At 41.5% G+C, this 132,360-nt stretch overlaps 7 protein-coding genes and 2 non-coding genes across 17 annotated transcripts; 7 read left to right on the top strand and 2 right to left on the bottom strand.

Moving 5' to 3' along the window:
- Positions 1-3,279: 3,279 nt before the first annotated feature.
- On the top strand, positions 3,280-14,908 carry dyrk1ab (dual-specificity tyrosine-(Y)-phosphorylation regulated kinase 1A, b). 5 transcript variants are annotated; one of them, XM_034197857.1, is made up of 12 exons: positions 3,280-4,115; positions 5,948-6,017; positions 7,647-7,843; positions 8,116-8,208; positions 8,319-8,507; positions 8,721-8,868; positions 8,968-9,254; positions 9,375-9,521; positions 9,888-10,028; positions 10,166-10,469; positions 10,744-10,868; positions 11,251-11,838. In XM_034197857.1, the coding sequence occupies exons 2-12, from the start codon at positions 6,008-6,010 to the stop codon at positions 11,836-11,838; spliced, it is 2,229 nt and encodes a 742-aa protein (XP_034053748.1). In that variant the 5' UTR covers positions 3,280-4,115; positions 5,948-6,007. The 5 variants fall into 5 exon arrangements, with proteins under 5 accessions (XP_034053748.1, XP_034053751.1, XP_034053749.1 ...); XM_034197858.1 differs by lacking the exon at positions 3,280-4,115 and adding an exon at positions 4,709-4,968; XM_034197860.1 differs by lacking the exon at positions 5,948-6,017.
- A 233-nt stretch (positions 14,909-15,141) lies between these two features.
- Positions 15,142-15,213, top strand: trnap-cgg. Its single transcript has one exon. It is a non-coding gene; the product is annotated as a tRNA-Pro (tRNA).
- Positions 15,214-15,445: 232 nt separating this feature from the next.
- On the bottom strand, positions 15,446-15,517 carry trnap-agg. Its single transcript has one exon. It is a non-coding gene; the product is annotated as a tRNA-Pro (tRNA).
- Positions 15,518-16,026: 509 nt separating this feature from the next.
- On the top strand, positions 16,027-21,697 carry thap12b (THAP domain containing 12b). The gene is made up of 5 exons (XM_034197910.1): positions 16,027-16,355; positions 16,984-17,104; positions 17,205-17,312; positions 18,718-18,754; positions 18,867-21,697. The coding sequence occupies exons 1-5, from the start codon at positions 16,267-16,269 to the stop codon at positions 20,834-20,836; spliced, it is 2,325 nt and encodes a 774-aa protein (XP_034053801.1). The 5' UTR covers positions 16,027-16,266; the 3' UTR covers positions 20,837-21,697.
- Positions 21,698-21,902: 205 nt separating this feature from the next.
- On the top strand, positions 21,903-29,186 carry map6b (microtubule-associated protein 6b). 2 transcript variants are annotated; one of them, XM_034197912.1, is made up of 4 exons: positions 21,903-23,114; positions 24,240-24,453; positions 24,893-24,912; positions 27,394-29,186. In XM_034197912.1, the coding sequence occupies exons 1-3, from the start codon at positions 22,387-22,389 to the stop codon at positions 24,893-24,895; spliced, it is 945 nt and encodes a 314-aa protein (XP_034053803.1). In that variant the 5' UTR covers positions 21,903-22,386; the 3' UTR covers positions 24,896-24,912; positions 27,394-29,186. The 2 variants fall into 2 exon arrangements, with proteins under 2 accessions (XP_034053803.1, XP_034053802.1); XM_034197911.1 differs by lacking the exon at positions 24,893-24,912 and having other exon boundaries at positions 21,914-23,114.
- Positions 29,187-30,983: 1,797 nt separating this feature from the next.
- On the top strand, positions 30,984-36,010 carry zgc:112083 (uncharacterized protein LOC550461 homolog). Of its 2 annotated transcripts, XM_034197825.1 has the most exons (10): positions 30,984-31,100; positions 31,504-31,692; positions 32,156-32,382; positions 32,475-32,586; positions 33,410-33,562; positions 33,655-33,729; positions 34,361-34,481; positions 35,061-35,199; positions 35,306-35,430; positions 35,590-36,010. In XM_034197825.1, the coding sequence occupies exons 2-10, from the start codon at positions 31,542-31,544 to the stop codon at positions 36,008-36,010; spliced, it is 1,524 nt and encodes a 507-aa protein (XP_034053716.1). In that variant the 5' UTR covers positions 30,984-31,100; positions 31,504-31,541. The 2 variants fall into 2 exon arrangements, with proteins under 2 accessions (XP_034053716.1, XP_034053717.1); XM_034197826.1 differs by having other exon boundaries at positions 31,026-31,692.
- A 7,427-nt stretch (positions 36,011-43,437) lies between these two features.
- LOC117533874 (mediator of RNA polymerase II transcription subunit 13-like) lies at positions 43,438-68,651 on the bottom strand. The gene is made up of 30 exons (XM_034197875.1): positions 67,787-68,651; positions 66,759-66,993; positions 65,513-65,681; positions 63,035-63,180; positions 62,720-62,917; positions 62,347-62,541; positions 62,084-62,240; positions 61,888-61,995; positions 61,097-61,807; positions 60,785-61,001; positions 60,175-60,202; positions 59,941-60,062; positions 59,713-59,803; positions 59,422-59,618; positions 59,130-59,329; positions 57,628-58,517; positions 57,338-57,505; positions 57,006-57,229; positions 56,686-56,881; positions 56,222-56,591; positions 48,645-48,861; positions 47,616-47,807; positions 47,257-47,480; positions 46,993-47,135; positions 46,733-46,891; positions 46,460-46,642; positions 46,195-46,340; positions 45,481-45,645; positions 44,448-44,548; positions 43,438-44,354 (listed from the first exon to the last, which is right to left on the bottom strand). The coding sequence occupies exons 1-30, from the start codon at positions 67,850-67,852 to the stop codon at positions 44,222-44,224; spliced, it is 6,351 nt and encodes a 2,116-aa protein (XP_034053766.1). The 5' UTR covers positions 67,853-68,651; the 3' UTR covers positions 43,438-44,221.
- A 433-nt stretch (positions 68,652-69,084) lies between these two features.
- On the top strand, positions 69,085-72,523 carry c18h3orf33 (c18h3orf33 homolog (H. sapiens)). The gene is made up of 5 exons (XM_034197876.1): positions 69,085-69,470; positions 69,890-69,949; positions 70,088-70,247; positions 71,263-71,423; positions 71,543-72,523. Exons 1-5 carry the CDS (start codon positions 69,321-69,323, stop codon positions 71,798-71,800), a joined length of 789 nt encoding a protein of 262 aa, XP_034053767.1. The 5' UTR covers positions 69,085-69,320; the 3' UTR covers positions 71,801-72,523.
- Positions 72,524-73,790: 1,267 nt separating this feature from the next.
- LOC117533856 (1-phosphatidylinositol 4,5-bisphosphate phosphodiesterase eta-1-like) lies at positions 73,791-131,461 on the top strand. Of its 3 annotated transcripts, none has more exons than XM_034197821.1 (11): positions 73,791-74,028; positions 83,916-84,037; positions 102,701-102,847; positions 105,081-105,324; positions 105,507-105,636; positions 113,927-114,097; positions 114,667-114,760; positions 116,165-116,368; positions 117,607-117,727; positions 119,943-120,114; positions 131,195-131,461. In XM_034197821.1, the coding sequence occupies exons 2-11, from the start codon at positions 83,959-83,961 to the stop codon at positions 131,219-131,221; spliced, it is 1,389 nt and encodes a 462-aa protein (XP_034053712.1). In that variant the 5' UTR covers positions 73,791-74,028; positions 83,916-83,958; the 3' UTR covers positions 131,222-131,461. The 3 variants fall into 3 exon arrangements, with proteins under 3 accessions (XP_034053712.1, XP_034053713.1, XP_034053714.1); XM_034197822.1 differs by lacking the exon at positions 131,195-131,461 and adding an exon at positions 120,270-120,288 and having other exon boundaries at positions 73,792-74,028; XM_034197823.1 differs by lacking the exons at positions 73,791-74,028; positions 83,916-84,037 and adding an exon at positions 89,721-90,380.
- Positions 131,462-132,360: the final 899 nt, after the last annotated feature.

Genomic DNA, 132,360 nt, shown 5'->3' with positions numbered 1-132,360 from the left:
ACATATTTATTTTAACTTTGAGAATGACGGAATAAATCTTAATAAGGATTGGAGCCCTTTTAACTTCTGTAAACAATATCTTCATGAGTGGGTTTTGTGTTAACAGCATTATCAGTGTCACAAGCAAAAAGTAAGGTTATTCAAGGTTTTTTTTATACTTTAAAACAGATAAATAATCCCTAATGAACATCACAGATGTATAGGGTTGTTATACGAACACATAGAGGTCAGGGATTCACCACTAAAGCATGTTCTTGTGCCATGATATTGTTAACAGGGTTATCATTACAGTGTCACAAAGTTTTAAAGATCTGGCAGAAATATGAAGTAGCTGGGTTACAAAAAGAATAGGGGAAATTGTACATGTCTTCTACACTGATTCACAGGTAGACGAAAACCGGCGTTGACTGTAACACTTTAAAGGAAACACAGAGAATATAAAAATATATCCAATACATTTGTGAAAACAATATAAACTGATGCAATTGCTAATATATAGGTACTCTGTACCTCTTAATGGATTTCACACAATATTTGAATTTCTGTAGCAGCATTTAAATAATTTCTGACAAGCGTTTGTTAATAGAGAAGATGACCATAAAATAATCCGAACAATATGGTTTATGTTTAAGTGGGAATATTTCAAGAATGAAAACACTGTCTCATTTACTACTATTACTAGTATTACATGATCTTGAAACACAATAATCATTAAATGATAAATGTATGATCATGTCACAGTTAAACGTATTACACCCATGACCACTGTGGCCTTTAAGAAGTATGTCCTCGGTTGGTCTAACGAAACAAAAAGGATGCATGTCAACATAGATTTAATTGACCAAATTTCTTAGGAATGATGACTATGCAAAGACTTAAATAAAACTCTGGTGTGACCATGTCAGAGAAGACAAATGTAGTGAGGCCCAATAGAGCACTTTTTTTTTCTTTATGACTGTCCTTTATCTAACAAGCAAACATTGTGATGCACTATTGTGTGTTATTCGTTGTATAACTTTGTATTATCTCTTTACTAAGTGTTATTGTGCTGTCTTTGTTTCAATTATCAAGGGACTATGACTCTCAGGTTAATGCTAAAAAGCGTTACTGTGCATCACATTTTTATATATGGGTTTTAAACTGTGCATGGTCCCCTAAAAAAAATCATTTTATGTAAAAAATAACACAAACCGATTCGACTTGATGAAAGCCTACACAACCTTTTTTTCAATTTAGACATAGCTAAACTGTTCAAGACCTAACTTTACACCCTGATCTGCATATTATGTGTATACTGAATGATTTACCTGCCCATTTTTTTGTTGTCCAAATCCATTCCATCATTTGTTAATACTCTGCCATCCTAATCAGCCTATATTTTTGTCCTATATAACTTTGTTGCAATGTTGGAAGAGCTTGGGTCTTAAGATTTTCATTTAAATTTCTACATTGTAACTATATAACAATAAAGCCTTTGAATCTTGACTCTTGAAATTGCAGATATAGGGTGTTTCAGAAACGTGTGTAAACTGCATATATTGTTTTTCTTTTTGTAAGCTTTGGACATTGGGATGGTTTGGTCATTTATCTTGAAAAACATATTTTCCTTTGCTCTATGTGTCACTGTGGTGACTGCTGGGTTTTATGTGTTGTGATTGCATGGGATGCAGATCTGTTGTGGGCAGAAACTAACAACTAATGGTCAACACTTTACTGTTAACACTCACTCAAAGACACTCTACATTAGATATAATTTGCCTAGTGTTGGGCCAGCAAGTAAAACTAATCAGACAAACTGGATAATAATGACATAGAAGTGAGTATAAAAACAGTTTGCAGAAGCAGTGTATTTGGCAACGTAGGAGTATAAAGAAGTGCATCAATGCAAGAGTGTATACTGTATACTCCAAAGTGTGTGCTTTAGTTGTGATTTGATACACTTTTAGTATTGTTTTTTTGTATTTTAAATGGCACTGTAAGTCTTATGGAATTGAAAGAGAAATTGTCATGTTTTGGTGAAATATTCCTTGCAGCTAATGTCTTGGCTCAGAAAAAGGTATGATTAACTTGATGACTTAAATGAGTAGCATAAATTATATTTTTATACATTTTATCTAAATTATTTTCTCTGTTTGACAGTGTCCACAATCAGCAGAAAACGTATGTGGGGTGAAAAAGTCATTTTGTCGCCCCCCCCGCTTTGAGGGTAACTAATTAGCAAAAGATGGCTTGCAACTGATTGAAGAAGCATTCAAGTGCAAGACAAATATACATTTTTTTGTTGATATTTTTACAAAATTAAACCCAGAGCTGTTTCAGTGATATGTACCTTGATGATAACAAAAAAGAGATCTCCCTGGGCTTTACTTTGCACCCAACCAGCAGATGTCATAAGTTGACACATTCACAAATATCCAGCAGGTGACCTGAACCTTTTGTGCCTTGAGGACACATACTATAATAATTGATGTATGCAGTAGTTAAATGTCTAACAGTTTTAGATGGGAAAGCATCAGAGTTTATATTAAGAATACATGTTGACTGAGTTATATTATAGAAAACCTGCCCTAGTAAATCTTGTTTTTTTTATTTTTACTGCTTAGAATTAAAGTGTAGGCAACATAGGCCTATTTCTTATGCAGTCTTATGTGGGGTTTATTTTATTTATCTTTCATCCTAATGCATCCTAAGACTCATTATGTTAAAAGGGGCTTCTGGATAACTGTCCCTTTAATCAAAACAATACTGTAAGCTTAGAAACTAAAATGGGATAAACATTGATTAAAAGTTCATACTTCAGATAACATCTCCCAAAGTTACTTTGATGAAGGTACAATCCTCCGTATTTTGTTGCTATTCTTCCAGCAGGTAAACACTGGGTTTTGTAAACTAAAAAGTATAATATAAGACATATAGTAGCCTACATTAAACTTATCTGAGTCTATAAAAAAGTATTATTATTATAAATAATAGTTTTGGCTAAGCTATTCTTCAAAACACCAACGTTAAAAAAAAAAGGAGATAGGAAACACATACCAACTTGCTGTGATAGACGAAACTGGCAGCATAAGGCTACACATAAAAATAACGGATGTTTAAAATTGTAAAAATAAACGCATTTCTGCCGGACGGTAGCAACAGGCCAAACACGGTCGGCAGACAGACAGGGACACCACTGGAGTTATGTGTCCTGTAACTCTGGCCAGTTACATTTTATTCGTCATTGGTACATCCGGGTACTTTTTTTTTTTTGATTGACAGTTGCCATGGCAACAAGCTAGAGCATCGCCATTTTGTCAGGAGGGTTTTTTTCCCAGCTCAGTCTTTTCAAATGTTCTCCCTTCCCGCCGGAATAATGCTGTCAGTGGATATATATTTGACGTTTTTGGATATCGAAATGCGTCTAGTGGATCGGATTAAGAAGATCAAGAGGCCGACGTTTTAAATAGTTGAAACAATTAGGCGGCGCCGCACTAACTCAGTTGTCCGTGTCTCTGGTCCACCGGGCCGGTTCACTGCGCAGGTTTGGACCGCGCGCCATTTTGTGAAAATTTACACAAAATTCCTAACCAAAATTATCAGAGGACACGGTTTCTGTTTCATGTTTGAAACAAGCTGGATTCAACAGTATTGTCGTATCTATCGAAGTGGCCGTCGCTACATTTGCAAAGACAACGTAAAATCTGAATTTGACATAACGTTTGTTTAGCGGCAGCTATAATTGTTAGCTTCAGGCTAGCCAGAGAAGCTACAGCCAGCCAGGGCAGGTAGCTAATGTTAGCTGCGTTCATTTAGTCAACTAGCTAGCCAGTTCGCTAAGGTTAGCTAGTGAGTTATGCGAGCTAGTTAACGTTAGCATGTTGCTAGTCATCAGCTGATCGTAACGTTAGTCAAAGTTGCTTCGATCGCCGATGTTGTTCATCAACGCTTGGAATATGAAGACCCTAATAAATCTGGAAGGCGATTTTTTTTAAGAGTTGGCCGACCAGAGGACGGGAATTGGATTTAACGTTAACCTTACTCGCTAACCGTGCAGGGAGGGGAGAATCTCAAGCTGGATAAGTTTCCTCATCATACAGGTTATTGGACTTTAAATGAAGATCGTGCCATCAGAGGTGAGTAATACTAAAATACTATCTTTGACGTTACCATTCGTTTTCTTAAAATGTTACGTTTACGCCTTCGCAGTTTCATATTGTATGTAACGCGAATGGTTAACAATGATGGACGCGACAGTGAAGTTGAGAACGATAGCTTATGGTATGGCGGCTAGCTAACATTTTGTGGCGGTGCCGACTCCGCTGAAGCCAGCGTTCTCAACTGATTTCAGTCAGTAGGTCAACGGACTGATTTTTATTGTTAACAGGGATCTGTTTTCCAGCTTGTTGTAAGCCATAGGGTGCAGCGGATTGTATAGGTTTGGAAGAAGAGTCATACTGGCACGGTGTTAACGTTACAGCTAACGTTAACCCTGCAATATAAGACATTGTCATTGTACGACTTAAGCAAGTGTTTCCGTGTAAGCTAACAGTCCCATTTGAATTACTGACAAAACAATTTCTTATTGTAAAACGATGTGGTCTGCTTTGGGTTTTTGAGTTATACAGTACGGAAGCTCACCTAGCTATCCTGGCTAACGCCTGGTAGCTAATTCGGCTAACCTGGCTAATGGTTAACGTTGACTTGTTGACGAACCAGCTGAATGGGCCCCACAACCCGCTGGCTGCACAGCGTCACTAGCTAACGTTGGATTGGTGAGAGATATGCTTGCTTGTCCCGCAGTTTTCAGGGTAACGTTAACGACGACAACGTTAGCTAGTTAGACTGCTAACGGTAACGTGAGCCCGAATACGTTTACCATTTATTCGCGAAATTGGGTGCATACACGAACGATAGCAAGAGGGGACGCAATTTAACACTGAATATGCTTTCTAAATTCCAACCATGACGAGATCTACCCCATCATCTGTAAGTACATGGCTACTCGGGCACCGTCTTTATGCACTGACGTTAGGCTTTTAATTGTTTTGGATGGGTTACATTGGATTCAGTTTTGGCATGGATCTAGTCGATTGGGCGTGAGAAGATGACACATAGTCATGTTACAGAGGTCTTCGGCTATCACGTATGATATGATACGGCTAACAATAGCAAGCTAGTCGCCGTTATATTTACACCTAAATAGGCCCGTTGGTGCCGTGATGAGTAGAGCCAGGAAAGGAACTGTTCATATGTCAGTACTGAAAATGAAGAATAATCAAACGTTTAAGAGGGACTAAAGAGCTACAAGTGTGCTTGCTAAATGGCTTTTTCATCAAATACATCTTACATATTCGGGTTAGAGATTTTTGAATTGTCAAATGAAGCCCATAGGTATTTTATTCTGTCAGGTATTGTGTTTGTAAAATGGAGTCAAACCAAACTTTCCCAGTTTTTGTTAATTTGCACTATACGCCAACCTTTTGAACTGTACTATTTGGTTTTACAGTATTTTAAGTTGGACTACCTATTTGTAAGTACATTTGAGGTATTAAAAACACTTAAAATGAAAAGCTATGTTGACTATGGACATGTAGTCCCTATCCATATTAATCTCAATTTGTTTTGATAAGTATGTGTTTAATGTAGTGTGTGCCTTTTGTAAGTTAACTATTATTTTTGGTTAATAGTTTCTCAAAGAACTTTTAAGTATTTTGTGTATTCTAAAAAACACTTGCCTGGAAATGAACTGCTTTTGACTGTGTATCCACCAATAGCTTGCCTTTTATTGTACTTCAGCTTTATTAAAAACAAAAAACTAAGTGTATACACTTAACGTCACCTTTAGCACCCTATTAAAGTTGTGGGGTGTCCTCTGTTCTTAAGGGGTCCTCTGCCCTACTTCACAACAAGTTAAAAAAAACCTCTAAAGTTAATAATGATAATGGTCTGTTTCTATTCTTTGTAGTGGGTTGTGGTTTGCTGCTGGACTCTCCTCCCAGGATGATGTGAAATTTGACATGAGATAATGCATTCAGGTTAGCTGCTATATATTGAGCCTTTGATGTGAAATGATACAACTAAGACCTTTTTCTCTTTCTCTCACTTATTTGGCTGTTTTACATTTGACAACCAAACACACACCTTTCAGGACATTTTTTGTAGATAAAAGTCACAAAGCTATTTGTATTACAATTTATCAATGCAGTTTTTAAATATACATTTAATGATGTTTTTTTCATTTAAGAGTTTAAAGTGATTACAATTTAGTTGACGTAATTGTTTTCAGGCCTCAGCTTAACATGCAGGAAAATAGACTAGTCATCATGACAAGTCATTCTTATAATTTTAGTGCTTTAAGTTTGTTTTGTGCATAAAAAGATTCAAATGAATATGATTGTATTAGGCAAAATTAGTTTTACTTTAACCAAATAGCTTTGATCATCCTTGCAATGTGAGGTTTTATAAAATAAAATGTAACGTTTATAAAATAGATAAATGTTTTAAATATAATATGTATGTGTGTATATATATATATATGCCTACATTATTTATATATTTTTTTATATATATTGCATACATGTCTTGGTTTCTTAAAATACAGCCTTTGCCTGCACTCTATCATCTTACAGTTTCTCTTATTTCTGTCAGTGGATGTGTATTTTCTCCTTTCCAAAGCTGGGTCAGCTTTCTAATGCTCTCAGATGGAGTGCAGGTTTTGGGCTGTGCAGCTATTTTGCTGTCAGGCTCTTGTGTTGAAAGCAGCGTCTAAGTGTGCCAAAGTTCAATTTTATTTCTTGTTTATTTCTTGTTTTCTCATTGGAAAATGGGAGCAGCTCTGCCCTGGCAACAAAAGTAGGCTATTTGCATACTGCGTTGTGATTGGTCTGTGCATTGATGGGCTTGCCAAATCACGCTGTATCTCTGTGGTGATAGGCTATGCTAATTAGGTGCTGTTGCTGGGATTCTGAATAGTGGTTACTGTGTAGCACTGGTGAATTGTGTTGTCTGGTGAGAGATGCTGATAGCTGAACATGCTATTTGATAATTTTTTGATTCCTTCTGGCTTAAAATGAAGGATGATTCACTGTATAGAGTGGAGGTGCTTTCTTTTCACCCCTTTTCACTGTTAAACCTGCAGTTTTGCTCCTTTTTCTTCACAAAGGTTGATATCTTACTGCTATAATTTGTTTTATGGTTATCCTTTGATGCATTTTTGTGACTTAACATGTTTAACAAAAGACACAATGTATTAATCTGACATTTTTCTCAACAATGAATTATTTTTTAATTGTTCTAAAATATTTTATGATCATTTGTCTGTGCTACATTGTCAAATTGATCATTTTCAATGTACAGGATAATATTACAAATGCATTATTTGCATTTTGCATATATTTTTATTTCCCAAATAGAAATTAAGACGTTATTGTATTAGGACATTCATACTGGATACTTGCAAAAAATGCTGAATAATATTTAATCTGTTCAATATAAAGCATATATTTTAATCTGTTTGATTTTTGGGCCATATCTCTTTTTTGGATGAGGAAAACTGCTGTTTTACATCAATATTATTACCATTTCTACTCCTTTTGTGTGTTTTGTTACATGTAATGTTGAATTATGGTTTATATGCAACTGATAGCAGTGTTCATTTCTTTTAGGAGGAGAGACTTCAGCATGCAAACCTTCGTCCGTCCGGCTTGCGCCCTCTTTTTCTTTACACACTGCTGGTCTTCAGATGGCTGCTCCAATGCCCCATACGCACCAGCAGTACAGTGACCGCCACCAGCCAAGCACTGACCAATCTGTTACGGTCTTACCGTACAGCGACCAGACACCACAGCTCACTGCCAATCAGGTACACTAACTCTGCCCCTACCTCCGCTCTTACATTTCCTATAATCTGAATTTTACATTACAAAAATGGCAATAGGCCTACTTAATGTGATTTGAAAGACTACTTCTCTTTCTGCTACTGTCACCAGGCAGAGTAGCTGCTTACACATATTCTTTCAGTCTAGCCATTAAGTATTGTGTAAACTGTATTCAAGGCCTTTTAATGCAATGACAAAGCAAAAGTACTGTGCAAACTGTTTGTTTATGAAATGTTGTGACTTTTTGATACTACAGAGGCACATGCCCCAGTGCTTTCGTGACCCAACTGCAGCTCCCCTGAGGAAGCTCTCCATTGACCTTATCAAAACATACAAACACATCAATGAGGTTTGTTTTCATTCTCAATACATGCATTTATCTTTTAATATTTCAAGGAAGAAAAAACATATATTTTTAATAATGTAAAATTCTTCAAGTGTGATTTGTATTATTTATAGGTGTATTATGCAAAAAAGAAGCGGCGGCACCAACAGGGTCAGGGTGAAGACTCCAGTCACAAAAAAGAGAGGAAAGTCTTCAATGATGGCTATGACGATGATAACTATGACTACATCGTCAAGAATGGGGAGAAGTGGATGGACCGCTATGAGATTGATTCCTTGATAGGAAAAGGATCATTTGGACAGGTGCTTAACTTTTATTATAATCTCACACACACTTTATTTGAATACATGTGAAACGAAGAATTGTTTTGAAATTGGAGAAACAGGTGATTTAATTTAACTCTGCATAACTTTGATGACACTTCCTGAGGATTTTGCAGTTCAAATATTTATTATCAATCGAGCCGTTCTGATTTAACTTTGCAATATTAACATTTCTTTTCCTGGCCTCTTTAGGTTGTGAAAGCGTATGACCGTGCTGAGCAGGAATGGGTCGCCATTAAGATCATTAAGAACAAGAAAGCTTTCCTCAATCAAGCCCAGATTGAAGTGCGCCTCCTAGAGCTCATGAACAAACATGATACCGAGATGAAATACTACATCGGTAATTCATTCTTGAAATTTGCCTATGATCTGACAAGATATATGAAAGAAATGAAATGTCCTATATTTGACTAACATTGTACTCTTTGTGTTTCTGCAGTTCACTTAAAGCGTCACTTCATGTTCCGGAACCACCTCTGCCTCGTGTTTGAGATGCTTTCATATAACCTGTACGACCTTCTCCGAAATACCAACTTCCGTGGTGTCTCACTCAACCTCACCCGGAAGTTTGCCCAGCAGCTATGCACGGCGCTGCTCTTCCTGGCCACGCCTGAGCTCAGCATCATCCACTGTGACCTGAAGCCTGAAAACATCCTCCTCTGTAACCCCAAGAGGAGTGCCATCAAAATAGTGGACTTTGGCAGCTCATGCCAACTGGGACAAAGGGTATTTAGCTGCAGTTTTCCTAATTTGCAATAAATGAATTTATGCAAAAATGTCCTTTTCTTATAGTTCAGATGTTAATGGTAAACAAGGAGACTGACTGTTTATGCTTTCTTCCTGTAGATATACCAATATATCCAGAGTCGCTTCTACCGTTCCCCAGAGGTGCTGCTGGGAATGCCCTACGACCTGGCCATTGACATGTGGTCCTTGGGCTGCATCTTGGTAGAGATGCACACTGGAGAACCTCTCTTCAGCGGAGCCAATGAGGTATGAGCCCTGCTTGTACTATATTAGTCTTTAATATAACTGAGAATGGCAACGGTTCATTGTCTTTGAGTTTTGTCTTACTTACAAGTGTGTGTATATGGCAAATATGTTGTATAGGCCTTAAGATCCATACGTGGTGTTCACTAACCTAAAACGTATCACGCTCACACTACGTTTTCAAGCCATAATGTAAATGGTTGTTTCCAGTCATTGTGGCCACATGCCTTAGCCCACAGTTTTAAACGTTAGGTCAACTCAAGCTCAGATGACATTTGACTTTACATTTAATGGTGATAAAAATGTATTCAATGTCTTTTTAATTTGATTGAAATATAATTATAACTTGATTTATAACTTGTTCCCCAGGTGGACCAGATGAACAAAATAGTTGAGGTTCTTGGTATCCCACCTAATCACATAATGGACCTAGCCCCAAAAGCCAGGAAGTTCTTTGAGAAGCTTTCGGATGGTACATGGAGTGTTAAGAAGACCAAAGATGGCAAAAGGGTAAGCTTGATTTGGTTTGCTTCAGTTAGACTGACTAAAAGTTGTATTTTGTGATTACAGTGGAATGTAACGTACTGTGTGAAGAGAAGTCATGGCAAAGTAAATCTCTTAATCTTTGTGTACTCTGCCTTAAACAGTATAAGCCTCCAGCCTCGCGGAAGCTCCACTCCATCCTGGGTGTGGAGACAGGGGGTCCAGGTGGCCGGCGGGCGGGGGAGTCTGGCCACGCTGTTGCTGACTACTTGAAGTTCAAGGACCTGATCCTCCGGATGTTGGACTATGACCCCAAGAGCCGCATCCAGCCCTACTATGCTCTGCAGCACAGCTTCTTCAAGAAGACTGCGGACGAGGGGACCAATACGAGCAGCAGCGTGTCTACGAGCCCCGCATTAGAGCAGTCCCAGTCTTCAGGAACCACCTCCAGCACCTCCTCTAGCTCCGGTAACATGAACACTCAGTCTCTCCACTCTCCCTCATTTACAGTTCTGTATCACATTTATTTGTCAGTTGTTCTAAGTTCACATGCACTTCACCAAAATTATCTATTTGGTAAGGAGGATTGGTTTTGTGGAACTTAGCATCTACATTATGAATTGTAGCATGTAAGAACGCCATTGAAACTATTCCAATATGTTTGTGATATTGGGCTACAGAAATAAACTTTGATATGTTGTTGAGGCGTCATTTGTGACTCTCCTTTTGTTTGAACCCCTAGGAGGATCCTCTGGGACAAGTACCAGTGGCAGAGCCAGGTCAGACCCTACCCATCACCACTTGCACAGTGGAGGACACTTCGGCACGGCTTTGCCTGCCATCGATGGTGACAGCCTCTGCCCGCAGGTCAGTAAGATATCAGAACAATATGGAAATACAATTTGATTGGAGTTATTGTGATGTTTTGTTCTATCAGTATCTTTGTATATCTTTGCTCATTCAGCATGTACCAGAGGCCAGCCTGCTTATTTTAAGCTGTTTAGTAAAGATCTTTCAGAACAGATCAGAAAAAGGTTACATTTGACCATTGAAAGTATTTTTTCATGTAGCTTGGTATCAAAACAAGACTGGATAAACGTCAAAATCAATCATTATTATTATTTGGGGAAAGAATGCTATGTATGCTGTATTGGCAATTATATCCACTCTGTTTAGTCTTTTTTGCAAATGCTTAAGACCTCTGGCCGTATTCCACCACTGACTCTTGTTCTTTGTTTGACATTGACAGGCAAGACAGCCTTACCCACCCCCACTTGTGTGGGGAGGTGGTGTTGGAGCAGAGTCCGCCACTGGAGAGACCCACCCAGTCCAGGAGACCACCTTCCACGTTCCCCCTCAGCACCCTAAGGCCCTGCATCCCCACTCACATACTCATCACCACCACGGGCCGATGATGGCTACACGCCCACGCCCACGCCACTACACCTCCCCGACACACAGCTCCTCGACACAGGACTCCATGGAGGTGGTTCATGGCCATCTGTCCATGACCTCTCTGTCTTCCTCTGCCTCCTCTTCCTCTACATCGTCCTCTTCCACTGGAAACCATGGCAACCAGGCCTACCAGCTCCGCCATTTGCCTGTCGGAGCTCTTGACTTTAGTCAGAATGGTGGGCTGAGCATGGGGCTAGGTGCCTTCTCGAACCCACGGCAGGAGACTGGCATGGCCGCGCACCCTGCATTCTCCATGGGCACGAACACAGGGCCTGCCCACTACCTAGCGGAAGGCCACCTGGGCATGAGGCAGGGCATGGACCGGGAGGAGTCTCCAATGACTGGAGTGTGTGTGCAGCAGAGTTCTATGGCCAGCTCGTGACTGCACTGACATTTGGCTGTGTGTTCCCCCCTGTGCGTCATTTTTAAGGTGGTGTTTTTTACTACAAGGTGTGTTGAGAACAAAAGCTGCTCACGTCAGAAGGGAGATATCACTGAACCGCTACTACAGAGAAAAACCTTTTGTTAAAAAGTATATATGTAATTTTCATCAGTCTTTCTTTTGCAATCATTAGGCACAAAATAATACCGCGGAATAACCATAGTGAGATTGAGACATCCATCTTACCATTTCACCAGTTTCATGTAACCACCAAGTAATCACCATATGGTATTATGTGGCAAAATCTTCTAAGGAGCATTTCAGAGCAAAGTTTGATGCTGTTTTGCAGGTAGCTGTTGGTGATGAAATGCTTGGCGTCCTCTTTCGGTTCAAACCGTGGGCTGCCTGACATTACTGTTCCACTGGTTCTTTATTATTTTGCCCTTTTTAAGTGAAATTTCTCGTAAAAAGCTGCTTGTAAATCCTGTAGCTTGACAATGAGGGGAAGTGTTTGCGGTGATATTTCTTGTTGGTCGGTATTGTGTAACTCTGTCAAAGGGGAGCACATAGCAGTGGAGTCCCTAAAGCGTGTGCTGGCCGGGCGGAGAGGAGACCTTGCAGGTGGATACTGACACCGACTGGGTCAAAGGAGAGGGAGGCACCACCCTTCAGGCCTAGAGGCCCCGTTGTCCTGCAAGCTGCACCCTGGCCCGGCACAGATGAGAGCAGCGACGGGCGCAGGAGACGCAAGGATCCAGCCCGGGAAAGGAAGACAGTCAGTGGCTGGTTCTAGATAACCCTTTGGCCTTATGACTCATGGACTTGGAATGGGATGGAGCTGGACATTATCATTTGAATTAAGATGGCTTTTCTCTATTTTTCTCTCTAGACAGCCCTTAATTCTTTAAGGAAATTAAAACAACTTTAGAAAAGGTAAATAAGAATGGTAATTTGAGGCCTTTCTCGACAAAGATTTCTTCTTCAGCAGGGCCCCACATAACAGGGTCTTATTGTACACAACAACCTCCTAAACATTACTTCCTTGAAAATCTTATTCACTGGTTAAGGATTTTGCAGTGGAAAGAACTATCTATTCCAGAGTCTACCCTTTTATGTTTTGTTATTTTTCCCTTTTGCATGTAGTTCCTCATCAGAACCACCTGCACAAGTCTCTCCATCCAAAACATGGAAACTGAAGAAAAAAAACGAGTTAAGTGACTGCCTTTTTTCTCCTCAAATTATGCTGTGAATTTTACAAGAATTTATTTTCCCTTTGGATATGTTTTTATACCAAAGCAGTTGTTTTATAGCATATAGGTGTCTGTAACCAATAATGTAGCAGTTCACCACTTTGACGCAAAGTTTATCAAGATCTTATTTTAACGTCAATACAAACAGCTGCAATATATTACTTTTAGCAAAACTGGAGACCGTTGTTGAGACCGTTGGCTATTGTGTATTCTGGCCAGATTTGTTTGCAACGTTTTACCAAAACTGTTTCCATATTAATTGGTAGATTATTTTGGGAGTCTTTTAAAACTTTGGTATGTTAGAGAATTTGGTAGTTACTCTGCAGGCTCCGGAGTAGCAAGATAGAAGCTGATGGTTTAAAAAAAAAAAAGAAAAAAAAAAGGAGACTAATGCGTTCTATTTCTGTGTCGTCGTTTTTCTTTTTGCCCCCATCATACTATTTCAAAGGGTTTTGCTGCCTTTCATACATCATTTGGTCAACTTGGCTAGTTTCTGCCGTGAAAGCAAGACTTAATGTCATTGTCTTGGCAGGGTAAAGATAATTGTGGCAAATCAGTTTGTGATGAATGCTATTTTTCTGATTTGGTAGGGCAGATCCCCCATGATTGTTGTCCTATTAAAAAGGAAAGGGTGTCCGTCAGCCCACAACCACATGCTTTGCCTAGGCAGACATGCATGTCCTCAACATAAGTCAATAACCAGATTTTTTTTTTTTATATCAGGGATTTTGAAGTGCTTTCTTTCTTCTGTTGCTCATTTTACCAGCTTTGAAATTCGACAGAAAAACCTGCCCACAGCCACCTTTCAAAAATAAGGGCAGGCCACAGGTCATGCTCTTGCCATTTTTAAAGGAGAAACCATCATAAGAGATCATGCTTGGTATTTCCACAAACACAAATGTAAAGCTACCTATAATGAGATTGGGGTTTTATCTGGATGTCAAGGTTAATTGCAAATTTGCAATCATTTTTCATACCCCGCAGAATTTGAGACATTTAGAAATGGCCAGTGGTTTTATTACTGGCACTCATACTGGTACTAAACATTCCAAAAATAAAGACTGAAAAAGAAAAAAAATTGACTGCAGTGACTCGTAAGTGTGCGCCTATTTCAGATCATGCTGATTGACCTCTTATTTAGAGCAGTTGTCATGAAATGCAGCCCCTTTTTAATAGTTGAAATAGAATTTATGTATATATTTATATTTTTTTAATAAAGGAAGTATAGAACTCACTACCTTGCTCCTGCTGGTATGTTGATTATGTTTGTCAATTTGGTGACCATTCAGTGGGCAGGAACTCCTGTTTTCTTAGTGGCAAAACCTTGCCTTTTGGCAAAGGTACTTGACTACATCAGGACAACACTATGAGGTAGGGTTTGAATCAAACAGGGAAAGCTAGATCTTCAAACCTTAATAATTTTCACAGGGTATATTGTAAGTGCATGTACATCACAAACCTTACTTTTTGGTTATATGAGAAGCACATGGTTGAAAAAATAAGGTTCCATCTTTCATAAGCCTGTTCAGTTTGTGGGTTATACACAAACACGTATACTTGTCGACATATCTGAACACCCAACAGAAGTTGAAATCCTCTTATTTAATTTGGATTTATCCTTTTCATTTTTAATTTCACATTTTTTCACTTTTTTTGTACATGCAACATGCACTATAGAATTGAACAGCATGGGGGAAAGGATAAGTCCATGTATCCACAGATTGTAAGATCTAGTCAAGACTTTGCTGTGTTTATGACAATGCCCTTTGTATTATATTAAGACAGTCTTATGTATGATATATAAAAAGAAGTTAATTGAATTGCTTTGTGTGTCTTTATTGTTCTCCATCTACATTAAGTCATTTTCAGAAAGAGCTCACTCTTCACCCCAGGTAACATAAAAACTCATCCAAAATTTTATATTTTTTATCATAGCCTTTGCAATAAATAAAATGCGTAGCAACATAAAAATGTATAAGCCTAAAATAGAAATGCGTGACCTTATTTATATGAGGCATTTTATAAGATCAGAAAGGCCTGTAATTGATGTTCTGGCTCGTTGGTCTAGGGGTATGATTCTCGCTTCGGGTGCGAGAGGTCCCGGGTTCAAATCCCGGACGAGCCCTTAGTTTTACTCAAAGGACGGAGGCTGTAGTTAACAAAATTGGTTAGTCGCAATTTACTCACGTGTAGTTCAGTGTAGTTTGATAAATCAAATAATGTAATAAAAAATATAATCCTAAATTCATTATACTTTATGCGATTATGGATTTGTTGAGCTATTCTGATACCGAATACTGACCGTATTGTCGATCGTGTCGATTGTAATGTGTTGCTCGGTTCCAGACTGAAAAGGAGGGCTCGTCCGGGATTTGAACCCGGGACCTCTCGCACCCTAAGCGAGAATCATACCCCTAGACCAACGAGCCAAATAACGGGGATTGGGTATCATTTTCAGTTACTAATTGTAGGATAAAGACGAACTACTGTTTACTAGTTTATCTAATAAACGGGTTTTCTCTTAACCGATTTGACTGCATTTAAGACAGCTAACTTAATGAGGAAGAATTAGTAAGTTATGGGATTTCATAGTTACCAATTGCAATTGGATTTAACGTTATGTTCTAAATATGGCTAGATATTTGTTTGAAACCCTAGGTCATATAACGAGCTAACGGGTAAGGTAGCTACAATCTTCTTGGAAAACCTCATCTATCGTTAATATATTAAGCACAAAGACAATCTACAATTTAAGCAGGCTAACTCTTGTCATCCAGTGGGAGAGCCAGTGGGGGGCAGCAGCAGTAAACCTTGGAAAGCTGCTGTCAGTATATTTAAGGGTGAAGAAGAAATATTTTATGTATTTTAATTGGTCATTAGAAATGAACAGCGTACTGTCAGCAACCAATAGTTATACCTCAGAATGTGTGTACGTCCAATCAGGAACCTGGTAGGCGGGACGTCGTCCTGCAGAACGATCTACTCAAAATTCAACCGTTGTGATAGTGTTCACGAATCCACTCCACAAACTGTTTGATAGTTTGATGGAAACCCAAACGCACACTAGTTGAGGCGTTTTAAGTGTTCTGCTAGCCTGAGAAAAGGATATGGTTCCACACGATTAAGTAAAGGAAAGCGCTTAAGTTAGGTTAGCTAAGCTAACTACCTAGCTTGAAGCATGCCGAATTTTTGCGCGGCCCCAAACTGTACACGGAAGAGCACACAGTCAGATTTGGCATTTTTTCGTTTTCCACGGGACCCAGAAAGGTAGGAAGGAAATATTTTAGAGTCACCCGATTAAACAGACTGAAACCTCAATGTAATCCTTAACATGACTGCAAACTGTGATAATTCAGTGAGAGCTCAACGATCATAACATTTGCAAAGCTGGCAAACGAACTAACCAAAGCTTTACCTTATATACAGAGAGAAACGTTTTTCATGTTGGGTCTAGGCTTGTTATTCATTTTAAAAATACATATCTAAATATATTTTGCAGAGAGTGATGTTTGACTTAAATTAGGTGACACATCTATCTATGGGCGTTATATCTGACTTGTTTTTGTTGAATGGCCAGGTCTACTTTAGTGCCGTGGTAGAGAAAGTGTGTCAGAAGTAAACATGTACTAATACCACACTATACAATTAAAACTCTTGTAAAAGTTCTGCAACAAAACATTTAGTATAATTAGACAAATGTAACTAAAAGTAAAAGAACACAATGCAGAAAAATATTCCCTGTCACTGTTAACTATTAAAATATTGTATTGCACATGCAATCATTGTATGGGAGCACATACTATGGATAATATAAGTTGTGTTTACAGACACAGCCACCTGTCTCAGAACAGATTTGTTTTGGATGTCTCATAAAGCTGCTATGTGTCTCCTTTAGATGCCGAATCTGGGTAGAGAACTGCCGCAGAGCAGATTTAGAGGCAAAAACGTCAGACCAGCTGAACAAGCACTACAGATTATGTGCCAAACACTTCGACCCTGCGATGGTGTGCAAAACCGTGAGTATCTCAAACAAGTCTAACATTTCTACTTATTTTCCCAAAAATGGGATTATCCCAATTGTATTTATTTATTTTTATAATTTGCATTGTCTTTCAGAGCCCCTACAGGACTGTATTGAAGGACACAGCCATTCCAACCATATTTGATCTGACAAGCCATCTAAAGAATCCTCATACCAGACATCGCAAGCGAATAAAAGAACTTGTAAGGAAAATATTTAATAGTTTCGCTGTTTTAAATTAACTTCTTAAGCATGATAGTTCACAAACCAGTGCATGACATTAAGGATTTTGGGAGATGGCCCTGTGGGCCATCTAAGCTAATTTACAGATGGCCCTGAGCCCAATGGAGATTGCCCTGAAAAATGCGCGCGGACTAAATGACGCACGAAGGGTTTGGGGGGCCTCCCCCTAGAACATTTAGATTGTTGCAGGTCTTAGATGCTGTCTGGTGCATTCTCTAGACAGAATTATAAGATGAACCACCACAATATTATATTGTACAATTTCAATTTTATTCTTCATTTCACTTGTTTGTTTGTTCTTGTTTGTGTTTGCTCGCTTGCATGCCCTGCATAGCTATAAGAAATACTTAAGTTGTTGATCAAGACACTTTCCATCTGATGAAGGCATGCCTTCCCAGATGTAAAAAAGTAGAAAACATTACATTCAGTTATAACTGCCAAAACAAACATTATTTACACTATTATGGCCCCTGTTAAAAATGTTTGTAATGTTATCTACTGTAAGTTGGTCGAACGAATGCCTCTTCATCCGGAAGCTGACCGAGCAGACCCGAGCAGCAGTCGAGAGGAGCCGAGCGCGTCCGCGAAGCACACAAAATGGCGACGTCAGAGTTCCCGTTAGCCGGCAAATCTAAATCTCTTCGGTCAAAATGTCCGGTCAAAATAATTTCCCTTTAGAGCAATACCGCTTCAGTTGCGCCACTTATGTGACAGACAATAAGAGTATGTGACAGACAAGAATAGTCAATTCTAATGTCTAACACTTAACGTGGAGAAAGAGATGTCCTGTATGGGTTGATTGTGCGTTGATCTGTTGGTAATGCCTCGGGGTTCCGGTGGGCATGTAAACAAATGCATAATGCTGCGCTATACTTTGTGGCCTCACCCAGTTGCATAGCGACACTTATTGTTTAGGTGTCTTTTAATAAGCAGGTAGTCATATCATTAGCTAGAACTAGCTGGATCTGATCGATATGGACATAAACGCGAGTGAAGTCTAATCTGACGGGAGAGAGAGATCAGCTGCTGCTGACGAGTCGACACGCAGCTCTGCATGATCACATGCAGCGGTGAGCGGACAAAACACACACTTCAGGTTAGAATATCACACATAGCTATTTTAATGACCTCTCAAACTACCTAAACTAGTTATAGATATGTTTAGTTTTACTGTCGGGTCACTCATTACTGATCCGCGAGCTGCATGATACTGACATAATAGATTGCCCGATCGGGCAACCAGCAGGTGAGGCTTCATTGCCCGAGCTAAATACTAGATGGCCCCGGGCCATCGGGCAGTCGTTAATGTCGAGCCCTGCAAACTGTTGTCTGTTTTTTGTAAATGACCTGAGTTTTTCATTTTAGACTGAAGAAGATTTAAGGAAGATTAAAGAAAGGAGATGTAAGTAAATAGGAAATATATTTTGTGGTCATTAAGGAAAAATAATGTTTATTTTATTATTATTTACTGAAAATGATCACTGTTTACATTTTGTCTGTTTGTCTTTCCCCAGTGGCATCTTCTATTGAGCAGCTTGCTTCCAAAAAAGATGGAGCTGTTGAGGACAGCTCAAGCACCAATGAGGATGAACCTCAACTCTCCACAGAGGAGAAGGAGTTTCGTGACCACCTGCGGTCCTTGTTTGAGGTTGTGGTTATGTTAGGAAAACAAAGCATCCCAATAGTAGCTTGCAAGGTATCTGAAGCCGGACACATGTCCAGCAACCTCCAGGCCCTTGTAGATTACCGCATGAACGCTGGAGATGAAGCTCTGAAGAAGCGATTTCAGGCAACAGCTGTGAACACTGAATACCTCTCTGCAACCCAGCAGAGCCAGCTGTTGGACGTCTGTGAAAACACAGTGAGAGAGGAGATGCTGATGGAGGTGAGAGAGAGCCGCTTCTTCTCCTTGGTGACGGGTGACCTTGTGGACTTTGCCAACGAGAAACACCTGCCTCTGTTTCTACGCTACGTGAACCAGCAAAATGTCCTTCGTGAGGAGTTTTTGGACTTTATGTCATTTGATGGTGATGAGAATGCACTGGTAGAGAGGCTGGAGGCCCAGCTGACTGACCGCTGGGGGCTCAGCATGGAGGAATGCCGAGGTCAGGCCCACAAGGCTACCGGGACCTCCACCACCAAGATGAAAGCTGTGGCAGTATTACTGATGCAGAAGTATCCCCTGGCGTTGCACATGCCTTGTTCTCATATGGCGCTGAACATCCACCTGGCCAACAGTCTGCCTTTTCCTAACGTCCAGGTGGTCATGGAGACTCTGAGGAGGGTCAAAGTTTTCCTTAGCACCCCGTTTGCCCAGGAAGAGCTTGAGAAAGCCATCTCTACTCACTACCAAAAACATGAAGAGAAAGGAAATACATTAAAACTAGCCTGTGGATCAGAATGGACAGAGAAGCACAGTGTCTTTGATGTGCTGCTAGACATGTTGCCCCCCCTGCTGCTGTGCATGGACAGCATTCGTGACAATGATGATGGAACATTTTCTGATGCTGTCACAGCAGACGCATATTCAATCACAGAAACCCTGTCTGACTTTGAAATCATCGTCACCATCATCATCTTAAAGAATGTTCTCACATTCACCAGAGCCTTCGGGAGGAATCTCCAAGGGGAAACACTTGATGTGTTTTTTGCTGCAAACAGTCTCACTGCAGTGCTGCATTCACTAAACGAGGTCAATGATAACATTGATGTCTACCACGAGTTCTGGTACGAGGAGGCTGTGAGTGTGGCCAATGTAATGGAGATTCCTGTGAATGTGCCGAGGCTGTTTCTTAGGAAACAGCGTGCAGCTGATGCGGGGGAAGTCCATGCAGAAGTGTATTTTAAGGAGTATGTGACCGTCCCCGTTATCCATGGCGTCATGCAGGAGTTGGAGGACATGTTCTCCGAGACCAACCTCAAAGCTCTGAAATGCCTGTCACTGGTCCCAGCCGTCATGGGCCAGATGAAGTTCAACACAACAGAGGAGAACTACGCAGAAGTTTACCGCACCGACCTCCCCAGCCCAGACACACTTCCTGCGGAGCTTCACTGCTGGAGGATCAAGTGGAAGCACAGGGGCAAAGAGGTGCGCTTGCCCACCACCATCCATGAAACCCTTCAGCTGCCAGATGTCAAGTTCTTCCCCAACGTAAACTCCTTCCTCAAGGTGCTTTCTGCCCTGCCAGCTTTGAAACTAGAGGACAATAAAAGTGACACAGCGAGTGATCGTCTGCAGGTTTACCTTGACAGCATGTCCAGTAAGCAGTGGAACAAAAGTCTGGCGATGCTAAATGTTAACACTCGTGTTAAACATGACTTGGATGTCATGGTAGACAAATATTGCAGACTCTATCCTGAGGATGATCCTGAAGCCGAGGCAGAGTCTGAGGAAGTGGCAGAGTCTGAGGCAGAGGCAGTGGCAGTGGCCGAGGCTGAGACAAAGTCTGAGGAAGTTGCAGAGGAAGACGCTGCGATGAAATGAAGCAGCAAAGAAGCCGAATTTGGACTAAAATGGATGGTACAAATATGCCGTCACACATCTTCTTTTGGTCGCTCATTTGTGCTAGGGTGTACGCACGCCCGGATGTCACTCTTAATGATTATAATGCAAATATTTTTGTGTTAATTAGTGTCATTTGCTTTTCAGTCCATGATCCCAGTAAAAAAAAAAAGTGTAGTATCAGTGTATGTGTTAAAAATAATGGTGTACAGCTAAATCTTGCATTGTCAATAAGTAAGTACATTTGGCATAAAGAAAATTTGGAAATAATTGAACATTATCTGAAGACTGAAGAAGAACGAAAATGCTACACCACAAAATGTCCAGAGTGAAGAGAACAATGTAAATATTCCAAGTTCTGATTCTTTGTCAGACTGTTGTTATTAGAATAGCCTCCTATGTAATGATGCTGTGATATAAAGTATCTTGCAGCTATTTTTTTTTCTACATCCTTTATTTTATCTGATACATTTGGTATATGAGTTTGCTCCACAAATTACCTGCCATGAATGGCTCACTTGTAACATTTCTTCAATGTGTCTACATGATGAAGGCAATTGGCCCTGTTCATCTACAGTACAGCACAAGAGGGAGTAGTTAGTTACACCAAAATAAGATGTAGGCCTGAATTCACGGCCAATGGGGAAAAAAGCATATACATGTGTGTACATATTTTTGGATTGTTACAAAGGCCAGTATGTGTATGTCATTTATGTTCATATCGAAACGGTGCCCTTTTGGATGCCACATGTTGGATGTTCAATAACTTGTCAGGTATCACATACTTTCACAATGTTATTTCTTCTGTTTGGTTTAATAAAATAATGTGTACATAATTCAAAATGAGTCAGCTTTGTGGCGAACTGTTTTTATTTGTATCTCTCTTAAATTGCATGTAAACTTAATTTTGTAATCCATCTAGTCAAAATCTTTATTTTAAAGAAGGATGCCAAAATAATAAACATGGATTTCAGAATTAAAGCTTGTAAAAGAGAATCTTTATTCCGCCCCTCACATCATCATGATCGGCCATTTCCTCTCCATGGAACCACAGCAGGCTACTGTTACATCCCCTGACGTTGTAATTCGGCCTTTTCTGACATGGCAGCACAGGGGTTAACCATGTCTCCTCCCTCTGCTGGCCAGGCTGTGACGAGCTCAGGTGATAGTTCACCGTGCAAACTCACTCACGCAAACCGGGCATCTTGGCTACACACAAATGTGGGTGGGGTCGCTTTGATGCGCAACTAGACAGCAATGTGCACTCCACAGCACGCCCCAAAGTCCATTTAAACTTCAGTCAACAAATATCCTGCAGGAGGGGATCTACTTTCTCTCATATCAGGCAAAGAGTGGTGTGAATTGCAGAGAGCTTTAAGAAGAAATAACTGACGGGGCAGAATCTGAGAGGTTACAGGGACCAAGCCTATGCAAGTCTTCGAATCGTGAGTAGGACGTTCATTTGCACGTCAATCCGTCATCTAGAGTTTTTCTGCGCATCTTTTTCTCGCCAGCCTTGTTTTTGTATCATCATGGCATGGCCGTGCCTCACGCGTGCTTGCTGCATCAACCGCTATTGGACCGAGCTGGACAAAGGGGACATCGCGGTGCCTTTGGTTTTTACCAGATACTCGGATGTGGGCGAGGTGCAGCATCTTCCCCATCACCCGCAGCCGAGGCTGAAGAGGGCCGGGGCCATTGCCATAGAAACCCAGCCTCATTCCGGTGAGCAGGAGCCAGGGAAGGCACCGCCCGCGACGGGTGCCGCAGCGGGAAAAGATGGCTCTGCTGCGTCTGTCATGCGCCAAGACTTCAAGGCCTGGAGAGTTCGCCCCGAGCCCAGCTGTAAACCCAGGAATGAGTTGCAGCGCTCGGCGGCCCCGTTCAACAACGAAACTCAGTACCAGAAGGATTATAAGGCCTGGCCTATAGCGAAGAAGAACGACCACCCCTGGATCCCCAAACCCAGCCCCACCTCCGCGGGGCCAGCGCGAAGCGCAGGGGGCGGAAAACAGGAGCAAGCGGCCCCAGAGGTGGAGAGCGGCGTGGAGAAGAGCGAGATCGAAGAGAAAACACAGGAGAAAGAGTCAAACGAGCCGACGAAGAAGAGCGGAAAGAGGGAAAAGTCAGCAGAGAGACAAACTGTGGAGAAGACGGAGGAGCAGGTTTCTGCAGAAGTGAGCGCCGAGCAGAAGAAAGGCAGAGCGGCTGCAGACGCTCTCAACAGGCAGATAAAGCAGGTGACTTCCAGCAGCTACAGGTAAGCCTCAGGCAGCGAGACCTTATCATGTACGCTCTTTCACATTCTAAAAGCGTTTCAACTAACCTACGGAATGACTTCCTGTGTGCCAGACCGCTCCTCTGTGCAGAGATGACACATTTAAAGATCAGATCATTAACGGATATATTTGTTATTGCATTGTGTTTTTTTAATACTCTCTATGCATTTCCAAATCAAACTGATATTGCCACAGATAAAGCTTGCATTATTGATTTGTCTCTGATTTATCCTCTCTAGTGTACTAAATCAATGCAGTAGCCCAGTACAGCCAGTAAAAGGGTCTGAATGTAATCATGTGTCTTAACTTGGTTTATTAGCAGTCTTCCTCTGAATCTAATTAGGGATGCATGATGCTTGCAAACTTAGTTAAGACTTGCTGCCTTCAGTATGCCCTACTGAAATATTGAAGTTGTCGTACCAGTGCCTTTGTTAAAGGAAACTTATTCAGAGAGAATATTTCAAATTAACTCAACTGACTAATAAACTAAACATGCAACCTGGGCCAATGTGCTTTGTGAGCAAACATTGGAGATTTAAAAAATCTGCATTTGTCTTTTGAATTGGCTTTTAAAAAAAAGTTAAAACAGGATTTCCTGGTCAAATTGGCAATTAAATACTTTCTTAATATCTATTAAAAGCTAGCTTTGATATCAGAAATTAATAAGAAACTCATGAATTATTATATACTGTAAGACCAGTAACCAGTGAGTAAAGGATAATTCATTTTAGTATAGCAATAAGAACAAAAGTCTAGTCAATGCATGCTGACATTTATGGTGTTACAGAACTTAAAACTCAAACTTAAGACTTATCGTCTTACAGAACTTAAAACAGAACTCAAAAGAACATGTGAAAATTAGATTTTGACTTCAGTTAGATAGCTGCTCACGGTGATGAGTACCCATCATTTATCATAGATACCGTCCAATATTGAATCTTAATCCATGAAACAAAACTCCTTCACATTAAAAAGTAGTGACTCACTACACTCGCTTTCACACAAAATATACTCAATCAGGGAAGTAATTGTCAAATTGATTGATAATGAAATGATCGTAAATCACATCCACAGATACCTCTCTGTTTGCTTATTTCATTTTTTAGGACTGAGTTCAAGGCATATAAGGATGTGAAACCAGTGAAGGCCATTAAAGCTCCATCTCAGTATAAACCCCCAGTGGAGGAGAGCAGCCGTGAGACCAGCTACAGCGCCACATACAAGGGGGAGCAGGTGAAGGCTCAGCCCGCCGACAACAAGCTGATCGACCGCAGGAGGATACGCAGCCTGTACAATGAGCCGGGCAAGGAAACTAGCAAGGTGAGAGCGTGCGCCAAACACTGATGTGGGGACTGTGACCCTGGTAACACTATTTACTGTTATTCAATTAAGTACTTGGATTTAAGACTTGTCTTAAACTTTATTAGCCCTGCAATTATCTAGGTCTAGTACTTTGCGATAAACACTGTCAGTTTTTATTGTTTTTAACATAAATTGTTAATCACTAGAAGCGTTGATGTGTACATGGCTTCATACTGTGGCTTGGCATTGTGATTGATTAAATGCAAACACATTAAACAGCTTCAAATCTAAATTTGTATTCATTTTAAATTGCAAAATTAGCCCTTATTTTATTTCATCATGCATATAAATCAGACAGTGAAATGTTTAAGTAGCCACACTGTGTCAACTAAAAAGAAAAAAAGCAATAACATACCAATAACAAATATATTTATTGCATCCCATTTTTGGATTATAGTGACATCATCTCATAATAAGGTATGCCTTTTATTCCAAGTTATTTCTCACATAGATTGGTATCCGTGTGCATGATTGACAGTTCAGACAACAAGTGGTTAACAATGTGTCTGTAGTGTGTTCATATGGCCACTCCCTCTCTCATTCTTGTAGGACGTCTCAGAGACTGAGAGCAGCTCTGTTCTAAATCTGCTGTAGTCAGGTGTGTTGTCTGTTTCTTCAAAAGGCATGGAGGCTGACCTCAAGTTGATCAGACGCAAAAACTTGCATACTGTACACACACATACACACACACACATACACACACACACAGTCTGCGCCTTGGCTAGTACGAGCCACAGTCACGTTTCACCCAGCTGCCGGATGCAACCCTGCAAAAAGTATCAGCCACATCTTCACTGTTTACCCACCTCAGCTTGCATCACCCACCACCATTTATGGAGCAAAAGGGTGGATTCATTCATAAATAAAAGAAACAAGTAAACTTAGATTATACTTGAGAGTAACAGATTAGGATCAAAACAAAAGAGATGGGTTCAATACATTATAGAGGGCAACAAGACATTTCATAAGTGTACATTTAAAAAGATCTTCACTGTTTATGGCTCTGTGTTGGAGACAATGTATAGCTACAATTACATTTGGAAAGTATACTTTTTGTTTGTTTGTAAAATATCACACAAAATGTACCACTTAAAGAAAGGCACAACAGTGTGTTTGTGCCAATTGCATGTTATCCTTTTTAGCTTTTCATTTCAGTGTAGTAGCAGTTTGAAATTCAGTATTATGCAGCCATGAATTTGATTCTTCAATCTCCACATACAAGAGTAAAAGTAAATGTGTTGATTATAATCTGGACTGTATTGTGAATGGTGCATAATATGTTTACTTTTTTTGGTCCAAATAGCACCATGGTCCCTATTATTCTTAGGATTAGAGCATTTCCCTTTTATTCTCAGTTACAGCCTTTACAAACAGTTGTCATTGCTTATAATAAATACTTTTTTAAGATGTATTTACTCAGCAAAATGTGAGTATATTGGAGCTAATCAAGAAAATATTAAACTCAACAAGAGCAGGGAGAGGAGAGTGCCTTGCTTAATTTTCCAAGTAGGTGTAAGAGTTTGAACCAGCAATCCTCCAGTCTCACGCTTCTTAATCCTCCACTACTACTGTTAATAGTTGAATGTTATCAAAACATTACATTTCTTTTACAGACTAACATCATAACCACTAACTCTTTAGGTTATGGTTTCTTCTTCTTTTTCCATTTCAATAGAGAGGCGAAGTCACACCCATCTACTTCCAGTCTATGGGACTTTATTTCAGAAAAATTATATATTGGAGTCAATGGAGAGAGAAAACGTATCTTTCGATCCCGTTTGAATTGTGCCATGAATTACACATATGATGTTTGTCAATCTTAAAAAATAATTTCCACGTCAAAAAAGTCACAGTTTGTCGTAAAACTGTTGAAATATAAGACTATGAAAAATACGCAACTAGAAAGACTACAAATCCCAGAAACCCGGTCCCGCATGCTGGCTCTTACGGAACCGACTATCTCCCCTTGTGTGTATGTACAGCTCTCAACATGCCCAGACTTGTAGTGATTGTCACCTCTTTTAATACTTTCCGCCTCATTCTGAAAGAAAGAAGTGAAATGTGCCAACGTGACGGCCGTCTTGGTGTGTGGTGCGAGACGGGAGATGTAGTTCATTGAGCGGTTTCACACAAAAAAAGTGTTACTTCACAGTTTTACGACACATTTTAATTTTTGTTGACTTGTGTAATTCGTGGCACAATTCAAACGGGATCGAAAGATAATCTTTCTCTCTCCATTGACTTCAATACATAATTTTTCCGAAATAAGGTCCGATGGAGCTCCCCCAGAAAGGGAGGGACTTCGCCTCTCTATAGAAAAACTGCACAAACCACTGTTCTATAAAGACAAAGGCAGAAATACCTCTTGTGCTGTTTATTTTTTATTTTATCTCCATTGCACTAATCCACATAATGCAAATATCACCTATACCGTATGGTGTCATTTGCCTGTCCTCATTTAAGTAACAGGGTAACAAAGGTACCTTTTGCATGCCAAAATAGCACTTTGACATTATTTAGAGTCTTAATGGATTAAGCACTCCTTTAAAGGGTTAGTTTAACATTTTGGGAAATGCGCTCATTTGCTTTCCTGCCAAGACTTGGATGAGATGATCAATACTAGGCTCTCGTACCAGTCTGGCTGTCATGGAAATTCTCCAGGAAGTGACAGCACCAAGCCAAGAAGGTGCTGTTGAGTCTTTATGCTAGGCTAAGCTAATCAGCTGCATATTTAATGGAAAGACAGGAAGGTGGTATCAATTGTCTTAACTTACTCTCGTCAAGAGAGCAAATAACTGCATTTCCCAAATTATCAAACTATGGCTTCCCGACGAGGTTTATGTTTAATTAACTTTTTTTTTTGTCCATCTCAATATTTTCACCCCTCTTCTCTTTCAGGTGGATAAACCAGTGTCTCGCATCAAACCAAAAAAGACACCAACAACAACAGGGAAGATGGTGAAAAAATCAAAAGAGAAGGTGCTTGCTAGTTCCCTGTCAGCCAAGAAGAAACCGTCTTTGGGCACCCCAGAACCCAAACCAGATGGAGTCGTCACCAAGAAGAGCAAAGAGATCAGCAATAGACTGGCTGAAGCAAACCACTAAATTAAGTTTCTCTCTACACTTTAATGTGTGTGATCAAAGGCGACATGACGAATTAGGCACATTTCTTCCTTTTGGTTTATTTCCTGACCTGTTGTTTTTGCTGTCCTGTCATATATTAGTCACCTTTAAATGGGCACTGATGTTGAGCTTTCAAAATAATGCAAGTCATTTCACTGTAAAATGTGAGTAAGTGTGTGTGTGTGTGTGAGACAGAGAGAGAGTGTGTGTTCAGATGTATGTAAGTATGTGATCCCTTGTGTTTTGGTGCACAAAACCGCTTTATATTATCGAGCACATTATTTGCACTTTGTTTATATGAGTTCTGTTTGACATCGAACCATAAAAAAAGCCATCAGTACACATATGTGTATGAAAGGGAATTTTTACCTTTGTCTTAATGAATAAAAACTAAAATCAGTTTTGAAATGATTGTAGAAAAAGTCAGGGGGATAGTTTTTCTCTCAGACTTTATCACATAAGAGGTGTTGTGACAGTACAACATATGTTTTAGGGTTGCTTTTCCTAGTTACAGTGCCTCCGCTGTATGGTCCTGGTTTTCATTTCATTGTTTGGGATGATATCTGGTCTTATCAGTTTGGTTGCCAAGAAACCAAATGAAGTGTAATATAATTGCTACGGCTTGCATGCAGGACACTGTGTTTGGTTGAGTGGCTACATTTCAGCAGACTATATGTCACACAGTCACATTGTTGCTTGTAAATTGAGCAACTAAAGATACATTTCTAGGGGAAAGAACTTTTCAAGTGTAATGCATGCGTAGTAATAGATTTTAGTCACACCGAAAAAACTAAAGTACATTCACGAAATCATAATCTAGTGGCTAATAAAGCTATTACCTAAACGCACCAGCAATATGGTTGTACCCACTAACACAATTCTGGCAATCTTAATGGAAATCCACTCCTTTGATTTAATGGGAATACTGCAGTACTTATTATGACTCAGTATTTGTGACATTGTATTCCGTCCTCTGATCTGTGATGCTGTAATTGTGCTAAATGAGAAGAAAAGAAATGTATGCATAAAGGCCTGAAAAGGGAAAAACTATTGTATTTACTCAATAAATGTCACTCTGAATGGGCTGATCTCACCAGGTGGGAAAGAACAAGGAATGGGCCAGGACTTGAAGTTCAGCTTTTTATAATGTTGCTGTCTGATAATACGCAAATGACACCTGTTCATTGTGAACATGACATGAGGGGTTTTTACTTACCTGTGGCGGCAAACATGGCTGCAGTGTGCGAGAGCCCAGTCAAGCACTACCCACCGTGAGTCTGCTTCAAGTTTAAGCTTCCGTGTGTGAGCCTGAGAGTTTTGATGTGTATGACCTTACAGCCTGCTGCCTGCTAGCACCATGTCTGACCTAACCATAAGACCTGCTGCTACACACTCCAACACCCTGGTGCTAAATCGCTCATTCTATATGCTGTCTGGTTTGGGCCACACGTGGCATCAAACCAGAGGGAAATTATGAAATAACAACGTCATACTGCTGCAGACGTGAAACTGTGCTTTTTCTCTCAGCTTGCTCTGGTTGAATTCTGAATAAAGTGATGATACTAACAGCTTGTGTTCTGACTTATTCTACCCTATAGGCATTAGTGTTTTTTATATATATTTTGTAAATTAAAGAGCAATATACATTCACACCCATAATCTAAATAAAAATGATTTTTGAGTTGTGTAAATGTGGTAAAATAACAAAACATTTAAATTAAGGATTAAGCAAACAAAAGCATTTTACTCTAGATTCCTGGTGTATAAAATGGCAGGGGGGCTTCTAAATCTGGCAGAGCTGTTGTTAGTTATTCCCTTCTAGTTCAATCAAACCCCCTCTTGTTTAATATCTTATTTGCATTTGGTGAAGCTGATTGTGGATGCTACAGTAATGATTAGTTATTTAAGTTTTCAAATTAAAAGGTAACCATTTAATTTATAGCATGTATTATGTATAACATCAGTATACAAAATAATAATAATAATACAAAATCGACCTAACCTAGTTTTTCAAAAAGACCTTGGAAAACCTTTCTTTTCAGCCATGTATTTTATTCTCACAGCCTTCCAGAAGCCAAATCAAGCACTCTCTTTTTTCTTTAGATGCAGGAATTGCAAACATATTCCCATTATGAAGAAACAAAGATTCAAAGTCCAAGTGAAAATATTATTTGATCGTTTTCCAGTTCATTCACTATAGCTCATGGCTGCTGCTGCTGGTCATTTCCTTGTGAATCAGTCATCCTGACATAAAACTGCATGAATAATTCAGTTGTTATGGGCCCTTATGTTCGCAGAACAGCATAAAATATTGAATAACAGCTCAGTAATGGCACTGGGTCTGCCTAAGCTCCATCCCTTCTATAAAAGACTTGTCTGGCTGGATACAGCTCCACCTACATGGTTATTTTATTGTGTTAAAAAGGGTTCAATAGAGAATTGATATACTTGATATTAAATATTCTACATGATTTAGTGGTGTACATTTTTTTATGTGGAAAAAATAACTTGCAGTTTCAAAAAGGGAACAAAAGAACCATAAATAATCATTAAATGTAAATGCTCAACTAAACAACAGCGCTGTAGGGGTTTATGAGTGTGCACCAAACCATTCTTTGACAAGCACCCTTGTGAAAATATTGTATTTCTTGACACACAACACATTGCATATTGTGGTGCTGATGATCAGCAAATGATGACCTCTAGTGGATAGGATTTCTTACACAATCTCAAAGCATCATGTAAACTGGATACAAAGTAAGGTTTCCGAATGCCAAGCAAAGTAGATTAGATTTCCATCTTTGCAATATCAAGTTCTTGAAGGTGTCCCCTGCTGGATGGTGTGAGTATCTCTCTACTTCCCTGGCTCGGATCTCTGTTATCCAAATAGCTACCAGGAAAATAAACCTATTATCACAACATGGCAAGTGTGGGAGTGCATCATACTGCAGTAACCATGGTCATGGTTGCTATGTCAGGAATACAAACTCACACTACATGGACGAAAACAACACTGTTGCCAATGCCATTTATGTATTAGTATTTTGATGCTGCCTTCTTGAATAAATGTATCATATTTACACTGCCCTGTTACTTTTATTCTTGTATTTAACAGTTGCAGTGTTACATTGTGAAGAACAGGTTAGGTTTTGTCCTTTTGAGCAAGGGTAATGATAATTGTACTGGTGGATTAATGGCAATCTGATAAACTATACATGTGCAACAAGGATATGTTGAAATGAAAGACGTAATATGAATAACAAAGTGAGTAATTGGTGGGAACTAGGAGGTTTTGTATTATTGTATTTACTAAGTAGAGTTTTAGATTAAATCCAGTAGTGGGCGGCAAAGCAATATTTGGGACGCTAGCCGCCATTTTTACCAGCGAAGAAGAAGGATGATAGTGACCGGAAATAAACAAAGCCAGACAAGCTGAGAGGAGGGAAGAGGCTCAGCTGCTGCAGCCAGGGACATTCATACTCGTAAGAGAACCATTTATTTAACGTCGTGTATAACAACAGAAACATAAGTATGTGTTTACAAATCGACCATTAAGATGTCAAACTGTAAACCATATACGTTTGCTGTTTTAGGAAAAGTCCGACAGAGTGCAAACCAGTGACAGGTTCAGCGTTAGCTAGACAACATGCTAACTCTTAGCTAGATTAACACAACAGACATAATACATAATCAGCATTTGAAAAACCACTATTTTCTAAATGAAAATAAAAAGCCACTCCGAATGGATTTTAGTGAGTGCAGCTTTCAGTCAGAAAAGAGAATCAGTTCTCAGCTAACTTTAGGTTATGTCTGTTTAACCGGTGTTTACATTTCAACATCTTGCTATTATCATATGCTAACTAACCAATTCTGATTCTCATTCGGGATTGTTAGCAGCAGCTGAGCTCACATTAATCACCATCATGATGACAACTAAGAGACTAGACAATTTTGAGGTGATGTGTGAGTGGGATTCATGCGACTTCAGGGGCTGCACCGTGGAGGAGCTCAGCGATCATATGGCTCTGCATTTAAAGGACTACCTGGGAGACAACGACGCCTTAGAGGAGCTTGGTGAGTAACTGAGGATCATACAAGACAAACTAAAGGATCATGCTGTGTCACTTGCAGGGCTGGAAATAAATATGACCTTTCAGTCATTCTAACCTTTATGTAGTTAGGAACTCATTCTAAATCATCTATAACAATGTTCACACCAGGTCAGTGTTGTTAGTCTTACTATAGGCTAATGTATTGCTTATGTATGGTGCTAACTACAGGAAAAGGTTATCTTTTGTAACTTAAAATGCATTAACGACATGTGTACACACTTGGTTACAATGTAAGACAACAACACTGTCCTTTTTTGCAATAGGGCAACAACTAGTCTGAAGAAATATACTAGTCATAAAGGTTTATGTCTGTAAATGTTTAGGTGATTGCCCTAACCTACTCAATCAAATCTCAGCGAGCTCCCTGTACACAAAAACAGTCATTTCTAAACTGCAGTTGTAACTCCTTCCCTTTCTTTGTTTAGACGAGTATGCTTGTCTCTGGAAAGGGTGTCAATTTCTAGCCATGGGCTGCCCTGCGGAGCTGGAGGTCCACGCTCACTTCCACAATTATCACGGTAAGCTGAAGTTCGTCGGGGCGAGGCTTCTCAAGTCCCGCCCCGACCTACCCAGCTGCAACGAAGGTCTGCACAGCAGCAACCTGGTTCCCGAAGGGTCGGATGGATACGTCTGCCAATGGGAACACTGTGATGTAGGTTTTTCCTTTTTAATTAGAATGATCCATTGGTTATCAAATGATTGATAGCACCAATATTAATTAAGTTATGTTCTTCTTTTACACAGAGTACATTTAACAATCCTGAGTGGTTTTACCGACACGTGGACAATCACGTTGAAAGTGCTGAGCCACAGTCCCTCCCTCATCAGCAGCAGACTTTCTTATGCCCCTGGACAGGTATAACAAAGTCAAAACAGATCAATGAGATGTTCCTATTATAACTTCAGCCCAATTCAAAAGCATCCCCTACACACTCCTTCTCTGTGACAGAGTGAACTCCATCTGTAGTCATACTCACAGCTGAATGAGGCTCCTTTTATTCAGGTGCAGGGCGTAGATACAGCAGTAAGCTTTGGAACATCTGACCTCTCTCCTGGCAAACACAAAACGGAACTTTTGCAACAATGATTGAGAATCAGCTTCTCTTGGGCTAAAAGTATACGTTATAATAGGGCTGCTCAATTAATCGGCTTGCAACGATTATGAAAACAACATCATCGAAAAAATGTTTTCCAATAAATTGATGTTTTCAAAGTAAATGGATAATTGTTTTTAATAATCGTGATATCAATTATTGACCCAAATAATCGAGATTATGATTTTTGCCATAATCGAGCAGCCCTACGTTATAATTATAATAAACCACCAAAAATCTTTAAAGGCGTTCCTTTTTTTGCTAAATCAGATGTTTATGAGCCTTTTTTACAGTACCTGTAAATATCAAAAAACTTGACAATCAAATGCACACATCTGCTGTGTACCAGATGAAGTATACAAACATACAAGTTCATCTTCAAGTTGTTAACATCTGTCTGACACAAACAGTGTTGCACTTGGTCAGGTATTACCGGTTATTAAGTCAGGACCCATGCAGACTCGCTCTTTGAGGGTTTTATAACGGTGCAAATGGTGTTGAAATGGGTAGGGGGAGAATGTTGGAGTTGGATTGGAATAGAGCCTTTAAGTTTGACCTTATCTGAACCTCATATTTCTTTTACAGGCTGCGATGCTTCCTTCAAAATCCGATACCGTCTGAGGGAGCACATGCGGAGCCACACTCAGGAGAGACTGGTGGCTTGCCCGACGTGTGGCAACATGTTCTCCAGCAACACTAAGTTGTTCGACCACCTGCACAGGCAGGCCGAGCCAATAGGTGAAGGACTCTTCATTATTTCCACGATGCAGATAGATCTGATAGTATTGCCTGTATGCTGAATTCTGTTCCTTTACCTCTAATTTGAGCAGATTCACTGGTGTGTGAACATTGTGGCAAAGCTTTTTCCAACGAGAGGCTGTTGAGGGATCATGTTCGTCAGCATGGTAAGCATCTATTCTACAACTTTGTTACCTTGTTACATTCTGGGTATGAAAAGAGGATTTAGTGTGATGTTAGGCGTGGATACAGTCGGGTTCATTTAGATAGAAGGCAAGGCAAGTTTATTTATATAGCACCTTTCAACACAAGGCAATTCAAGGTGCTTTACAAAAAATGAAAGACATTCAGACAAAGGCATTTAAAAAAAAAGATAGATAGAATGGGAGGGATGAAAGCCTCTTTAATGGTCACACATACATGCACACAGCACACAGTGACATTTGGCCTCTGCATTTAACCCATCCTAACTACTAGGGCAGCTATTTTACAGCGCCCGGGGAGCAATGGGAGTGGGGGGGGAAGGGGGATGTCCGGTGCCTTGCTCAAGGGCACCACGGCAGGGCAGGAGGTGAACTGGATCTCCAAATCGCAGTCCACACTCCATATTTAGGTCTGGTCGGGGACTTGAACCGGCGACCCTACGGCTCACAGTCCAAGCCCCTACTGACTGAGCCACTGCCGGACAGTGAAGGGCTAATGAAAATAATAATGTCGCTAGAGTTAACAATGTCCAAACCGTAGACACAGACATGTTTGGCAAGTATTATATCTAATTGTTGCTCTCTTGTATTCCAGTGAACCAGGTGAAGTGTCCCTTCTGTGACATGACCTGCACCACTTTGGCAGCTCTGAAGATCCACATCAGATTTCGCCACTGTGACGAGCGGCCCTTCCCGTGCGACTTCTGCGACAAGAGGTAGATCTTTGGACAGCTGATTGGATGTCCAGCTGACAAGTGTTGTTTACAGCCACCCCTGAATTGTGTCTTCACGTATGTTTAGCATTAAAAGCAATATCAAGCTTCAATAAAATACCTTTTTAAAATGCTTTATCACTCAGGGTTATCCTTCAGAACCTGTTAGTCAGTTTATTTGTAAAAATAAATGTCATCAAATTATTCAAACGTTTATTTCACATTTCGTTCTGCAACTGAGAAGTTACAAAAATCAAAGAGGTGGACAACACTTTACATTTCTTAACATACTGTTGGGCTATTTGTCCTAGCATGTTATCTGCTGGTTGGATCCTTTTACTTGCATTTGTAACCAAATAGCCTTTAATATCTACTCTGTACAGACCTGAATATCCTTATCCACGTTAGCTTTTTATTCGATTACCATTATTTATGGGAAAAACCTTTTAGTAACAAATGTATTTTGATTGTCCTATTAATGTAATTCCTCTGGTATATTTCTTTGTCATTTGAGTTGCAGAATGTGAACATATTCTTTGAGTATGTTGTGTTTAAAGAGTACCTTTATCCTTTCCTTTTCAGATTTAAGAACCAGCGCGACCTGCAGAAGCACACCGAGGTTCACAATGAGGGCACCGTGTATCACTGTACAGTGGAGGGCTGTGATTATTCCTGTCACACATTTCCAACCATGAGCTACCACTACAAGAGAGCGCACCAGGTTTGTTAGTGTAAAACCTATTTTGATTGCAATGACAACCTGCTGTAATCTCATTGAGAGTTACAGAATTGTGTTGTTTACATGATTCCATGATGGACACCAACAGGTCGGAGGGATGTCCAAATATAAATGCCATATCTGTGATAAGGTCTTCTCCTGGTGTTACACTCTCACACTTCACCTCCGCAAGAAGCACGAGCTGAAATGGCCGTCTGGACATTCTCGCTTTCGGTAAGTCACAACAGCAATTAAAACTGAAACCACTATTTCTTTAAACCGCTCAACTTCTCATCCTTGGAGGGGGGAAGAGACATCAAATGCAATTTAAGTGATTCAAAGTTGAAATAATCCATATTTGATCCGAGTTTGTTCCACATGCTTTCTTCACAGTTACAGAAAAGACGTAGACGGCTTCCTAAAAGTGAACATGGTGCGGTTTGAGACTGTGGAAGTGACGAAGGAGATCATGAAGAACATGGCCAAAAAGCCGCAGAGCCTTCGGAAAAGTCAGAGAACGAAGAGGGCTGCCGTCCCACCGGAGAGCAGCCGGAGCTCCCCCGCAGGGTCCTCCTCGCCCTCCTCCAGCTCCTCCTCCTCGTACGGCTCGGATCTCTCTGGAGCGGAGGACGTCTCGTCTCAGCCGAGCCCCCGAGGAAGCGACTCTCCGGTCTACTGCGTGATGAGCACCATCCCTCTCATCGAGGAGGAGCCCGGGGGGTCGTCGCAGGAGGACTGTGACGGCAGCGGGACGTCGGGGGCGGTGCAGGCCCTGACGGAGGTGGCGAGGGGCCTGGGCATGGACGTGGTGTGACCATGCGCTATTGTTTGCTGTGTGAGGGCCATCAGGGACCAGAACTGTTTTATACCCAAAGCTTTCGCGTGGTCTCAAGAGCTTTTAGTGTGGTTTTATTTACCTTTTAGGAGGGCCCATGTTCCTTTGGGCAGCTCTTATTACCTACAATGCCTTGGCTTTGTGATGCTTCCTATCTAAGGGATGCCGGTTAATTTTCTTTCTTAATTTAAGTTTCTGACCAAGTTGACATGAATGAGAATAACTGGAAGCACTATGAAGTTAGTTCCTTATACATTTTATTCTTAACACACCTTGTTCCACAGTGTGTTCCATGATGTTGCCCGACAGAGGCTTTCAGAAGACATTATTTGTTGATGTATTGTTTTAATGCTGCTTGATTTTATTGTTACAAATTTGAAATACATTTTTGATACTAAAGTAACATTTCTTGTTGTTGTTTTTGTTCTTACCCCACCTGTATGAAAGCCAATAGGATTTAAGTCCTGTCTTTTTATCCAGTTCAATATGTCGTCCCCTCTATCTCCCCGTTTCCTCTCTTCTTGGCTTAACTTTGTAATGAAACGGCAAAATAGCCCCAAAATTAGTTTGTCCATACTTTGGTTTATGACCAAATACCTAATGCCGTTCCCTTCAGCTTTACTTTGTGTTAAGTGCCAATTAGTTTTAAACTAAGATGGTGATCATGGTGAAAATGATACATGCTGACATCAGCATGATAGCATTTATTATTATTATATCATTGTAAACATTGTAGAACATAATAAATTACGCTTAATGCACAAATCACAGAGACTCTATCAGCTGCATTTCCTTTTAGTTTGGCAGATTTACAATTATCTTTTTAAAACTTTTTTTCCTTCCAAACAAGAGAATTGATCACCTGGCCAAAAAAAAAATCACATGCATCCTAAAAAAATCTTATAACTTAAAAACAACAACCTTTCAATCAAAGGGAAGCATTACAGATAAGTATGACTATAAAGTCGCCAAAAGGCATTTAAGAAATCAATGTTTGGTAATAATATTTGTTGCTCAAATGAAGCTGTTTTAATGCAAAAGTATATTTTATTGATAAATGAATCAATAGATATCCACAGTTGTTTCTACATCCTGGACACTGTGGAGCCCTGTTGAAATAAAGTGAACCTATCAGACAGGGAGTAATGGGTAATCTATCTCATGGGAATATCTACTTTCCTCTCAGGGCCTCAGGTAGGATGTTGTCAGTCAGCCAGGATGATGGAGATGACTGTTCATGTGACGTGAACTAAGGTAAAAAGATTGCTGTTGCATCAAAGCAAGAGGGAAATAAAGAGGCAGCGCATAGTAACCAAAAGTCTCTTTTTGCCTCATTGCAACAGGAGGTACCCTGATTGCTCTGCAGGTATTCAAAGAATAATCTTTTAGGAGATGTTGTCTAGAGTAGAGATCCATTATCTTGTGAACACCCCCAATTGGATCCCATGAAGCAGTTTGGTGGGGATGCATGTCAGATCCTGGATAAGAGACGAGTGTTCTGGTGACATGACATCTACTGCTGTTAGGATACAGGCCGGACAAAGCATGTGTGTTTATGTGTTGCTCTGGCATGGTGTGAGTTGTACTGAGCGGAGATGGATCAGACCTGTCCTCTACAATTTCCTGCTTCACCCTCTTACATTGAATGGAGCTGACACCTTCGAGCTGCCTCTTCCTGCCATGTGATCCGCTGTGTTCAGGTTCAGGAGTTGGATTCAAATATTTGTCTCTTGGAGGTGAAATGTCTGTTGTTTCACCTTGTTGGCTCCTGTGTTTCTCTTTTTCATCTAGTTCCTCTCTCCGGTTCAGGACCAGGGGCTGTTCCAGTTTCTCCCTTTTGTTAGTATGGCTGTAAGGCGCTGGTGATGATTGGAAATATTCAGCGGGATATCTTCTGTTGAAGTGGTTTGAATGTCCTGCTGTTTTTCCTGGCTCACTTCTGTCACTTGTGTTTCCAAATGCAGGATGTTTATAGGGAGAGTCTAAGAAAGGAGAAGCAGTTCAGTTTCAATAGTTTGACAAATATAATACAGTTGCAAACTTTCTTACAATGCTGAACTCACCAATCTTTGGCTGAAAGCAGGAGGGCTGCTCTGATTCCTTGTCAGGTAAACTGGATGCAGGATACTCAGGTGTCAGATCTTGGTGGAAACTGTTGGGTTTCTGCTGCATTTCCAGGTGGATACAGTTTTTATAGCACAAAATTGGTTTTGGAATGAGATAGAAAATAACTAATCACAATCACGGTCAAAAGAAAACATTTTAGTACAACAAAAATGCACAATATTATGTTTACTATATGTATTTCTCCTTTAAATTAAGTGTGTTATTATGCCTGTCAACTGACGACTTAAAGCTTTTGGATTAATTATTATATTAAACAAAACACTTTTTCACACTATGGCTTATTTTTATTCAGATATAAAATCCCCAAATCAAGTTCCATGGACTTGAGTTTCAGCCACAAAATAAGGAGAATGTGTACAAATACCTTCTAATGTATCAGTTTATGTGAATACAATTTGATGCAATTACTTATTACCTTGATTTGCTTCTGGTAATATATCTTCCATGCAATCCTGACATGCAGGGCGCCACATCTTCCTCGTTTCTGAACAAATAAATGCAACAAACTGTCAGAGGTGTTAGACAAAATGTACCAAAGTAAGAAAGTAGCTTGACTTTTAGCTTGGTTGACATGTCAGCTTTTATCGGTGCATGTTGGACTCACTGTTGAACTGAAGGGTTTCTGTGCTGCTTTGTGAAAGGCAGTGACAGGAGCAAAAGAGCGCCTCGTCCTCGCTCTGGGGAGGTGCATGTTGAACTGTAGCAAGAGGTTAAAGACAACATCTTTAAATTATTGTCGCACACTTAGTGGCAATAAGCTAAAAATGACATTCAAACATCAAATAACATTACAGAATAGGCCTCAGATGAACATCGGTACTTTTTGATTAACATCACTGCTAAGTAAAGTGACACATCTGCTTACATTATTGTCCTGAGATGCCATCTGAGCAGGTGTGGTGGCCAAGGAGTGGCACAGGATGGGATTGTAGGCATGCTGGTGAACATACTGATGCATGGGAAGATGTTGAAGAGCCAGTTCGTTTTGGAGCTTGAGGAACTTTAATGTGTGGGTTTGCTCCTGGCTGGTTGAACACCTAATGGTCACAAATTCAGATTGATCTCTTCCTTCCGATCAGGGATGAACCTTATAGTCGAGACACAAACGGCATGAAAAAATGAACAATATTTTACACACAACTATGCAAATCACATGCAAATGACAGTATCTTAAATTAAATTAAATTGCATTACTAACAGTAATCCAATTTAGGAACCCAGTATGGCAATCCATTTAATTAATTGAGGATCCATCCTTTCCAAGAACACATGATTATAACAGCTGTGAGTGATCACTGTGATTGCAATTATTCTGTGTGAATAAGTAGAGATGGGAAGTAGTGGAGTACAAATACTTCGTTACTGTACTTAAGTACATTTTTCTGGTATCAGTACTTTACTCCACTACCTATTTTTCTGACAACTTTTTACTTTTACTTCTTACATTTTGAACACAAATATCTGTACTTTCTACTTCTTACATTTTCAAAACAGGTTTGTTACTTTAGTTTTAATCTGTGTTTGGTCGGTGGCGTGATCATTATTATTTAGAGTCATTGCGTGCCTATTGATTTGAACACGATCCGTGTATCCATCATTTCCTGGTCTTCTCTAAAGAAGAGGGACCAATGGAAACTTTGTCATGTTGCCGTTGTTAAGCATCGAAACATTCATTAGCTAACAAAGACATTATTGTTCTATTAATATAAAGGGAGGTCAGTTACTCTTTAAAACAGCTGGTAGTTATGGGTAATTTTTACTTAAGTACATTTCGAAGCCGATACTTCTTTACTTTTACTTGAGTAAAGAAGATTAGTCAGTACTCCTACTTTTACCAGAGTATTTTTAAACACAAGTATCTGTACTTCTACTTGAGTAAAGGATGTGTGTACTTTTGCCATCTCTGAATATAAGTAGCGACAGTGAGGCCCTACTTTGAATTTACTGGGTATTGGGCAAGAACATTTCAGATAAAGTTGGTGCAGGTATCCTTCCTTCCTTATGAGGATCTCCTTCATCCTTCTGTTTGTGTCAGTGCCTGTTTAACCCCTTTAGGCCAAAGCAATCCAATAGCCTGATCCCTCCTTTCTCATAAAGACAAGATTAGCTGGAGGTTAGACATCCTATGTTCTCTAAATTGTGCCCATGTCAGCGTGCCAAAGAAATCTCTTAATCTGATAAAGGAACCGTTTGTCAGAAGCGCATACTGAGTGAATGAGGCCTCAGAGTACTTTCCTCAAAGCACCCTGATTATACATCAGTCAAATCTTAATACTTACATTAAAAAAAGTTCCAAAAGCACTTTAAAACCAATAGTTAATAGTTGTATTTTAGTCTGCTGGTTTAAACAGACAAAACGTTAAAGGACTACTTTAATGATTTGATTTTACAACCTATAGAGAACAAATTATTTAATAGAATACAGATTGAATAGATGATTTGGAAGATAAAATAACTATTGTTTAGCCTATAGCCTATTAACTGTTGATTGAAGCACTAAACAGTTAGAACAACAGATGGATAACCTGTTAAAAAAAAGTGCCCCTTGCTTGAGAGATAATATGTAAATCTTTGTTTTAACCCTTGTGTTGTGTTCGAAAGCTGTTACGTTCATGGTGTTCGCGGGTCAATTTTGACCCATGATTTATTTCAGTCCAAAACACACACAAAAAATGACTATCATCCAATATTGTTTTAACTACATCATAAAAAACGTATTATGCATTTATAACCGTACAATCCTGTTGTAATTGTATTGTATGGCCCCAAAACACATTACACCACATATTGTGACCCGAATACCAAATTATACACTTATTTTTTTAGAGACCTTCAGACTTGGCTAAAATTGTCAAAATCAGTTTTGTAGTGTTTATATAGCTGTTGTGGAGGATATCATGAAGCCTTGTTCCGATAAAAAAAAACTAGAGCGTAGTTATTATATATCATTTTAACTTGAAACGGGTCACGGGAGACCCGAACACAACATAAGGGTTAAAGCAGTTGTTACATTTAGAAAGAAACATAGCCTACCTTCTACACAAAAGAATACATCATTTAATAAAACATAGCTGGCTGTCTGACTGTTTGATGATACAAACTCAATGGCAGACTCTGTAATGTGTTTCTTACCTCTTGAGTCACAGTAAAAGACGTCCTGATGTTTGAGGGTTATAGTCCAGTTAACAACATCCAGCCCCTTCAGCTTCTCTATCAACCAACAAAGTTAGAAGACATCAAACATTTAATTTCAGCTACTAACAGGACAATGAACCCTGCGTGTCCTCTCTCAGCAGACCCAGAACACTGACATCAGTTCAGGAACACCTGTTGCTGTGAGCCAGTGTCAGCTGTCTGCTGCCCTTTAGTCAATTAGTCAGTGTTACTTACCAACACTAGGAAATACCATTAACTACCCCTAATGGCTTAAACCAATCCCATTAGCTCCCTAAACCCTTCGGATTTAGTTTAGAGGAATACAGTTTATGTGACAAGAGGAGGGTTTTTAAAAATAAGGTTAAATGATATAATAAATATATGTTTTTTTGTATATGTAAGGTTTATTTGCAAACCTATACAAATGTAAGGTATATTATCATTTATTTAAAAAGAATATAACTTGAATCACTCAGGAGTTCACCACAATGATAATAAATACATCATCTTAAAGGAAGGATGAATAGATTTATTGCCCACAACTCCACATGTTCCTGTTCCACATGGATAACACACAGACATATGCAGATCATATTCGTAAAAATACTAACATTTGAGGGTATAGATCAAATGGTGTTGTCTTTGTTCCAGTAATTCCATTACCATTGTAATGTTTTACTACTGAAATTAGTTAAACCTATCAACTCCAAATAAGGCTTCACCGTTAGTGTTTCCTGATTGAATTATTCGAAACAGATCATTGAATTGAATTCTTCAATGTGCTATGTGTCTCAAGCTCGTCCTGAATTCGCCCCAGAGAAACTGGGCTACCCTTCAATTGGATCCCATTAAGAAAAACCTAAGACGGTGATTGGATGAGGCTTTGGGATGACATGTTCTCCTTGATTAGCTAATTCCATTCTCACTAACCATTCAAATCTTGTTTAGCATGGGCAGGGTACTTAGCTCATCCTATGTTGAGGAACAACACTCACAGGCCACGGAACCATTAACCTTTATGACCCCAATACACTGGTGTGCCAAAACTATTGGACAACTTAGAGCTCAATAGTGTATTCTCATCTTGTTCACACACTGCTCTTAAAATGTTGTTCTAGCTACTTTGTTTTTCTTAAAGTCAGCAAAAGTAGACGTATCATTATTGGCTTTGCATAAATATAATGATGACTTTGTACCTTAAGCACTTCCACATAAAGTGATTTTGAAACCAAATGAAGGGTTTGCCAATATATCTGAATGGTGGTGCATTAATACTATTGTCCAATGAGTTTAGCCATCTTAAAAATCTATGTATTGTGGAGGTTTCTATATTGGGTTATATAATCAAAACCAAAGTAAATAATTTCAATATAATTTAGTATAATCCACAATGTAGAATGCATTTGATTTCACATAGCTCTATACTTATATACTAAATGGTTTGGTAAACTGACATTAAAGAGTTTAAAGGTCTGTTATATTTAACTACAATAGGGGTCACTGTTTAGCAGAGGGAAAACAAGCTGTCTTCTCTCAGCAGCTGTGAGCAGGAGGCCCTGACTGAATTTGACATTACTGTAAGCTTTAGTTTCGTTTTGACTGTAAAATCTGAAGCAAGACTAGACATGTTCAGCTTCCCTCCCCTGAAGATAATGACACTGCCCCACATATATTTGTATGTGGGTGTGTTTTTGCTTCTGTTAGCAGCAACTGAGAGGAAAAAGCCCTTTTTTTACTAGGGAATTCCACCAGTGAATTATTGATTATATATTAGAAATGTACACCAGAGGAAAATAATTGTTAGATTGTCACAATGTAACGAGGAGGTAAAAACCCTGGTAAAATATGGATAATTTATTTAAATAAAACCATTCCACCCATTTGGATTAGGACAATAACTCTCCTGCTTTAAGGTAAGATTTCACAACTACCACACACACTTAGGTCGATTAGTAGGTTTGATTAAGTCAGAGATAACTTACCGACCTCAACAGTATATCAAAGTGTCTTGCTTAGTTTACTAGGTAGAACTTGAGTGCATTACTATCCAACTAGAGAACTCTTTTAAGGGTGGAGAAATGTTTATCAACCAGAATCTGACCAAAAAACAAGTAAACAAGAAGTTTAAGGTAGACGCACTTTATTCCTAAAACAGAAGCTGCACCATCAGTAGCGGCACACAATTATATGTACACATATACACACACAATTACCTAAATCTGTTATATAAAATATATAATCTGACAATGTACCTTTTAATTCCTCTTCAGAGCTCATTGAGTTACTGTGCGAGAGACTCTGGAGCCAAAGCGGACAGAGAGGTAAGTCTCATCCACTCATTGGGTGGGACACAAATGCCCAGGCCAGCTTTTACTTCATTTTTACAGCATGGCAATAAAAAGGTCTGTACCCTTTGAAAAAATAATATTCTAAAAGCAATCTACAGCAAATTCACTTGAACAGGTTTTTCCGTGTTGTAATTGAGAAAATTACACTTTTTAAACCAATTCCTTTACAGTGAGATGTACACCCCCTCTAGGATTTGTAATATATAAAAGATATTAAGCATTAAAAAATCCACATTTAAAAACTTACAATAAATAATATATGCAGGCATTTCATTAAGATAAAATTTCATAGATTGCAATCTACAGTCATAAAAAGACAATTTATTCTCGTTTATGAAACGTCCCTTGATCTTCCAAAATGCTAAAATGGATTCTTGGCATCTGATTGATTGATTGGAAACTTGTAGACAGTCAGTCAGTGTTGTGTGAGAAACACCGGGGGAGGAGGAGGGATGCTTCCTCCCCACTCGCCCTGATGGAGTGTAAGGTCCATTGAGTGTCCGGGATCATTCAAAGCAGGAAATCCAATCAAATCTCAGCACTTTGATCCCGATAGAGTTCAGAGCATGTTCATGATAAAGTTGTACATCTGTGTGAGCACCACGAAGTGAACGGGCAGACAGGAGCGTCGGTCCTGGGTCGCAGGGTCGCACGTCAGCCAGGAGAGGGCGTTGTACTGCTCTAGAACAAATCTATGATGTAGGAGGCAGAAACAGCTGTGTTAGTTCATGTGTCACATTGTTCCTTTTATTTTAACATGCCGCCATTAAACTGGAGCAGCTTACCTGAGCACATCAGAGGTGTGGTTGGAGTCGAGGGGGTGGGAGTGCTTACTGTGCAGGAGCTCGTCTGATTGGACAGAAGACACGTGCAGGTGCAGAGAGGCCTGGGAAAATGAAGGATAGAGATGCAAATTACAGAGGACGCCCCCACATTAGGACGTGTACACACCGGCCTTTTACTCCTGGTTAGTGAACTGAATTTTGGTATTAAAATATGAAATAAACACTTCATTACAAGATCATTGTTCGCCTCTTACAGCTCTTTCCACAAACAATTCCTGTAAAATAGTCTGCAATGTAGGATGCTGGAGGATATGAGATATGAGAAGATAGGACCATGCTCTAAACACAATGTACAGAAGAGGAACATAACTTGTAAGGTAACACAACAAGTTTGTAAGTGGACACTATGGACCCTTGTGCTAGATAAGTATAATTTTCATAAATTAAAACCTCAACTAACCAAATTAGCATTCTAAACAAATTGTCACCCACGCTGCAGGCATCAGTTCTCTTTCTGCTACTATAGCGCAGAAGGTTTGCCCTTTGGGAATTGGGTTTTATATTATAAATAAAGTTGTAAAGGGCACTGTGGGATGGTTGGTTGTTTCTTTCAAGTTGCTTTATAAACCGTACCCACTAACTCCAGTCTGCAGCAAATCACAGCTGATTACCGCCCCCTGCTGACATAACAAAGGCATTACATAACTGGGAAGCCAGTTCTCTGTTTGGTCCTTAAAGTTAAAATAATATTTTCCTTTACACTGGTCACATGGCTTAATCCAATGGATAGATAGTTCATCATAGCAACAGAGAATTTGCTTTTCTGACAGACACTCCAGATTTAAATTATGTAATGAAGCGTTTCATAGTCCCTGGTTGGGCCAAAATACCAGCAATTATCTTGTCCCAACTTGTTAAGAGAAATATGTTTTGTTAAGGACACATTTGTCTCAAGTGAAGTGTACTCGGCACTGACATGTTATCTAACTTAGTTGTAGCCCTAACATTTGACAAAAGTACAGTGTAACTGTACCTTGAGGAAGAGAGGGCACTGGTTCTGGGCTTGAGGGCAGGCAGACCAGAACCAGTCAGGCAGTGGTCCAGTTTTGGCTGTGGAGACAAAGTAGCCCAGCGCCATGGGCTGCTGCAGGATGTTCAGAGCCTCCTCATGGGACTCCATACGGTCAGCACTCTGGCCCTGCGAGGGAACATTGTTGAAATGAATTAACAGAGAAAGAGTTGATTTATACAGCACAATTGTTTCTTTCCAGCTACTGCCTCCATTTACTGTATATATTTAAATGATGTTAATGGTACCACGTATCAATGGACCAGCTAACAAATCTTGAAACTTTGTGACTCAGTGTGAGGTTAAGATATAGTGAGCTCAAGGCAGTAATAGTTTTCAGTTTTCCTTTATCTGAGGGCAGTTGCGTCATTTATCAAACGCAAGCACACATTTGAGCGTGTCATTATCTACATGTGTGATATCCTATCTCTTTCAAGCTTCAGTCTTCATCTATTGGCAACATTTGATACATTTTTGTGTCAGTCTGCTCCACCTGAAGCTCACTGGCTGGAATAAATATGTTTAAGTTGCTTCATCTCACTAGATGATCGAAGAATAAAGACAACATGACATTTTAACGTGAATTTGAGTCTCTTCATCTTGCAGGGATGCAGGTAATTGTCTGTAATAGACTTTAAATGGACTTCTGTTTCATTGGAGTATAAATGATTGACATACCTTTGTTCCGTCTCCCCCCTGGTGGTAGTGGGAGCCGGGGGAGTGAACAGGGGAGGTTGTGGGGGAGTTGGGCAAGATGTTGATGAGGTCTGGATCCACCATGTCGTTGTCGAACAGGTCGAAGAGGCCCATGCCGTCAGATCCATCTGTGGAGAGAAACATGCAGAGGGTTAGGGTTCTGTCTGTCGCATTCATGGTTCAATAACTCTTGATAATGAACAAAAAGATGATGAATGGGCACTTTTCAGTCAGATGCAGAACGTACCGGGGTTTATGGGGTTAAAGTTGATGTCGATGGGCTCTGCCGTGTTAGTGTTGACCTGCACCATGGCTGAGGTGGGGAACACCAGGATGTGTGTGCACGATGTGTCCTGAGGAGTGTTCAGCTGCGATGTCTGCATGTTGAGCGTGGTGCTGCGACCGAACACTGAACCTGTCGACACAGAATCTGCAGACACGAGACAGACAATCAGAGTCAGAGCGAAAAACTCCCCTCCTTTTACAAAGTCTAAACCACCGTGTTACTATTCCCTTTTACCTGGCATGATGACAAAGGATCCCTGGGGCTCCATTGCAACTAGACAGACGCTAAGGATGCTGGGAGTGTCAGCAGCAGAGATGCCACACAACTTGCACGTCTCCTTGAGGCGTTTACTGAGAGACTGCAAGTTCCTCCTGCTCAGCAGAATACTCCAGTCTGGATCAGGGAGGAGAGAGGAGCTGCTTAGTGGGTGTTCATGTGAGTAAATAAGCTACATGTTCTGCAAACACTGCAGGTGTGTGTGTGTGTGTGTGTACCTCTCAGCTCCCCGTGGCCCATTCTACCAAGCCGTCCGATGACCACCCTCCATGGCAGCGATGTCACCTGCACCAGGCCGAGACACCACTCCCACAGTTTCTGCAAACCCACCCGCCTGACTGAGCCCTTTTTCCTGCGCGCCCTGAGAGAGACACAACACATGTTTTGTTTTTTTAAAATACAGACACAATCTTACAGTAATTAAGACAGCAATGAACTGTGGGACAAATGCATGTTCTTTTTCTGTTTATGAGTGCACATACCTATTGGGTACATCGATGCTAATAATGCAGGTTTCCAGCAGTTCTCCGTGCTGGTCGGTGCAGGAAGCCAGCAGCCAGCGCTGGTCGTGGGAAAGGCAGTAGCCGACAAACAGGACGTTGTACTTCTGGGAAGCCTCGCCAAACGTCTCCCCGAGCTCAGTCTGCTTGTCTTTTATAGGAGCCAAAATGAAGGGCGGCGTGTACAGGCGCAGACATTCGGGCCTCTGCACAGGAGAAACACGTGATGGTTTAAAAGATTAGAAACAGACTTTAACACAAGACAGAAACTGTTCTGGCTGACTCCCTTAACCAGAAGCCACACAGGTTTCATATAAGCAGCCTATATAGGGGGCGCTTACCTCTGGATCCCTCAGTGCCATGTCGATGGCAAGGCCGGGGCCAAAGCCCGTCAGAGCCTTGAAGTTGGTAGAGTTGGGCAGAGGCCGCCGACACTGAGTGAACACAGAGAAGGCCAGCGACTTGAGGTGTTGGCTGTAGAGGTGGCGCTCCCCGCTGCGCACCGGCTGCAGCAGGTACTGGCAGGGAACAATCTGACGGGGAACAAATAGCAGTGACACTTTAGTCTTTCTGTAGGTAAACATCAATGGGTTCATCTGCCTACTTCTTAAGTTTACTTTCCCCTCCATATTTTAGGGGCCCCTATAGAAACTTTGAATATAAAAAAATAAATGTCTGTACAGCCCTATACAGCCTTTTCCACATAGAGTACAAGCGATAACAATTTGAATCATATTTCATTAATGACTTAATCATCCTTTACATAAAGAACATAACCAATAGAAGCACATGTACCACCATATTGGGAATGTTAGAATGTGCTTACTGGCTTATCAACAATTAGTGAAAATGTAAATGGAGTTACGAAATAGTATGCATGTGTGCATCTTTTGACAATTATGGAGAAATTAAGGAAAATATTTAAAGCTGTATTTTTTTTCTTTTACTTAATATTAAAAAAGGTGAAATACAGTGCCAAACTAAAAGTAGAAGGATATTAAAACTGCTCTTCATTACCACTGCTTTAGACTAATGCCTAACCATTAGCAAATTCACACTTCTCGTCTTTCAAAATCCCCCCTGGCAGTTCATGCAGTCTTGTGTCACTACATTGCAGGTGTGGCAGTTAGCGCCTCAATTAGTGTCTGCTAATGAGTCCCCTTCTCAGCTCCCTCTGTGCCTGCCCGTAACCTGCTCTGTTGTGACTAATCCGTCAAAAGAGGAGAAGATCATCTAAAACTAAGGAAGACATCCATCACAGCACATGAGCTGTGTGATCTGTACATGTCAGTCTAGTAATAATGTGATAAACTTCCCATCAGTAAAAACACAGTGTATTAAGAAACGTGGACTGTAATGTTGGTCTGTACCTGCACTGAGACAGCGTTTCTGATGCGAGCAGGCAGGAACTGGAGCATCTCCATGTAGCAGCGCAGCAGTCCCAGGGTGTAGGCGCTGGAGTGGACGTCTCGGTCGGCGTCTTCGTAGCTGAAGGGGTCGACGATATACACCACTATGGCAGGCGGGTAAGACAAAGCGTGGGACTCTCCGTCTGTTGGCTTGCCCACTTTGTCTCTATCCATTGTGCTGTTGATAAAAACACACAAAATCAATTACATGACATTTAATTTAGCTGGCACTTTTATCTAAAGTGACTTACAAATAGTGCAATAAACCATAAAAACAACATAGAAACCAGGCATGAAGAAACAACCAGGGATTCCCACACCATAGACTTTATGTGGGCGGGCCGCACAGGTATATTAACGTCCGCTAAAGTATATAGCGCGACCCATTTAGGTTTCATCTTTTTTTATCTGTCCGCGAGCACGACGCCATCTGCGATCGATTAACCACCCCTCCTGTACCTGTTCGCTCTGTTATCGCGTGAAGGGTCTGCTTTATGTGCTCCGCAGTAACTCCGCTGCAAGGCTCCGGCGAACAGTTCATGAGCTTGCTCCGCTAGCAACCCAGCCCCCCCCAGTGCAAAAATACCTTGTTGATGCCAGAGGAGAATGGCCGGACTGGTTCAAGATGATAGAAAGGCACCAGTGACTCAAATAACCACTAGTTACAACTAGGGATGCTCCGATCGCCAATTTCGGGGCCGATCGCTGGAATCAGTATCAGCCGATACCGATAGCCGATCCGATCGAGTGGGCGGGGCCTAAATGGAAGATTTAAACATCACTTTAAATCTTCCATTTAAAGTGATGTTTAAAACTCAGTTAATGGGGCTCATTCACTGGAGCTTCCACAAACAACAATCAACTTAATTATTACGTTCAAATGATGTACATTATTCAAGTTTACATTCACTTTGGATAATAACACTGGAGAAATGAGCGGAAGCGCTCTCTTTTCCTCTCTCCTGACAGCCTGTCAGTATCTCATGCAGCTAACTGATCCAGTAATGAGTGACCCGACAGTGAAGAATAAATATATTTATAATAACTAGTTTAGCTTGTTCCAGAGGTAGATAAAATAGCTAAGTGTGTTAGGTCTAACTCTTACGGTACGTCCACACAGCAGCTTTTCAAAAATCTTGAAAATCTTGGAGCTGGGCGTGTCTGAAAGCTTGGGGATTTTTTGCGAGCAACGCGACCAATAACCAATCACATGAATCTCCCGCCCCCGACATACAAAGCAAAAAACCCCGGGGATTTTATGGGAGCAATATATATATATATATAAACTCCCCAAACAGGCGAAAACTTACCAGTTTCACCCACTGTCTCTGCCATCTCCCTCCATGCCTGGTTCCTCCGGTTTGTATCCCGTTAATAGTTCTGGTCGTAAAGAACCGGGTGATTTGCTACCGTAATTTCTCGTTTGGAATATGAGGAAATGAACTGCGGTCTGGTTCTCCCTGTGTGTGTGTTTCGCTGCGCTTACCGGTCCGGCGGGCGGAGCTGCAGGATTTCTGCTTCACACACGTTGCATACCGCTATTTTACTGTCTTTTTCGGACACCTTAAAATAATGCCAGACCGGTGAAGCCATTTTGGCGAGCTTGTTTTGCCGCACACAGAGAAAAGTGTCATGTATTTTACGTCATGCGATCGGCTCTCGCGATCAGCATGTTTAGAGAGCACCGATCGATCGGTAGAGAGTGAGTATCGGCCGATCTCGATCGGAGCATCCCTAGTTACAACCAATGTATGCAGAAGACCTTCTCTGAACGCACAACACGTGGAACCTTAAAGGGGACCTATCATGCAAAATGCACTTTTGTACGTCTTTTATACATGAATATGTGTCCCTGTGTGTCAGGGAACTCACCAAGTGTCAGAAAACACAACCCTCTCTCTTTTCCTCCATACCCAAATCTCTAAAAACGGGGCTGCAACGGATACAGACTGATACAGATTTGAAATTGTTCTGACGTCAGAAACGGGGTGCTCCGCCTATATGGACAACTCTCCATCTATCAGGGGAATGAGAGGTTGCGTGGCATGGTAACAGCACGGTAACATGACGCTCGTGCCTCGCCCCCCTCCTTTGCAGGGGGGCGTGGTCAGCTGCAGCTCATTTGCCACAGAATCAGCCCTTGTGAAGACAGGGCTGGAATAGAGCAAATAGAGCGAAATGAGGCATGGCTAAAATGCATGATCTGTTTGGTATGTAAAAAAAAAAACTTCACAGACATGTTTTATATAGGTATGGCCCTACAATATATGTTCAGGGTTCTTACACCTTTTCCAAAGTCAAATTCAAGCACTTTTCAAGCATTTTCAAGGTGCATTTTCCAGCAGCTTACAGCTGTTGTAAATTACATATTAATATACACATACTCAAAATGATTATTTCCCTACCTCACATTAAATCAGATGTTCTTTATGCTATAAACAACCAAATGTGTGTTTCGTGATAGCATTCTACACGAGGATAAAAAAAATTAAAGAAAAGAAAACAAAGTTTAATATTTCAAAATGAGTGACCCATCTGTACGTAGACTGGGCCTCCCATATAACCTGGCTGAGCCAATATAAAACCATCAGCCAAATAACTTTTCAATACATTATTGATTAGTATTTTTGAGGTACTTTTAGGTTGGAAGTGAACATAAGTCAGAGGTACATGGTGTACTTTTCCTCCACTACATGTATTTATTACCTTTAGTTACTTCACAGATCTGGATGAATGATGTGAAATATAACCAAGTGTTAAATCAGACTTTAGTTCCACCTGGAGTAAATCCACCAGCTACCCTGCAGTATACAAAGTCATTCAAACTAGCTGCACCTTTACCAGCTTTGAGAACACTTTCATGATCAATCATTATAAAACATATCATATATATTATTCTGAAATGGACCAATCTGCACAACGACTACTTTTACTGTCGCTACTTTAACTATATTTTGATGAGAATACTTTTCTACTTTCACTTGAGGAACATTTTGAATGCAGGACTTTTACTGCAACAGAGTATTCCTACACTCTGGTACAATATCTGAGTTCTTATAATTTCACTACAAGATCTGAGTACTTGTACTTTTACTCAAGTACAAGATCTGAGTACTTATTCCACCTCTGGTAGCGTATTAGTCTGAATTGTAGCCACAAAATCACGCAGAGCTGCATAGAAATAGACTCACAATGGTAACAAGTGGAAAATAATATTTACAAATGTGTACAATGATTTGTAGGTAATTTTGACATCAAGACACCTGACTTATACATCTTCAAAGGAAGACTGTGTTCATTCTACAATTACATGGGATTAAAGTAAAATGTAGTTTTACTTGTATAATACTTCAATTTTATATAAAAGAGTTTGTTTTCATCTGTTTACAAATAAACAAAGTCTTGGCTTTCAGAATATTAAACTTGTTTCGGCAAATTCAGATGATAAATACAACTTTGAAGCTTCAGCATAATTACAAGCAGAGAACGGAGTAATGTAACATCACAGCAAGCATAACAACAGCCGGTGTTTCTTGTGAGTGTTTCCCCGGTACACAAACACACACACACACTCACGAGCTTCCCCCAGACCAGTAATACAAATGAAAATGTGTCTTCGGGTCAATGTGACTGATTTCGAGAGAGCAAGTCACATTTAGTTTAGGTACGAAACATACTACCAGTAGAAATACATTGCTTTCAAAATCGCTCTGTGTCGAATCAATAGATTATATGTCGTGACTATAACACGAAATGCCGTGAGTGCTTCATCCTCTGAACACCACAGGATGGCGACTGTAACGCACATAACATAGGTACGCTCCTCTGAAATGATTGTCCCCTGCAATTATTATTATCCCTCAATCGAGTTCGCTATTCAGCTCGCTAACGTTAGCTTAAACAAACGTAACATGCAACGTTAGCCTAATCTAAAATGCTCTACTACAGCGTACCTTTGATGTGGCTCGTCAGCGCAGACTTATTTCTGCAAACTTTGCAGGAGGCTACTCGTGGGCTTGACCCTCGTCTTAGCCATGGCTTGTATTTGTCTTCTGCTAGCCAACACTCGTTGAAACTGCAACCTCCTGGCACACAGTCATCTATCACTCTCATCAGAATGCCCAGGTCAGAGTAACACAAACACTTGCAGGTCGCGCGCATAGCGCGGGAAGGCCGCAGCGGAGCTGTTTTATGTAGAAGCGAAGCAATTATTTTCTTTTAATCTAAAAAGCGAACTATTCAGTCAGACAGCAATTTATTGTAAAAGTAAAGCATTTACATTTTCAAGCACTTTATCTCAATTTCAAGCACCATTCCCAAAATTCAAGCACTTTCCCAACCTTGAAAACACCACGTCAAATTTCAAGCATTTTCAAGGATTTCAAGCACCCGTACGAACTCTGTATGTTTCAAATATAGCATGATAGGTCCACTTTAAGCAGATGGGCTACAGCAGCAGAAGACCACATGTGGTGTGGGGGATATTTTCTTGGCCCCTTAGGTAGGCTGTTATGTTTAGACAATGCTCAATTGTTACTGAGTATTGTTGCTGACCATGTCCATCCCTTTATGACCACAGTGTACCAATCTTCTGATGGCTAATTCCAGCAGGATATAACACGACATTTCACAAAGCTCAAATCATCTCCAACTGGTTTCTTCAACATGACAATGAGTTTGCTGTACTCAAATGGCCTCCAGTCACAAGATGTGCATCCTATAGAGCAGGGGTTTTCCCCAAGGGCCCCCCCAAATGACTCCTGTTGGAAGTTGCGCCCCCCCCCCCCGTGTGTGTGTGTGTGTGTGTGTACACAACAACAGCGGTAATTAAAGTTTAAAAGTCTCAAAAATGCTATAACTACTGTCACAAAAGCGTAATTAAGGAGCACTATTGGACTCAGGATTAATTCATTTGGATTCCCGCTGTATGAAGAAATTAAAGGACGGCGCAAGTGGAAACAATTCACAAAGGGATTAAACTGTTTAAAACACATGCTCAAAGTAAACCAGATTTTGCCGATGTGTTTATGTGGATTCAAAAGTCGTAAATAATCTACAAAATGGAGGAGACCGATCTGATCAGAGAAACTGTGACAAATAATCCAACTGAAACCGGCATGGACAATGACTATGTTTTAAAAATGCGCTTATCCAGACAAGCCTGGTTTGGACACTTTACGGGCAGAAGGAACATTTCTATTAAAGAAAGAATTATACATTTCTGTCTTTTTATGCCTTTAATACTAACCTGAATTTTTATTAAAATGAATTAATCAATTATTGTGTATATGTTATTGTAATGTAGAGACAAGGCTTTTAGTGACAATCATGTATTGCTTTACAATTATATGTAAAAATAAAAAATGTAAAAAAAATAAAAATAAAGTCTAAAGATGATATTTGGCCTCAAATCATCTGAGGCCTGGCGCCCCCCCTGCGATCTTTGGCGCCCCCCAGGTTGGGAACCACTACTATAGAGCACCTTTGGGATGTGGTGGAATGAGAGATTTGCATCATGGATGTGCAGCCGACAAATCTGCAGCAACTGCTTGATGCCATCATATGGACAATATGGACCAAAATCTCGGAGGAATCTCTGAAGGCAAGGGGGTCGAACCCAGTACTAGCAAGGCGCACCTAATAAAGTGGCCGGTAAGTGTATTTAAATAAGCTATGATTTATGTCACATTTTCTTCCAATGACACTTGAATACCTAGTCCATGTTGTACATTGCAGAGGATGTAGCGATCAGTACAAATGTGCTGTGTATAAAAACCACCTGATGCAGATCCCAAACGTTTGAGTAGCCAGTTAAATGAAACAAAATAAAAAATGTTTAAATTGTAAAGTAACTTTAGAAATGTATTCAACCAGAAGGTGTTAATAAAAGCAAGGCAGGTACAATAACCAAATTAAACATGGACAGAGTTTAGAATAATATATAAGTGATAAAAAAGTTGTTTAAAAAGACAATTTGGTGTGTGATTGAACTATTAAAATATTAAGTGAAGCAAAGAGAACATAAACAATAACAAGAGCACCCAGATAAATGGAAACAACTAGATAAATGGAAACAACCAGAATTTGGCATTATAAGACATCTTTTCCAAATTGTCCTTAGTTTTGATGAAGGTCATCGATTGCATCCTTGTCTGCTAACTGATTCAATGCACAGCCAGGGGCCACTGACAGCTTTGTGAAATAATCTGTCTATAACATGAAATCCTGTATTTATATACATGACCCTCTCTCAAACTGGCACATACTAAAGTGTATACTACAATGTCTGTTACATCTTAAATGAATACAAACTGAAACGGGCCATTTCAAGAAATTACATTATAATTAGGGATGCAATTATCGGTCCGATATTAGGAATTATGACGTCATCCCCATAAACCCGATAACAGTATTAATAGCCCCGATAATATACAATATATTTTTTGGGTAAAAAAAAAGAAAAAAATACTGCGGTGTGGGTGGATTGGGATGAGGGGCGCTTGTTTTTCACTCGGCTCCTCCCGTTTTGCCAGTACTGTGGTATTAGTGGTTTAGGAAGAGGGGAGTTCTTCACAAATCCAGCGCTCCCTAACTCATGCCTGGCTGTGACGTAAATGGTGTGCGGCCGTGAAGCCAGGACAGTAAACAAACATGTCGTCGGTGGTATGGGCGTTGGAGCTATGTGCAACTCAAGGCATATGATCGAACCGGAGCTGCCTGGACGCTGCAATCATGTTGCGCACTATCCGTGCTGAGTGTGCTGACTTTTCGTACAATGTCCCACTGTCTGGCTTCCTGCATAAAGTCAAGTGCTCGGCGCAGTTGTGGCGAAATGTCGCTCCTCTGTTTTCATTTAAACAGCTCCGTATATCCGTTAGCGCAGCTAGCTAGCACCAGATGCTAACAACAACAATGCACGTAAGGTCTCTCTCTCGCTCGCTCGGGCCACACATACACACACCCTCCCGGTCCTCCAGATGGCCAGTCGGTGCCTGCCGGTGAGCGTGGAAGTGTGGTCTGCCACAAGCGGGCGACAGGAGCGGGGCTGTCAGCATCAGCTTGTAGATGGTATTTTAAACTCGATGCGCTCTGAAACTACGGGGCGGCCGAGGAAAAAAAAATACACATGCGTTAATCGCGTTAAAATAATTTGTGGCGTACATTTTTTTAAATGATCCGTTATCGGTCTTGAGAAGCAGGAAGTTATCAGTATCGGTTTCAAAAAACCAATATCGTGCATCCCTAATTATAATTATATATGCAACATTGCATCCGTGTACAACTTCCTCACAACGTAAAGCAATAAAGAATCTCACAAGAATCATCAGGTATGCACCCCAAATCACTGGCACCCCTCAGACCTTTCTAGTTATACAGTAAAACAATAAACTAAACGTCATACTTCCTACCAGCTACTGTCACCAGGAAGCAGCTTCAGAGTAGCCAAAAATAACTTCCAAAAAACTTAAAAGCCATTGGTCACAACAAAAATGTATCTCTGTCTAGATGCTAAATTGGCCCTCATTGTAGTAACATACCTCTCTGGCGCCTCCACGGGCACTTGAGGCTGGTTGGCTGAGGGTCCGTTTTCTGCCAGCCCCCCCGCCCCCTGTTGGTTTGACTGCGGTCCGTTCTGAGACGAGCTGCCCTGCAGGCCTGACGTCCCAAACGGCGTGTAAGAGCTTGGCTTGGCTGAGGGCATCCCCCCGATTGTTTGTGGGCCTGAGGAGGCAGAGGGAGGGGTGCTGTTGACCGGGGCAGAGCTGATGCTGGCGCTGGTAGTGTTGGTGCTCTGGGGTCCTGAGGTGGTGCTTGAAGAGCTGGGGGTCTGGGACAAGGGAGAGGCCACAACAGGGCTGCGCTGAGACAATAGGGAGCTATCCAAAGACTGCTCTGACAGGTATGGAGCTGAAAGGTAAACACAAAATGATTAGCTGTCAGTTCTGCAAACCATGCTACCTTTTCAACTTTGGGATTTAAGATGAATGAGTAAAGATGTTACCTAGATCATAGCGGCACACTTGAGCAAAGAGTTTGAGCCGATTAAAGGCTTCATTGTTTCCGTCTCTGGCAGCCATCTTAAGGAACCAGTCACTAAGGGGCTGCTCCGTCATGCTCCTGCCTTCTGTGGCGCCGACCTTCAATACGCCCTCTGGGTGACTCTTACAGATGGGCCTGTGTTGCCCAAGCTGGCATGCCTGTCGACAAAAAGGGAGTGAATGAGCAAAATGTAACTGTATGAATCACTTCACAAGAACATGTAACTGTTTTTGTGGGCATGTCCGTACAAGAATGATGAGTTTCATCCCGTCAGGTGCGTACCTCATACATAGCACTCAGATCTTTGAAGAAAGTCTTTGCGCCGCGGAGTAGAGCCTCATTCTCTGGGCAGATGACAACATATCCCACGTCTCTCTGGGAACCAAAAGGATCCAGAAGAAGCTTCTCCCAGTATGGCAAGCCAAAAGGAGACAGCACCACAAAATCATACTCATAACCGACCAAGAAAGTGGGGATGGGCAGAGGCTCAGGAGACTCATCGGTACCTGTAACAAAAAGACATCAAATGTTATTTCAACAAATACAATATTCCATATCAGATCTCTATTTTTGTTAAGAGATTACAGTGTTTAGGTAAAAACATTTCCACATACCATATGATCCCCTCCCAGCCATCTTGTGGAACTGTTGCCAAGTGAGCGGTCCCTGAACGCCCCAGGAGCGCACACTCCTCTTTTTCTGAATGGTGTCCTGCAGCACAGGCTGCAGGGACAACAACACCCGCAGGACGTCCTGAGAGAATAGCTTGCTCATGTCTGCTGCTGCAAAAAGAACAAAGACAAAAAATGTTTTAACTTTATCATGTTTTTGGTTAGGAATACAAAATAAAACAGGGGAAAATAAGCTTGTCGTTAGAAGAAATGGACACAAAAAGAATACATACATTTGCATTTTGGCCAGTGATGAAGACAGGTGCTCTTCACTAGTGCTTCATCTACTTTTCCTCCTGACATATTGTCCATGAACTGCCTGCCGTGCTCCAGTGCCATGTAGCAGTCATTATAACAGTCTCTCTCTTCCACCCTCAGAAATGAACTGGGTGCTGAGCTCTGCTTGGTGTATTCTACGCCTGCCATGGGGGCAAAAGGGTTGGTGCACTGGTCCTGCAGCAGCAGGATTAGCTCATCCGGAGGCTTCTCTGTCAGGCTGCCAGCTTTGTGAGCCGTGGAAGCTCGCAGCTCTTCGAAACACCGCTCAGTGTCCCGACTGGCGTCCGAGCCGCGCACCACCACGTCCAGCTCGTCCTCCAGAAACAGCCCGGCCGACTGGCCAAAGCGCCGATTTGTGACAGCACTGAAGCCACAAGTGCAGGGGTACTGGGCTTCGCCGTTGTCCTTGAGGTACACCCCTACATCTGCTCCTCTGATGTTCATGTTGCAGACACACACGCAGCAACTGTCAAAGTTACAGTCCTTGAAGAGGTTCATGACTGACTCGGACAGAATGAGGGTGACGTAGAGACTGTGAGCCTCGGGGATGGAAGGTACGGTGGCCGGCTCAACAGAGCTGACAGGTCGACAGGTGGAGGCAGTAGAGGCGGGGGAGTAAAGGTCAGAGTTGTCGTATTTAAGGGAGCCCTGGACACTCGACGGGCCGCGGGGAGTGCGTGGAGTGCGTGGGGTGCGAGGCGTAGGCACAGAGAAGCGCGGCGTGGCTGGGGAGGGCAGGATGCCGGTGCCGCTGTTGCTCGGGGGGGCACTGCTGGACATGAAGGGGGTGTGGGTCTGGGGGGTGTAGGTCTGACTGTAGTCGGGCTCCACACTGGGGACGTTACTGGTACCGAGACAAGCAGAAAACTAAAGTTAGTTTTGTGGTTACAACATGTTTTTTGTTTATACAATAAAAAGTTGTTTCTAGATTTTATTATTATTTTTTAAAAACACATTCTAAAATCTCCATCAGTATTATGCATAATGGTCCGTAACCATAACATAACATGACATCCACAGACATTCTTCCAAATAGTTTTAAATATTTTCAAAATCACAAACAAATCTACTTTGCAAAAAACAAACAATATTAAAATGAATTTCATTCATAACATCTGGCTATTAAAATAGTTTTTGGATAAATTCAAGTCAAAACTACTTTTTTTTTTAAGCTCGACAATGAACTAAAATGTTAGTTTTTTTACAATTTATTTATTAGACATACTTTAAATTTGCATTTGGCTCAAATACATTTTCCATACCATTATATGATTAAGCCACAAGTTTAAATTATTAGTGACTGTTAAAGGATATATGAATACATTCTGGTTCAAAGTATAAGTAATGAACATAAAGAATATCTGCCATAGACTATAAAGTGGTGCCCGATACAAGTTTTGTAACGGGGCTCATCCCAAACAGCCCCCTTCCTCACTTTTTCTGAAACAGCACTGACCTGTCTTTGGTGAGGAGATTGACATTCGTCACTGGGGGTATCAATTCCATTTTGCCCATGGTCCAACTGGGCGTGTACACACAGTCTTCTGGCAGTTTGATAGGCAACAGACACTGGCTTGGTAGCATCTTCAATGGTGCGTACATGGAACAGCCGATTAACAACTGACACGTCTCTGGCTTGTATACAAAGGAGAAGTCCTGAAAGAAAAAAGGTAAAAAAGGGTGAGATTCACTGATGTAGGTAGACGTTCCACTCATTTCGTACTTGGCAGGTGTGCTTCGTGTCATACCTTTATTTCCGATGGCTTTGGGCTGCAATATCCCTCCTCCACCTCCATCTTGAAGTGGTTGTTGAGCTGGCTGCCGTCCAACAGGGTGAGGCCCGCCCCTCCTTCCAGGCTGTCCTTGCCCCCGGAGTTCATGGGAGAGTAACCCTGCTGCTCCAGGGAGGGCGGGGTGGGAAACATCTGGTGCAGGTCTGCTGAGCCTGGGGAAATAATACGTTATTACTTCTTCTATACGTGTAAAAAAAAAAAAAAGGTTACAATGCTCAATGATGAATTGAAACAAAGTCTCCTTACTTATGCAAGATAGAGGATCCAACGTGGCTCCTTTACTGTCTTTACAGCCAAACTTGTCCTCCGAACCAACTCCAGCTCTTTTGGAGCCAGGCTGTGCAGACAGGGAAAAACAAAACTCTTTGAATGGGCTTAAAAGTCCCTAATAAACAAACGGTCTCAAGCAAATACAAAAACTGAAGATTAAGAAAATATCGTAAATTTCAACTGAAATTGTTGTGCTGCCCTTACCACTAGCTCATCTTCATCTGAATTGAAGATTTTATCCAGGTCGCTGTATGACACGGCCAAGTCGTTCTCGTGGATAAGGCTGGTGGAGGCGGTAGGTTTACTGCCCGATGCACCCTGACCATCTGCACCGCAAAACAAATTGGAAAGGAGACCTTGAATAACCAGACTCCAAACATTACATTTAATAAAATGTCAAACCTATGGGCCAAACGAACAAAGAAAGGGGATTCTCACCGTCTGCTGATCCATTGTCCTCGTCCCCCTGGATTAAAGAAATACAAAAGGTCAGTTTTTGTAATATTGTAGGAAGACTATGACATATTGTACAGTAGATAATCAGGGAAACCACCGCCATTGTTATTTGCATACAGGATCATTGCATAACACAGTTCGCTTACAGATATACTCTGCATCTATACAAATAAAGGAATACTGACAGAGCTGGGATAGTTTGGAAATACTTTCAACACTGGTGAATAAATACAAATAAAACTGATGGGGCTTTTTAAAAACACCTTTAATAACTTCCTGTTCCAGTTACCAAAAGAAGTCAAATGCTTCTAATAGGTTAAGAGCTTTCTTAGAACAAACAACTATATAATAACTGAAGATACACTTTCTGAAACTGGCAGACTGATAACAGTAATTCTGTGATAAACAACACTAAAGTCTGACAGGCATTTGATGGCAATTTTTTGTAGCTGACAATTGTTGATACTCAGTGATACAAACTTAAAAACACTAACACACACAAAAAGGTACCAGGCCGTATTTTGGGGGGTAACCGAAGCAGGATACATAGGATACAAGGCAGTCGCTTCATCCAGCCTATCTGTGAACCCACCTTGTTTTTCTTGTTGCCATCCCTTTCTGAGCCAGACTTGTCCTTCTTCTCTGTAAAGCTGAACTCCTCGTCTCCCTCTACAAAGGCGTAAGGGTCTGAATCGTCACCGTGTTCTCTGTCACCTGATGCGGAGGCATAATGGCTGTTTCTCCGCTGGGCGTAGGCCCTGACCAGCTCCTGGGACACCTTCAGGGTATGCATGGACCCCGACATCAACCTGAGAGGAAATAAATTGTGCTGAGTTGCTAAGACTGATACAGGCATGTGGTTTAAATTGAACATGCAGCTGAGGCGGAGTATTTCAGCACTTACTCTGTGACGGAGATTACGTTTTCTGTTCCTCCACCTCCCCCAGAATCATCTCGTATTTTATCCACAGGTAACAGGGGCGTCAGGAAGTTTGCTGCCTTCTTTCTGGGCAGGTTGAAATACTTCCAGGGGTTGTGGGTAGAGTCTTCATTGGGGTTAATGGCTGAACCCACAAAGACAGTGGGTTCCAATGTTTCATTGTAGGATTGGGGGAAAGGCATAGGCATAGGCATGTTCTCCAGCCGAGGGTCCTCCTCCGAGCCCTTCTGAGGAAGCAGACAGGGCTCCACCGATGGCGGATAGAACGTTTGATGAATGGGCGTGGAAGAGTTCTTCATGCCGCCGGGAGTCATGTCACCTTCTGCGTGATCGCAGGGGTGTGGGCTAAGGGGAGGGGGAGGCGGGGATCCGTTGAGGTCTGCAGGGTGTGTGTGCAGCGTAGGGGCTTTGGAGGACACGGTGTCCACGTGGTGCAGACTGGGATACGAGCCGTCGTCCTGTGATCTCAAACAAAGCCTCTGGTTCTGCGGCTCCATGGTCTGCTCCTCGCTCACAGAGTTGCGGTGGTGAAAAGGCGTCTGCGGCCTCTTCTGCTGCTTATCCCCCTTTTCCAGCTTCTCGCCCAGCTTGTGCTTGAGGGCCGGCTGGGCCGGTTGGCCGGATGAAGGCGGGTGTCCTGAGGTGCTGCTGGATCGCTGTTTCTGACTCTTATGTCTGTATAAAGAGAAAGACAATGGGTATAAGACACATTCCTTTGATTATTAAAAGATGTCACTTTTTTCAATTCAACATACCGTAAGCAATTGCAATGAGGCCTGTGAGTACACTCCACAAAATCCCAAAGACCAGTTTTGTCCGACTCCTCCTCACAGGTCCCATTGGTTAAAGTGGTAAACTTCCTCCTATTGAAAAAGGGCAGATTGATATTTATCAGTCACCATGGAGGCAATACTTTGAATACTTTTGAGGAAGAAATGGCACTGCACATACTTGTTCCCTGTACGGTTTATGTTATATTCCTGCCACACAGACTCCACCATCTGGCTGGCCAGCCTGCGAGGGATTTTACCCCCATGAAGAGTGTTGTTAGAGCTGTAGCCATCCGACGCAGAGGACAACTTCAGCCACCTCTGAGCAGGCTGGTAATCTATGAGGGAAGAAAGATGTAAAAACAATACTGTTATTATGCTGAATCTCTCAGAACAAAAAGACCAATGAAGGTGTTCTAGTCCATATTCAGCCTTAAGTCTCACCAGTCTGAGCCTCCTCTGGTGATGTTGGAGGAGTCAGAGTGACAGAGGACATGGCAGGGTCTCTGTGAGCAGCGTGGCCCTGCTGAGCACCACACAGGCTTCCTGAGGTGTTCACTGAGCCCTGCAGGACCACAGCAGGAAGGTCCGACAGGGGGAGAAGCACCAGGCAGGAAGGGTACACCATCCTAACTCCCGCTGCAACCAAAGAAACAACCATTTACTTAAAAAAAAAATTCTGACCGCATTCGGAAATTATTTGTTTACATTTGTTGCAACATTGCGATTGATTCCACAGCCGGTTAATTGACAAGTTTAGACAAAGTTCAGCACAACAACCACCAAGACATTTTTTAAAACATTTTTAATGTCTTACCGACGAGGACCTCCACAGCCGCCAGAGAGTCATCCTCCCAGTCTGTATCCTCCATCTTATCTTCCTGGACGTCCTTGGGATTTGGGCTGATGGGATAGAACTGCCTCCACTCCTCTATGAGCTTCTGAGTGGGGTGGTCTGACATCTTGAAAGCCTGACCGGTGAGGGTCCCATTCAAGCCGTATGGGCTAAGGATGACTGCAGGGCAGAGGAGTCACAATACGTATGTAAGTTCAGTAATAAACCCCAACAAAAATGTATTAAAAAAAAGCGAAAACCACTTTTTAACTCTGTGCACAGCTGGGGATTTTCTACCTTGCAAAGGGCTGTTGTTCTGCTGTGCGAGGCTGAGATGCTCCTCATTCAGCCGCTGAAGAGGCTGATGTTGAGCGATCTCCACACTCGTGCACACGTTGCTGTCGCCGTGCACGAAAAATGTGAATGCACAAGACAGGTGCTCGCTGCAGGGTGGGTCAAAGATAAAAAGGGGTTTTTGTAATTAGATATTCATCCTCAAGCATAACAACATAATTAGGTAGGAAAAATAAACACGTGACTAACGTTTCAGATTGCAGTTAGCACATAGATGCTAATATAAACCCCTGAAGGCTATTGAGGTTATCAATGTACTTTCCATCAATCATTGGGAATGAATGATGCAAGGGGGAACACTTAATTAAAATGGTTGAGATGAGGTGAAACCACGAAAACAGTCCTTGCATTATTGACTTGACATTTCATATCATGCTTACAGGTGTCAACTGTTGCTTCTACAGATATTAGATGGGAAACATATAGGCCTGCTAATAAGATTGTGCACATAGCACACTCTGCTTTAACCCAGCTAACGTTAATGAAACCTTCTTGCAATGCACATGAAAAAATACAAGTCAAAAAATAATCATGGGAGATTATTATAGTCCTGAGATGTTAAAACAATATTAACATGTATTTTCAAACTACTACTACTGGTGGGTCAGGCGGCTAAATGCACTAAAATAGTTGTTGACATGGTTGCTGTAAAACCACTGTGCACACTCAGCATTTTCCAAAGACTGCCCTGTTCACCAGCCAGAGAGGGCCGGCGACAGCGAGGCTGCCAGACTCCTCTGTTAGAGGTGCTGCGCTGCCGTCTCAACGCACACTTGTAGAAGTATGTTTGTAGAAAAACAAGTTAAACAACAGTGAGCCCCTGTTCTAAACCAACACCTCTGTTATATATCCACTAAAACTGTCATACAGTAGATACAAAGCTGCCAGAGGGAACTGAGCCAAAGAGTTGTGCATCAAACACAAGTCAGCCTGGATCAACACAGCCAAAAAGCAGAGGCTCAAATTAGCTTGTCAGGGAACTCCACTCAGGGAACCCTACTCTGAACCAGCTACTTATGTGCTGCTGCTGGTTCACCTCAGGCATGTATTTCAACAACAACACAGACATGCTTTACTGTGCAGTGGGGAAAGTGAAGGTGTGGGCATTCAAATGTAATAGAACTTAAGCTGCCAGCTGGATGACTATTACTTCGATGAAAAACTAGGTGGATGTGTCACGCTGATAATGTAATAAGAAAATAGTTATAACCCTGTCATACACAACCACATTGTTACATCTGTACAATTATAGGAATCTAAATGTTCTGTGTATTGCAGGCGACATGTATGTACTTGCAAATGCTTCATTAACACGAGTTACAACTGACCTCAGAGTACAACAACATAGAGAAGCCAAATCAGAACAGCAGATAAGCAGTCAGTTTAGTGACGTGGATACACTACTTAAGGAAAGCCTTGTGTGTATTTGTTCAAGCTATCTTTCTTATAGTACAATGATGTCTCATTACCTTAAAAGTGCTATCTAATTATAACAACATAGTTGGAACAATACAGCTGCAAAAACCACATCAAAGCTGATTCCCAAAAGGGGATTTTGACAATTAAAGGCTGTCATAGGGCAGGAACTGTTATGGAAGCATCGCAAGACATCTCCTCCAATGGGGCTTCCCAGATTGCTTTGCAGCACACATTTGCTTAACATTCATAGGCATCCGTCTTTAATATTTTCATGAACACGCATAGTATTTTGCATGCAGGCTTCAAACCCTTTTCCCAACAAATGTATCACGCTGCAGTTAGTCCACCTCTTTATAAGCACAACCCCCACATGATGCAAATCTTAAACCAGTCTCCGATACCAAAAGCTGACTAATGTTCAGTCATTCAGCACAAATCATGAAATCTTGCTCTACTGCCATATTTCTCCTCAGCGATTGTGTTGCTTGTGTGTTATAAACAAACTACCTTGACATGCAAGTATGACAGTTATGATTTAGGTAGACAAGACCATTTCCAAATGGGTAAGTGGCACGTTTTCAACTTCTGAATAGGTATTCCGACTTTTTTGACTAAAAATAATATCAACATGTTCATATTAAAACATTCCCAGCTAATTGGGCAACACAATGCCCCTTCTTTTTTAGTGGAAAATGATTATGTGAAACATCTGTTGGTAATGTTGAGATTCATTAATAGCGGCATTTACAATGACAAAAGTAAAACCTGTCATGATTAGTAAATCAGTGAGTAAGGACAGTATTTCTGTTCAAACTAGAAAACCACAGCAATCGATAAGATTCCAGCTTCACCCTGATGTTGAACCAATACAACAGGTAGAGTAGAGATTCAAACAAAACAGCTATAACCTGCTACCCGACAATCGGTTAGTGTCTGCTTTAATTAGACAATCTATGGCATGTCGTATAACTTTGTTGACTGCTACTTGGAAACAGGACATACCTTTTATTAATGGTCTTCTCCTCCTTTTGGTATGGCTTGACAAACCACTTGCCGATGCGTACAAAGCCACGGTTCATGAGACACCGCTCCAACAGGTTGTGGATGGCTTTGAAAAGAAGCGTTCTACACTCGTAGGACAGGCCACTCTCCCACTCACCATCCTCTTCACCTGAAACATTGCAGATACAAGAAATTAGTTAATTGAAAGAAAAATATATCACTTCTTCCTGATAAAAAAAACTGTCTCATGATTACTGTAAACTGTGATCAAATAAAGGGGTTGACCCGTATAAGGGGACTTTGTAATGTTTGTAAACAACTAATTGCATAATACCTGAAGTGACCTGTTGAGAATATGAAAACACTTGATTTCAACATTCATCTTATTGATAATTATACAATAACATGATCCAAAATAGAATTAGTAAGCCACTTCGGTGATACCATTGATGACTTATGTGAAACGAAACAATAAACAATTACACTACAAACAGCATTATTGTGAAAAGTTCAAAAATGTATCTGCAAGCAGATATGTGTTTGAATCCTGCTGTAGTCACTTGTGCTTTTTTAAAAGCCATATAACTCGAAGTTAAACCTGCGGAATGACTTTGCATTTATCTAAGATTTGTGAAAAGGTGGCTCTCTCTTGTCTCTGTGTTGTTTTCAACTAGCACTTGACCCTCCTTGAGACAGGAGACAGAGAATCTGGTCAGTGGAGCAGCCGTTAAAAAAAGGGAATTGTTTGAGAGATATATTATTAAAGAAAGATGCAAAGAACCCTTGGTCCAAAATCAAGACTGAGTCAGGTGGCTGATGAACAAACCTTGTTTACATGATACTGTACATCCGTGGCTGAGAGCCAATGGATTCTCACAACTTATTATTATCAGACCTCAGATCTTTAAAACTGCATTTTAATTAATTGCCGCAGTTCAGAATTGTTATCATCGTCATCGAACCCTTAACATGTTTAAACATGAACAGAGCTTTTAACATGGACAAATGTTGCCTGCAGCTCTAGACTGTATCTTTTAATAATTTCAACCACTACACTCTGTATTATTATTTTTTAAATAACATAATGAGGCCAATTCTAGAGCACTTAACAAACTGCTTGGATTCTATGAGAACATGCATATAATTTGGGGAAGATGTGTTGATACTGTTGCTATTTACACTGAAGAATTACATGTATTATAGTGTAACCAATTCTGATAGACACGGAGGTGTTGCATGTACTTACTTGAGAGCTCATTATGGATAAGCTCGGCAAAACTGGGGTCATCCCCCCACCAGAAAAGCCAGAGCTCCCTGCGACCCGGGGTGTGGTGCCTTCTCCACACACTCAACACATCTGCAGACAGGCATCGGCTGAAACTACACAATATAGGGTCTTCCTCGGTCACAGGGAAAAGGATGGGCGATGAGGTGGGTCCTTGCCATACAAATCGCCGCCATTTTATTCCAGTCAAATCAGCCTAGAAAAAAAGAGAATAACATTGTCAGAATGAAGCACAACATAGCTGCACAGCAGGAGGTCAATCATCTGTTGTTGGCTTTATGACTCTGTAAGTGTGTATGTGTGTTTCTTCCCATAAACACACACAGTGTTTCTTCCCATAAACACACACAGTGATGTGAAGCTGAAGACAGCTGTCATTCAGAAAATCACTTTGAATGAAAAAAAAAAGTTGAAAACTGTGACTTGCTGACATCTTGGAAAGTTTTGCAATACTTTGTACATCTGAGACCACAATCATGCCTAAAAACATAACTGTCATGAGGTAATATACTCAACTGTTATTAACAACAAGTGACGCACCACTGCATGTCAATATCATATCTGATTAGTTTGTCTAATTTATTAACAGTAACTATGTGATTTTACCTCCAATATGAATATTGTTTAATACAACATTGTCACTGTAATTAATGAAATGTAAAATGTTTTGAAATGTTAACATAATTCGCCAGTTGGCTTGACCTGTTACCATCATAACGTTAATGCTAGTTGGGTATGTCTGTAACCAATGCAGTGTAAACATGCAACTATGCCATTTTCAGGGAAAAGTCTTCAGTGTACTTGCTCTGCAGTGTGTGCTGTCTCTATTATGAAAGTTATCTAGATCATGATGTGTATTTTGCAGGCCCGATGCCTTAAAGCCAGTCTGCAACTGACGTTACAAAGCTTGTTGCCTGATTAGCCAAAATGGCTTTCTGGCCTCTCAGTATCATAGCTAACGCTAGCTAGCGCATATAGCAGAGACTTACCAGGCAGAAGAGATTGGAGTGGCAGTCCTCCAAACTGGCCCCGTTTGGTACAAAGCACGAACTCATCCTTTCACTGCGTGGTTGTAACGTAAAGGTCCATTGTCTCAATCACCGTCTGGGGCAATAGCCGATGTAGGTAACTTGCTGTGGAAGCGGTGTTCCGTTGTAATTATACCGTTTAAGCGCTGACCAACTTGCTAGCTACAGCTAGCTGCCGCTAGTCAACCAGACAACTTCTAACCGGCGCTAGCCACCACTAGCCCGGTAGCTAAGCTAACGTTAGACAGGCACCCAGCGTCAACTGTAAGCTTCTAGCTATTCGGTTCATCAATCCTATTTGAAATGTATTGTCTGATCTGGTTAGCCGCAATCTTGCTACTACATTACCTTATTGAATAGTCAACGTAAACATGACCTGAACAGACAAACGATAAATCAAATACCAGAAAAGTTAGATGCGCAATAAAAAATACGAGCTCGAAAACTAAAAAACTTCACCCCAAAAGCTTAGTTCCTGGTGTGCTAATGCTAACGCTAGCTAGCTGATCTGAAACAATTTCAAAGCAAAGGAACTCTCCCCTCCCCCTGATCTCTCCTAGCCTGCTAGCACAAAAGCTAACATACCAGAGCTCCAACGCTAGCTTGCTAGCTAAATAAAACAATTAGCTACACCGCCCTCCTTTTCGCTAAAACCATCACAGGGCTCCGTCATAGTAAAACTACTCTTAAAACAAACGAAATGCTAAATTGGCGATACTACTCATCGGCTACTTTTCTCTGCCTGATCCATGGGTCCTGCAGATTTCCATTATTTCAGTTCATGGATTGAATTCTTTAATGGCGGCCAGGAGGACAACTCTGCCTCTCAACTCCTATTGGCCAATTTGTGGTAATGGGGGCGTCATCCGTCTTCAAGTAGCTCCATGACTTCACAGTTTACAAGATGAGAGCTCCAGTGCATCTGTCATACAGTCAGTGGTCACTCCTCAATGATGTCTGTTACTTAACATGTTTCACATGCAACATCTGCCGCATGTGACTGTTATAAGAAACTGAGATATTTATACAGTAAGTTATTGGGGTGTTTTTTTGCACATAATATGAAATATTATATTTGAATATTAGGGGGAAATTATAATGTCTGTCTGGCGTTTTGCTTTGTGCATTGATTTATTCTGTAGTATGAAGTTGTCTATGTCAATTTTTGCAGACAAAGATGGGGACATCACTGATCACAGAGGTATTTATTAGGTTACTAGAGTGATCAAATGAATCTCAGCTTCAAAGAGCAACAACTACTTTTTTCCCGCCGCTATACTGTGCTAACATGAGCTTTCTGCAGCTAATAACGTTGACATTTTGAGTGCAAATTGCACTTTAAGGAACATTTGAGTTGGTTTTATTTTATAACATATTAATTAACTTAGGCGTATATGGACATATAAAGAGATCTCATCCTGTCATATCCCAACCAAACCACAGGGCGGAGACTTCAGACAAGCAATAGGTCCCACCCATAAATGCGGTGCGCCGGATGCATCGAATACATGTCAACATGCCGGAGTCTTCCAGAGAAGACGAGGAAATGACTGTTAGACAACAAAGATATCAAGGACACCAGTCGTCCAACAACATCGTGTCTTCAATATCCAAGTTTGCAGACGATCATTTGACCCTTGTGCGGGTAGGATTCTCCGTTTTGCAACCTACAAATGACTGGTGATACATAGACATGGACCTGCAATGTTATGGTCCTAATGCACGTGAGCCACCTGCAACTACGTTTCCGTGGCGGTAGTTCTAACGTATTAGTAAAAGAGGAGGGAAAAAACATATATAAATGCGATTCAGAAATCTGTTCTTAAAACATTTTTACAATTCAGGAACAACTCCTTAAAAACTACCACGTTGTCACAACACAGATATCCTGCTGGGCTTCACCGGGTGTCCCCAGTGGGTTTCCGGTCATGCCCCTGTGTCACTAATGTCTCTGTCAAAGTCTTTCTCATTGTCATTATCCTGCACATGCTCTGCTGGATTTATGGTATCCCTGTCATCCCTCTGTCAACTGCAACCCTCTCTTCCTCTATATTCTCTTTTCAGAACATAAGCACTGGACTGGCTGTTGTTGGCGTTATAGTAATAGCACGGAGTATCAAACTGGTAAGAGGGTAACGGCGGCACACATTGTGTCATAATTGGCCTTTAAGGATGTTAATGAAATGCACTTTCAGAAATGTTACCCAAATGAGTAATCAGACATGGCCACTCAGCTGTCTTTTTCCACTTCCACTTCTTCAGATCACCACATTTCATGCTGTGTCTGAGATCCCAGCCCGTTTCATTGAGAAGAACGTCAGCCTCCGTGGGAAAGTTCATTCAATCACAGAGAGAGGACTTAAAGTGGAACATGTTCCAATATATCTGCCAGTACTCTCTGGGATACTTTCAAGAAAACAAGGTAATGCAGGGTATCCTCTGAGACACACACACACACACACACACACACACACACACACACACACACACACACACACACACACACACACACACACACACACACACACACACACACACACACACACACACACACTTATATGGGTACTTACACAAGTAACTTAGGCCTACATGACTTGTAAACATTTAAATGGTCCAATCAGCACATGTATTCTTCTCCTGTTTGTTCAACAGCTAAACAATTTACTGCAGGTACACCTTTGTATAGTTATAACCAAAAATGTCCTTGTGGCATTTTTACTTTGTCAAGCTGTTTGCAATTGATTATCCTTTCATGAGTCAGAGTGACAGGTAACCTTGTTACCAGTATTATCAAATCATGGAATTCACTGAGCAATTACATCAAGCAGCTTATGCTTTATATAGCATGCTCCATCAGCAACTTTAGTGTGAAGGACTCACATGAACAGATTGTCAAATTTCTCACATATTACCTTTGTCCCAATCGACCTCAGACCAATTAAAACTGGTTAGACCCATTGTTTTGTACTGTGTCTGTTAAAGATAGTTTACTTGTGTTTATTTTAAACATGTGGCTGAGATTGCTGTTTTTTATATAAAGTCTCAGTCAATCCCAAAAGGGCTTGATATTGAATTTCAATGCTTCAAAACTGTTTTTGGTACAAGGAGAATCTGGTCAATAGTCTTGCTTCGTAAGTTATTGATCTTTCCAATGTTAGACTTTATTTCTGCAAAGTTATTGTACATCTGCCTGTGTTTCCAAAAAATATGGCTTTTGTAATGTAAGTTCCTTTAATAAAAAAAACAAAAACATTGTGGTAATTGATATGTGGATGTATTGGTACCAAACATCGGTATCATATTGGCACAAATATTAAACAAAATATCTAACAAAAACGATATTCAGTAACTAACATTGTGCATTACTACATGGTCAGCTATAACCTATACGCTTTACTATAACACGTATGGTAAATGGATGTTTGATGTGCTCTTAGGTGTGTGCACGTCCCCGATGCTGGTGCATCTTGCAGGAGTGGAGTTGACTCCAGAGGGCAGGGAATGGCTGCAGAAGAACCTGGCTCCTGCACAAACAGTCTGGCTAAAACTCATCAGTCGAGAGGATGACAGGCTTCACTGTTTGGTGTCTCAAAGCAGGGTGAGGCATCTCATCACTAAGATAAATGGAAGGGGGATTATCAGTCTCACAACCAAAATCATATTTCTATATATGATGTCAAACTGATATTGCAGGATGTGCTTTCCTTATCTTTCCAGGAGGGGTCGATGTTTAGCTATTGTGTGAACGAAGAGGTCCTTCGGCTGGGTCTGGCTCGCAGTGCACCCGTGGTTGGGGTCCGGCCCGACTCTCGCCTCTACTGGCGTCTCCTCAAACGGCTGCACAGGGCAGAGGTCAAAGCTGAGAGGAAAGGGCGGGGACTGTGGAAGGAGGACAGCCTATGGGAGAGAGCCTCCAAGGCGGTCAGGGACAATGCTTTATTCAGTCTGATGAGGAGGATTTTTAAGAGGACTTGATACACCAAGTGACTTTGCCATTCCAAGACAAAATATCTTGATCAAAACGAGACAACTTACAGTTATTTTTTCAACTGTATCCCTTGTTTTGCCCCCTGATATATCTAAAAAGGCTCACCAGGTTACGTGCCATCCATCTCTGATTTGTCATGTGAGACAAATATACCAATGAATGCTTTGAAAAAAAAACCTCATTTTTTTCATTACACCTGTTGCAAAGGTGTGTGGTTTGTTGTTGCTGTATTTCAGTCTTTAGACATTTGAAATGATTGTAAAACTATATCTCATACGCAGACATGAATCCCTTTGCTTTCACTTACCCCATTAAAACACAGCCAAGCATATCCTCCTGTTGGTGTGTGTTGGACACCCCACTAATCACACGGCGGGGGTGGGGTATGTTGATGGTGTTCAAAATGGAGAGGGGGGTCCACTGGTACCCTCTTACTGTTGCTATAGAAACACTATATGTGAAATACAAAGCGAAGAAAAGGCCAAACTCTATTGGCCGCTCCCTCAAACCCCATGGGAGCCTTACATGTTGTGTGTATGTGAGGGGGTCTTTAAGTACCTACAAAGAGGGCCCTTTTAGCTGTAATGTGAGGAGCTGGGCACTGAAATAGAACAGAAATTAGACTAAGCCTGGAACCTGCCCTTAATTTATAATGGCATCATTGCAGAAATGTAGGAGAAAAAACGAATTAATAAATTATGATTTGAATCCATTGATTTTCACTGTATATTATCTCGAGTCCTAAAACATAAGCACCAAAAGAAAACGTCCTGTGTGTCCAGGATTAGCCTCATGTGATTGTCATTATTTTTTGCAGAACAAGGCCACTGCCAAAGTTTCACCTTGTGCTTCCATGTGCTGTGGTGCGGTCCATGCTTCATCCATGCACGGCTGAGGAGGAGGAGGAAAAGGGCCTTCAAATGAAGCCAGACTGTGATGTGTGTCCTTTGGGGGTCTCTGTGCAGTGAGAAGTGGCACTGAAGCAGTCAACCCAATGGGCTCAAGGAGATTAGTGCAGGGGAGGTGGGTCGCTGGGGCAGAAGGGGATTTCGGGTCCGAACACAAAGGCAGTAGAGGAGGAGTCACAGGGGAAGGGAAAGGGAGAGAAGAGGGGAGGGGGGGGTTGATGAATCAGCTCTCTTTTGTTGTGCAAATGTTACTAGAGACTGTTACGGCCCATGAGGCTTGTGATTGGTGGCCTGGTTTAAATTGTAAGGTGCATTTCAGGCGGATGGCTGTTGCTGCCAGACTTTGAACTGTCACTGAGGGAGGAGTGGGAGGGAAACCATGGCTGAGAAAGACAACAGGGGGAAGTCAGAGCAAACGTTTTGAAGCTGGAGTTAACAAGAAAAATGTATGTTCCTGAAGAGGTTAACATGTGTGTGTATTATGTGGCTGCATTTTCTTGTTTAACCTCAAATTATGATTCATTATTAGTGCAGTTAGGAACGTTGAGTGCAATTATTGGTCAGTATTTGAATGTTACATAAGGGCATTGATGTTTTGCATAGTCACCTGCCATACTGTATAATTAATATAACTCCACAATTTTTCCAAATGTAATCTTAAAGTTAATAAACCTGAAGGAGCAGGATGAAGATTATTAAAAAAACATCTGAAAACGGTTTTAACTTCATAAGAGAATTTAGGGCAACTTGCTTCCTCGTCATTTTCAAATAATACTACTGTGGAAAATGAGAACTGTTACAGTCATCAACTAAATAAATACAATGACAAATAGTATATTATCATCAACATTTAATGTAACTAAAATGTATAGTTATTGTCACACTGGTAGGGTAATACCGGTATCAGAATGTGTTTATTTCTCAAATAAAATAATTGAGTCATGCTGTTCCGCTTTTTGTTCCTTATGTTGAATGGAAGATCGGAATTAATGACTAATCCATCTCTCTTGTTTTCTTTGTAAATGTAGTCCACTCCGAAATCCACTCCAGGTTTTTCCTTAATCCACTGGTCCCACACTAGTCTTTTGAAAAGACACCGTGCTTGATGTAGTGGTGGGTACTTGCCCACACCAGTGAAGTTGTTGGGACATTTTCTCCTTTGGAAACCACGATGCTGGGACGAACTCTGATGTATATTACACCTGTGCCATGGACTTCCAGAGCTTGATGGACTACTGTTCTGGGGAAAGTGGCAAGATTTTATGAAGAAGCTGAGAACGTGGTTTCAGAATCTGAAACTGTAACAAGTAAGTAAGCCTGTGATGCTTGATGTGATTCTTAAACAAATAGCATGTGATAACTCACAAGGTTCATTTTCTCATTTAAAAAGCCTGTTTTTTGGAACTTAACTCTACTTTTCTTACTATGGCAATTTGCATACAGTGAGCTGTCACTTGAAATGTACTGTTGGTTGGATACTGTTTGTATGCAGTATCCAAGCAGTTTTGCACCTGCTAAACATGTGTGCCTGTAAATGGCCTGGACACACAGACTCTGTAATATAGAAACTTAAGACTTTTCAATCCTTATCTATATTGTACCACTCCAGTTGTAATCAGATTTAAAACACTTGTTCTATTCTTTGATACATTTGACAACCACAAATTGCCTAACCTGATGTGGTATACACAATTGTCATGTTATTTGGCTTGTGTTTCTACTAGAATCAATGCTTAATCTGGGTGATTGATGAAATATTTTCTGCTGCATGTGTTTTACATTGTCATGCTCCTTCCCATTGAGCAAACAGAGATTTGCAGCAGGGCAGCATAACAAAGGCCTTTATTACTCTCAGCCGGTAGCCATCCTCAGAGAGAAAGAGATGGGGCACTCCCCCGTCCGAGAGCAGGGTCCTTGGGGATTTTTTGATTTGATTTGAGTGGTTGTGTGTAGCTGCCTGGCTGTGAAAGACAAAGAGATTTAAAGAGACAGGAATCTGGTGGTGTGACACTCTTCCAAATGCACCCTTTCGAAACCCAAAGGTAACTCCATCTTTTTCTCATGCCTGATAAACAATACAAACAGTTGTCAACATACAAGGAGAGTCTTTGTCAGGCAGTGTTGGTGAAGCTTATTTGTACTGACATAAAGGCCTCAGGTCCAAACTCATTGGTTTTATTTTTGCGCTGTTTGCAGTTTTTAATTTAACTTTATCCAAATGATAATATTTTATTTTACCTCCTGTCACAATAAACAAATAATCAACTATAAGACATATCTTTTCAATCACGTGTGTGTGTGTGTGTGTGTGTGTGTGTGTGTGTGTGTGTGTGTGTGTGTGTGTGTGTGTGTGTGTGTGTGTGTGTGTGTGTGTGTGTGTGTGTGTGTGTGTGTGTGTGTGTGTGTGTGTGTGTGTGGGTGGGGGGGGGGGGTGGGGGGTGACTGGAGGAATGCATCAGCAGTAAAGTGACTCCCTTGTTATTATGTGACTTGAAGTATTGTGAACAGTGTATCGGCTTGCTGGTGTAGAGTTGTAGGAGCGGGAACATGACTCTTTGTGGGCGTTGTGATCCCTCATGAATATTTGAAGTTTTTTTGGTGGAAAGGGAGGGAGGAGGAGTGAAGGGACGCTACGTTGAATGAACCAAACGTTTAAATGTCTTTGCAGGTAATAGAAACAAGCTATCACTCATTGCTTCTATACTGTATGTCAGAGGCCTACTACACACACTAGCTCATATGTATTTACAGAAATTGAAAACTTTATATGACTCCGTTTTGCCAATGTGTTCTCAATCCAGCAGAAATTCAGCATATTATAGCAGAGTTTGAGTCTAAAACCTGAGAGATAAAGATAGGAACAGAAGGGGGAAATCTATCTCTTCTTGAAATAGATCTGAAGGTTTGACTCATGACCTTACCCACCCTTCAATTTCACAGTAAAACAAGATGACCCCACTACACACAGTTCTATCACACACATATGCAGATGCAAAAAAGTAAACATTTCAAAAAAGATTGAGCTCTTACATTTTTTTATCCCTCAAAATAAATGCAGTATAGTTGATATTTTAGCACTGGAGACCGGATTTTCTTCTAAAATGGATGGACCTTTTTATTGGTAAAACATTTTTAAGGATGTACTTGCAAAAATGTTGAGGCAATTCTCTTCGCAAACCTTCAAATTGTAGGCGCTCAATTTCACATTACAGAATTCAAGAAATATATTTGAGCTTTAATTCCAGGCAGTGGATCAGTTTGTATGTACACATCTCTTGTGTAGAGAAGAGACCCCCAGTTGTGAGTTGTTTCAGCCATAAAACAGCGTCTGCTGTTGAGCTCAGATAACCTCAGTGCCCCTCTGTAACAACTCTGACCCCTCAGTAACCTCCCTGCCTCAAGGGTCACTCTGTTTCCTTATCAGGTCAAAGGCCTGCTGAAACTGGACCGACTGGTCAATTTAGATGTTACAACTTCCACTTCCTTCCTCCTAAGCTGGTGGACACATGCTATAGCTCTAGGGCAGAAATGATTAGTTAAATAATGTTCAACAACTTTGTAATGCGCTTCTTGTTTGAATAATCTTCCCAGAGAAATTGTCAAAACATCTCATGTTCCAGCTTGCCAAATTTGAAGATGTGTTGCCTTCTCAGGTCATAGCCTATATATATATAAATTGAATATATTTGGGTTTTGAACTCTCATAAAGAAAACCAAGCAATCATTTGATTAATTAATAAAATTGTTAGTATCAATCGATAATTAAACATATTTGTGTAATTGGCAAATCACAAACTTAATAACAGATACACTTTCAGGGTGATAAATCATGTATAGATTGTGTACACTATTCACCTGTAGTGCTTCCCCTTAATCAACATGTAGTTTGTGTTCATTAAGTTCCTTTCAACAAAGTCCCATATAGATTTAACTCAGTGAGTTAGGGTCCACTCATGTTGTTTGGAAACCATCCGTCTAGCCATCAGCATACCAAAACTGTTTACCCTCCATCCAATAACTGCTTAACCAGCAATTAAAAGCTACTCATTGACTCTGTAGAGCAGGCTGATGGCCATTAAGATCCTCATCCATCCCACTTGACTTGCAGTGAAGGAAGATATAAAGGAAACAAACAACATCAAATCAAATCAAATCAAGTTTTATTTATATAGTACATTTATAAACGATTTATGGTCGAGCCAAAGTGCTGTACATATAATAAAATTAGCCTACAGTAGAGACACTTTACAGCAAATACAACAGCACAGATTGTTCAGAATATCAGTATGAGAAAAACGACACCCTCTGTCCTTAGACCCTCACATCGTACAAGGAAAAACTTCCAGAGAAAACCCACAGTTTAAGGGGAAAAAATGGGAGAAACCTCAGGGAGAGCAACAGAGGAGGGATCCCTCTCCCAGGACGGACAGACGTGCAATAGATGCCGTGTGTAAATCGAAGAGATAATACATTTTACAGCATATAGACCGAATGTTAGGAAATGCATGTGTCTGTAATAAGAAGATGAACATCACTGTGTCTTGTTTTAGCATTTACCATACCATACCAATAACCATAGCAGTTTTAAATACAATTTTAATCATGGTAAATATAACCTCTCTCATTCATGGCAGCTGGTTAAATATAATAAATCCACCATTGTATATCTAAATATTCATATTATCTATATAGATTGTTCTTTGGCATGTGTCAATATAGGGCGACAGATGCTGCTCTCTTTGTGTCCGTGTGTCATGACAGGGCCGTTGTCACATTGATAGATGCTTATATGAGGGATAATTCCTGCCGTGCCACATGTGCCATTAATATTAAACAGCCCCATAATGAATGATGGGTCTTATACTCATAGTTTTGGACATCATTTCTATTATTATGTTAACAGTCCAACAAAGAAAAGAAAATGAGCTGTCAGACAAACAGTTAAGCAGACGAGCGGATTGTCAAGATCAAACCGGAGGTTCAATTATGACTAAAGTTAGACATAAAAGTGTTCCTTATAAATAATTCTACTTGGATTTGTTGAGCTGTCACAGAAAATTCTACTTCTGTGCAATCTTAAATCACTGGACATCTCCTCCACAGTGTTAATGACTAATAGAATATAATAGGCATAGTTTTACTTTAACAGTCCAATAACATATTATTGGATCTCAAATGTCTTGTACATAAAGGCTTAAAACATATGTTAATTTAAATTGTAAACCACCAGCTTAACGTTTTATTTAACATGATTATTTGGCCCTAAATCCATATTTTTAAAATTTATTTTACGCAAAAATGGCATTAAAGGCATGCTTTCAAATGTTATATTTGAGAAAAACTGTATTACCTTTCAGTTAAAGGGATGCAATATAAAATACCAATGGTTCTTTGCTTGATAAGAAACAAAATATCCTGTATATTAAGCACTGTATCTTCAACAGCCTGTATAAAAGAAAGGATATCTATCATGTCAGATAACGTGGGTTTCACATGCAGACAGTGGACGTGATAAAATGCTGCAACCACATGTTTCATATTGTATTACTTCTAGGGATGTAACGATACATCGAATATCGCGATATCGCGGTAAATAAATGTCTCAATACCGTCTTGAGACTGACAAAATCTACCGCGATTTTTTTTTAAATACATTTATTTTAAAAAAAACCTTTATTTAACCAGATGGTCCCATTGAGATCATCGATCTCTTTTTCAAGGGAGACCTGTCCAACATGGCAGCAAGTAGGTTACAACATGAACATAAAACAACAGATAACACAAAAGGACATCGTATTTACAGGGCTACATGTACATACCTAGAGACATTGACAAGTACCAACAGTATATTTATATCTCACCCTGTCAATAAGCCTCACCTTCTTGGCAAACACTGTATTGTTTTTGAAGTGGTGGAGAGACAATGCACAGTTTTACCCACTGCTGTTACCCATGGCCAAAGCATATCTCTCTGTCCCAGCAACATCAGTACCAAGCAAGAGAGTTTTTTCCACAGCAAGGGATATTGTAAACGCCCAAACATCCCAGCTTCTACCTGGAAATGTGGACATGCTCATATCCCTAAAAGATAACCTTGATGATGCTGAGTGAGTGAGTTAGAGTTGAGTTACTTGAAAAACTAAAGTGAAACTTGATTTATTCTATTGCAGGGTCTGATTATTATATTGTTGACACTTTAAAATACTACTATCCTACTAAAATCCTGTACAAATCAGATTTTTTATTTAATAAAGGAAAACAAATTGAAGTTAAAAAAAAAAATATCGTGATAAATATCGTCCCGTGGACTTTTTATCGCGATATTATCGTACCGTGAGTTTTTGGTATTGTTAGAAATTAAAATCAATGTTTTGATAGCATAATGTATCTTAAACATACCGTCAGTTTAAATGCTATTTTATTCTGAAAAAAAACAGAAGTTCTCAATACCAAGCTTTTATTCTGAAAATCCTTCATGACGACATCCGGGACTACCATCCATTAGTATCATTAAAGTGGCTATTGACGCCATTAACATGTGTTACATATAAAGTTATGAAAGAGATAAGGAGGAGAAAAGGCATGTGGAAGTAAGCAATGAATGTAAAATGTCGAAATCCTCCGTTTAACGCAATATCGGACACAGAAGAACGAGGGGGAAGTCTCCTACGTCACCACAGCCCCCAGAGAGGAGGAGCAAACAGCCAGCAAGCGGGAAGGACGAATGCTTGTGGGCTCTCTTGGACTCGGTCGACCACTGCGAGAGGAAGCTGCAGCCTTTCTCTCCTCACTGAAAAATATTCTGCTTGTAACATACCCGCGCCTTTTTTAAAGTATACCATTTGAACCTTCTCAGAGATTCCATTTAGTCTTCTTTTAAAGCTTCTCTCCTGGACGCGAGAATAACGAACACAGCATAACAGTATTGTTACATCCCTAATTACTTCTGATTGATTTAAAGGGGACCTAACAAAATGCACTTTTGTACATCTTTTACACATGAATATGTGTCCCCGGTGTGTCAGGGAACTCACCAAGTGTCAGAAAACACAACTCTCTCTTTTCCTCCATACCCAAATCTCTAAAAACTAGGCTGTAACGGATCTGATACAGATTTGAAATATCTCTGACGTCAGAAACGAGGAGCTTCGCCTATATGGGCAACTCTCCACCTATCAGGAGGAGACAGCCACGGCCATTGCCGTTCGAAAGCGCTGGAGACGCTGTAGTACATATGCCAGGCCTGTAGGTAGCGAAGAAGACTTCTCGCAGATTCAGCCCTTGCAAAAACAGGGCTAAAAAAGAGCAAATAGAGCAAAATGAGGCATGGCTAAAATGCATGATCTGTTTGGTATTTTGAAAAAAATAAATTGCAGACATGTTTTATATAGGTATGGCCCTACAATATATTATTCAAATATAGCATGATAGGTCCATTTTAAATATCTACTTCAACAAAAGTTTTAACTTGGGGGCATCCTCGACCTACTTCCTGCCAGGGCATGAGATAGAGAGGCTCATCAGGCAGTCTGGCAGTGAAACATTTATTTTTAAGCTGCTTTCTCTCTCAGTAGCCTGATAGAATGTAAAGAGCAGGCGGTTTCCCCCTGAGGTTTGGCCCATGTTGTAGATGAGAAGGCTACTGTTACACACAGTCAGAAGAGGAAGAGTCAGTTTACCAACTTGTGTTACATGCACTGACACACACTTTCACACTGCTTTGATTTATAAACCATATGTTGTTTTTTTATTATCCTTCTTGCTATTATTGAAGGAATAGATTGACATTTTTGCAAAAGTGTTTTCTTGACGAAGTCTAGATAACAAGGTCAATACCCTCTGCCTGTATATGAAGCTACAGCTAGCAGCCTCACCCAGGTTAGCTGCAGTATACACATCAGTAAAATAAAGCTAGTTCCCAAAGGGGTTATTGGATTTTTACCAACAATAATGTATACAGTCTGACAGGGATTATAAAAAACATAAAGGTAAAACACAAAAAACACAAACCAGTACCTCTAAAGCTCACAAATAAACAGGTTACATTTTGTTTGTTCAATTCATATAAATACACTCTCCCAAGACAATCACTGCTACTGGACAATCATTATTTCAGTACTGTACATACAAAACAACACTTTTGTAAGGATCAGAAAAAGGGAGAATTAACATGTTTTAGGGATACTCTTGGTAGATGGTAGATATATTTTGATTTTACCAGACCAGCTGCTTCTTCCAGATTTTACTATGCCAAGCAGAGCTAACAAGTTGCTCTGGTATTTTCTAATTTAATGGACACACATGAGTGGTAACAGTGTCTTCATCTTACTCTCAGCAAAACAAATTAACAGAATGTTGAACTATTTCTTCGATTTGGTAATGTTTATATTCATACTTGGCTTTCAACGGTAAATACAATCTCTGATCATCTTTGCTGTATTGCCTTGTGCAGTATTTGTAAAACTCATTAACTTGCATATTCCGGTCATTGCTTCTTGCAGTATGACTTACAAATATAATCAAATTCAACCAGGAGCTGGCTTGCCATTAAAGCTGCTCAAACAGTGTCTCCAGCTGTCTGCTCGGCTCCTATCTCAAATTTTGACTCTGTTATGAAAACAAACAGTAATTTAGAAACACGATTCTGTAATTGAACCTCAAGGGGCCGTGCTCAAGAGTTCAGAGCAGCTCAGAGGTGTTGCAGGCACAAGGTAAAGCGCAGAGTTTAATAAATTTGAATACAAAACCCTAGATGCTTAGGCAACACACACGTTTTCAAAAGAACATTTTAAAATAAGTCAAAGCTGTATTTAGTTGTCTACCAGGCACCATAAAACACTGATCATGTCTCAGCAGAGCCTGTCTTAAAGGTATTTTTAACCTTCATTCTTGCTGGTTTCTCTGTGTTGTTTTAGTTTTGCAGGGTGTTTTAATTATTTTATTTTATTTCTTGCAAATTTGACTTCCTACAACAACACCAAGCAGATTACAGCTTAATATTTAATCACTTATCAGTGTTTCCCCTAGGTTTACTGCTTTGGGGGGGTGCTGCCTGAGCGGGGGGGGGGGGCATTGGGCAACGCATTGGGCAAAGCTACGCACGCTGCCGTGTGTAGGGGCCGTTACACAAAAAGTGCTGCAAGTGCAACTGAATTAATGTGTGAAAGAATGACAAAACTGTCCCCAGAACATCATTCATACTGGGTATTGCGCTTATTTAAGTGGAAATACAAAACATGTGTACTAGTAGGCTGCAGAGAGAGGAGCTGTGGATTATCGTTATTGATTAATGCATCAGTGTTTCTTAGGGTCAAAAAACACTAAACTCACAACTTAAAATGAAAGTGTTAATAAAAGAGCACATGTTCAATGTGAAAAGTGACAGTAGATATATATTAGTTGCAATTTGGTGCTATATATATATATATATACAAAACATTAATTTTGTTAACACCTTGAATTTCAGGGGGGTGCGCCGGGCTCCGTTGGCGGGGCGCAGCGCCCCTCTAAGACAATGGTAGGGGAAACACTGCTTATAATAAAACTGAAATGTAGATACAAACAATTATTGTAACACTATTGAAAACAAAAGATGGTAAACATTGCTTATCTTATTAAAACTAAAGAAAGAGTACAGAGATTCCTGATCATTAAATTATATTTCATTTAAAAACAAATGAAATAAATTATTGTCACAGTTATCTGGTCACATTAAACATGGGTGTTATATTAACAGAATGGGTCTTTGTCTCTATGGTCGCTCATAGGCATCACAGACTTTCAGCCTGCTGTGGTTTAATGTTAGGCAGTGGAAGAGTCACAGGAAAGTACTTTCACCTCAATGATACTTGTTAGCTTTACGTGTTCGACCAGACAGTCACCTCACCTCAGGTCAGCCGGCACCAGACGCCAATAACTGTCCCAGAGGCTCCAAGCCTTTCCAAATCTCTGTGTGTGTGTGTGTGTGTGTGTGTGTGTGTGTGTGTGTGTATGTATGTGTGTGTGTGTGTGTGTGTGTGTGCGCGCGCACGCGCGTTTGTGTGTGTGTGTGTAGTGGGGAGCAGTAAATCACTGTAAGATAGATGAGCAACAGGTGGGGAAACACTAAGCAGTGAAACTGGCAGTAGAAGAGGTAGGAATGAAAAGTCAGGAGGAAGTAGTGGAGAATTGGGAATCCGGTAATAATTGCGAGGAGAAACAGAAGGAAGATAAATGAGAACACATGGAGAGAGATGTAGAAATCTAAGGTTGACAACAAAAACCGGCTAGAGGTATGAGAACCTCTATGACGGTTTAGTAAAGAGGAGGATCAGAACCTGTTTTCATGGCAGAGATGAATAGAAACAGCATAGAGTCTCATAACCTAAATAGATATGTGCTATGATTGGTATTTATTTGATCCAATTACATGTTGATTTTGTTCACAACACCAATAACATTTCGGACTATAACTGAACCTCTTACTTTACGTTAAGAGCTGCATGATGTGATATTTCTGCCACTACCACAATAAAAATACATTTCTAAAATCATAGCAAAACATTGACAAAAAGAGTACAGTGAGACACAGAGAGTCACAGAAGCAGTGTTCAATGTACTGTATATGTGCAAATAGCTTAAGCTAATTTCCAACACTATAGTCAATTGATGGAAATGTCTTGTTCCAAAATTATTAAATTGACATTGCAGTTTAAAATCTTGACATTTGTGCATAAAACTGCCCACAAATGCTGATTAATTTCTGCTTCAGTATAATCTGACAAACTGTGTCACAAAAGTGCTGTAAGAGGAAAGTTTCTTGCTATTTCCTTCATACATTTGCTTAACCCAACTCTGAAAGTCTTTCAAGATAATGAGTCTCCTTTGCACATCATTAAAACATAAATGTGTTTGTAATTTTAACTGTTAAGCACCCCTAAAATCGTATTTCCTACTTTCCTCAATTTAAAAAAAAAAAACATTCTATTGCTGATGTAATTTAAAAGAGATAATACATACCTTTTCACAAATGTTTTTTTTTTCCTGCTAGATCTTTAAACTTTCCCCTCTTAGTTACTTTATTACACTGTCCGGAATGGAAGCAATTTGGTTCAAGGCACAAGACATGTGATGCATCCTCGTTTTTATCAAGGTGTCTTTTTAGATTCCTGCAAAAATGTTTTGACAACTAAAATATACTTTCTTTCCTTCTTAGGTCATCCAATTGTTCTCCCTCCTGCATCCCTCCTGTCCTTACCATGAGCTCCAGGTTGGTGAACAGGAAAGGAGATCCTCAGTACCGCCGGCACTTCCTGACAGACAACAGCACCTTTCATGGTAAATATAACATGGACAGAATATAATCAACAGTATGCTCTCTCTTATAACTGTACATCATGGCAGTGAACAGTAGAGGGAGACTCGTCTCCACGATTGAGCCTCAAACACTCAGGCATTTCAATTGCAGTTGTAATAGTGTTGTGAAATCATCAAATCTTATTACTGTTCACTGTTACGGCCCCTACACACGGCGGCATGCGTTGAAGCTTGCCGGCGGGCATGTCTGACGCTCGACTAACAACCAATCACATGAATCTCCCGCCCCAGACACACAAGCAGCGGTTTGATTGGCTAGAGCTTGTACTGGCATATGATTCGATTGGCTGACGCTTCCGTCGAAGCTTCAAAAGTAAAAACATTGCTCTACTTTTGAAGCGAGCAATGCGAGCAACGCTTTGCTCCCACAATGCAGTTCGGCGAAGCGTGACGTTACCCCATTCAAAGTGAATGGGCAGAAGCGTTGAAGCTTCAACGCACGCCGCCGTGTGTAGGGGCCGTTACACAAAAAGTGCTGCAAGTGCAACTGAATTAATATGTGAAAGAATGACAAAACTGTCCCCAGAACATCATTCATACTGGGTATTGCGCTTATTTAAGTGGAAATACAAAACATGTGTACTAGTAGGCTGCAAGAAATGACTTATATTATGTTTCTCTTCATGGGTGATTCATACATATTAGCACTCATACAGTGGAAAGTTGAAGGAAAAAGGGAGACCATGCATATACAAGGGATCAAGGCATCATCGTGAGTGCCTTGAAACATGCATTACTGTTTATGCCAGTATGTTGTATTAGATACAAGGAATCACAGCAACTAGTGCATTCTTCATTATCTTGAAGGGTGTAATTAATACAGACATCACTTTGATGTCTGTATTAATTACATTGGTTCTGAGGTGCTGTTTACCCAGGAACGAAACGGGTTGTATCCGCTACTTTTCTCTTTTGTATAGCCCGTTTGTTCACACGAGGCCGTAACGGAACCGCGGAAACGGACCCCTAAAACGATAACATAACGGGTCCCAAGGTGGATAGGTCTGCGGACGGAACGCTCTGGGAGGCCAAACGGCTCTGTGTGTACGTCCTATACGATCATTTTCCTGATAACGATGAAGCCATAGCCCCGCCTCTTCCCACCTATGCTGCTCACTGCTGTAGCATGGTCAGTAGCTACTGCTACTGACCATGCTACAGATGTTATTGCAAAATCTACAGCTCCTCTATCAAAACCATCAGCAACAAGTGGACATGGAGAACTACATGAACTACATGTTGCTAAATCCACCGCGGAGAATAAATAGAAGGGCAACCATGGCAACCATGCTCGGGGGTCTTCTTCACTGCTTTTGGTGTATTTTGTGGCGGAAGTACAGGCCCGGCATATGTACTACAGCGTCTCCAGCGGGTCGAGCGGTCTCGTGTGAAGGAACACGTTTATTGAGCCGTATCCGTGTGAACGGAATACCTTTTTGATATCGAATTTGGTTTGTGTGCATTTCGTTTGCATTTTGTTTGCGTTTCGTTTGCGTTCCCGTGTTAGTGGGGCCTGAGACAGTCAGGCTGCATGCAGTCCATAACAAATCTATTTCCCTCTGTGGCTGTCACACCTAAGACCACTTAAAGGTTCATCACATACATTACATTACATTATTACATTGCATTTAGCTGACGCTTTTATCCAAAGCGAAGTGCGTTCGACCAACAAAATACAACTTGAAGAAAACAGAATCATATAAGTACATCAGGCTTCATAGAGCAAAAACATTTCAAGTGCTACTCAACTGGCTTTAGATAAGTCAGTCCTTTATTAGTATAAAAGTGCTTCGTTAATAGTTATATCGCTCGAAGTGGAGTCGAAAGACATACATACTACATCCAACGTCTACATCTGACCCCAACACACTGTGTGTGTACTGTAGTGGGAATAAGGCTTGAGTGCTGCAGTACTCTTCTGTGGATGATGGATTGACCTGATTGATGCAGAGACTGAAATTAAGTGTCTGTTTCCTCTTCATCATTCTTAGAAATAAGGATATTTCCCCTTTGATGGGAATGTCACGTGTTTTCTCCCTTTATAAATAGCCTATGTGTTTTGTTGTTGCAAAGTCGAGTTTTCTTTCATCTGTGGTTAATTCGTTTTGTTCATATTAAGATGAATGCAAATACATTCTTAGTCCCATAAAAGCAGAGCCGGCCCGACCCATTAAGCGACATAAGCGGCCGCTTAGGGCCCCGCAGCCACTAAGGGGCCCCCTAGAAAAAAGAAAAAAAAATGTACAGTACACCGTCACCACGATAAGTATGTTCAATTAATTGTGTTAATATGCCTAGATTGCCTACTTTCAAAGTCATCTATTATATTAATGAGTCAATAATATAATACATTAACCGTGCTTTACCTGAATCTCATCATGACACAAGAGAGGACGGCAGGATTGTAATTTCCCGTGTTCAGTGAAAACAGAGGCAAGACACCAGACCAACCAGAGAGTTGAATGGAAATAAACATCTGTCTTATTGGCTGACAGGCACCTATCCTGTGAGCTGTGACAATATTTAAAATAAACTGTCAGTCTCAGACTCAGAGTTTTTGAAGATGGACATAAGAAAACATTTTCTTAAAAAATACGACAATTCTCAAGTGGTGGCTCACACAACAACCCCAGAGCCACCACTTGAGCCAGGTAAACAAGGTATGTCAATGACAGTAAACTTTCAAGTTATGCGAACATGTAAGCAAAGGATAAATTACAGCTACGTTGACGTTACTTTGAATCGCAGGGTAAGCTAAACCGTTAGCAAGTAGCTATAGCTAGCCAGATATATTAAATAAACACTTTGTCATACAATCTAAATGTAATGTTTTTTAGCGTTACCTGGTGATTTCAAAGAAAGCTCTCTGGGAAATGTTGACTTACTGTTCGACATGAAGCTAGAAGCTACCTCACAGTACACAGTTGATCCGGAGTCCTGTCAGTTAAAGTGTTTCATAGTTAGCTTAGCTAAGCATCAACCTAGCACTAAAATATATGGATGTTATGTGACAGTATTTCTGAGAAAAAGTCAGCTGAAATGGTGGCATAGTTGCCACTGCTTTCAGCATGTTTGAACATATTTGCAGCAGTAAATAGGCGCATTCACACCGCAGTACTTTTCCCACAAAGGTTCATGAGAACTCTTTAGTTCTCATGACTAAGTACAGATCGCGTTCACACCGGAATAAGTCCCTGGGGGAGGATTAGGCAAATGAGCCGCTGACGTCACTTCTTCTTCTTCTGCTTTGGGTTTACTGGCAGGCCGCAAACCACTTCACGGCGTATACTGCCGCCCAAAGTCCCCGGCCGGAAGTCCCCGGAGTTGGGGACTGGCTTCAGTAGAAGCTGCTGGGACTCCCAGCAGCTTCTACTGAAGCCTTCCGAGTAAATCGCCAGAACGCCGACACCTCCTCATCTCCACTGCTCCCATGTTTTATTTTGTGTTGCCATAAATTAGTCTCTCTGCGTTTCTGCGCTGGGCTAATGCTAATGCTAATAATGCTAATGCGAGGATAATAAAATGGCGGCTTCACAAAACTTTTTGGGAGTTTTACGGGGCGTGGTTTGCATTCCGCCCAGCCAATCAGACATAGGAACCTTTTTCTCCCACGAGAGTCCCTGCTCTCTAGCAGGGACGGAAAAGGGGGTGAAAAGGTTCTCATGAACAAATTTTAGTTCCGGCTCTTTTTGGTGTGAACGCAACATTTCGGAACTATATCGGAACTAAAGTGGGAAAAGTACTGCGGTGTGAACGCGCCTAGTGTGGCTGTTTGGCCACAGACGTTGCCATAACAACACCTGAATTTAAATGTGCAACCTCTTTTTGTGACAGATTTTGGCAAGAAATTATAATTCTTCTGAATGATATTCCTATTGACAGCTAGTTTCTATGTGAACATTATGAGATGGAGAGCCAGAGAGAATACATGAAAAACAGTTATGAAATACTATATGACAAAACAAGAATACAGTTTAAGTGATTTGTAAAATATCCATAAAGAAAAATCTGTTTACATTACATTACATTGCATTTAGCTGACGCTTTTATCCAAAGCGACTTACAATAAGTACATTCGACCAGGAAGACACAACCTTGAAGAAAACAGAATCATATAAGTACATCAGGTTTCATAGAGCCAAACATTTCAAGTGCGAGTCAACTGGCTATAGATAAGCCAGTCCTTTATTAGTATATAAGTGCTCTGTTAGCAGTTATTTGTTAGTAATTATATCGCTCGAGGTGGAGTCGAAAGAGTTTACAGTTATTTTTCATATGGGTGTTGAGAGATGTATCCATAGATCTCTTATTTTTGCTCTCAAAATGCACCAGATTGATGCTTTTAACTTCAATATTTAAAAAAAAATCTTCCCGGGGAAGCATGCCCCCGGACCCCCCTAGAGGAGGTTAGGTCCACGGTGTTTACATGCTTATTTATACAATATGTGTGCTTATGCTAACATCATAAGACAAAAGTTGGTTCCGTGTTGTGTGTAGTGAGAACGCGCTAGAGTGAGGGGGGCCCCCAAGCCAAAGCTCGCTTAGGGCCCCCAAAAGTCTAGGGCCGGCCCTGCATAAAAGTAAGCTTGCACCTCCTTTCCACCTTCCATCCCTTTCTTACAAGATGACATACTAATTGACTTTCCTAAAGTTATGTTCAACCTGCAACTACGCTTTCAGGGGGATAAAGAGACGAGAAACATGACAAATAGTCTGGGAATTAATTTTCTGTTCTGGATATTTACCAAACTGTATATCTTGTTGATATGTTCATTCCCTCACAGGAGTTTCTTATCTGTCAGAACCTTTTCTGCTATCCCCTCTCTGACACTTTTCTGACTCTTTCCCTTCCTCTCAGTTGTTTCAAGTCTTTTGTAAATGACAGAGTGGCTCATGTTTTTTGTTCGACTATGGTACATAAATCAGTGTGAGAAGGGGGTTTCAGGTGTGGGAGTGGTATGACCTCATGTACTAACTAACACACATAGAACGAATACACGCACGCACGCACACCACGCACCACGCACCACGCACACCACCACCAACACACCAACACACACACACACACACACACACACACACACACACACACACACACACACACACACACACACACACACACACACACACACACACACACACACACACACACACACACACACACACAGCACTGAGGGTGACACTGGTGGTCAGACATATTTTTTCCCCTTCAGACAGCACTAATCGATTAGGTAAGCTCTGCCTCAGTATGAACACAACTGTGGGTGTGTGTATGTGTGTAAGTGGGCATGTTATGTGTGTGAGTGTGTGCGCTTGATCACTTCATAATTGTCTCCTGCAATCCTAAATGAAATGGCTTTAATGTGGACCAATGAGCTAGACTAATCTGGGAGCCTCAGATTGCCCAAACTTTCATTAGGGAATTGACTTAACTGGAACACACTTAAATATACATACTCAAACACAATGTCAAAAGCTGAACCTGTTAATGAATGTTGACACAGAAAGTGCTCTTTAGTCTTTCCCTCTCTCTGGACACGGGGCCCAAGTATGTGCACTGCAGAAAATCCCTAATAGCCATGAAGCCTGCCTCTGTGGAGGCATTTAAAAAAAGAGACACACCGTAAAGTGGGTCATAGCACTGGCACCCCTGCGCAGTGGTGACTGTTTTCTCCCACAGATACACACCGAGGAATAACTGAGCACAAACAAAACAAAACAAAAACAGATGTGACACGAGTTCAGTTTGGAGGGGAATTCAAACTGTCGCCAACACAGCTGAACCGGACAGTCCGGCAAAGCTGATGAAATGTCCGAAATGGCCAACTTTGGCGGTTTAAGCCACTAGGCTGTGCGTTATCGTTCACACTCGCCTACTCCACACCAGTCTTAAGCTATTGCTTATTAACAAACACTCTCCGTCGGTCGAACGAGCGTGTGAGGAATCGGCTTATCGTTTCGATTCTGTGTTGTGCTGAGAGAGGAGAGGCTGTGCGCGCTGTGGATGTGAGAGCTTTGATGATTAGTGAATCCACTCCGCAGATCGTTCAGGGAAGGCAGATGCTGAGGAGCAGTTTGTGTCTGGGCTCGTTTTTTGGGAGAAAAAAAAAGTGACACTCCACCATCATGGTGCGTCCAATCATCGTGCAGAAATGAACTACTCAGGCATGTTTTCACGGTTTTTCTAACCGATGCAATTAGGTGATAAACATGTCCATAACGCATGGAGGGACCTTGTGAGACCAACAACTCTTGTCCTAAATGGCAGAACTTGAAGTTTGCAGAAATCTCAGTTTGGAGAAGGGTAAGTGATCATTTTCAAGCTTTTCCTCAATTCGTTATTTAATCATTTTAGTCTCATATGGAGGGGCATTCCTTTGGACGCCTCCTAGCCTATACATTTTTAGCATGAGCCTATGCGTAATGACTCCATTGCGCTTATTTGTGTGAAGAAATGTCATGCTGCTACAGACACTTGAGAAGAATGTTGATTGCAGATTTTTCATGAAGGATTTATTGTGATAAATGAAGTGATGTTTATCGACATCTGGGGTACAACACGTCAACATATTGATGCCACATGATGATGATTTATTCTTATGTGAATTTATTCTCATAATTTTCTCAGTTTACATAACAGCTTTTGATGATGATCGGCAGGGGATCAACTGAAAACTGTCCCCCATGCTGAAAATGCCCCTTTGTATTTGTCACTAGGGGGCAGGAAAGCCTCTTAATTTGTCGATTTTACAAGACTTGCTCTGTCCTCAGTCTATAGCAGCACATAGGTGTGGATGTACCTTCTCCTTTTAAATCCTGCATACTCCACAATCTATACAAATCCCTCGGATGTTTACAGATTCAGTCATTACAGTGTTTTGGAGAGAAAATGCCAGAGAGACTGACAGAACACATAATATTATCACATAGCTCCGTTACAGAGCTGGATTGTTTCTTGTTTGCATCAGAAAAATCAGAAGCCCCTTGAAACCCATGGAGGTTATTTTTAACTCCATACACTGTGACAGTGTGGGCTTGAGATTTAATGGCAACATTCATGTCCCTTCAGTCCTTCTGCTTTTAGAGTGACCCCTTTTGCTCGCCCCTACTGTCACAATGATGGCGCATCCCTGGCACTTAAAAAGTGGGATGTGTCAAGCTGTCAGATTTCCCGCCTGCAGAGCCTGTTTTGTTTTATCTATGTGAATGTTTGGGTGTGAGGGAGGCCCCTGCTTATTTCAGTGGCTAAGAGGGCTGCCTCTTCATTCATTTCGGCAACACTTGTGCTATAGTTGCATGGCATCACAAGCCCTTGCTGAGAGAGGAGAGAAAAGGAGGGAGGGAGAAAGGTTTAGAGGAACATGCATGGCTGCTAATCTCCTCCACATGGAGGAAATGGCTTTTCCATGTAAAATGTGTTTTCCCTCATGTGTCTCTCCTGCATTGATGATGATGAATCTCAGCATGCCCCCTTCTTTTGTCTCTGCCTCTTCCTTACTGTCGCCCCCGGGCAGAGAAACAGCTCCAGAGATCAGGGGAGGAACACACTCTCATCCTTTCAGCCCTTATTCAATTTTTTAAATACATTTTCTTGTTATTTTCAATCTCCTTTCCTCTCCTTCTTTATTGGTACTGACTGAAAAGTGTGTGAAAATTATTATCTACCCAAAGCAGACATTGAATATCAAGTGATTGATTTAAAGCAGAATATCATGTCAAATGCAAAGGATGTGGAAATTACATTCTGAAACTTTCAATGAAATACCTCTCTTCTCCCGAGGCCAGATTGGTACTTTATTTTACACTGACTGAATGTGGTTCTTAGCACGTATTGAGTATTGAATAACTGTCAAGTGCTCAAGCTGGTGTTACATATTTTATCTGGTAGTTCTTGATTCAAATTAGACTGTTTTTATGTAAACAAATTGCTAAGATATATCTCTCCCTGCTCTTTTAATACCTAGCATTTAGTTCAGCAAATAGCTTTGTTGCATTTTATATTGTTCCTAAACTATATTCACATCTCAAGGAATCTTAAAGCACCATCATTTCCATTTGAATTTCACTGATAACCAGTTACTGAATTTGCCTGCATGTTGACTTAGCCGCTGGCACGAGACATTTGTTAATTACTGTATATTGGATGTGAGTGTTAAACATTTCCATATAAAACCTCCTGGGACACTATGATATAAAGCTGCAGGTTTATATATTTGTGTTTAGGTGAGAAAGCTACTCAGATCTGGGTTCATACCTCCATACCACACCTTTCAGCCAGAATGTAGTAGCTACAGTTCAGCATCTCTCCAACATTTGAACCTGAAGTTGAGACGAGACAGTTTGCATGGAAGTCTGGCTCTGCTGCGATAATTATGTATTGTATCTCAATGTACTACTATTCATCCAGCCTGGCTCAGGGAGGAAGATACTGTAGAAGCAGCTTGAACATTTGACACACACACACACACACACACACACACACACACACACACACACACACACACACACACACACACACACACACACACACACACACACACACACACACACACACACACACACACACACACACACACACACACACACACACACACACACACACACACACACACACACACACACACACACACACACACACACACAGGCTTGGGTTCCTTCCTTTGATGTCAGTGCTGAACTCCTCCACTCGGGGAGTCCCCTAGTAGCATCTTTGATGAATGCATTATCATGCTGCAGTTGTCATGTGTTTATTTTCATTCCGGTGCGGCTCTGCACTCTGTGCCATGAGGGGATCTGGGAACCCATTTGTAGCTTTGGCGGCTTGAGCGCTGTCTTGAGCGTGCTTAATTAGGCGAAGTGAGTGACTGTGAGATAACAGTATGCGTTTTCCAATTTTTCTCTCATAATTTTCCTGTGTTTCCTTATACCTTTTAATGTCCCTAATAAGAGGGAACATATCATATTTTGGACTTCCTTGCACATTTTTTGCAATGAATTAGTTAGCTTTAAAATGCATTTCCATTTGAGTTTGTCCCCCATGTGTGAATCATTTAGATTGACAATAATTATAGTAATGGGCAAAGCAGTTTCAGTACAATGCAAGCTTGTCTCTCTACTACAAACCAAATATTTATTTTTACCTTAATACAGCACATATATTTTCATGACTGTCCATCACACAAGTCTCAGGTTAACTTTTACTGAACTTAAACACATCAAAAAGTTCAGTACAGCTTGCCAGTGAGCTGAGAACGGCCATTTGTAAAGGGTAAACCATGATATCTGAATTTAGAGATTGATTGCAAACTGACTTGAATACACATGCTAGAAACTCTACTCTAAGACCCCATTTACACGGTAACGTTTGCGTTTACGCACCGTATGCGTTTTCCAAAAAGTCTTCCGTTCACACGCATTCGGCTCAATTAACGTGTCCGTTCACACGAGACTGCTGGAAACGCTGGAAACGCTATAGTACATATGCCGGGCCTGTAAGTGGCGCTGCTGCTGCCACAAAATACACCAAAAACAGCGAAGAAGACCCCGGAGCATGGTTGCCATGGTTGCCCTTCTGTTTATTCTCCGCGGTGGACGGCGTGTGCTCCTGCTGTAAATCTCTCCGGTAGTCCACCAGCAGATGAAAAACACCCACCTCTCTGCCTCTTCCAAGGGACGAGGGAACCGTGCGGCAGAGTTTCCGTTAAAAAAAAAGTTCGCCGTTCAACATGTCCGTTAAAGTTTAAATCTTCCGGACAAAATTAGTAAAGTGCCGGTCAGAGGTCTTCTTTGTTATTTATTGAGCTTTAAAACAAATTGATAACGACTCTATATAATAATATAAGAATTATAAACGGAGCCTCTCTTTCCCTCCCCCTCTTCTGACAGCCCAGCAGCTGATCTCTGAGCAGGAGACGTGGGGAGAGGGAGGCGGGGCTATTTAATCGTTATCAGAAAATGATCGTATAGAGGCGTACACACGGAGCCGTTTGCCCCCCCAGAGCGTTTCGTTTGCAGATCTATCCACCTTGGGACCCGTTATCGTTTGCGGGGTCCGTTTCTATCGATTTGTTACGGCCTTGTGTAAACGAAAGGGCTATACGCAAGAGAAACTATGTGGATACAACCCGTATCATCCTCGTGTAAACGGGGTCTAATAACATGCTCACATCAGCATACTATCATGCTTGCAATGGTAATGTTATTGTTTAGCATAATGTTTATTATATCCACCATGATCGTTTACTATGTTACAAAAATGATATTTGCAGTAAAACAGAAAGTAAAGCTGTAGCAGATGGAAATGTCATTGCTATATTTGGTCATTAAGTTGAAAAAAGTACGGTGATCAAAGTTATTATTTGTCATCTTAAGTGAACCATGAATGTTTTTCTTAAATGTCACAGCAAGTAAGTAAGAGGATCCCCAAACCCATTAGAGCACATTCTATGGACACCATGAATGTCTGTACAAGTTGTTTCTTTATTAATCAAATCGCATTGAGGCACTGCACACAGCTAATTCAGTTATACAGTGTGATGCAATGCTAACACAACACAAGACAAGAAAAAGACAAGTGATCTGTTCACTTCATTATAACTTGTTTTTTTATTGTCCTCAAACTAGAAAATACCAAGTGAATGACATTGTGGTTTAGTGGGGAGGCGGTGGCGCAGTGGATTATTGTGTTGGTGTTCGGATCAGGGGAGCACAGGTTCAAACCCCACTGCAGTCAGCATGTCGTTGTGTCCCTGAAGACACTTCACCCCAAATTGCTCCTGTGGGGATTGCCCACAGTATTGAGTATGTAAGTCGCTTTGGAAAAAAGCATCTAACAAGTAACATGTAATGTGTCTAGCTTCAATCCTCTCTGTGTGCAGTCTGCATGTTATCACTGCATTCATGCAGGTTTCCTCTATGTTTCATTTCAATGGAACACCTTAGGTGGATTAGAGACTCTAGCTGTCCCACCGGAATAAATGTCTGTCTGTCTGTGTTAGCCCTGACTCACACTGATTTATTCTGGACCTCCACCTTTAATGCATGCTGGCAAAGGCTCTAGGCCTCCATGACCCCAAACAGCAACAAGCAAAGAGACAAAATTACTAAATGTCACTTCATTATTCGGTCATTATGATTGCTATGCTTGAATAAATATGACCACCCAGTTGTCACTTTACTAGCCATCTCACTGGTGGAGCAGGTGATGGAGTTTTCATTTTGCCAAGGCTCAGTACTGTCTGTCACAAATGTGCCACTGGCTTTTGTCCCTCCGTGCAGCCTGATTTCCACTAACAATCATCCCAAGTTATCAAACTGAAGCTGTGCGCCTGACTAATTCAATTTCATTAACTGTTGAATATACTGAGGGGTACGGTGAAACAGGATGGAGACTAAATAACCCTATCCCAAATAAATACAGGACTATATTTATGTATAAGATATAATGCGATTACTTGGGATGTCATTTGAGGTTTATCATTTTTGATTAAACATTACAGCAAATAACACTGCCTGTTTGAATATTTCAAGAAATATTTCACATTGTTAGACTTGACAATTAAACTACTAGGCAAAGACAGACATAATGTTTATTTCTGATAGGTTACACGATGAACATGCCCTGAAATACAACACAATATATCGCCAAAACTCCACCTGTTTATTATATATCCCACTCTGTAATATATACATTTGCTGGTCGCATCTATTTATGTTTGAGCCCGGAGACTTTATTTGCATCTTATTTTGCGCCCTATTTCAGGAAACGACAGCTCCATGGGTTTACCATTAAAGTCAAATCAAACTGACAGTTATATGGTGTTGTTTTGCTCCTGAAGAATGGAGCTCCTGATTTGGTGATGCAGTCCATGAAAATGTTAGTACACATACACATAGTGGAATGTGGGCGAAGAGGACTTCCCTAAAGGCAAAGCCTGGGTAAAATAGAAAAGCGTCTGGTAGAAGATGGACAGATGTGCGGTTGGTGATTCTGAAGTGCACACACACACACACACACACACACACACACACACACACACACACACACACACACACACACACACACACACACACACACACACACACACACACACACACACACACACACACACACACACACACACACACACACACACACACACACACACACACACGTCCCTCATCCCATTAAATCTCACTTTTAGTAGTGCATTATCATGAATGTTATGTCATCATTCTTATCCTCGTATCCTACTGGTTGACCTTAATAAACCCATCTGATATGAAGAGACACACATCTGCTACACTCTGCACCCTCCTCCCTTACTCTTCATAATCGTTCCATAAACTACAAAACAATGCAACTGTTAAAAGCCAAATCTAAATCTCTGCATCACAGGAGCATGTTGGTAAACACACTGACACAGCGGCACATCGTTTGAGACACCTGCAGCGCAAACATCAGAGAGAGGAAGAAGGGAAGAGCAGCCAGTGGGAGTGGAGAACAGATGACCAGGAGAAAGGTGGAAACGTGTGTGTGTGTGTGGTGTTTCAGAGAGGAGACTCCCTCTTGAAGGTGCCGCCACAGATCACAGGACAGTACAGAGGAGGATCAACAGCTGGAGTTTTGGTTTGCTTGCTTGTTGTTTGGAGACTTTCTGTCTGAAGCCAGCCTGGAATGCCTATAACATCTAATGTGAGAAAAACTGTGTTTTGCACACTGGGACTGAGCAAAGGAGGACTCCTACTGGCTTTTTATTTTCTGCAAAGAAATGGAGGAAATTACTTATGGTCCCACTGCAGTAACTGCTCCAAAAGTAAGATCCACCTTTTTTAATGGTGCTGCTGACAAGTCGACTGTATTGACTGTTGCGACTGTCCTGGCGCGTAACATCTACCATATTGGTGGCACAGTGGCAGTACCACAAAAATGCAGGCTAAAACAGATTGGTAAGTCTATGTGTGTGTGTGTGTGTGTGTGTGTGTGTGTGTGTGTGTGTGTGTGTTTCGTTGTGTGATAGACTATGATAGTGTTAGTGTGTTGAAGGAGAAAAACAAACACAAAAATAAACAACATTAGTAAGTCTTTTTTTAGTGTCTAAACACTTGAATGGATATATCTTGCGAAAAAAACACAAACACATCTTGCCATTTTTAAGATGTGTGTAAAAAAACATTGCATATTGAACATATTGATGGCTCGTGCTGCTTTTTATAGCACAGGAAGAGAGAAGGAGCTCATGTTTATGTATCAGAATATCCAGAGGAGGATCAAACTGTTCACTTTCTGCTGCCGTGACTTCAGACCTTTAAAGCTTGTTTTAATGAGATGATGCTCAATACATGCAACAAAAATATATTTGTGTGTGGATTTCTGTGCAGTTTGCCACTCCTCATAGCAATAATTATGTATAAATGTCATTAATATTTGTCCTGTGGACAGTCAGTCAACCAAAACTGAATCATATCTTGATTAAACTTCGGAACACAAAACAAACCTCCCGGTCATGAGAGCTAACAGAGCAATGAGCGAAGAATTGTGAGGCCATGCCTCCATTCGGTTTTATTTTGGTTTGATTGCTGTGCTTGTTGTGTTTCATTAACAGTCAGACTGGCTTGGATGGTTCAGGTTGTTGTGCCTTATGTCACATGAATAGTGCATGAAGGATCAGGCAGGTGCTGCTGAATATGAATGTATGTATTTATGAATATTTTATGATAAATATTTGGACTGTGGTCCATTCGAGTTCTCACCCTCTGATCAAATCTTAACAGAGATCTCATGCAGAGCCGAAACTGAAATATTTTGCCTAACTGATAACAAACTGATAGAAATTATGCATGCACGAATGGCCAGGAAGCACCCTAATCATATTGAGTTTAAAATGACAGTGAAAATGATGAATGAAAACTGCTGTGGATGCTGTACTTTTGCATCATAGATCGCTGTATGGATCTTACAAGAGAGGATGGGCTTTGTTCTTCAGGTTATCACAGAGGCGTCTTCATCACCTACCCCATTAAAATATGTTTGAATTGCCTCGGCCTCTGTGGCAAGACAAGGCTTTGATCTGCTCTTTCTGCTCTGCACCAACAGAGATGATGAGTTCTGGCAAATGCTCAAACATGCATGTGCATAACAAACAAACACACAGCAGTGAATGCAAAAAAAACTCAAAAGTAGAGATGGAGACATGGCAAAGCAAAGATAGTGTAGCTACAGATGCAAATCATTTAGATTGTACATACATTTCAGTTTAATACATTCAATTAGATTTCCCACAAGAAGTGAAATTGTTTAAACTGCAAATTTAAATTCTCATACTCATGTTGATTTGAACATTAATGCTTGAGTATAAACGAGACCAGAGATTGGAGTGGAGATGCGAAGGGCACTGATCCATTGATTCACAATCACTGCTATTTTGAGAACCACTTACTTCAGTTTCATCTTTGATTAGGAGGCAGCTTCTCTCTCTTGGACAGATATTAATCCTGTTACCTCTTCTTAAGCTTAGCAATTGTCATCTTAACTAGGTTTGAGGTTTGACTCTTCATGGTCCTTATCATTGCTGATGGAGAGTAAAGTGACTGGGGATTGCCAGCAGAAAATTCAAGGTCTTACAGGGGTTGATAGACAACTGAAGAAAAAAATGTAAAGAGAACCATCAATCCCTTTTTGTAAAATGTGTTTCAACTAAAACAAACTACCTGCACATGTCAGTCCTCTCTTTCTGAAGACCTGCCCCATGTTGAGCTGGATGAAGAAAAAAAAAAATCTGTATTCCCTTTTAGCTTCTTCTTGCAAAAATAAACGTCTGACTGCCTCTCGGAAAATACCCCTTACATATTTATACTTTTTGGGAATTGTGTGAGAATAGCCATGTACTCTCTAGTGGTGGTGAGTAGCATTTCTTCACTTTGGGCCTGATTTATGATGTTACATATCTAAGCACTGGCAAAGTGTTGCTGGAAGCTCGTCTAGTCTGAGTCACAGGTTTTGTAGCCTGAAACAGTGTGAGAATACAATCCCAGAAGAATAGGCCTGTTTACTGGCGCAGAGACTGCGGTTGAGATCAATACCTCACTATTGAATTCCATAGTTAATTTATCTGTACATTTCAAAAGTGGCTCTACAAGATAAATAATGCATAACTGTCTATTTTCTTGTTTCTGATTAATTATATTCCTCGAGTTTGTGTGTGTCTTCACTTTTCCATATTAATTTCTGCAACTTCGAAGAGTTGTCACAGCTCTGCTCGTTGCTTTCTCATACATTATGAACCCATGAGAGTTTGTATTGATTACTACAATGGGATACATCATCAAACTGTCAGACATCTTAATAACAAAAGTGAATTTAAATACAGCAAATAGACTCTCTAATACTATATGTGGGACTTTAGCTTAACTTTTTTTATGATGTGGATAATTTATATATATATACTATTTTCTTTTTTTTACCCACTGTCATCCAAAAGAACCAGATAAAACATCTGTGTTTATTGTAAATCATAATTAGAAGTTTAACAGGACCCTATCACTAGGAGCTATAGAGGGTCAACACAATGGGAGTCCCTCTGCAGTTTTTAGCAAACATTGTGAGACTCACCTAAATTAGACTGTGAATTAGTGAATATAAGTCTGCCATTAGCCACACATTTCACACTCATGTATCATTCTCCCCTTTGGCTAGCTTTACTACTTTTAAATATTGGACTTTTTTTATGAGGTTGACAGTGACATGACTCCAAAGACATACTAATATTGCTTTATGTCTGCTGGATGTGTAAACAGACAGAATTTCATGTTAGATATTGATTATATATCAATGTTGTGTTTATTCCTTGTAAGGCTGCCTCCTAGTGGCAAAAAGGTACTTAAGCGGACACATATTCCAATGGGATAGTTCAGAATTTTTGTTTCTCTGTTTTACAGTAGTGGCTTTACAAATTCCTAAATCTTGCCTAAATAGACCTTACTAATCTTACCTGATAGACCATACCACCTTACTATTGCTAGCTTATTTGTTGTTTTATTCACATGGCTGCTTGTTTATCTCCCCAAATAATCTGTTTTCAACAAGGCCGGTTGTGTAATCATCATGTACCTAGGGAGATCACACACAGGCCTCAGGCTCATGAGTTCATGCTTGTGTGGGCTTAATTCTGTCCCTGAATAAAGCATCTACCGCTGAAAGAAGTCATTGAATATTGAGAGCAAGATTTCTGTCATTTCTAAGCCCGTCCTCAGGACAGAGCGCCTGTTGACAAGCACTCTGCTCAGCATGTGTTTGGTTGAGTATGCTTAAATATGTGTTTTGGATCCATTAGAGGTTTGACTTTGCTTGTCTTTGAAGATAATCACCCATGCCGTCTCGTATAATGCATTATAATAATTGTGTGAATGTGTATGTGCTTCTCTCCTACAACTTTCGAACATTTTGTTATTTCTCATAATTATTTCCTGAGGCTTCTGGCCTGTTACAGTTTGTAGTTGTAACCCTGAAGAATTCGAGTCAGTTTCCCTCGTCAGGTTTTCTATGGTTGTTTTCTAACATGGATTGAATTGTATACATCTGGCAATGCAGGCATTTTTTTATTTAGTCACCAACCCATCATTTTAACCAGGATTTGTAAGGATTTTCTAAACTATAATCTAGTCATTGGGTTTAGGACTAAGATTCGGTACCATTTAATGATGGTGACAAGGACTTCTAGTCGTCAAATATTTTCAGACACCATCTTTGCTGCTTCTTCACAATGAGGGATTAAAGTTCAAAGTGTTGTGCTATTGCATTATTAAGTTATCAACAACTATGTATCCATCATCTTCCTTAGTTGTGAGCAGTGGTGTTGCCTGGTATTTTGTATTCGATCAGTTCAGAATCTGGAATTTATTAAAGTGGTTAATAATCTAAATTGTTAATTATATGTGTGTTTGTTTGCATTTTATCTCTCTTTACATAAGGAGACCATCTCTGGTTGGATCGATCAGCAAAGAAAAATAATTGGGATCAAAGAAAAAAAATGCACAACCATTAATATTCAGCACCAGCAAATTATTTTAGCATGTGTGTGCCTTTAGGATTATTCCTCATGCAAGGAAAATCTGTCCATTACAGCATCTGGCCGACTGAAATGGCATTAAGAACGATGATGCACTCTTAGCAACTTGTTCCCCTTCAATCCATCCATCCATCCATCTATCTATTCTTATCAGCTTATCCTGGGCTGGGTCATGGGGGCAACAAGCAAAGCAGAGTACAACAGATGTCCATCTCTCCAGCAATCATTTTCCAGCTCTTCCTGGGGAACCCCAGGGCTTTGCCAGGCAAAAAAATAAATATCATCTCTCTAGTAATCCTTGCTAACAATATTGTCTTTGAGCACTTAATTTACTGTTAAGACAACATATCAGCGATATACTGTATGTGTACTTATTATGCGTGTAAACATATATTAAGACTAATTGCTTGCATAAAAAACATATGCCACACACACACACACACACACACACACACACACACACACACACACACACACACACACACACACACACCACACACACACACACACACACCACACACACACACACACACCACACACCACACACACACACACACACCATACACACACATGCACACACTCTACTAATGAGGATGGAAATCCCGCTGTCTCTTTGCTGTCAGCCTCGTCTGTACGCATGCCACCAGCTGTCTCAAAAAGTTTGAAGTTGTGTCTTTTATCCTCTCTGAGCTGGACAATGCCAGGCAGTCAGGCAATCAAACACAAACTCACTTTACCCATCATTTCAGTCCCTATTATTTCTTCTTGAGAACACTTCGCCAACATCTTCTCTTTCTGTCTTGTGCTAGTTCAAAAATAAACCTTTAGACAAGGAAAGTGTTGAGTATATGATGCACACTATAAATTGTAGCAAAACAATGTATTGCAGGAGTGTGAGCAGAAGGTGCACTTAATGTGAATCTGTTTGAAATCAGTATGTTGTTATGTTGGCATTTTAAATTGATGTGGCAAAAATGTTAACCATACCACAGTCAAAACAGTCAATATAGCATTCAGTAGAACTAACACCATGCTACCTAACTTTCAACAGAAAACAAAGCAGAGCTTTTCTCTTAAATATAAAAATGTACTTTTTCAATGCAAACTTAAATACATTTAACCAAAAACCAACCAAATGCTGTTATTGGTTGCTTTGGTAAACCGGTATTTTCACATCGCCACTGAATACTTTAATATACTCCAGTCGTAGCTATCACCTGCATCTGCATAATGTGGATGTTTCATCTTGAACAGTCTAAAGACCTGCTGTGAAACTTCGAACAGAGAGACACACATCAGCTTTGTCTCTCTCTATGAGATCTCTCTCTTTCTCCCATCTCTCCGTTGCTTTCAGCCGCAGGTCAGTTTGAAACAGAAAAGCCTCCCTGTGTGTCCACACAGTAGCATCTCTGTTGCAGTTCAGACCCACATCAGCTGCTGGCTGCTTCACTAATTCTGCAACACTGTGATACTTTGCTTTACTTCTTCCTGAGAAAATCCAAGTAAAGCCAGACACCTGTTTCCTTTATATCTTAAGATAGTGCTTCTCTGAGCCTGTTGTCTGTGCTTTCTCCTGCAGTGGAGCGATGCATGGGTGTGATGCAGTCGGGGACGCAGATGGTGAAGCTGAAGGCAGGATCCAAAGGGCTGGTGAGACTCTTCTACCTGGATGATCATCGCTCCTGCATCCGCTGGAGGCCCTCACGCAAGAGTGAGAAGGCCAAGAGTGAGTATGCATGGGCACACTCACACTTACAAACTCGGTGGGAGACGTTATGGTGTTGCATCATGGGAATGAAGGTTGCAGTACTTTTGGAGCTTGACCATTACAAGGGACTGGGTATCAGGAAATCTCAGTGTTTGATGTGCAGTTTTGATTTTAGCATTGTTTTTTTAAATGTGTTCCCTAACTATTCTTAATCTATATATTTTTGTTTTTATTATTTTCTATGTGTTTTACTCTGTGGGTTAATGTTTATATGCTGTGGTTTAGTTCGCCTGCTCGTATTTTTACGAGAAGGCACTTTGTAACTATGTTTGAATGGTGCTTTATAAATAAAGTGTATTATTATTATTATTATTATTATTTATGGAGAGGAAATTCTAAATCCCTGGAGTATCTACCACTCTGCAAAAAACGGTATAAGGACAAGAACCACCAGCATTCAGCCACAAAACCCCAGGTTAGATGTATTTGGAAGAGAAACTGAAGGTGAAATTATAAAAATGAATATCAAAATCTTGATTGAAACCATCAATGACACTTTACAGGCTTGATGTGGACTTGGTATAATACAGAACATGTTCACAGTGACTAAAGCTTAAAGAACAATTGTCTTTTTTCTTTTAACAAAAATAAACACAATCTTTTCCTGACCTCAACATAACCACAAACGGATATAAGAATGAATCTTTACATAATGAAGGCTTAATACTATACTATTTTTGTAGCAGGTATAATGTTATGAAGTGCTTTCCAAAATGTCCCTATGTGTACCCTACTTTTTCCCAGAATCTCTGTTAAAACAGCCGCACTGCTCTACCTCTGAGGGGATTATCGGCATTTATTTCATGGCCCCCTCAAAGCATTAATGGCTTTAACTTATTTTTAGTTATTCACATTACTGGTTTTTATTTTTGAGCCTACTGGAGCATATATCTCTCTGTGTGTGTGTGTGTGTGTGTGTGTGTGTGTGTGTGTGTGTGTGTGTGTGTGTGTGTGTGTGTGTGTGTGTGTGTGTGTGTGTGTGTGTTAGATAAGCCTCTTAGAACCTCTCCATTGACATGATTAAGAGAAACCAATAACCCCGTTTTTCCTTTGAGTATGTGTATCTTGTTGGTGTGTGTGTGGTTGCTCTCAGTCATTGTAGAATTTTTGAAATTAGATAATGAAACGTGATGATAGTGTTATGTTGAAATAGACAGGGATAATTTTTTAATGGATGAAGTATTTTGTGAGGGAAAGGCAATTAATTTAATCATTTAATCACCGTATACTTATATCTTTAATTAATAAATCATACATAATCAAGTTTCCAAAAGATGACGGTTAATTGTTGTGAGGAAAACACATTGATGAGGGTAATTAATGAACTGATTTAATTGGTTGACTCACGTTTAACATCCTGTTTATAGATCACAACTCAGAGAAATAAACTGAGAAGAACGCAAGCGAGGTTAAGAGACAGATGTGCAGAGCATCTGTATTCATATGCAGAACAGGGTGTAGTTTACTGCAGGCTGTTTCTCTTTCCTATTAAAGACACAGAATCAAAAATAGGGTGTATACTTGAATCCCATTTGACCGTGATACACTCTAAGAACTGCTTTCTATGAGCGTTTTTCATTTACGTACGATAAAGAAAAAGTGAGAGAGGAACCCACTTAATATTGGTCATAGACACTTTTTACAAATTATTCTGCCTGCTGTTTAAAGAATAAGGCCTGTGTGTTTCAATGTTTTTCAGATAGTCAGCAAATCCTAGGAAAAGACCTACACCACTCAATAATTTCCAACTTTCTTACCCTATGGTTCTCATCCCCAACCCAATCCTTATTGAACAGTACATCTTATAAAACCAATCACACATACAGTATATAGTTTAACTTTACCAAATCATTTATTCAAACAGGAAAATTACTTTTTTCAGCTGCAAATTAATACACATTCAGTGCACTAGTGTGTATTTACAGCAACTGGAGCGTGTATGTGAGTTTGAATCTAAATAAGCTACTTAATGGAGGGACCTGTCACACAGTGTAATAGTGTGGCTTATTGATATAATTGGAATAGTGTTTGGTCAGTAAATAGAATAACTTCATTGCAGTTTTCAGTCTTTAAAATGATAGCTTCATAATTAAATTGATAATTCAATAAGTAGATACAGAAGTCTTTAATGAGTATGTTATGTTGACGGATAATCAATATGGTGTTTTTCTTTTCCACTCCACTTCTTCAGTCACCATTGACTCACTGTACAAAGTGACTGAGGGCGGTCAATCAGACATTTTCCATCGTCATGCCGACAGCAGCCTCGACCCGACCTGCTGTTTCACCGTGTATCATGGAAACCACATGGAGTCCCTCGATCTGGTGACCACAAATGCAGAAGAAGCCAGGACCTGGATCACTGGCCTCCGTTACCTGATGGCTGGGATCAGTGATGAAGACTCGCTGGCCAAACGACAGCGCACACACGACCAATATCCTTTAACGAAGGATAATCCTTTTTGTGTTTATGTTATTTGGTTCTATCCACCATTAGCCCAGTGTTTTTGGCGTTTCTGTCTCAAAAACATATTCATGTTTTCATCAATTTAATTACTTTATATTATGCAGACAGATTCATGTACATTCCTCATTTTCCTGAATGTGTGCTTGTTACGTGGCTAAAACAGACGTTTGAAGAGGCCGATAAGAATGGAGACGGTTTCCTGAACATTGAAGAAATATACCAACTTCTCCACAAGCTGAATGTCAATCTGCCACGGAGAAAGGTCAAACAAATGTTCCAGGTCAGAAAATGAAGCCATTTTAATTTATTTAGCACTAAATTGTAATGGCCAATTTGTTATCAGTAATAATCCTTACAAATCTAAATACAGGTAATAGCGTGCCTTGCTAATTGAAAGGACACATCTCAACAGAAGAGAAACCATACAGATCCAGAATGACATTCCTTTTTTAACATATATTTGAAATTCAGTACCTAAACATTTAGCATATACATCAAGACCTCTGATTATATAAACCGAGTTGTGCTTTTATTTTAATACTGTGCATTCATGGTGAATTAATATTTAAGATCACTGACTTCACATTACTGTTGCATTTTTTATTGTGAAGGGCATTTGAGTTATTTATATAAATATGCAAGACATATTTAATATTCTCATGTGCGAGAGAGAGACACTTTAAGAGGAAAAGTCACATTGAGTATGTCAGAAATCACTGGCTTCTCTAATGTGGGTGATAGTGTGCAGAACACTTTTTCACTTTCTTTTATCTTTTGACCACAAACACACTAGTTTCCCCTGTCTCTGGCAGGCATGATTGACTTTTAACAATCATCATATTTCGATATTTAAATATGAGATTAGGTAGTATTTAATATGATCTTTAATTTTGACCTGGGTGAGATGGTTAATTTTGAGAGGGAGTAATGGAAATGAGTAATTTAAATGCAAACTCAAGGCAGATGCTGAGGGTCTAAACAGATCAAATACATATAGTCAACACCACCCCCCCAAAAATCCTCAAGCACACTGCAGTTCATTTGGATTTGGATTATTCTAAAACTGATCCTGTGTCAAAATCCCAACACTTTATTACTTCAAGCTTATATTGTGTCGATATGTATATGTACATTTGTAGGAGTGCAAGGGTTAGGCCCGAAAACTATAGGTTACTTACGTAACCCCAGTTCTCAGAGTAACATGAAGTGAGATGTCTCACTATGGGATGCGCCTCATCGCGGAGCAAACGGAAGCATCAATCTCATTACGCCAATCCTGATTGGCTGGTGATCTTGACGTCAGCGTCAGGGAATTCACCCCCTATAAGTAGCTTGCGCCACAACGCATGCGTCATTCAAAATAAGCACCTCTTCTCGCTTCACCATAGCAAGGAGGGCCGTCTGGTGAGACATCTCACTTCCTGTTACTCTGAGAACTGGGGTTACGTAAGTAACCTATAGTTCTCATTCATAACACTCCGTTCGATGTCTCACTATGGGAAATTGTAGCTCCCGTATTGTCAGACGAGCTTATCTCGAAAATCACCAAACCAACCAGAACTTAACAGGTAGAGCTCTGACTCAACCAGGTGCCCAGCACTGCTTGAGTCACACTGGGAGCAGAATGTCCAGCCTGTTAAGAGGCAGACAAAAGTGAGCGGCGAGGACCAGCTCGCCGCTACACCAATGTCTTGGATGGGAGACATCCTGGACAGAGCCCAGGATGCAGCCAGACCCTGAGTCGAAAGAGCTCGCGGACCCGAGGGTGCCTGCGAACTCTGACTTGTATGAGCCCCAAAGCAATTGCTTCCACAAACCAGTGGGAGAGCCGTTGCTTAGTAACAGGCTTGCCCTTATAAGGGTTAGCCCAGGACACAAGGGGTTGGTCATTATGACGAAGCACCCTTGATCTGTCCCTGTACGTGCGTAAAGCACGGGCTGGACACGGCAAATCCGGCCGCTGTTCCCCGGAGGAATACAGTGGCGGGGAGGATGCCTCAATGTCAAATGTGGTACCTGAACCAACCGCCTTAAGATAAAGGTAGGGTTGGGCTTCCACAACACTCTGTTTGCCCTGGGGCGAACTGAGTGCATGAAGACTGTACAGATAGCGCATGAGTGCCACTGGCTCGCTTGGCAGCTGCCAGGGTCAGCTTCATGTCACACTGTATTCAGATTGTACCACTCACGGGCCAGGCCCATAGAGCCAAGCGCTCTGGGTGTGGGTGAAAGATTGCCCCCCCCCGCTTGGGACAGTATGTCCCTGCGTAGTGGGAGCTGCCATGGCTGCCCGCACAGCAGCTGATATATCTCCGCTGGCCAGTACATAGCTGGCCAGTGCGGAGCTATCAGGATAAGTGTGTGGCGTTGCTCTCTCACTCTGGCCAGAGTTGGGGGTATCAGAGCCAGGGGTGGGAACGCGTACAGAAGGCCCGGGGGCCAATCGTGCGCGAGTGCATCCACGCCTAACGGTGCATTTAGATCGCGCATCGAAAAGAACAGCTGACACTGAGCGTTGTCTTTCGATGCGAACAGATCCACCGCGGCTCTGCCATAACGCACCCACAGCTGGCTCACAATCCTTGGATATAGAGTCCAGTCTGCATAAAGTGGTATACCTCTGGACAGTAGATCTGCCCCGAGGTTCATCACTCCCGGTACGTGCGTCGCTCTCAGAGAGAGGAGACTTCTACCGCTCCATAAGATCAGTTTGCGCGACAGTGTGTGTAACTGGAGAGAACGCAAACCCCCTTGGCGGGTTAATATACGATATTGTGGTCGTATTGTCTGTCCTCACGAGGACGTGATGTCCCCTGAGGAAAGGCAGAAAGCGTTTTAGGGTGAGAAACACCGCTAAAAGCTCCAGGTAATTTATGTGCGCCCGCTGGAGGTCTCTGCTCCAGAGACCCCTCACCGGGCGACCTTCATAAATACCTCCCCAACCTGTCAGACATGCGTCCGTGGTGACCACTTTCCGTGAAAGGACAGCACCCATAGGCACACCTCGTACTAGAAAAGTCGGGTGCAGCCAGTGGCGCAGTGCCATTACGCATTTCACAGTAACCATAACTCTCCGCGCGCCATGGCGCGGGGTTTAGTTTTAGGGCGGCCACCCAGCGCTGAAACTCCCTCATGTGTAAGCGTCCCAGTCGTACGACCAGGATGGCTGACGCCATGAGCCCCAGCAATCACAGGCATGATCTGAAGAGAACATGTTTGCACAGCTGGAAAAGAGCGAGACAAGCTCTGAAGCTTTCACTCTTTCCGCTGACAAGCGAGCTGAAAAGGGCACCGAGTTCAGGTGTAAACCCAGGAAGAGTATAGTCTGCGCGGGGCACAACATGCTCTTCTCTGTGTTTATTATGAAACCCAGGTTGAGCAGGTGCTTTACGAGGACATTTGTCTGCGTAACAGCCTCCTGCTCCGACTGTGCGAGAAGCAGCCAGTCGTCCAGGTAGGTCGCCAGGCGAATACCCTGTTGTCTTAACGGGGCTATCGCGGCTTCCGTACATCGTACAAACACCCTTGGACTGAGAGACAGACCGAAGGGGAGTACTCTGTATTCATAACAGATCCCCTGAAATGCGAATCTCAGATATTTCCTGTGTGGGTAATATACTGGGATGTACGCATCTTTCAGGTCGACTGATGTAAACCACACGTTCTTGTCGCACGAGCCGCAGCAGAGATGTGTGAGTGAGCATTCTGAACTTATATCTTTTAGATATTTGTTCAGAGCCCTCAAATCAAGTATTGGCCGAATTCCGTTCCCTCCCCGTTTGGGAACGAGGAAGTACTTGGAATAGAAGCCGCCCTGACTCTGCTCTGCGGGTACAATAGATATAGCCCTCTTTTCTAGGAGTGAGAGAATGTCTCTCTCCAGAATATGGGCTGACTCTCCTCGGGCCTGCGAATGCAGAATGCCCGAGAAGCGAGGGGGGGTGACGGTGACTTGGAGTCTGTAGCTCTGTGTAACTGTCTTGAGAAACCCAAGCAGATGTCGTGAGCATCTCCCACTGTATGCTCCTTAGAGCCAGCTGAGATGTCACGTCTCTTCCCCTCTGAGTCGCTATTTGTTGTGTTATGGGGCCCTCCAGTGTCTGAGCACTGTGGTGCCCCATTTCGACAATCCCCACCGACACAGCGCATGCGCGTGGCGGTGGTGCCCTTACGGTTCCAGCCGGCACTGCGCATGCGCGTGACGGTGGTGCCTTCACAACCCCAGCCGGCACTGCGCATGCATGTGACGGTGGTGCCTTTACAGCTCCAGTCGGCACTGCGCATGTGCGTGACGGTGGTGCCTTCACGACCCCAGCCGGCACTGCGCATGCGCGTGACGGTGGTGCCTTTACAGCTCCAGCCGGCACTGCGCATGTGCGTGACGGTGGTGCCTTCACGACCCCAGCCGGCACTGCGCATGCGCGTGACGGTGGTGCCTTTACAGGTCCAGCCGGCACTGCGCATGCACGTGACGGTGGTGCCTTTACAGGTCCAGCCGGCACTGCGCATGCGCGTGACGGTGGTGCCTTCACAGACCCGTCAATTGTCCGCCCTTTGAGAGAGGCCGTAGCTGCTCTCAGAAGGGGAACAGTTGACGGACTGTTTATTGTTTTTATTGTTTTTCTTTTCATTTTTTCGAGCTGCGCCCTTGGCTCGAAGCCTGGATGCGTCAGCGAAAATGTTTATGACAGAAAAATCAATAAGTGTGTGACATGTGTTTCTGCGGACTTGAGGATGGTGTTGAGGCATCTCTCGAGGCGGCGGGAACACATTTAGAGCTGGGGAACCGTAGACTTCCAGCTCTGTCACAGAGGGGAGAAGGAGGGGCTGTCACGCCGCTCGCTTCTTCTTCCTCGACTGCTGGCCGAAATTCTGGGTTGGCTGCGCCTGGGCTGCAGCCGGAACCGGAGATTTTCTAGGCCAGCTCGCCCTCGTCCCCTGCCTGGGCGGGGACGGACTCTGCGACCTCTGCGTTTTCGGTATTTTGAACCGAGCAGGGTTCGGAGCAGCTTGGACGAAGGGCTGCCGCTGCGAAGGCAGCGGCTGGGCCCTTCGAGGGAGGCAGAGGTGGAGGGCCTCGTCCTCCTTCTTTTTCGACTCGCATCTCCTCTGCATGGAGGCAACGATGGGCATGTCAAGCACATCCTCCTTTTCCCGGTCTGGGAGGTTGGTGAGGTTGAGCCATCTAGCTCTTTCCTGCACCACCATGATCCCCATTGTTTTGCCCGTGGCCTGGACGGCGCAGCGTTGGACACGGAGACAAATGTCTGTGACAAGGCCAACTCATCCAGAACGGCCGGTCCAGGATTACTCAACATATCCTCACAGAGCTCCGCTTGGTATGCGGTTAGCAGTGAGGAAACGTTCAGAGCCCTGGCGGACAATGCTGCGGCTCTGTAGGACCGTTCAGTCATGGTCGACTGGAAACGGTCCAGCTTCGCTGGCAGCGTGGGGTTCCTGCTTGGTGACGGGCCCATCCTCGGTAGGAGGTGGGCTGCCACCAGCAGTTCCATCGGCGGTATGCGGAGCAGGCCGAGCCTCTGCGGGCGAGACCATTGTGAGGTCTCGCCGGGAGCTCCCGCCTGTTGAGGCGTGGGGCTCCGTTCCCGCGTCTCTTGCCGCCACCGGGTCCCGGCCTGACACGGCGTGGGATCCCAGTTCCGCAGCTGCCGCTGTTAGTGAGCCCCAGACTGACACAGTGAGGGGCTCAGTCTCTGCGGCGGACGCCCCCGTGTCTTGATTGCCAAACGGCGAATCAGTGGACATGAGGGAGTCCTGTTCCAACAAGCTAGCTTGGTGTGCTAGCCGTCGGTGGAGGCTCTTTCGGGCAATGCCCGCACGAGCCGGGGTTGTCGATAGCCTCCTGGGCGTGTTCCAGCCTGAGGCAGGACGAGCAGACCTGGTGTGAGTCTGTGCCTGCTATCTTCAACCCGCAGCCGCATGACCGAGCCTCCGAGTCCCTGACTCCTCTGGTGTGAGGGGGAGAGGCGTCCATCTTGTTCGCCTCGTGGCGTGGAGAGGACCCGCTCGTAACAGGTACGTCGTTGAGAGAAAAAGTGTTACCAACCCGTCCTTAATCCGGAGAAAAAGGGACGATGTGGGTCCTTTGTTCTCAAAGAATATTGACTGGTATGTCAATATACTTCTAATCCTTTTCTCCTCCGTGAGAGAGAAAAAGAAAAGCGTCCTCGCTACCGTGGTGTCGGTAGTAAGGGGAAGCTAGCTAGCAACAGGTGCGTAGCTAGCTTGAGAAAAATCAAAACCTTACCTTACTTTCCGGGGAAAGAAACGGCGAGGTCGATTTTAATACTAACTGGCGTTAGTATTACCGTCTTCTTGCGAAGCAGAAGGAGTAGCCGCCGAGCGCCCGTCGACCGAAATGGTTATATTTGGGTTCAGTCTGTGGACCGTTAAGCTTGTCCGGCTACTATAGAGATGTGCTCTGAAGCGAGAAGAGGTGTTTGAATGACGCATGCGTCGTGGCGCAAGCTACTTATAGGGGGTGAATTCCCTGACGCTGACGTCAAGATCACCAGCCAATCAGGATTGGCGTAATGAGATTGATGCTTCTGTTTGCTCCGCGATGAGGCGCATCCCATAGTGAGACATCGAACGGAGTGTTATGAATGAGAACTACTGTTTGCTCTGTGTCCCCCTAACGGCTTGATTTATATATCATGAAAGATGAAAATATTTTAATAAAGATCCAAACTGGACTTGTTTTTCTAAATATTAGACAAAGGTTTTGTGTCGACTAAGAAATATATATTTTAAAACCAATAATAGAAGTTGCCTTGCAGTATTTATTTTAATAACATTGAATCAAACTATCCAAACTAAATTTCCCTCGAAAGCCTCTTCCCCATCACCTGGAATTTAAGAGTTAAGACAGTGGATTTCAACATGTTGTCATCCCTTCAAAGTGGACTAAACCTTAATTGTTCTCTATAAAGCAGCCACTCTTTGGGTTTAGATCATATAGGAAATGTTATTTATTAATGTCTTTCCATTTAAGAATTGGCAGATAACAGCGTTTACCTGTTATCAGTTTGGTTTCTGTCCAGACATTTCTGATGAAGTCTATCACAGTGATTTGTCCTGCTGGTTGTGTTAAGATTCTTTCTGTGATCGAGTCCCCGATGCACACAGCGAGCTCATTATGGGTGTGTGATGGAGGCATTAGCTGGTATTATTAGATTTGGTGTGTAGTCGATGGGCTCCCGTGAGATCAGGTAATGTGAGACGCTGGATACCATCGAACAGGCAGAGCGGGATGGCGGAAGAGAATGAGCAGCGAGCTGTGCTGCGTGTATCCTCAGGCTACATGTGATTTGGATTAGGAAAATAAAAATAAAAATCTTGATCGGTAATGTGTTTGTGCCATAAAGACTGGAACACTGCACTTGCCGATGTGAATTAGTGTTGATATCATTGTAAAAATGTAAATTAACAAGAGATGGAGAAAGAATAAACTGAGACAGCATGCAGCTGCACATGTGCATAGGAGTTACTCAGTAACCCTCACAGCTGACAGGTCTAGACACATTTTGTGCTTCAAATTATGTATTGGGAAGGCTGATACTTCCTTATCACTGACAGTCATTATTGGTCTTTGGCCATATATTATAACCTGATAATCAGAATAAATTGCCAGTACATTTCACTCACATCCACTCAATCTGACATTAAGCTTCATTTAAAAAATACTACTAATAACTAACTAATTTGTAGCAAATTACGCATCCATCTGGCCACCGCAGAGCAGCAACTCAATGTCTTCCACATTAAGCCAAAAATCTAAAATGATTTGTCCAACTCTCTTTTAGGTGTTTCAATCTCTTATATGAATTTATTATGTTTTGGTATTTTTACCATTCTCATGGACGTAATATCTCAGGACCCTTTAGAGAACTCAATACCTATGACACAGACGTCAACCTAGACTCAAGAATTAACTGGATCTCAAAGGTCAAGGTCAAAAAAAAGAAAAATCTTAAAGATGTCTAACAGGATCAAATAATTCACTGATGACATTTTAGAAAGACATGGATGTTAACTGTAACATGACTGGATGGCACATGCAATCATAGGGCAGTTAAGTTAGTTCTGTAATTGGACAACACTGCGGTATCCTGGGTCAGGAGCAATACACAGGACATGCAAACGCACAAATGTATGTTGTTTTGAGTTAGATTTTCGATGCCCCAGATAATTTTTTGAGATAAGATAAACCTTTTCTGAATTCAGGTGTCGAGAGCTGCAGCAGCAATAAGAGTGAAAGTATGGGATAGATAGAGTTCATACATGGATAATAAGAATAACAATATAAACATTGACAGGTTTTTAATATTCTCAAATATAGAAATGTGTAATAGCCACCCAAAACAAGTACAATTTGAGTTCTATTCTAAATAAACAAATTGCTCAACAAGCAATGTCAAAAGTTTCTGTTTGTTGTTTCTATTTAGAACTGTTAAAGTCACAAAGGTTTCTGGAGAGTTTTACTTACCATCTAAAAATAATAGCCTGAGAGGTGTCACCAATGACATGTCCCTTCCTCATCTCCACAGGAAGCAGACACTGACGATCAGCAGGGCACGCTGACCTATGAAGAGTTCTCTGTCTTCTACAAGATGATGTCTCTGCGACGGGACCTGTTCCTGCTGATGATGGCGTACAGTGACAGGAAGGATCACCTGACAACAGAGGAGCTAGCCAACTTACTGCGTAACGAGCAGAAGGTGAGAGGTCACTAAAATGCTCAGCCGGCGACATACATTTTTATTCGGAGGGGTCCAAATTACTTCCTCTCCAATCAGCTGTATCAATCTCATATCGAGCCACACAAAAGAGATTGATTCAGTTCCTGTTTTCCCTCCCTGAGTTTAACATTTAACGCCCTCGGTCTCAGCTGTCTGCCCAGAGGAATCCGCTTCACTGAGTCAATCTATCACGCTAAAATTGGTTTGTCTCACGAGAGCACTTTTTTTGTTCTTTACACTTTTTCCTGCTCTCTTTTTCCTCCAGTTATTTTCTTTGTGCTTCTGACTCACTCTTGTCTTTCCTACACTGAAATGGTGTCATTTTCATCATGCTGTATTTGACGCCTCGAGCCTGAGATACTCTGCATTTATACTGTTTTCAGATTGTGCTGCTGGTTTGACATGGATGGAAATGTATTTAACAGCAACATAAATGTGTTGTAAAGATGGGAACATATCTGAGTCTTACTTTACTCTGGAATTAAATCATTGTTATTAACTACATTTCAAGGTGTCTGAAAAATGTGTTTTATGTTTTTTCTCTACAGATGGCCAATGTGACTCCAGAGTATGTTGCAGAAATCATTGACAAGTTTGAGAGGTCTGATGAGAACAAACAAAGAGGCGTCATAGGGATTGAAGGTATTTTTCTCCAAATGTTTTACCCCCCATCTGTCACCATAGTTTTTTTTAAATGCAGATTTAACAGAAATTAGCATTTCTATCAACCCCCTTTTTAACTACTGTGACTTTCATCCCCAAAAAAATCCTGAATCCCTAGAAAGATCAATTCTGAAAAAGATAAAAGAAAGTTGTTCATCTCTAAGAGCTGTTTTAAGTAATACCACATGCAACTAAAGGGTGAGTTTATGAAGGAGGATTGAGCAGGGTGGCCTTTGTGAGAAATTGGGAAGTCAGAATGAGGGCGGTGGAAGAAAAAAATGACAGTGTGACAGACATGAGGGGAGGGAATATGGAGAGGAGATGAGAGGGGAGCAGCAAGGGTGAGACTAATCTTGTTGTTGGGGGCATGAAGGCTAACACTGTGTGTGTCTGACTGATCAGACCAATATGTCTGCAGGCCAGAAATGTGTTTTTTACTTGCATTGTGGACAGATGTGACAGTAATGTCTAAGCAGAGGAATTTTTACAGTGTGATGAGCTGTTACTTACAGTATTTGAACCATCATGGTGATAATATTGCGTGACCAGTCTGATCAATATCTTTCACATGGGCCTTTTTGCGTCACATTTTCAGTTTCCTCTTGGCAATGTGCTTTTCCACAGTCTTCTTCTTTTCGTTTTCTGCTCTCTGGCCTATTTTCTGATTTCCATGCTCTTGGTATTCTTGTCTCATTTTTATCCCTCCTCTCTGGATAAAAGGATGCTTTCTTTCTTCCCACTCCCCTCCACTCCGTACCACCTAAAACAAGTTGGCTGTTTGAAGAATATCTGCCATCGAGAGGTTCCAAACCTCACCACTCTGGTTCGAAACCAGTGTGCTGTGGTTACACTGTGCTTGTCTGTCATCCTTGGTATTTTCCCAGAGAGATCATCATGCAAATGAAGAGAGATATTGTAGGTGCCCCTGTTAGAAGCCGTTAGAAGGTGCATACATTGATCTGAGGGCTGGTAGTTTGAAATACAAAATATTTTGTGTTACGGTGTTCACTTTAATTTCAGGATATTGTATCTAAATGTAAATCTAATAACAGCACGACAAACAATGTTTTAAACACGTTGCTTCACCTCTGCATCTGCAAGGCAGAGTCCTCAGCAATTCTACTGGCTCTCTGTGTAATTCAACTTAAATGTATCATCTGTATGCTAACAAGGCTAAAAGATACAATTATTATGTTGACCAGTCTGTACTAAATTCTAACAGACAACAAACAGCACTGCCATAAACAGATGATGGTGAGTCTATGTAGTTCACTTGATTAAATGTCCAAAGCAATAAACCATGATTGAACTAAGCTAAATGCTTTAGAATCCCTGATGTGATTCCACATATATGTTTAACAATACATTTGTATTTTCCTTTAGGTTTTACAAGTTTCATGCGCAGTCCAACGTGTGACATTTTCAACCCTTTGCACCACGAGGTGAACCAAGACATGGACCAGCCTCTTTGTAACTATTTCATCGCCTCCTCTCATAACACATACCTGACTGGAGACCAGCTTCTCTCCCACTCCAAGACCGACATGTATGCCTGGGTGCTGCAGTCCGGCTGCCGCTGCGTAGAAGGTGAGCGAACATCTGCACGACAATATGGATGCCATGCGTGGCTAATCTGACTGCGCATAAGCCTTTCCACAGCAGACATGTTGACATGTTGCAGTGGGAAAAACACAGGTGCAAATAAAAACATTTAGCACGGCTGAATTCTATATAGTGGTATCTGTGATCGTGCATCACTGTCACACTGTCATGGCTTACTGGGACACTTAAATAGAGCAGAGCTATCATTGTTCAAGTTATTAGCTGCTTTTCCTGCTATACCCTGTCAAAATGTCTGCTGTGGAAAACTACATTTTTTATTTGACAAGCTGATTTATAACTAGGATTACACCCTATATAAAATGATACATTTCTGTTAAAAGTGGTATAACACCATCACTGTTAGGAATGTGTACTGCTTAGCAATTTGGGACACTTTATACTGTTTTTAAATTGAAACTTAACACCTATTTTACTGTATTAATGTTTGGTAATACAATTTGAAACCAGCTTAAAGTCGCAGTATCTCTGAAAAAAAACACAGAAGCACAATCTTGCACATGCTATTGCAGAGGTCACCAACTACATTTGTCCAAGGGCCAAAATTAATCCAAGAGACACTTTTGGGGGCCAGAGATTTTTATATATATTTATATATAAATCATAATAAATTATATATATATATATATTTATATATATATATTTGATTAATATGTTCACTTTATTGAAAAAATAATCTTTTTTTACAAGCCTGTATCCGGGTTAATAAAACTGAAAGCAGTCCTGATTGGCAGGGAAAGGAATCAACTTTTTATTAATACCGTGTCCTGATTGGTGGGAAACGGTTGCAGGATATAAGAAAATTGTTTGCCAGACACGCAAAAATGTCACTGTCAAAGAGCCTCAAGCGTAAAGTTGACGTGGAAAACCGCGGCCGCTGTTGCAAAAGAGTACAATCTGAGGCACAAAGCATGCAACTTTCTCACTTTATTTATTTATATTTTATTTGTTTACGCCACAGTATGTCTGGCGGGCCAGATGTGGCCTGCGCACTGCCAGTTGATGATCACTGTGCTATTGCTTGAACATGTCTTTGATTCACAGTGTTCGTTAGTAGAATATATAAAAGCTGAGAGATCAAGTACAAATCAAATTGACTGTCTTCTTTATATTCAAAGCTGAACAGAGAAAAGAGACAGAAAACGGAGACTATAACACACCACACTGTTTTATTCATGCATCATGTCTCCTGTTTTCCCCTGCAGTGGACTGTTGGGACGGACCTGATGGAGAGCCGATGGTCCAACACGGATACACTCTGACCTCCAAGATACCGTTCAAGTCTGTCATAGCGACCATCAATAAATATGCCTTCATTAATAACCAGTGAGTCAACAACACAGTGTGTGTGTGTGTGTGTGTTATAATGTTGTTTGTTTACTGCCGTTAACATGAACTATCTTCTCTTCCAGAGCATTGATCTAAGTATCGTCTAATTTATCTATCCTCAATTTATTTTGCTGCAGAGCATATTCTCTGCAAAATGCAATTGAAAAATCCAAATGTTATTTGCATAGGGAACCAGTGCAATGCTAAGTTCCCTATTAGTATACAAAAAGTTCACATCCCTGCACCACTCCATTGGCATGAATGGACAAGGACAATAATGGTACAATTTATGATATCCAGAAATACACTATTAGACACTACTGTGTGTGTTGGTGTGTGTTTGTGTAAATGTTTAATGGGAACCAGACACTTCCATTTTCCCATAGGTATTGTAAAGGGAGAAACTGTCTGAGAATGCCAAATCGAAATGCCATTTTACTGATTTCTCCTTCAGTTTACTCACTCATATAAATCTGCTGAAGCATCATTTCTGGTTGACATTCAGAAGAGCAAATAATGCTATTTTCTTCTGGACCAACGGCACAATACAGTATTTCTCTGACATGTATTATTGATTGTATGTTGTTTTGTTTTGTTTTAGTGTGTTGCTTTATGGTCCAGAGTGAGACATAATAACATCAGCTGGCTCATAAGAAAAGCTGACAAACTAAATTGTTTCTCATGAGACTAGTCTTAAACTAAAAATGTTCCTGTTATAAAATTATATATTTACTTTTGATTGAAGGTTTCCCCCAAAGGTTTACCAAAAAAATAGCAAAAATGTTCCAGCCATGTTTCAGAGAACACTGAGTTTCCTGGCTGCAATTAGCACCTATTACTGAACCATCTGCTCAGCAGTGTTTCCTCTCGCTCCCCGAGGAGCCACTGTTTCTCTCTGCTGGCTCCAACATTACCAAAACAAAGTGGTGTATGATGCAGCTTCTTGCTGCCACATTGGCTCGCTTAGGCATCTATTGCAGCTACTTATAAGTACATCACCTGTGTTATGTAACCATTTTTTTACTTCAAAAATTGTGGACTTGATTAGATTTATGTAAATAAACTAAAGTATAAAAATACATTTGGCATTAGCTTGTGGGAAGTTTGACCAAAAATAATTAAGGCTGTTTTTTTTGTATAATGTTATACAATATTACATTTTCTCATCATTCTCTGCATGATACACAATATGGTTGTTTACCCAAATGCTTTAAAAGCTTTAATTTCAATGCAATCAGTCACAGATCAATCAGTAATAGGAAGCAAAATAAAGACACCGTAACAACATTAAATTAAACAATTGTTAAATTAGGGTTCCCAAAAGAAAATATTAAAACTTGCTTATTAGGAAATACCTGTAAACTCTTAAGTAATAATCAATAGTAATCTGTAATAATAATTCTGACAGGCAGAACGTGTTAATAAATTAAATATGATGTGCCTCACATCTCGATCCCCACTCTGCTGGCTTTTACATTCAGCTGATGTTTTATCATCAGTGCCACCTGTTAATATGATTAATGGCTGCTGGCCTGTATTGAAATGGAGTGAGTCTCTGCTCAATAACACACACGCACGCACGCACGCACACACGCACGCACGCACCACACCACACACACACACACACACAACACACACACCCACACACACACACACACACACACACACGACACACACACACAACACACACACACACACACACACACACACACACACACACACACACACACACACACACACACACACACACACACACACAGCACACACACACATTCATCTGAGAGAAGCTCCTGGATGTCCGTCCCTCTGTTATCTCTTTGTGTCTCTGGCAGAGTACAGAGTACTTGTGTGTGTGTGTGTGTGTGTGTGTGTGTGCGCGTGCGTGTGTGTGTGTGTGTGTGTGTGTGATATGTGGATTGGAGGTGAGAGCAGGGCTGCGTTCCCTGAGGGAGAGCTGTCAGTCTGACAAAGCTGGCATTTGAGCTGCTCTGCCGTGTGGCCACAAGTCATGTCATCTTTTTAAAAACACACACGCATGTACTCACACACAAACACACACCAGACACACACTAGCACACAGATCATTAACCTGCTACCTCCTTTATTTTTCATGTTTACACTACGGCTGAATTTAAGACACATTTTTTTAAATGTTGACAGGTTTTAATTTAATTCATGGAAATCTGAATATGTATTTTGATAATTGTTTCAGGTACCCAGTAATTCTGTCCATAGAGAACCACTGTAGCATCCAGCAGCAGAAGAAGATTGCTCAGTACCTGCGAGAAATCTTTGGAGACAAACTGGACGTGAGAGATGCCCTGAGCAGGGACTCAAAAACATTACCCAGTCCTCAGAGCCTGCAGGGCAAGATCCTCATCAAAGTAAGAACTCATTTATGGATATTATGGGGGAGTGACAATTCATGTCTTCAAATGAATGAATAAGTAGCTAATTTGAAATATGCCCAGTCTGTCAACTGCACTTGCAAATTGAAACATCTTTATTGCATGGCTCAGTTTCCTTCCTTTTATTTCAGTGAAGAAAGCGGAGCACTCGTTATCCCTCCATATTTTACTTCATGTGCCTTGCTGCACTGACGATGAAAAGTGGAAGAGGCACTGCAGGACGGCTAATTATTGCCAATAAACAGATGAAGCGAAAGAAGAGGAGAAAGTGAGGTCAAATCTAGGTCATTGTATTACTCATAAAGGGAGAAGGAGGGAAGGACGAGATGCCGGCATATGATGATTGAGCGATTTATTGCATTTTATATTTTTGTCAATTCTGAAATGAACCACAATAAGTAGATAACTAAAGACTTATTCAAACAACATGAAACACACACTGCTACAGAAACAGTCCTTTATGTCTCAAATCCCTGCTAAGAAACTAAATCAAAAGTGAAACTTAAGAAAAAAAGGTGGTTCCTGTTATATTTCACACAGGCTCCGCCCTCTACTGGACTTTATGGGTACTACTCTCTATCATGCTGTGCGTGCTTTCACCTACTGAGTTTTACGTAAATGTAGCCGGCCAAATCGGGGCGAGCCTACCTGAATGCGCGCGCAGGCCCACAGTATATAAGGCGGCTACACCCACAGCCCATTATCCTTTTCTCTTCAGCGAGCTGACAACCGAAGAGTTTAAAAAAACGAAACGAAGATTAAGAAAATGGGACCTCACCGTTACAAGAAACTCGTCCATGCCCCAGCTCCCCTGGCTTGATTGCGGGCGCGGATCCACACCGGTTTCTGCTGTTGAATGTTTGGGGGCCGACCACGCCATGGAGGGTGGTGGACGTTCCCCGACCTGCAGTGCCTGTCGGGCGCTTCCACGGCTCCGACGACGCATCGCCTGGACCATTTCCGACAGCAAAAATATGCCGTTCCTGAGGACGAGCCAGAGGACCGAGGCATTGTGGAGGTGGTGGAGATGGACGAGGAGGACGGAGAGGTGCCTTTTGTCTTCGCACTCCCGACCAGCCGTGATGTTCCGCTTGTCGAGGAGGAAGAAGATGAGGAAGATTTTTCGCTGTCAGACGTTTCTGGCAGCGTGAGAGAGGGGCCACCACGCAGATCTGTTCGACAGGATTTTCCGCTGGTGATGGCCATGGCAGCGGAGCGTGCGGGCCTGGCGGTTCCTCCGCCGCTACCACCCAGACCGGTGAGCCGACTCCGTCAAGGGTTTTATGGCCCGGCCCAGCCGGTCCAGCCGACTTTGTCTCGCCCCGGCTGCCGGACGTATGGCAGTGTGGGGAGGCGACGTGGCGGCAACCTCTCAGAGCGAGAGCTGCGGTTGCCGGCATGACGGGGTTTGCTCAAGTTAGAGGGCCAACAGGACTCAGCGTGTCCCGGTGTGCCCCCCTTAGATGAGAGCCTGGCGGCCCATCTGCTTCCCCAGGCAGCTGGCTGGGCAGAGGGGAGAAGGCCCCTGCCCCCGCTGCCTCGTGATCGTGAGGCGCTGGAGTATCTAGATAAGATATTCCGCCTCGGGGGCTCAGATGGCCGCGGCGGCCAACAACCTGGGCGTGTGGGGGTTTCACTAATTTACCCCGCAACTCAGGAAACCTCTCCGCCCCCTCGCCTCAAAGGCGAATCCCCGCTGCGATTATACAGAACGCCTGGTGCCTATCGGACAGATTAATCATCTGCCGTGAATCGGCTGGTGGCGGCTGCAGCCTGGCCGTCCTCGGACTGCTCCCTAGCCCCCAACTTCCAGCCTCCAAAAAATTGTCGGTCTATGAGCAGTTGGTTCTCAAACTTTTTCTGTCAGGCCACCCCCTTTGGAGAAAAAAAAAGTCGGGCACCCCCACCACAAATAGTCCGGCTCAGTTGTGGCAGCAGAGATTTCCTTTTGGGGGTGTTGTGGCGGTAGCCTTGACGTTTCATAGAGGGTGCCTCAAACATTTAGGGTTCCCATTAATGTACCGGGCGCCTACAGTGGTAATGTTCTACCTGCAACACTTTTTCCCCAAGCAAATACCCACAATGGTCCCCCCGACAACTGTTACATGAAGGCTCGATAATCAGGCTCACAGCATATAGGTGTAACGCAGAGGGGTAAAGATGCTATTTTTATAGGTTGGTGGTGCATGGACCTCACATAGGGGGGTCCGGGGGCAAGCTCCCCCGGGAAGATTTATTTTTAAATATTGAAGTTAAAAGCATCAATCTGGTGCACTTTGAGAGCAACATGGAGAGATCTATGGATACCTCTCTCAACACCAGTGATTCCCGCAGAAATGAAAATATACTTTGGGGGAACGACTCGGGGCGGGGTGGTGGGGGGCGGGTAAATGTTGAGATTTTTTTTCTCAATTCCTGCATTCTAGTGAATTTTCATAGTAACACTGCACTTCAGACAACCTACAACTGGTGATGGTGTCTAGGTCTTTAAGTGTTAAACAGCTGAGAGCAGTCACTGCTGTTTTTTGTGGTCTTCTTTCACACACACATCTTACCAGGTGGGAGCCAACACACGGGCACCGACCAAGAGGGCGCCCCACGCCAACATACGTGGAGGTGCTGAGGAAGGATGTGGGGGGTGGAAAAGCTCCACAGAGCTGGCCGGGTGTATGGAGGACCGTGAGGATTGGCGAACCCGTTGGCAAACTCGTCTAAGGACGACCTAGTAGTAGTAGTCCTTGATTGGCTCAAGTTTCACACCCTTTAGGGGCGGGGCTAGTGATGTTGTCCCGGCGATGCTTAGGAGTTGATAAAGGAGATAATCCCACTGACGTCATCATTTGATTCCAAAAGTGGGTCTGGACTCGCGCCCCATAGAGGCTGTTTACCAGTATAATGGCTCCCCCCAAAGTATAATTTATGGGTGGCTCCCCCCAAAGTATAATTTATGGTTTTTTAAGTTTGTTTTACTCACTGAGCACTCATTGCCACCAATGCAAATGCAAATGGAGTGCTCACTGAGTAAAAAAACAAAAAACACACAAATTATACTTTGGGGGGAGCCATTATACTTTTGGGGGCCCCCCAAAGTATTAACATGCTGTGGGAATCACTGAACACCCATTTGAAACAGAACTGTAAACAGATTTACTTTTTCTTTATGGATATTTTACAAATCACCCTTTTAAACTTTATTCTTTTTTTACTGTCATATAGTATTTCATACCTGTTTTTCATTTATTCTCTTATTTTTGTATAACTATAATGATCCTATAAACGTGTGCCTCGGAAATAATTGTTTACATTAATGGTGACCAAAACGTTTGAGACCCACTGAGATAACACTGACAGAGTCCTTTAGCTCACTGAGTCTCTCAATCTGACAGGAGAGGACTCTCCTCCACTTTGTTGTTGAAAAAGCTCCTTATATTCGTTAGCGTAGCTCGCTAGCACCAGAAGCTAACAACAACGATCTCCAGTACCGGTGCGCTCTCTCTCGCTCGTGCACACAAAATGGCTCGTTTCACACACACACACACAGTCGAGCTTTAATGAAACACAGAGACCCAGACGTAATAGTACTGTACTGCATTATATTATTTTCGAATCAATAATTTTTCAAATTATGATTTTTTTTATAACCATTTTTCCTCCTGGTCTCTCGTGCCCCCCCTGGCATGCCTCTGCGCCCCCCACTTTGAGAACCACTGGTCTAGAGGCAAGAGCTTCGGAGCTAAGAGGTGGCGTCGCTTACGTCTCTCTTACGTCGAGGCGTGCAGGAAACTAAACTATGAGGGGCCGTGTAGGCCAAAATTCAAACTCACCTCACACACACACTACTGAAAACATCTGGCCTTGCACACACACTACTGAAATACTCTCACATTCACTACTGAACACCTCACACACACACTACTGAAAATTAAGCCTCACACACACACTATTGAAATCCTCTCACATTCACTACTGAACACCTCACACACACACTACTGAAAATAAGCCTCACACACACACTACTGAAAACATCTGGCCTTGCACACACACTACTGAAATCCTCTCACATTCACTACTGACACACCTCACACACACTACTGAAAACATCTGGCCTTGCACACACACTACTGAAATCCTCCTCACATTCACTACTGAACACCTCACACACACACTACTGAAAATTAAGCCTCACACACACACTACTGAAATCCTCTCACATTCACTACTGAACACCTCACACACACACTCCTGAAAAGCATTTTACTGAAAGGTTCTCAGTAGGGAATGTGCATGTGTTTCACCTATGTGTGTGTGAGGGGATTCTTGATGTAACGGAAGTCATTCTAATGTAACGGAAGTCATTATAATGTAACGGAAGTCATCTGCTCGTGGTCTCTTTGCTAGCCCCGTTAGCTTCATTAGCTCCAGGCTGCTACTCGGACGTGTTTTTTGTGTTGATGCCTGGTGGAGTATTCTTCATTGAAATATCGCACTTATCTTATGGCTCTGCGGTTCAAACAGACCGTCTATGAATGCAGTTTATTCGGTAAGTGAAATTCAAGCACTTTATTTCTTACTTGTCTTTTTATTCAGCTAACAAGCGAGACGAAGCTACATCTGTGCTAACGATGCTATCCGTAGCATACAAGTTAAAACATAATAGAGAAGTGTAAAACATTAAGAAGGATTATACTGTAAAACATAAGGCTTCTCGGTGAGGTTGGTAAAATAAGGTCATGCTTGTACATTAGTTAGTTTGCTAGTTAGGTAACTGCATTGTTATTGTTAATTTAAAATAGCTATGCTCGACGATACAGACAGCTAGCGTTACATTAGTGTTGAAGAGCAGAGTACTGTATGAGATTAACCCATAGATTAACCTCACTATAAGATCTGTGTATCTGAAAAATATGAATCTCACATTTCCAGTTGGTTCCAGAAATAACGTTAACGTAGATATTGCAATATGGTTTGTTGAGCTGGAGTTGATTGTTGAAGCTTACTGGTTAACGTTCATCATATTAAACGAACGAACCCAAACGTTGTTTTTATTAATATTATTACCAATAGGCTACTTACTTAGCATTTTATTATCATTACACTGGAGAAACCGATTTATTGTGGCAGCAGAACGTGAACATGTAACTTAATGCCTGCATTTGAGGACGAAAAATAGCTCAGTCAATGCTTTAGGGACAAGGAAATGATTTTTTAAATATTAGATATGACGTTATGTGTGCTTCTGTGACAATGAAGCTTATTCATTGCATTACATTTGTTTGAAGATGTTTGTCTTTTAACCCTTACGTGTGTGTTACAAAATGAATGTGAATATGGCATAGTACAAATATTTAAATTGACTGTCTCATGAAAAAACGATTCTAAAATAAAAGGACCCCAAAGTGAGTCAACAAACTTTCAATAATAATCTAGGTATTGAGTTTTGGGATGTTACTTGCATACAAATCTATAAATGCCTTAAGGTTTCTAAAACATACATATGTGGGTAAATTCAACAGTGGACCCAGCAAAGATTCACATTGTTGCATGATTTGTTATTGGATTTGTTACTTAATTTTAATAAATTCAAGTCAAGCTAGTTACATGTGATGGTAGCTATATGCTCTTACCTGTGTGCCTCCTCCGCAACCAGACTGTATTCAAACTCTTAAGTACCAGTTCTATCTACTTTAAACAATTAAAAAGACAAAATCAACTACATTTATTGATATACCAATCTTTATTTTGGGGCCTCTTCTTCTTCTTTAAATTAAACTTTCAGACATGAGATATTGAAATACAGTAATAGTTTTGGTCTATTTAAAAAAGAATGAGCCATTCCTTACAGTTAACTTCATATTCTTATTGTCTAAAGCATTTATGACACACATTTCCCCCTCATATTCACAGTGTGGATCAATTGAGACAGCGTGCAGAGACTTTGAGAGAAACCTCAGCATGACGGATGTCCTGTCTGTGGGTTTGGCTGGAGAGGACTGAGGTGGAGAGGTCTTTCTCTGGGAGGAGGCCCAGGCCTGATGAAGAAACCCCCTAACTGCATCTGTGAGCACATACTGGGCTTCAGCTGTCACAAACAAATGATGGTCCTGTTTGACTTTGTGTTCACAATAAAAGTGTAGTTTCTTAGTGAATGTCCTGTATTGGTCTTTAATCTGAAATCAGCTTTTCATTTTCTTCTTGCCCCTCTGAGAAAACGGTGAGGCAGTTGTGTCCTTCAGGTATGGTCCTTTCCTAACAGAAATGACAAGAACATATGATATTATTGCAGAGCAAGTGTGTTATTTATGAAAGGTTTGTTTATTTAGCGGCTGTAGAAATAATGTATTTTTTTTAATTTTAATGTGTTTTTTTAATTCATCACTTTGTACTACAAAGATAATCAGATTATGAATGAAACAGTCTGCAGTTAATCAACATTAACATATCTTATTAAAATAATATTCAACTGCTCGGTTGTCTCACTGCAAGAACCACTTTTACCACGTCTTTTACAGACAATATGTAGAGACAAATGGTAGCAATTCTCCACAATGTAAAATAATAATTGCCTTAAATACATTGAAATGTGAAAGCTGATTATAGTTGTTACTTTATCTATTTAACCAGAACGTTTCTTCGATTCTTTGTACAGTATGAAAGGAGTCTTTGTACCTTTGAGTCCATGCTGAAGTTCACTGATGTTAGGAATAGGTCTGTCTCTCGTGGTCAGCATCCTCTGGTCTGTCTGCATCACCTGGAAACTTTAAACAAACAGATGTATATGTAAAGTAACAATGTGTTGGTCACAGACTTGTTTTACATGCAAATGTCATGTGATCATCTTTTTGTTATCCTTAAAAAAAAGTGCTGGATATCAAAGCCCACACACACGTAAGGGTAAAAGACAAACATCTTCAACAAATGTAATGGCAATGAATAAGCTTCATTGTCACAGAAGCACACATAACGTCATATCTAATATTTAAACAAATCATTTCCTTGTCCCTAAAGCATTGACTGAGCTATTTTTCGTCCTCAAATGCAGGCATTAAGTTACATGTTCACGTTCTGCTGCCACAATAAATCGGTTTCTCCAGTGTAATGATGAAAAAATGCTAAGTAAGTATTGGTATAATATTAATAAAAACAACAACGTTGGGTTCGTTCGTTTAATATGATGAACGTTAACCAGTAAGCTTCAACAATCAACTCCAGCTCAACAAACCATATTGCCAATATCTACGTCAACGTTATTTCTGGAACCAACTGGAAATGTGAGATTCATATTTTTCAGATACACAGATCTTATAGTGAGGTTAATCTCATACTCTGCTCTTCAACACTAATGTGACGCTAGCTGTCGCATCGTCGAGTCATAGCTATTTTAAATTAACAATAACAATGCATACAGTTAACTAACTAGCAAACTAACTAATGTACAAGCATGACCTTATTTTACCAACCTCACCGAGAAGCCTTATGTTTTACAGTATAATCCTTCTTAATGTTTTACACTTCTCCATTATGTTTTAACTTGTATTCTACGGATAGCATCGTTAGCACAGATGTAGCTTCGTCTCGCTTGTTAGCTGAATAAAAAGACAAGTAAGAAATAAAAGTGCTTGAATTTCCACTTACCGAATAAACTGCATTCATAGACGTCTGTTTGAACCGCAGAGCCATAGAGAAGTGCGATATTTCAATGAAGAATACTCCACCAGGCATCAACACAACAAACACGTCCGAGTAGCAGCCTGGAGCTAATGAAGCTAACGGGGGCTAGCAAAGAGACCACCAGCAGATGACTTCCGTTACATTAGAATGACTTCCGTTACATTAGAATGACTTCCGTTACATCAAGAATCCCCTCACACCACATAGGTGAAACACATGCACATTCCCTACTGAGAACCTTTCAGTAAAATGTTTTTCAGTAGTGTGTGTGTGAGGTTAATTTTCAGTAGTGTGTGTGCGAGGTGTTCAGTAATGAATGTGAGAGGATTTCAATAGTGTGTGTATGACGTTAATTTTCAGTAGCGTGTGTGTGAGTTGTTCAGTAGTGAATGTGAGAGTATTTCAGTAGTATGTGTGCAAGGCCAGATGTTTTCATAGTGTGTGTGTGAGGATTTCAGTAGTATGTGTGCAAGGCCAGATGTTTTCAGTAGTGTGTTGTGAGGTGTTCAGTAGTGAATGTGAGAGGATTTCAGTAGTGTGTGTGGCAAGGCCAGATGTTTTCAGTAGTGTGTGTGTGAGGTGTTCAGTAGTGAATGTGAGAGTATTTCAGTAGTGTGTGCAAGGCCAGATGTTTTCAGTAGTGTGTGTGAGGTGTTCAGTAGTGAATGTGAGAGTATTTCAGTAGTGTGTGTGCAAGGCCAGATGTTTTCAGTAGTGTGTGTGCGAGGGGAGTTTGAATTTTGGCCTACACGGCCCTTCATACTAAACCCTCCTCCCCTGAACATGGGTCGACTGTCATGCCTGCCTACAAGCAGAGTGCTTATAAACACACTTTATAAACTCAGGCAACACTAACCAGGCTTCGTGTGATTCTGTTTATTTGTACCTTACTTTGACCATCCGTTCATTGTTATTGATCATTGTGGAGAGAGGCAGACGTTTTGTTTTGTATTATAGCAGCTATCGGATGGAATCAATACATGGGCTGCACAGGTTGTCGTGTCCGACTATCACAAGTAGAATCATAATAAAAATACGCCGGTAATACACCCTTCTTCGATAAAGTCACGCTCGCATTGCAGATGAGACAGATGGACTTTGAATTGGAATAGATACAAAAATAATGATCCTCCCACTTGGAGTGAAAATTATATATTTTGGGCTTTTTTGCTTCTGCCATAATTGCGGTCTTGTGTGTGTGTGGACTGTCACTCCTGTTGACCATCCATGCTGTTGACACGGACAACGTCAGCGAACTAGTGCACTGCTCACCAGCCACGCCCGGACACATGGGGTGAGGCCGGCCAATCACAAAGCTTTGATGCGTTCAAGTGCATTATTCTGGCACGGGAACATTATGTTACAGGACATTAACGATAAAACAGAATATTGTTGTTCTATTTTTAGACACATCTCGCGATCGACTGGGAATCTCCCCGCGACCCTTCTTTTTAACTAGTTGCTGCTCTTGTTCTGACATCTATTGCTTGCGCTGAACACTCACAACACATGTCACTCCCACGTGGCCGAGTGGGCTTTTATGGAGGGGCGAAAGCGCACCCAGCAAAAATAATCGTATTTTGTCAATTATGCTGTTTTCCTAATCGTCGCAAACCATAATCGTAATCGCGATTAAAATACGATTAATTGCACAGCCCTACCAAACAGCGTCAATTCAGACTGACACACATTCACTTAGGCTAAGGGGAACTGGGGATATGTATCAGCTGCTTGTGTGAGTCGGACAGTGAATACTTTAGCGGCCGCAGCATTGTGAGCTAACCGGGAGCTAACGGAGGAGAATAAACTCTCGTGGAAGAGCAGCCAACACTGCAGCGGTCGGTAATGTTGCAGAAACACATTAATAAACAATGAACCACACGGCACTCTGGAGAAAAGCATAAGGTTGGAGAAGTCGTTATTCAATTTATTCTGGCTTCGTGTGATTAAAAGCAACACGATCATCGACCGACGCAGTTCCCCGTTGTTGTTGTTGTTGTTGTTGTTGTTGTGAGCGCCGTAATGCCGTTGGGGAGCAAATCAGCGATGTAAACGATGACGTCATGATGCAGCAGCGTGGCAGCACCAGTCGGGTGCTGGGCGGTGTGAACAGAGCGGAGCAGAAAAGGGAAACCGGAGCTGAACCAGAAAAGCTCCCGCTCGGAGCTAGAAAGGGAAAAGCGCTGGTGTGAAAGCCGCAAGAGAGAAGGAGAGACAGACGCAGGGCTGTGGCTCCCATAGCTCCTGTCTCCTCTCTTGATCAATCGTCCAGCCAGAGGCAGGGGCGGACTGGGACTAAAATTCAGCCCTGGAAACTGACCCAGTCCGGCCACATGAAATATCAAATGTTAGAAATTCGCTGTTTATTATTTAAAGTTTTACGTCCGATTCGCTCCTTTTTTCCTCTCTGTACACAGCTCCAGTTTGGCATTGGCCTGTCATCAGATTTCATTTTTAGTTGCTGCTGTAGCAGAAGTTTAGTACAATTATTTTTTGATGAAATTCTCCACCCTCCATAATTGCAATTGCTTCAGTTGCTTACTACTTTTTAAGGGTGGTGATGACAGTTACAGTACGAACTGAAGTTGATGCGATTTGATTGGATTGTGAGGCATGAGTGAGCCTCATCTGATTGGTCAATCCCTCAATTTTTTTTCAACAAGGGAAGCCAATTTTGGCTAGCCTCCTCTCGCAACAGAGAGTGCAATACTGTTTCATCATAACATCTAGAGGGACTCAATGAGAATGGGGGAGAGATGGGCCGGCAGAATAATTACCGAAACTAAACAAAGTGTTTTTATTTATTTATTAAAATTATAACTACAATCCAAAAAACAGGGGAAGCCTGGCTTCCCTTGGCCTCCAGGAGAAAACGCCACTGAGTTCAAGGGATAATTCTCACCCACCTCTTGCTCTTGCTCTGCACTTGTATGTGCCAGTTGAGATGGTTCTTCCACCAGCTCAACTCTCTGTCCCTCATCATGAACGCAGGAGGCTGGCTGTATATCTGAACTCGCGCCCTCATCATTCTCTTCATCATCTTGCACTTGTTCTAAGCTGCTGATGATAGTGCTTGTAGCAGCGCTGCTGCCAAAAAGGTCTGTCAATTTGCGACATTGATATGCTTCACCTGCGAGTGACTTCACCTTTTTCTCTCTTGCCTTCTCGGCCCCACCTTTTTCTTTTTGTTTTCTTTGATTTGTATCCATGTTTTTTCATTCTCCCTGTCTGCCGCGCGCGTCTAATCCCTTCGCTTCGTGTGGCCGGTCTTTTTTCTTCTTCGTGTGTGATTATTTGACAGATAAGAACCACACAACTGCATTAGCGCCCTCTGTCGGCCGTCAGTGCAATTTAAATGATGACGTTAAACTATTTTTTTTTTTTAAAGGGCCGGCCGGCCGTCAACGGACCTTGACGGCCGGCCGTTCTGTGGTTCTCCAGATTCTACAGATGGCCAGTCCGCCCCTGGCCAGAGGGCTCCACGAAGCCAAGCTGGGCGATCCCGGAGAAATCCTGCCCCGAACCCGCGTCAGCAGAGGACTGCGGGTTGGGGTGCGCCGCCCGCTCGGAGTTGACGGGCAGCGGGACGCGAGGATGAATCCTGACTCCAATATTTATGATCCACTGTGTGCATAAATAAAAATGATTGCAATTATTCCGTTGTGAGAGTCATTCCTTTCCACAATCCCACACTTCATGGTAATGCCTGTACAGATTCCCCCTTCGCCACCCCAGTTGTGATTCCAGTACAGGAAGCAACCAGCGGGTGCGCGCATGTGATAAACCGCAGGAAGCATCAGAATGCTATGCGGGTACAAGGGCATTATGGGCGGCGTGAGGTTGTTAGAAAGCACATCACGCCGAGTGTAAAAACTCCGGTTAATGCTTTTTTTCTCATTGAGAGAAAACAACATTACGGCGGAGCGTGCGCTCTCGCGAGAGCGGGCTGTGGGGCGTTCAGGGACCTCAGTGGAAAATCGGCCATTTTTTTCTCTGGGTGAAAAATGCATTATTGAAAAACGGCCCTTTCTGTGTCAGCCCCCCATGGGTCAAACTTCCTTTTATGGAGGGTTTGACAGCGGAGTGGGCCACCAGGGAGTATCACAGCTTTATAGCTACAGCTCCACAGCTGATGGCACATTCCCTAACACAATGTTATGGGGAATGGAAAAACAGTTGTGTGTTAACAGAGTGGATGGACAGGACACTGAGGCTGGGTTATTCACTCCAGTTCCACAGCATCCCTCCTCCATTCAGAGGCATAAGAGAGGCAAATCTGTCATCCCAGGAGGAGATAGGTTTCCTCTCAGCAGAGGTTCAGGCCCTGGTGCAGAAACAGGCGGTGTCTGTGGTGCACCCTCAAGACAGAGAGAAGGGGCATTATTCCCTGTATTTTCTGGTTCCCAAGAAAACAGGAGAATTCAGGCCCATTTTGGATCTTCGAGGCCTGAACCGGCACATTACATGCAGAAAATTCCACATGCTGACTATGAAACAGGTGTTGGAGCTGGTGCGGCCGGGCGATTGGTTTACAACCATCGACCTGAAGGACGC

This window comes from Gymnodraco acuticeps, unplaced genomic scaffold (genome assembly GCF_902827175.1).
Source record: "Gymnodraco acuticeps unplaced genomic scaffold, fGymAcu1.1, whole genome shotgun sequence".
In the NCBI taxonomy this organism is placed as follows: Eukaryota; Metazoa; Chordata; class Actinopteri; order Perciformes; family Bathydraconidae; genus Gymnodraco; species Gymnodraco acuticeps.
This window is presented reverse-complemented; position numbering and strand designations above follow the sequence as displayed.

Excerpts from the sequence above, each read along its gene's own strand:
- dyrk1ab (XM_034197859.1), top strand. Across the intron at positions 8,209-8,318 it reads CATACAAACACATCAATGAG|GTGTATTATGCAAAAAAGAA; the intron begins GTTTGTTTTCAT and ends TATTATTTATAG. Across the intron at positions 9,522-9,887 it reads TCTTCAGCGGAGCCAATGAG|GTGGACCAGATGAACAAAAT; the intron begins GTATGAGCCCTG and ends CTTGTTCCCCAG.
- thap12b (XM_034197910.1), top strand. The coding sequence starts at position 16,267 with ATGCCGAATTTTTGCGCGGCCCCAAACTGTACACGGAAGAGCACACAG. Across the intron at positions 17,313-18,717 it reads GCAAGCGAATAAAAGAACTT|ACTGAAGAAGATTTAAGGAA; the intron begins GTAAGGAAAATA and ends TTTTCATTTTAG. Across the intron at positions 18,755-18,866 it reads GAAGATTAAAGAAAGGAGAT|TGGCATCTTCTATTGAGCAG; the intron begins GTAAGTAAATAG and ends GTCTTTCCCCAG.
- map6b (XM_034197911.1), top strand. The coding sequence starts at position 22,387 with ATGGCATGGCCGTGCCTCACGCGTGCTTGCTGCATCAACCGCTATTGG. Across the intron at positions 23,115-24,239 it reads GTGACTTCCAGCAGCTACAG|GACTGAGTTCAAGGCATATA; the intron begins GTAAGCCTCAGG and ends TTCATTTTTTAG. Across the intron at positions 24,454-27,393 it reads CGGGCAAGGAAACTAGCAAG|GTGGATAAACCAGTGTCTCG; the intron begins GTGAGAGCGTGC and ends CTTCTCTTTCAG.
- zgc:112083 (XM_034197825.1), top strand. The coding sequence starts at position 31,542 with ATGATGACAACTAAGAGACTAGACAATTTTGAGGTGATGTGTGAGTGG. Across the intron at positions 32,383-32,474 it reads GCCAATGGGAACACTGTGAT|AGTACATTTAACAATCCTGA; the intron begins GTAGGTTTTTCC and ends TCTTTTACACAG. Across the intron at positions 32,587-33,409 it reads TTTCTTATGCCCCTGGACAG|GCTGCGATGCTTCCTTCAAA; the intron begins GTATAACAAAGT and ends TTTCTTTTACAG.
- LOC117533874 (XM_034197875.1), bottom strand. The coding sequence starts at position 67,852 with ATGAGTTCGTGCTTTGTACCAAACGGGGCCAGTTTGGAGGACTGCCAC. Across the intron at positions 61,808-61,887 it reads CCTCATTGCAATTGCTTACG|ACATAAGAGTCAGAAACAGC; the intron begins GTATGTTGAATT and ends CTCTTTATACAG. Across the intron at positions 56,882-57,005 it reads ATCTGAGTGCTATGTATGAG|GCATGCCAGCTTGGGCAACA; the intron begins GTACGCACCTGA and ends TTTTGTCGACAG.
- c18h3orf33 (XM_034197876.1), top strand. The coding sequence starts at position 69,321 with ATGCATCGAATACATGTCAACATGCCGGAGTCTTCCAGAGAAGACGAG. Across the intron at positions 70,248-71,262 it reads GATACTTTCAAGAAAACAAG|GTGTGTGCACGTCCCCGATG; the intron begins GTAATGCAGGGT and ends ATGTGCTCTTAG. Across the intron at positions 71,424-71,542 it reads GTTTGGTGTCTCAAAGCAGG|GAGGGGTCGATGTTTAGCTA; the intron begins GTGAGGCATCTC and ends TTATCTTTCCAG.
- LOC117533856 (XM_034197821.1), top strand. The coding sequence starts at position 83,959 with ATGAGCTCCAGGTTGGTGAACAGGAAAGGAGATCCTCAGTACCGCCGG. Across the intron at positions 102,848-105,080 it reads CAAGAGTGAGAAGGCCAAGA|TCACCATTGACTCACTGTAC; the intron begins GTGAGTATGCAT and ends CCACTTCTTCAG. Across the intron at positions 120,115-131,194 it reads AGGGCAAGATCCTCATCAAA|GGCCGGCCGGCCGTCAACGG; the intron begins GTAAGAACTCAT and ends TTTTTTTTAAAG.